General features: G+C 33.1%; 2 protein-coding genes across 2 annotated transcripts; both read right to left on the reverse strand.

Moving 5' to 3' along the window:
• Positions 1 to 56,590: 56,590 nt before the first annotated feature.
• Positions 56,591 to 58,449, reverse strand: LOC101894908 (integumentary mucin C.1). The gene has a single exon (XM_005179604.4). The coding sequence runs from the start codon at positions 58,447 to 58,449 to the stop codon at positions 57,472 to 57,474; it is 978 nt and encodes a 325-aa protein (XP_005179661.3). The 3' UTR covers positions 56,591 to 57,471.
• Positions 58,450 to 58,669: 220 nt separating this feature from the next.
• Positions 58,670 to 117,974, reverse strand: LOC101894421 (steroid receptor seven-up, isoforms B/C). Its single transcript, XM_005179601.4, has 5 exons — positions 116,212 to 117,974; positions 98,647 to 98,796; positions 88,200 to 88,751; positions 62,409 to 62,566; positions 58,670 to 58,809 (listed from the first exon to the last, which is right to left on the reverse strand). Exons 1-5 carry the CDS (start codon positions 116,969 to 116,971, stop codon positions 58,693 to 58,695), a joined length of 1,737 nt encoding a protein of 578 aa, XP_005179658.2. The 5' UTR covers positions 116,972 to 117,974; the 3' UTR covers positions 58,670 to 58,692.
• Between the last annotated feature and the right edge of the window lie 26,205 nt (positions 117,975 to 144,179).

Consider the following 144,179-nt stretch of genomic DNA (forward strand, 5'->3'; position numbering starts at 1 on the left):
CTTTGGTCCTTGAAAAAACATTCTTTAAAAAATCCACGTTTCTGTTGGTCCTTGAAAAAACATTCTTTAACAAATCCACGTTTCTGTTGGTCCTTGAAAAAATAATCTTTAAAAGATCCACGTTTCTGTTGGTCCTTGAAAAAATATTCTTTAAAAGATCCACGTTTCTGCTGGTCCTTGAAAAAATATTCTTTAAAAGATCCACGTTTCTGCTGGTCCTTGAAAAAATATTCTTTAAAAGATCCACGTTTCTGCTGGTCCTTGAAAAAATATTCTTTAAAAAATCCACGTTTAATGATGCTCTGGTCCTTGAAAAAATATTCTTTAAAAGATCCACGTTTCTGCTGGTCCTTGAAAAAATATTCTTTAAAAGATCCACGTTTCTGCTGGTCCTTGAAAAAATATTCTTTAAAAAATCCACGTTTAATGATGCTCTGGTCCTTGAAAAAATATTCTTTAAAAGATCCACGTTTCTGCTGGTCCTTGAAAAAATATTCTTTAAAAGATCCACGTTTCTGCTGGTCCTTGAAAAAATATTCTTTAAAAAATCCACGTTTAATGATGCTCTGGTCCTTGAAAAAATATTCTTTAAAAAATCCACGTTTAATGATGCTCTGGTCCTTGAAAAAATATTCTTTAAAAAATCCACGTTTAATGATGCTCTGGTCCTTGAAAAAATATTCTTTAAAAAATCCACGTTTAATAATACTTTGGTCCTTGAAAAATTATTCTTTAAAAAATCCACTTCTAATAATCCTTTGGTCCTTGAAAAAATATTCTTTAAAAAATCCACGTTTAATAATCCTTTGGCCCTTGAAAAAATATTCTTTAAAAAATCCACGTTTTATGATGCTCTGGTCCTTGAAAAAATATTCTTTAACAAATCCACGTTTAATGATGCTCTGGTCATTGAAAAAATATTCTTTAAAAAATCCGCGTTTGTAGATCCATTGGTCCTTGAAAGAGTATTGTTTAAAAAATCCAAGATTGATGACCTTTGGTCCTTGAAAAAACATTTTTTAAAAAATCCACGTTTATTTTAGTCCTTGAAAAAACATTTTTTAAAAATCCACATTTATTTTGGTCCTTGAAAAAACATTTTTTTAAAAATCCATGTCTATTTTGGTCCTTGAAAAAAATATTCTTTAAAAAATCCACATTTTAAGGTCCTTGAAAAAATATTCTTTAAAAAATCCACGTTTATTTTGGTCCTTGAAAAAATATTTTTTTAAAGAACCTTTATTTAGGTCCTTGAAAAAATATTCTTTAAAAATCCACGTTTATTTTACTTCTTTAATTTTTTTTCTATTTCTTATTTTTCACCGGTGCCTTTTTAAAAGCTCCGAGCAATGTTTAAACAATCGTCATCATCGTCACAACATTGTCATCACATCTTTCACATTATCCTTTGTATCTGGTCGTCTATCTTTCATTAACTTTTAACAATTAGGGTTAAATTTTTTAGCGTATCACAAAAAAAGCACACACACAGCAACAACAAAACGTGTAACCACCATTGCCAAATATGTCCACATGTACGAGAGGACGACTCATATTTTACATAACTAATTTACATATCTGCATGAATGGCATGGCACGGCAGAGCATGCGATGAGCTGCGATGGAATGGAATGGCCGGCCGGGAATGGGTATCATAATCACATCTACCGCAATCGCACAACACCAGATATTTATGCCCTCATACCGCGTTTTTGGGTTTTAGATACTGTCATCATCATCGCCGTCGTTCTCCTCAGTCAGTTAGATGAGCAGTAGCAGTGGTCTGGCTGGGCCGGGGATTCCACACTCGTTCATTAATTTATTAAATTTCATTTGACTGGCGCTTTGGTGTCCAATTTCATTAGGTCTTTGTTTCATTGCGTTTCGGTTTTTGTGTTTTTTTTTTCATTTATTCCAAATGTAAGGAGCACTTTTTTCCTATGGCCCAGGATGAACACATGTGTATGTAGTGGTTATCTCGGAGGTCTGTTCATGCAAAAATGGCCTTAGATCCAAAGATACAGGCCCCGTAAAGCAAACACATGTCCACCCGACAACAGTAGTAAAAGTTTTACTTTTGTTGTTGTTGTCGTCGTTGTGGTTGTTGTTGTTGTTCGTGTATAAATTTATGCATGTTTTGAAATGAGACTTCAACAAATCTGTCATTTAAATGTGATCGTTTGTCATACAAACGTTTTAACGTTTTCATCTGAGCGGCATTTATTTCTCTGTTTGTCTTTTTTTGAGAGGGGGTTTTGGGCTGGGTATACATTTATCTGGTTGTTTGTCGGTCGGTTTGTCTGTCCATTGGCTTATTTGCATGAACATGGTTGGGAAATTGCTGGGAAATTGGATACCTTTAAATGATTTTTGCTGTTTTACTTGTTTTGCCGACAATTCCGTCGGTAGATGTTGCCATTGTAATCTTGGCGGTAGTTGTTGTAACAACCACAACCGGTGTAGGGAAGTTTTGAGGCAGGTGTTGTCTGCATGTTTAGGAATTGAAAGTTTGATGGAAATACTTGAGCTATCATCGAACAAGGAACTGTAGCACTGGGCCGAACTTGTCTAAAGAAAAAAAATACAAAAAAAATTATCCGAATTTCCATGGAAGGTGAAATTTCCTTATCGGTCATCACCGATTTCTTATTTCTATACGGAATTCCTATATATACGGAATTGTGCATATATTGATCAAAAAATAGCAGTATCGAACTCACAACCCTGGGTTTTGTAGTTGGATGAGCAGACCCTGTGCCGACATTACTTATTACTTGGTAATGGATGAAACAGATTACATTAATTTTTCCATTTCCTCCATTATCGAGTAATGAATTATTTCGGCACTTGGTATGACCATCTGACTACAAATCCTAGGGTTTTTGGTTCATTTCACTTTGGGTAACTCTTGGCGCAAAGGGCTCAGATAAAACTGAGTTTTTGGAAACTCGTACTAGAATACTAAAAGTATTCAAAGGTACTAAATATGGTACCCTTTGTACGGGGTTGCCCATATTCGACGGACCTTTAGGCTTTTGGGCCCATTCCAATCGACGAGGCTTGTCCGCAGGCAATTAAGCGATGTGACGTCATTAAGCGATGTGACATCTCTGTCAAAAGTTATGGCGTTGCCAGATGGGTCCGTCGAATATGGACAACCCTGTATTTGAGGAAGCAGAACTCTTCAATTTGGAATGAGGCTCACTAACGAAGTATATGATGGATGTACCAAAGGGTTTATGGAAATTCGCACTATAAGTGTACGAAAAGTACTAAAATGTACTATATTTGGTACAATTTCGTATGATGTGAACGGTTATAGCTAAAAACTTGAAATTTGGAATGGAAGTCAGGGTTTATGAGTATAGTCGATGTAAGGAGGTAGTTTTTGAAGTGTGTACTCATGGGTATACAAAAAGGTACTAAACGGTACTAAATCCCGTACAATTTGAATTTGTAGGAACGGAGGGAGTTGGAATCCTGAAATTTGAAATTAACATTATTGGCGAAGTATAAGATTGGGATATGGAGGAAGTGTTCGAAATTTGTACCTATGTGCACAAAAAGTACTAAATGGTACTAAATTTGGTACAATTACGATTTGGGTGAACCGATAGCTTTGAAATCCTAAAATTTAGAAATAAGATGACTATTTCATTCTAGGACTGAGGAATGTAAGTAGCTTTGGAAAATCTCACTTGTGTGTACCAAATAGTACTAAAATTTGGTACAATTTATATTGTGGGTAAGCCGATAGCTTTGGAATCCTAAAATTTAGAAATAAGATTGCTATTGCTTTGTAGGACTGAGGAATGTAGGTTTTGGAAATTCATACTTATGCGTACTAAATGGTACTAAATTTGATAAATTTAAATTTTGGGAGAACCAATAGATTTGGGAGCCTAAAATTTACAAATAAGATTACGTGAACAAATATAGTTGGAATTCTGAAATTTGATATAAGATTACTATTGCATTATATGACTGAGGTATGTAGGTAGATTTGGAAATTTGTAATTATGTGTACTAAATTTTGTACTTAAATTTTTGATGAACCGGTAGCGTTGGAATTCTGAAATTTGAAATAAAGACTTCATTGGACTGTATAATTCAGATACTTATGAAATTTTCACTTAAGTGTACTTAATGGCACTAAGTTTGGTACAATTTGGATTTGAGTGAACCATTAGAGTCGGTATCTTGAAAATTAGAAAAAAATACTGTCGGAGAGTAGGGTTGGGAAATGTAGGAAGTTTTGGAAATTTGTACTTATATGTACAATAAATAAAGTACAGTTGGTATTTGGACGAGCCAGCAGGGGTGGAATCCTAAAAGTTGGAGTTAGATCACCGTGGGAGTGTAGGATTAGGAAATGTAGATAGTATTGGAAATTCGTACTTACATGTACTAAAATGTACTTAATAAAGTATAATTGGTATTTGGGAGAACCATCAAGGTTGGAATCATAAAATTTGGAATTCAGATCACAGTGGGAGTGTGGGATTGGGGTATATAGGAAACTTTGGAAATTCGTACTTATGTGTACTAAATTTGGTACAAATTGAAAATGTAATGAACCGATAAAGCTTGAATTCTGAAATTTGGAATAAGAGCCACTGATGGAGTGCAGGATAGATCTAACAAAGGACAATTGAAACTTTAAGGCTACGAAAATATACAAAATGGTACTAAACTTCTAAAATGGTACCATTTGGTACTGTGTGAACGGATAGAGTTAAAAACTTGAAATTTTGGTATAAGAATCCAGGGTGGAAAGTACGTATGATATCTGAAAGTGCGAACTGTACTAAATGGTACTAAATTTAGAACAGTTTGGTTTTGGATGGAGGTGGAATTTTAGAATTTTTTTTTGGAGTCCCTGTTGGTGGCAGGTTTGTGATAAAGAGCTGGTTTTGAAAATGTGTACTACAAGTGCACGGAAAAGTACTAAATAATACTATATATGTTGTAAAATTTGGTATTGGGTGAACACAAATCTAAACATGTTGGATGATTTCGGACTTTAATTTTAGGAAAATTCTGAATAGTACTTAATTTGGCATTGGGTGAAGGAATAGAGTGGAAATCCTGTAAAAGGTCAAAAATTTCCCTTTTTTCTTCCGAAAAAAGGAAAAACTTGAGTAAAGGCCTGAACATTTAGAACGATGTATTAAGTTTAAGTTTGAGTACTAAACAAGTAAAAAACACCTAGGTTCGTCCGGGCCAAACTTATAATACCATCCATCATTTGGAAGAAATTTTATAAAAAAAAACACGTCGAAAAATATTGTATGATTTTATATCCATTAAGATTTTCAACTACGAAATTTGAGATAATTCCGGTAAATAAAGTCGCTTAAATCATCAAAATACCGAATGTTAGGGCTATAGCAAAACGTGGACCTGCATAAGTAGTTTTTATACCATACACCACAAGGTGGTCAGGGTATTATGTCTTTGTGCATTTGTTTGTAACAGGCAAAAGGAAACGAGATAAACCCATAGTTCCTTTTGATGATCTGCATAGAATCACATTCTGAGTCGATTTATGCATGTCCGTCCGTCTGTCCATGTATTTTTGTAAACAAAGTACAGTTCGCATTTATTGCCCTATCCAGATGAAATTTGTATGGCCCAAGGACGAACCCTATTGAAATTGGAGATAATCGGTCAAAATTTAGATATAGCTCCCATATATATCTTCGTCCGATTTGCCTTTACTTGTGCACCAAACGTGTAATATCAGTCCGAATAGTATGGAATTTTGCACGTACAATCAGATTGGACCTGAAAATAAGTATACTAAAATTGATCGAAATCGGTTCAGATATAGCTATAGCTCCCATATATATTGTTCATCCGATTTGCTATTTTTGGTACTCCGCAGCTGTAATATGCACTCTGTAACAACAATATTTGGGGAAATATATCAAATACATCTCAGAAATACATTTGCTAAATTTTATCGAGATCGGTTCAGATTTGGATATAACTTCGTCCGATTTACCTTTTATTGTGCACCAAACTTCTAATATTTGCCCAAATTGGATGAGATATGGCACTTACGACTGAATTGAGTCTAGAAGTTAGTGTGCCAAATTTGGTGAAGATCGGTTCAGATATAGCTATAGCTCCCATATATATTGTTCATCCGATTTGTCATATTTGTTACCAACAGCCGTAATATGCACTCCGTAACAACGATACTCAGGGAAATATATCAAATACAGCTCAGAAATATCTTTGCAAAATTTTATCAAGATCGTTTCCGATTTGGATATAGCTCCCATATATATCTTTATCCGATTTTAAATTAATTGTGCACCAAATGGGTAATACAAGTCCGAATTTAAAAGATACAAATGCTTCGGCATATTTAGTCCTTTGAATTTTAAATTATAATTATAATCATAGCGTGTATGATTGAATTCTCCCATAAAAAATTTTAATTGTTATGCGCAGCTCAACTAAATTAGCAAAGTGGTGTAGGGTATCATAAAGTAGGCTCGACCGACTTTAGGACATTCTTTACTGGTTTGTTTTGCGAAATTTAAAACAATTCTATTCATCGGAATTGTTTTAAATAATGTCTCTAAAATAATAAAAATACAGAACATCAAGAGGTACCGTTATACTTAGATTTCCTACAGATTTATTGGCTTTGGTCCACCTTATAATCAGGGGAACATAACCATTTCTTGGAAATCAATGCTGTATTTATGAATTTGTTTATTCATATCTCTCAAATATTTCAAAAAGTTACTCCAAGATTCTCAAATCTTAGTTCCATTCAAATTATTTAAAATGTTAATATATTTCTCAATTTGCATGTGACTCATTTATAATATGAATGGACTTAGCTTGCAACTATTTAACATAAAATGTTAATCGCCATAAACTACCACACAGTTACCACCTTCAAAATACAGCATCGTACAACCATTTGATACAAACACACTCTGTAACATATCGTCCAACCATTCATTCAAACATGTATATAGACATTTATTTATACATCTTATTTATATAGTCACAAAAAGGCCATGCCAGCCACATATCATGCCACATCGTCGTCAGCGCAGTCACTCAGTCAGCATGACCAATATTTAACAATCTGAGACCGCAGACCAACAATTGGCATGAAGAAACGCCACCCCCTCTCCACACCTCTCTTCCATCATATGCCTGGTTAACTTGACTTAAAGACTACGTCCCGCACGGACGGAGTACCAAAGTCTTTCCATCCACCATGTCATGAAGTTTAATGTTTAATGTGGCAGTTGATGCTGATGTTGATGCAACATTTAAGTGGCCATTTTTGGGAGATTGGGTGGCACATGGCAGTTGTTTGAAAACTCAATTGACATAAAAATGCTATGCAAATGATTCTGTTTTTTTTTATTTGGTATTTTATTTAAATTCTGTATTATACCCCACATAAAACACCCAGTACATGGACGTAGTGGACAGTGACGTGGAAAGGAATGACTGGGAGCCGAAAGGTCATTAATCAAGTTTGAGAAAAAGAGGAGAAAAGGTGCCTTTAAATTTTTATTTTGGGGGAACAGATCATCTTGGAGAAATACCCTATTTAGCCCCCAATAACTTAATGCAAACTAGAACTCTGGATGCAGAATTTCGTCTACAGAAATGTTTTTTTTTCACCGACGTAATTAGAAAAGACTTTCGAAACCAATTCGGAAGGATTGCTCACCGATTTGTGGCCTCAGCCAATGTTCGATTATTTAAATATATTTTGACCTGTGTTATGATTATTCAAATTGTTGACCCTCTATAGAGCAGGTTCCGAAGGAATGGACCAGTATTATCCATTTTGTATCGGACCTAAATAAATATGATATAAATATTGACACGTACCAGGTTTCGGCTATATCGACTGCTTCCTTCACTTTATTTGAGGTATGTGCTAGTTTTTAGAAAATTTTTAAATGTGCGAGAGTTACAAGATATAGTCGACGGAAATGAACCCTATGTGGGGTATGTACCAGAATAAATGGTCCGATCTGTACCAACTTTACAACAGACCTTGTGTTGATGGAAATATTGACATATGTCAAGTCTGAATGGAATCGGATATTAATTTCGCGTTTATGAGCGCCATTGATATTCAAAATTTTGATCCTTTGTGTGGGAGGTACCACAAGGAATGTTCCGATCTCTACCATCTTCATAACAAATCCTGTGTTGATAGAAATATTAAGATGTGCCAAGTCCGAATGGTATCACCTAATATATAGTTATATGACTGAAGGTATAAAAATTCAAATTTGATACTCTATTGGTCCCTAAAAAATATTCTCTAAAATATCCCCCGGATGGGATCAAAACAGGCATGTATGCTGTAATGTCCATATTCTTCCAAAAACACTTGATTTTGGCTCTGATAATTTTTTTAATTGTACAATGATTTTCCCTGACGAATATGAGCTCTGTCAGTTGTTGACACACATTTTTCAAAAAATTCCTAATTATGGCTGAGGGGATCCCTGACAATTTGTCTCAAAAAAATCGAAGATTATGACTCTGACGATATTTTTCAAAATTTTCTTTTAAAATTCCACGATTATTACTCTGTCTATCCTTCTTAAACCTAAATATTTCCTACCTTTCTCCCTGGTAAACATTACCATCGTTCACCACTAATAAACAAATGTTGTTTTTATAAAAACAACAAAAATGGGATTAAGCATGATTAAGCAAGTTAAATGTTTTTTATCAGGCGGTTTTGTCGACAAATATATACCCTCAGCCAATGATAGTTAATATAAATAAAATCCATTTCGTATCTGAAATAAGTCGTGACAGATTTGGAATATATCGTTCTTATATCTTTCACTCAAAATAACCAGTCTTGGTGAACCAAGGTATTCTACTTCATCAAATACTGATAAAAATATTGGGATTTGCAAAATTTTAAGAAATTTATTTCTAATTTCATGTGAAGAAATGTTAATCAAAATTTTAACCTTTTGTTGGGAAGGTACAAGAAGTATAATTCCATATTCACATCAGATCTCTCGTTGAGAAAAATATTTGGATATACCAAATTTGAAAAGAATCGCTGATTAGTTCGCAAGTTATGAGAGATATAAGTATTGAAAATCTTAATCCTTTATGGGGGAGGTACCAGAAGAGGTGGACCCATCTTCACAGCATATCTTGTGATAGTAGAAAAATTGTATGTGTGAAATATGAAGATATTTGGAGGCTTTTTCGGATTTTATAAGAGTTTTGGTTATTCAAAATTTTGACCATTTGTGGGGGAGGTACCACAAGGAGTCGGCCAATATCTACCATCTCCACAACAGAAGTTTGAAAGGAATCGGATGCCCATTTCACATTTTATGGGCTCCACAGTTATTCAAAATGTTGACCCGTTATGGGGAGGTACAAGAAGAAGGAGACCGATATATACCATCTTCACATCAAATCATGTGCTAGTAAAAACATTGGAAAGTGTGAAATCTGAAGATAATCAAATGTATATTTTGCATTTTATGACAGATATAATTATTCAAAATTCTCCTTGTGGTGGGGAGATTCCAGAAGAAGTCGATATCTATCATCTTGACAACAGATATTGCGTTGATAAGAATATTGGTTTAAAGACAATCGGACTTCGATTTCACTTTTTTTAAGAGTTACAGTTATTGAAAATGTTGATCCTTTGTGGGGGAGGTGCATGATGAAGTGGGTCGATATTGTCCATTTTCACACCTGATATAGCACTGATACAAATATTGATACAAATATTGAAGATTTGAACCAAATTGGATAATCCGTTATTTTTGACCATGGAAAATTATTTCTTGTGAACACTCTGACCTTTTGTAGGGGAGGTACCGGAAGGAGTGACCTCCTCCGAAATCGATTTAAGTTTGACAATAATATTACGATATACAAAGTTTGAATCAAATCGGATGCTTCCTTCGAGAGTTATCGTGCACACCAGTCAGCCAGTCAGTCAGCCAGACAGATAGATAACTCCAGTTCTACTCCAAATGACCTGAAACGGATTCGGACCAAAGGGTCTAAAAACGCTAATTCTACCGTATTAAATGACACATACCCTCTGTAGTCATATGGCTAAGGGTATAAAATCCACGAATATGGCTGTGTTAGCCCTTGAAAACATAATTGTTAAAAATATCCACGATTATGGCACTGAATATCCTTGAGAGCATGTTCTTAAAAATTAAACACAAATGATTTTTTATTTCAAATTTTCATTCAAAAAATTCACAATTGTGGCTTTTATGTTTGATCTAAGTCCCTTTTGGCCGTTTTCGTTTTTGAAATAATGCAAAACAGCCCTGCAAAACTGTTACTGTCTTTGACTTGTGGCAGTTTCCCTATATTTACGCAAACAATATTCCAAACAATTAAATATTCCAAACAATTTGACACTAAAGTTGTGATTCATTTTATCCGCTAAATATTATCCGATGACCATCCAAAATGCTTGGCTTCTACTTCGTCCTAAACTGTAACTCCACGCATAATTCCGCGTCGATCTGTCTATAATTGTGGCTTGTAGCCTAATTGCGGAATCAGGATTTTATTTTATTTCCATATTAACTCCCTTAATATTTTGTGACCAAAAATAGTGCTATTCTCATTCCAAGCTTAACTTAAGGAAAAATTTCGTGATCCATAATGGCATAATTAAAATTTAAAATGGGCAGAAACACACCACAATTGGAGCCAATTGTAAACTTCTGTAAAGCAAGATGATCTGTGGACAAAATATTTGAGACAAGTAAAAAAGCAGTAAGTTGGGCAGGGCCGAACTTTGAATACTCTCCACAAATTTGAAAATTAAAAAAGTTCGGTTAAAAATTTCATTCATAGGCCATTAATATATACAAATACTAAAAAATTCCTGCGAATTATGTCGCAAAATTCGGAATATATGGAGGTACCGTTATATGGGGGCTTTACGAAGATCTGGTCCTGCATAGCCAATTTTCTGTCACAGTCTGTAGTGTCCATTGCGAACTTCAAATGCGAAATTTGAAACAATTCCGGTGAATAATGTCGCTATAATCATCAAAATACCGAATATCGGGAGGTATCGTTACCCCATTTTCAATACCAAAATTTCTGCAGACCCAACACACATTTGAGTAAAATTTTATCTACCTACTTCAATTCCTTGGGTAGTTTGAGGGATTTCCATAGGCGGGCAAACGGACAGTAAGACAGACGAATGGACATCGTTTAATCGACATAGGATTTTATGCGGATCAAGAATATATGTATACTTTGTTAACCAAAATATATGGACAGACGGACAAACGGATATGCATAAATCGACTCAGAATGTGATTCCATGCAGATCATCAAAAGGATTTATGGGTCTACCTTTCTTTCATCTCTATGTTACAAACAAATTGACAAAGACATAATACCCTGACAACTGTGTGGTGTAGGGCATAAATTAATGATTATGACTTTGGTACTTGCAATTTTTTCATAAAATCCATAAAATATGCACCAAATTTTGACGAATTTTCTCTAAAATCTACGATTATGGCACTTCTTAAAAATCCGCAATAATCTTTGAATATTTCTTACCTTAACAATCCACGATAACACCATAATCATTGATGAACCCTGCTCAAATTTATATAAAAATCCACGATTTTGATTATGTCGGACATTGAGAACTTGTCCTTAAAATCAACGACTGATCATCATAGGCTATTCATAATAACGGCTATGGTAATCCTTTACAATTTTTTATAAATCAAGGATAATGGCTCTTGTAATGCTGTATGAGTTCTTTCCAAATTTTCCTTACATATCTAGGATTGGAGTTCTGCTTCACGGATTCAGGATTCACGTTTTTGGTTCCGATAACCTTGAATTTTCTTTCTGAAAAACATTTCTTAAAAAAACACGATTATGGCTATGATTATCCTCGACATTTCTTTCTTTCTAAAAAAAATCGGCCATTATGGCTCTGAAAATCCTTAAGTCTTATTTTATAATTATCTTTTATGGGCCAAATAATCAGCGATCATTCTTCAACAATCGATTGTGACACTGATGAGCCTTAAAAACGTTGTCGTAAAAATCAATATATGGTTTAGAAGATCCTTGTTTTTTAAATTTCACAATTCTGACAATGACGATCCTCAAAAATTCAAGTTAATGGTCCATGAACTGTATTCTTAAAAAATTACGGTTATGGCTCAATTAGCCCTAGCCAAATTTTCGATTTCCTAAAAATTCACTATTACGCTCTGATAATATTTGTCAAAAACTCTTAGAAAATCCAAAATTATAGCTCTGAAGATTTTTTATAAAATTTTACCTCGCTGACCTTCCTATTTAATGAACAAGAAATTATTGATGATCTACCATAAATTAAAGCAAAAAACTCAATAATCTGCAACAAAATAATTGCATATAAATACGAAATAGTCATATTTTTCTATGTCACTACAAGTTCTCCATACATGTTTGAAATCAAACACACATGTGTGAGCGTATGTGTCTGTGCGGGTTCTTTAAATTAACAATTCTTCACACCACATGCCAAATTGTAGTTTATTCTGTGCGTAAGCAATTTTTCACAAAATAAAAATCAATTTTCGTATTCCAAAAGAGAAAAAAAAGCAAAAAAACATTTCCCCACCCATTTTCTTCAAATGGGTCTCAAAATGGAGAAATCCATAGCTTTTTGCCAGCAAATTCACTAATTTATAATCTGGAAATTTTTAATGTAAAAATTTCTTGGGTGTGTGTTGGTAGCTGGTTTTTAGCATGGAACACACTCACGCACACACACACAGATTGAGGACACAAAAGCTGGCTTCGTAACAAGTACAAATTGTCAAATTCATTTTGCCTATTCACACTTAGGTGGCGGGTTGGCTAGCTGGTCGGGCTTTTTGGGAGTTTTAGCTGGAAACTATGAAATGATGAGTTAGCTGGTCAACCGGCCATTCCACCAGCCAGGGTAGCCAGTAATGCCGTTCAAGTCTAGGAAAATTGCCCGAGACCACCCAGAGTGTGTGACACCTTAGGAAATAGTTAACACAACATGGACCACACCATAACACACCGCGACTCGCTCCATTGTAACAAGTTATGAATTTAAGTATGGCCGGGAATGAGCTTTCATTTAATGGTGCTGGTGGTGGTGGTGGTGGTGCGACCAGCCACCACCGGAGAGGTAATTTGGTATTGGGGAGTTAGATACAAGGGATTGGCATGTGTTAGAGATAGCCGGTCCGCTGTTTATAAGTTCCATAATTTTTCACCAAACAACACCTCAACGGTTGGTCTCACCGTTGGAACGGGGTACTTAGCCATAGTCCTCTTATATCATAAGCCTCTTATATCATAAGCAATAACAGCAACAATGGAGACAAAAAAACAAACACACACAGAAAAAACATTCAAGCTATTCCACCCGCTTTAGCTTTTGTGTATATCTTTTTGTTGTTGTTGTTAGCCAGTAAGAAATTCGAAAGATAAAAATGTTGCAATGATAGATATAAGGGTGGTCCGTAATGTTCATAAATATAATTTTATTGACTTTTATTTTTTAAAAAGTACGCGTTTATTTTCGTCCTTGAAAAAATATTTTTTTAAAAAATCCACGTTTATTTTGGTCTTTGAAAAAATATTCTTTAAAAAATCCACGTTTATTTTCGTTCTTGAAAAAATATTCTTTAAAAAATCCACGTTTATTTTCTTCTTGAAAAAATATTTTTCAAAAATTCCGCGTTTATTTTCGTCTTTGAAAAAATATTTTTTTAAAAAAATCCACGTTTATTTTCGTTCTTGAAAAAATATTTTTCAAAAATTCCGCGTTTATTTTCGTCCTTGAAAAAATATTTTTTTAAAAAATCCACGTTTATTTTGGTCTTTGAAAAAATATTCTTTAAAAAATCCACGTTTATTTTCGTTCTTGAAAAAATATTCTTTAAAAAATCCACGTTTATTTTCTTCTTGAAAAAATATTTTTCAAAAATTCCGCGTTTATTTTCGTCCTAAAAAAAATATTTTTCAAAAATTCCGCGTTTATTTTCGTCCTTGAAAAAATATTTTTTAAAAAATCCACGCTTATTTTGGTCCTTGAAAAAATATTCTTTAAAAAATCCACGTTTATTTTGGTCTTTAAAAAAATATTCTTTAAAAAATCCACGTTTATTTTGGTCTTTGAAAAAATATTCTTTAAAAAATCCACCTTTATTTTGGTCCTTGAAAAATATTATTGAAAAAAATCCAAGTTTGATGATTCTTTGGTCCTTGAAAAATATTATTGAAAAAAATCCACCTTTATTTTGGTCCGTGAAAAATATTATTGAAAAAAATCCAAGTTTGATGATTCTTTGGTCCTTGAAAAATATTATTGAAAAAAATCCAAGTTTGATGATTCTTTGGTCCTTGAAAAATATTCTTTAAAAAATCCAAGTTTGATGATTATTTGGTCCTTGAAAAATATTATTGAAAAAAATCCAAGTTTGATGATACTTTGGTCCTTGAAAAAATATTCTTTAAAAAATCCACGTTTGATGATACTTTGGTCCTTGAAAAAATATTCTTTAAAAAATCCACGTTTGATGATACTTTGGTCCTTGAAAAAATATTCTTTAAAAAATCCACGTTTGATGATACTTTGGTCCTTGAAAAAATATTCTTTAAAAAATCCACGTTTGATGATACTTTGGTCCTTGAAAAAATATTCTTTAAAAAATCCACGTTTGATGATCCTTTGGTCCTTGAAAAAATATTCTTTAAAAAATCCACGTTTGAAGATCCCTTGGTCCTTCAAAAAATATTCTTTAAAAAATCCACGTTTGATGATCCTTTGGTCCTTGAAAAAATATTCTTTAAAAAATCCACGTTTGAAGATCCTTTGGTCCTTGAAAAAATATTCTTTAAAAAATCCACGTTTGATGATCCTTTGGTCCTTGAAAAAATATTCTTTAAAAAATCCACGTTTGATGATCCTTTGGTCCTTGAAAAAATATTCTTTAAAAAATCCACGTCTGATGATCCTTTGGTCCTTGAAAACATATTCTTTAAAAAATCCACGTTTGATGATCCTTTGGTCCTTGAAAAAATATTCTTTAAAAAATCCACGTTTGATGATCCTTTGGTCCTTGAAAAAATATTCTTTAAAAAATCCACGTTTGATGATCCTTTGGTCCTTGAAAAAATATTCTTTAAAAAATCCACGTTTGACGATCCTTTGGTCCTTGAAAAAATATTCCTTAAAAAATCCACGTTTGATGATCCTTTGGTCCTTGAAAAAATATTCTTTAAAAAATCCACGTTTGATGATCCTTTGGTCCTTGAAAAAATATTCTTTAAAAAAACCACGTTTGATGATCCTTTGGTCCTTGAAAAAATATTCTTTAAAAAATCCACGTTTAATTTGGTCTTTAAAAAAATATTCTTTAAAAAATCCACATTTATTTTGGTTCTTGAAAAAATATTCTTTAAAAAATCCACGTTTATTTTGGTCTTTAAAAAAATGTTCTTTAAAAATCCACGTTTATTTTGGTCTTTGAAAAAATATTCTTTAAAAAATCCACGTTTATTTTGGTCTTTGAAAAAATATTCTTTAAAAAATCCACGTTTATTTTGGTCTTTGAAAAAATATTCTTTAAAAAATCCACTTTATTTTGGTCTTTCAAAAAAATATTCTTTAAAAAATCCACTTTTATTTTGGTCCTTGAAAAATTCTCTTTAAAAAATCCACATTTATTTTGGTCCTTGAAAAAATATTCTTTAAAAAATCCACGTTTAATTTGGTTCTTGAAAAAATATTCTTTAAAAAATCCACGTTTATTTTGGCCTTTGAAAAAATATTCGTTAAAAAATCCACGTTTATTTTGGTATTTGAAAAAATATTCTTTAAAAAATCCACTTTTATTTTGGTCCTTGAAAAAATCTTCTTTGAAAAATTTACGTTTCTGTTGGTCCTTGAAAAAATATCCTTTAAAAAATCCACGTTTGATGATCTTTGGTCCTTGAAAAAATATTCTTTAAAAAATCCAGGTTTGATGATACTTTGGTCCTTGAAAAAATATTCTTAAAATACTAAACGTTTATTTTGGTCCTTGAAAAAATATTCCTTAAAAATTCCACGTTTGATGATACTTTGGTCCTTGAACAAAATTCTCCTTTGGTCCTTGAATAGAATTTTTTAAAAAATCCAGGTTTGATGATACTTTGGTACTTAAGAAAATCCACGTTTCTGTTGGTCCTTGAATAAAATGTTCTTTAAAGAATCCCGGTTTCTGTTGGTCCTTGAAAAAATATTCTTTAAAAAATCCACGTTTCTGTTGGAAATATTCTTTACAATTTTTAAAAATAATTTTTGAGTAAAAATGTTTTCCAAAAAAAATCTGACCACCCTAATACACCCACAGTGTATTTTTTATTTCAGAGCCTCTTTAATAACGTCCAGTTGCTTGCCAGGGAATGGAAACCCAGCTTGGTCTGCCAGCACTGTTGTGCTATTTTGCATGTTGTTTCCATCGACGTCGTTGTGTCCACGTTGTTGTTGCTTTTGTCGTCGTATTAAAGTTAAAGCTAATAATTTTTGTTTCTTTGACATCATCAAAAGATTGAAAAATGTCCTTAAATTATTAAGTGTTTATATGCGATTTTCTTTATGTTGTTATGAACGGCAAACAAAACGCCAAACTTCTTGAAATCTTTAATGGTTATGGACGAAGCGAAACGTGACTCAAAACGTGAAAGCACTTGCCGGAGATTTGTAAGATTTTTTGTCGCTTTTTAAAATCTCTGTTGAGATATTAGATGTGATAAAAAATAGTGAATTTTATTGGGGTTTAGAAGTGAGGAAATTTATAATTTGTTATAAAAATATTTGAATTTTAAATAAAAGTAAATAAATTTGAATTTTTTTTAAATAATCAAATCAAAGACTGAACATTTTGTGATTAAAAATTCAATATTCTTGAAGACTTCTGATTTAAGACTAAAAAAGGATTCCCTCTTAAAACGATTTTGAGAAATTTTTTCTAAGATCAGATCTGCATTTGCATAAAAGGTCCTATAGATCTGCATATATTCAACAAAATTTGAATTTATTCAAGAAATCAAAAGAATATATTTTCCCATCCTCAAAGCAAACTGCCCTCAATCTCAGAAGTCATACGTACTCCAACCTTCCAAATCATTCTCGCTATCCCTTTGCCACGTACCATCACATGGCCAGCAAAAAACGAACCATAAAATGCCCTCACTGGCTTAAAGCGTTAATACGTAATTTATGTGTCACACAAAACGAAATTGAATGCCAAACGAAATTATGGATTATTTATCATTTCACACGAACTGCGCCAAAGCGAACGCGAAAAGTTCAGGCCAACAACAGCGACAAGCAGACAGACTGGCTGACTGACTATTTGCACTGGCAATTTACGAACAGCGGCATTTGTTCATTTCAAAAGCAACAACGACACCCTGCAGCGCATGTGCAACAATTTAACACATAAGTGGACAGACAATGAACAAAATATTGTCGCATCTATGTAAAGCTGTGAAGGTATTAAAATGATTTCAATCAGAATGGGGGCTGTGTTTTTTTTAAATATTTTTATAATATTTTCACGGAGGGCAATAATTGAAAATACTTAAATATGTTATTATACCTTGCAGTCTTTTGTCTGCAGGCAGGTCAAGTTAGAAGAAGGGATATATCGGCCCACGATATCGTGTAGCATCGATATACGGTATCCCCCTCCTTGAAAAATACTCTTTAAAAATACACGTCGTTGTGGACCTTGAAAAAACACCCTTTAAAAAATCCACGTTTAATGAACTGTTGGTCCTTGAAAAAATATTCTTTAAAAAACCCCCGCTTCTGTTAACCCTTGAAAAAATATTCTTTAAAAAACCCCCTCTTCTGTTAACCCTTGAAAAAATATTCTTTAAAAAACCCCCACTTCTGTTAACCCTTGAAAAAATATTCTTTAAAAAATACACGTTTCTGTTGGTCCTTGAAAAAATATTCTTTAAAAAATCCACGTTTCTGTTGGTCCTTGAAAAAATATTCTTTAAAAAATCTACGTTTCTGTTGGTCCTTGAAAAAATATTCTTTAAAAACTCTACGTTTCTGATGGTCCTTGAAAAAAATATTCTTTAAAAAATATACGTTTCTGTTGGTCCTTGAAAAAATATTCTTTAAAAACTCTACGTTTCTGTTGGTCCTTGAAAAAATATTCTTTAAAAACTCTACGTTTCTGTTGGTCCTTGAAAAAATATTCTTTAAAAAATCCACGTTTCTGTTGGTCCTTGAAAAAATATTCCTTAAAAAATCCACGTTTATTTTGGTCCTTGAAAAAATATTCCTTAAAAAACCACGTTTATTTTAGTCCTTGAAAAATTATTCTTTAAAAAATTCACGTTTGATGGTCGTTTGGTCCTTGAAAAATATTCTTTAAAAAAATCCACCTTTAATGATCCTCAGGTTCTTGAAAAAATATTTTTTATAAATCCATGTTTAATCATCCTTTGTTCCTTGAAAAAATATTCTTTAAAAAAATCCACCTTTAATGATCCTCAGGTTCCTGAAAAAATTTTTTTTATAAATCCACGTTTAATCATCCTTTGTTCCTTGAAAAAATATTCTTTAAAAAAATCCACCTTTAATCATCCTCAGGTTCTTGAAAAAATATTTTTTATAAATCCACGTTTATTCATCCTTTGTTCCTTGAAAAAATATTCTTTAAAAAAATCCACATTTAATGATCCTCAGGTTCTTGAAAAAATATTTTTTATAAATCCACGTTTGATGATCCTCTGTTTTTTTTAAATCCACGTTTGATGATCATCTGTTTTTTTTTTAAATCCACGTTTGATGATCATCTGTTTATTTTTTAAATCCACATTTATTTTGGTCCTTAAAAAAATATTCTTTAAAAAATCCACGTTTATTTTGGTCCTTGAAAAAATATTTTTTAAAAAATCCACGTTTATTTTGGTCCTTGAAAAAATATTCCTTAAAAAATCTACGTTTACTTTGGTCCTTGAAAAAATATTCCTTAAAAAATCTACGTTTATTTTGGTCCTTGAACAAATATTCCTTAAAAAATCCACGTTTATTTTTGTCCTTGAAAAAATATTCCTTAAAAAATCCACGTTTATTTTGGTCCTTGAAAAAATATTCCTTAAAAAATCCACGTTTATTTTGGTCCTTGAAAAAATATTCCTTAAAAAATCCACGTTTAGTTTGACCCTTGAAAAAATATTCCTTAAAAAATCCACGTTTATGTGGGTCCTTGATAAAATATTCCTTAAAAAATCCACGTTTATTTTGGTCCTTGAAAAATTATTCTTTAAAAAGACCATGTTTATTTTGGTCCTTGAAAAATTATTCTTTAAAAAGTCCATGTTTATTTTGGTCCTTTAAAAATTATTCTTTAAAAAATCCAGGTTTGATGATCCTCTGGTCATTGAAAAATATAATTTTTAAATCCACGTTTATTTTGGTTATTGAAAAAATATTTCTTTAAAAAATCCACGTTTGATGATCCTCTGGTCCTTGAAAAAATATTTTTTAAAAATCCACGTTTATGTTGATCCTTGAAAAAATATTTTTTTAAGATTTTACGTTTAAATTGGTCCTTGAAAAAATATCATTTAAATATCCACGTTTATGTTGGCCTTTGAAAAAATATTCTTTATAAAACCCGCGTTTATTTTGGTCTTTGAAAAAATATTCTTAAAAAAATCCATGTTCATTTTGGTCTTTGGCCCTTTTCTTTAAAAAAAGTAGCTGGTCTCCTTGTAGCCTGTATTTGCAATAAGGACAAGCTGTGACTTTTCAAAAAAATCCCCAAATATTTTACACTTTTCATTACGCTGTCATTTGTCTTAATTTACAATGTAATGTAATTAATAAGTATTAACATAATTTTTACTTTTCAACATACTATAAGGTCAGCCATTCACATGCAACAAACTCCGCCAAAAAAATCCTTACGTATCTCCCTTACTCTCAAAAAAAAGTATGATTGATAATGAAGCCATTACTCACCATTGTTGTGATCATCTTAAAATTCCAAATTATTAGCGGTAATTATTTATGTTACATTTTTGATGGTGTGTGTATGTGTGTGTGTGTGTTTGGTTACTTCACGGTGCCCTCTTTCGTGGCTTTCTCAAGTGCCTCTTTTTGGCTGTTTTGGCCATCTTTGGCATGATCATCCTGCCTTTTCCCTACCAAGTCAACATTATTCATTTAATTCTTTTTGGCTGACATAGTTTATGACCAATCAGGCAATAAATTGGCATTTAATTTAATACAAATTGAATTACGATTTACGAATTTTTGTGAAGAGAACCCCCACAGCGTAAATTTTCAATCAAAATCGTTGCGCATTCATATCCGCGAAATTGTTATGGATTTTTTGGTCATTTATTCAAAGCCAAGAAAAAATAAAAAAAAAGAAATTCTTAAATGAAACCAAGCCAACAAAAAATTATTACAAATAAATTTTGAAGACAAACAAAAAAGCAAAAAAAAAAAAAAAAACTCCAAATTTCATATTTGCCTTTGGCTTACTCTGCTTCTCTTGATTTTGGTTATAAACTCCGGAGGAGTGAAATAATGAACAAACCCCAAAACTTTCTTAGGCCATTCCGCGCTGTGTATATAGATTATCAAATTGATTCCAATTAACACTTGCCACCGCAGGAAACAAACCGAAAATGAGCGCTGGCATGCGAATCGAAGGAAAGAAAAAAAGAAGGAGAACAAATGAACAATCAGAGAAATGTTTATTGCCCAACAACAAAGGCTAAATAAACTTTAAGTTTATGGCCAATTCATTGACTAACACAAACAAGTTAGTTGACACATTAACCTCGGCTTGGAGTTGGATGAGAAGGAAGAATACAGCAAGAAATAGGGCAGGAAATTTGGAATTCATTTCATAAGGATTATTTATATAAAGTCAAAAGGTAATTTTTCGATATTTATACAAAATAGAGGTCAAGAATTCGATATTATTGTAATATAGAAAAAAGTCCTTTAACAAATCATCATTTATTTCCAAGGACCAACATAAACGAGAATTTTTAAAGAATATTTTTCAACGGACAAAAATAAACGTGGATTTTTTTAAAGAATATTTTTTCAAGGACCAAAATAAACGTGCATTTTTTAAATAATATTTTTTCAAGGAGCAAAATAAACGTGGATTTCTTAAAGAACATTTTTTCAAGGAGCAAAATAAAGGTGGATTTTTTAAAGATTATTTTTTCAAGGACCATCAGAAACGTTCATTTTTCGAAGAATATTTTTTCAAGAAGCAAAATAAACATGGTTTTATTAAAGAACATTTTTTTCAAGGACCCAAACAAACGTGGATTTTTTAAAGAGTATTTTTTTCAAGGACCCAAATAAACGTGGATTTTTTAAAAAATATTTTTTAAGGACCCAAATAAACGTGGATTTTTTTAAGAATATTTTTTTCAAGGACCAAAATAAACGTGGATTTTTTAAAGAATATTTTTTAGGGACCCAAATAAACGTGGATTTTTTTAAAGAATATTTTTTAAGGACCCAAATAAACGTGGATTTTTTAAAGAATACTTTTTCAAGGACCAACAGAAACGTGGATTTTTTAAAGAATATTTTTTAAGGACCCAAATAAACGTGGATTTTTAAAAGAATATTTCTTTCAAGGACCAAAGGATCTACAAACGTGGATTTTTTAAAGAATATTTTTTGAAGGACCAAAAGTTTATCAAACGTGGATTTTTTAAAGAATATTTCCTTCAAGGACCAAAAGTTTATCAAACGTGGATTTTTTAAAGAATATTTCCTTCAAGGACCAAAAGTTTATCAAACGTGGATTTTTTAAAGAATATTTCCTTCAAGGACCAAAAGTTTATCAAACGTGGATTTTTTAAAGAATATTTCCTTCAAGGACCAAAAGTTTATCAAACGTGGATTTTTTAAAGAATATTTCCTTCAAGGACCAAAAGTTTATCAAACGTGGATTTTTTAAAGAATATTTCCTTCAAGGACCAAAAGTTTATCAAACGTGGATTTTTTAAAGAATATTTCCTTCAAGGACCAAAAGTTTATCAAACGTGGATTTTTTAAAGAATATTTCCTTCAAGGACCAAAAGTTTATCAAACGTGGATTTTTTAAAGAATATTTCCTTCAAGGACCAAAAGTTTATCAAACGTGGATTTTTTAAAGAATATTTCCTTCAAGGACCAAAAGTTTATCAAACGTGGATTTTTTAAAGAATATTTCCTTCAAGGACCAAAAGTTTATCAAACGTGGATTTTTTAAAGAATATTTCCTTCAAGGACCAAAAGTTTATCAAACGTGGATTTTTTAAAGAATATTTCCTTCAAGGACCAAAAGTTTATCAAACGTGGATTTTTTAAAGAATATTTCCTTCAAGGACCAAAAGTTTATCAAACGTGGATTTTTTAAAGAATATTTCCTTCAAGGACCAAAAGTTTATCAAACGTGGATTTTTTAAAGAATATTTCCTTCAAGGACCAAAAGTTTATCAAACGTGGATTTTTTAAAGAATATTTCCTTCAAGGACCAAAAGTTTATCAAACGTGGATTTTTTAAAGAATATTTTTTTAGGACCAAAAGTTTATCAAACGTGGGTTTTTTAAAGATTTTTAAAGATTATTTCTTTCAAGGACCAAAGGATCTTCAAACGTGGATTTTTAAAGAATATTTTTTTAGGACCAAAAGTTTATCAAACGTGGATTTTTTAAAGATTTTTAAAGATTATTTCTTTCAAGGACCAAAGGATCTTCAAACGTGGATTTTTAAAGAATATTTTTTTAGGACCAAAAGTTTATCAAACGTGGATTTTTTAAAGATTATTTCTTTCAAGGACCAAAGGATCTTCAAACGTGGATTTTTAAAGAATATTTTTTTAGGACCAAAAGTTTATCAAACGTGGATTTTTTAAAGATTTTTAAAGATTATTTCTTTCAAGGACCAAAGGATCTTCAAACGTGGATTTTTAAAGAATATTTCTTTCAAGGATGAAAGGATCTTCAAACATGGATTTTTTAAAGAATATTTCTTTCAAGGACCAAACAATCTTCAAACGTAGATTTTTTAAAGAATATTTTTTCAAGAACCAACAGAAACGGGGATTTTTTAAAGAATATTTCTTTCAAGGTCCAAAGGATCTTCAAACGTAGATTTTTTAAAGAATATTTTTTTAGAACCAACAGAAACGTGGATTTACACCAATATATTTTTATATATATATTATTTCACATACTAAAAATATGCATAAATGTGCCATTTTTTGCCTCTGATTCCTCGAATACATCTGTGGTTTACCCATAGTCTAAGTCGTGCACAGTTGTCTGATATACACACACTTACGACATATGCAAATTAATTTATTGATTCATTTCAATATTGAGCCCTTTTTTTCAAGTCGTCGTTTTGCCTGCGCGAAGAAAAAAAACACAAAAGAAAATTGTTGTAAATTTGATAATTGAGCGATGAAAATATGCAATTTTTAGACAACGAATATGACTTGGGTTGTGAATAGACAAGGGATATTGGGGTGGAATGGAAAAAATATATATAAAAAATAAGATTTAAGAAATAGGGTTTTCAAAAATATTTTTTAGTTCATGTGATAGTAATTAAAACATTTTTGTTTAAGCCACCCAAAATTATTCATTTTTTATTCCAAATTAATTTTTTAAGAAATATGTAAGATTTCGAGTTCAAAATACTTGAGGTTTTCAGACTTCAAAATATAATTTTACTTGATATTTAATTTCGTCCTTAAATCTAGGAGATCCTAAAAATTTCAAGGCAAAAATTAGATAAAATTAGTTTTATCTATTTTTTACATATATTTTCCTTGAAATTTTTAGAATACACATCCCCAAGTCTATATTAAAAAAATTCAAAGAACTTATGAATCTTCTTCTGATTTGTAGATTCAAGTCAGAAATCTGAAAACCACAAGTATTTTGAAGTCGAAATCTGAAATATATATTTTTAAAATAGTTTGAAGTCTGAAAAATTCAAGTTTTTTGAACTCTAAATCTGATATAACTTTTTAAATATTTATTTTTGAAATAAAATCTTATTTTTTTATTCTCCTCCATCATCCCTATGTTTTATTCCACAAAATAATCTCATATTCAAAAAAAATCCCAATTTAAAATTTCCCACGTAATTTCACACCACACAATTGCAGCTATTTATGGTCGATAGTTGGAAACACTTAGTCTAGGCTAGGTGGCAGGAACACCACCAACAACGGTAACAGCAACAAAAACATCATCAACAACAACAACAACCAGAAAATCAATCATGATATGAAGGGTTCACAGCTATACCGAACTAAGTCATAAAAACATAATTCGAAGATATTTAGAGGTAAAGTAAATGCACTGTCATTAATTTCTAGAAGGAATATTTCAGTCTACTAAAAGAAAATGTAAAAGTCTATATTCAAAATTAACTAATGATATAAATTTAAAAACAAAAATATATAAATATATTACTTAAAAAATATTTAAAAACAAAAAAATCTACTTTGGTTCATTATTATTCTGAATAAAATTTGAATGTTTCATAGCTAAAGCGAACCAAGTCAACAAAATATAATAAAGTGTTCGCTATATGACTAAATATAGTTGATGTTCCGCTTGTAATAAGCAACTGATGTCGATAGCTTTGGAAAAGGCAATGCTTTTTTAAGGTCGAAAGTACAGATATAGTGTTCATCAGATGGTACTTCTGTATTCAGTGAGTCTCGAGCTAGCTGTGCTGCTTTTAAATGAAGTTCCTGTTGCCAAATTAAATTTGTAGTTTCTTCTCCATCGAATTTTATTCTTATGTCAAGTCCATCACAAATTCGACAGGTATCCTTATTCGGAGACTTAAAATGTAAATAGAATTTCGTGCTGAATACTTTATAATAAAAATACATTTTATTTTGCATAATCTGCAAGTTTCCAAAATGACTTCTCTGTCAGATTCATTCACCTGGCTGTTACATTTTATTTTGCATCCACAATCATAATTAGGTATAAACGTTTTTGCGGAAATCGTAAGACCCTTCTGATTTGTGTATGCTTTTCCACTGTTGCAGCGAAGCTTACGCACATTGTGCTTCCACTTTGCCGGGATTATTCATCTTTTCAAAACGATTATACTTTTAAAAATTATAAAAATAGCGAATATAGGGAGTTACCGTAATATGGGGTCTATACGAAAACGCACAGGCAAGTTTTGTCATAGTCCATTACAATATTTAAATGGGAAACTGGAAAACATCCGTTAAATAATATCGCAAAAACATCAAATTTCTGAATACGAAAGTCACCAAAATACCGATCATTTTCAATACCAAACGCCCTGTAGACCAAACACACATCTGAGTAAAATTTTATCAACCTACCTCAATTGGCTCGGAAGCTAGAGTGATTTCCACCGATTGATGGACATCGCAAAACCGACATTGAATTTTATGCTGATCAAGAATATATATACTTTGTAGAGTCTAAAATTTATATTTCGTGGTGTTACAAACGGAATGACAAACTCAATATGCCCTCCATACTATACCCTCCACGTACTATGGCTGAGGGTATACATACCTTTTAACTAGTTTTTATACCCTACACCACAAGGGTATTATGTCTTTGTGCATTTGTTTCTAACAGGTTAAAGGAAACGAAATAGACCCATAGTTCCTTTTGATGATCTGCATAGAATCACATTCTGAGTCGATTTATGCATGTGCGTCCGTCCGTCTGTCCATGTATTTTTGTAAACAAAGTACAGTTCGCATTTATTGCCCTATCCAGATGAAATTTTGCACAAATCATTTGTTTGGCCCAAGGACGAACCCTATTGAAATCGGTCAACATTTAGATATTGCTGCCATATATTTCTTCGTCCGATTTGCCTTTTATTGTGCACCAAACGTGTAATATCAGCCCGAATAGTATGGAATTTTGCACGTACGATTAGATTGGACCTGAAAATAAGTATGCCAAATTTGATCGAAATCGGTTCAGATATAGCTATAGCTCCCATATATATTGTTCATCCGATTTGTTATTTTTGTTCTCCGCAGACGTAATATGCACTCTGTAACAACAATGTTTGGGGAAATATATCAAATACAGCTCAGAAATACATTTGCTAAATTTTATCGACATCGGTTCAGATTTGGATATAGGTCCCATATATAACTTCGTCCGATTTATCTTTTATTTTGCACCAAACGTCAAATATTTCTCCAAATTGGATGAAATTTCGCACTTACGACCGAATTAAGTCTAAAAGCTGGTGTGTCAAATTTGGTGAAGATCGGTTAGATATTGCTGTAGCTCCCATATATATTTTTAATCCTGTTTGTTATTTTTGTCCTCCGCAGCCGTAATATGCACTCTGTAACAACAATATTTGGGGAAATATATCAAATACAGCTCAGAAATATATTATTATATATGGATATAGCTCCCATATATACTTTTATCCGATTTCAAATTAATTGTGCAAATGGGCAATACAAGTCCGAATTTAAAAGATGCAAATGCTTCGGAATATTTAGTCCTTTGAACCTTAAATTTTAATTATAATCATAGCGTGTATGATTGAATTCTCACATCAAAAATTTTAATTGTTATGCGCAGCTCTACTAAATTAGCAAAGTGGTGTAGGGTACTGGTTTTTTTAATATTGCTGAAAAATGAACGGCAATATGCACTTGCTCACTAATAGTACTGATTCAAAGTGAAACACATTGACTTGGTTCATTTTTGCTTTGAATAAAAACGAAAAGGACAGTCGTTGACTTAGGTTTTTTACCGTTATCTTTGGAACGAAGCACTTTTTGACATTGTGCTTTGCAGAGTAAATAGATTTGCCACATGCGGGGACATTGGCACTAGTTTCGGCATTTTTTATTTTTCATGACTTGGTTCGGTATAGCAGTGAGCCCTCCATATCTCAGTCGTGTATTACGAGCAACGTTAAAACCTGAGCTGCTGCTGCTGCCTCCGTTGCTGAAAGCTAAGTGCCAAAATCATATCTCATCTAAATGCGATAACAATATCGCCAACAAATCAGAGAGAATGACGACGAGGATGGCGACAGCACCAACAACAAGAATGCAAACAACAGAAACAAAACAAAACCAGCAACATTAACATGAAATTGTTTAGCAATTTTAACACCTTCATGCAGCGGTATGTTGCATTCTTGTTTTCGTTGTTGTTGTTCCTGTTGTTTTGGTGTTTGACGGTAGTGGCAATTTAGTTAATGTCATAATATGCCGGTTATGTGTTGTCATGACGTTTTTAGAAAATTTGCTGTTAACTTTCAAATAGAGATCGGTTTGGGTGATAGGGTAAATGGCACTGCAACAAAAACCCAATATGTGAGGAATTTTTAAGAAATGTTTTTTCAAGGACCTAATTAACCAACAAACGAGAATTTTTTAAAAAAGGGGTTTTTGTAAGGAATAATTTTTCAAGGACCGACTAATGTGGAGTTTTTAAGGAATATATTTTATGGGAGAACAAAGAGAATTTTAAAAACTTATTTTTCTAAAAGTTGTTTTTTAAAGGATATAGTCTCAGGGAAAGACAGACTATCTAAAGATTATTTAAAGGATTTTTAAAAAAATGTATATGAAAGTTAGATTAAAAAAAAAATCAAGGACCAACAAACAGTCTGATGGGCCAATAAATGTAGAGTTGATTTAAATATTTTAATAGAACAACAAACGTGATTTAAAAAAAAAAAAACGTTCAAGTATAAATAGACCTTTAAAACATATTTTATTTTATCAATTAGGCGCATTTCTTAAAAATATAATTTTATGACTATTAAATTAATTATACCCTACAACACTATGTGTTGGGGGTATTATAAGTTTGATTGGGCCAGAATTTATGTAACACCTCGAAATATTGGTTTCCCACATAGGAAAGTATATATGGATCTTCCTAGCTCGCCGAGCTGAGTCGATCTAGCTATGTATGTCCGTCCGTCCGTCTGTCCGTCTGTCCATGTTAATTTGTAATCACGCTACAGGTCGCAATTATGGCCCGATCCTAACGAAATATTGCACGAAGGTGGGGTTAGGATCAGAATAGAAGCCTATTTCTTTTGGAGATGATCGCCAAATGTTTAGGTGTTGAAATGGACCAAATACTGAAAAAATGTCGGATTTTGCAGTAGCTATACCTGTCGCAATTATAGACCAATCGACTTCGGAATTTCGCATGTAGCTAGAGTTTGGGCCAGGGAAGAAGCCTACCAATTTAGGTGGTCATCGGATAATATTTAGCGGGTAAAATAGACCATATATTTTTTGTTGAAAAAATTCCAAATTTTTCATTAAACCGCGAATATTTTAAATCCCGGCTAAATCACAAAGCCATGACAAGGTTACTTCTGATCTTTACATTGATGTTAACATCCAACAAATCGGGTATATATAGCAAAATATGTGCGATATGTATGTCTATCAAAGAACATATGTTTGAAAGATCTCATATATGTCGAGAACGGCTGAACTGATTTCGACAGTTCTCATTAATTCAGAATGGCCTCTTGATAGGAAAGAAAACACGTCTAAAAAATCGCATAAAAATATCTCTCTAAAGATGAAAATATTGATTTTGTAACATTTTACCATATTTTTTTCAATTTTGTCATATTTTTGGCATATTTTCATTTTGAATTAAACATTTGGTAATATTTCTACAGCTAACAAAACTAAGTAGTTAGGATATCAGGATATCATATACAGATCGCATTTATGGCCCGATCTTTACGAAATTTTGCATGGAGATAATATGAGGATCAGAATGGAAGCCTACTCTTTTTGGAGATGATCGCCATATATTTATGGCTTGAAATGGTCCAAAAAACTGCAAAATTGTCAGGAGGTCGTAATTATTGCCCGATCCTCACGAACATTTAAATGGGGGTTACCGGACATTGCAAAAGCCAAGCAATTTTGGATGGCCATCCAAAAATATTCAATGTGTGAAGGAGTTTGCCAACTTTTGTAGACAAAATACGAAAATGTCCATTCCAGTGACTTTTTGGAGAATTCACAAATACAGGAAAGACGCACTTCTGACTATTTCGTTAATTAAATTGGAAATATATATAAACTGTGTCGTTTATTATAGTGTTGTAGGGTATTCAACGGTCGGCCCCGCTCGACTGCAGCCTTTGCTTACTTGTTTTTTTAATACCTTTTTTAAGGAAAACAAAAAATTTTAAATTTTTTAAAAATATTTTTTTAACGAAAAATTTAGATTTTTTGAAACATTTTTCCAAGGATCAACAGACCATCAATCGTGGGGGTCTTAAGAATATTTTTTAAAATTTTAAAAATGTTAAAAAATCACAAAAACTTATTTTTATTAGAAATATTTCACGAACGAAATTATTCAAACCTCAATAGACCATCAAGCGTCAATTTTTGAAAAAATATTTTTCAATGATCAATAAAAGTACTTTCTAAAAATTATGTCTTCAAGAACCAAGAATTCTGGATTTTTATAGAATATGATACCCTACACCACTTTGCTAATTTAATAGAGCTCCGCATAAGAATTAAAAGCTATTATTGGAGAATTCAATCATACACGCTATGATCACAATTGTAATTAAAAGTTCAAAGGACTAAATATGCCGAAGTATTTGTATCTTTTAAATTCGGACTTGTATTGCCCATTTGGTGAACAATTAATTTGAAATCAGATAAAGATATATATGGGAGCTATATTCAAATCTGAAGCGATCTCGATAAAATTTGGCAAAGTTATTTCTGAGCTGTATTTGATATATTTCCCTGAATATCGTTGTTACGGAGAGCATATTACGGCTGTGGGTAACAAATACAACAAATCGGATGAACAATATATATGGGAGCTATAGCTAGCTATATCTGAACCGACCTTCACTAAATTTTACATACTAGCTTCGAGACTCAATTCGGTCGTAAGTGCCAAATTCCCATCCCATTTGGGCAAATATAAGACTTTTGGTGCACAATAAAAGGTAAATCGGAAGAAGTTATATATGGGTGATGTATCCAAATCCGAGCCGATCTTGATAAAATATTGCAAAGATATTTCTGAGCTGTATTTGATATATTTCCCCAAATATTGGTGTTACAGAGTGCATATTACGGCTGCCGAGGACTAAAATAACAAATCGGATGAACAACATATATATAGGCGCTATAGCTATATCTAAACCGAATTCGATCAAATTTGGCATACTTATTTTCAGGCCTAATTTGGTTGTATGTGCAAAATTCCATACTATTCGGGCTGATATTACACGTTTGGTGCACAATAAAATGCAAATCGGACGAAGATTTATATCCAATTTCAATAGGCTTCGTCCTTGGGCCAAACCTGACCACCTTGTGGTGTAGGGTATAAAAAAGGTTGGATTTAAAAAAAAAACATTAAAAGTGTCGGATTTTTATACACTACAACACTATGTGTTGGGGGTTTATAAGTTTGATTGGGCCAAAAATTATGTAACACCTCGAAATATTGGTTTCCCACCTAGGAAAGTATGTATGGATCTTCCTATCTCGCCGAGCTGAGTCGATCTAGCAGATCGACAGACGTTATCCGTCTGTCCATGTTAATTTGTAAACAAGCTACAGGTCGCAATTATGGCCCGATCCTCACGAAATTGAAAATGGAGGTGGGGTTATGGTCAGAATGGAACCCTATTGTTTTTGGAGATGAGTGCACAATATTTAGAGGTTGAAATGGACCAAAAACAGAAAAATTTCATGATTTTGCAGTTGCTCTATAAGCCACAATTATGAACCAATTGACGCGGAATATTTTCAACCCCAGCCAAATCACAAATACATTAAAAGATCACTTCTGACCATTACAGTGATGCTAATAGCCAAGAAATCGGATATATAGCAAAATAGCTACAATATATATGTAAAAGAATTGATCTTGTTTATTCTGCTTATAAATCAAGAACCGCTGGGCCGATTTTTACGATTCCCATCAATTCGGAATGGTCTCTTACCAGAAAATGATAAAATCTAAGAAAATCGCGGAAAAATATACCAATAAAGAAGTGAATATCTTTTGTCAAATCTCAATTTTTTTTTTTCAATTTTTATCATATTTTTTTATCGCATGAGATTTTTTCAATTTTCCTAACAATTTTGAGTTGTAAATTTTCTAAATTTTTACACACCCCAACACTACGTTTTGAGGGTAATATATGCATGTCGCAATTATCGTCCGATCCTCACGAAATGACATGGGGTAGCGTTAGGGTCAGCATTAAAGCCTATTGTTTTTAAGATGTATATTTAGAGGTTCAAATGAAGAAAATATATATTTTTTCTAATTTGTAGTCGCTTTATAGGCCACAATTGAAAATTAATCGACACGGAATTTCGCATCAGAAGAGAGTTAAGGACAGGGAAGAAGTCTAGTATTTTGGATGACTATTGGATTATATTTAACTATAAAACGGACCACAACTTTTGTGTGAAATTGTTTTGAATACAACACGACGGAGTACGTGAATATTGGCCAAATTCTCCGAGTTAAAAAACTAAGGGTAACATATGAGAAGGGTTTTTTGGCATTATTTCAAAAAACAAAACCTTCCAAAATGGATTTGGATATAAGGAGACTTCGAACAGATTGTAGTGTTGTAGGATATCACATGGTCGGCCCCGCACGACTATAGCCTTTGCTTACTTGTTTCAGAATACTTTTTGGAAAATTATGGATATTGGAGGGAGATTATTGAGGTACTAATCGACCTATAAATGTCGATTTATATTTTGTAAAATTATTGAAGAGTTTTCCATTTTTATACATGGATTTTTAAAGATTTTTTTAAAGATATTGGATTTTTTTTAATTAGATCTTCTGAAAAATTTAAGGATTTTTTTAAGATTTTTTTTTGTGAAAATTCATGGAATTTTTTAATTTTTTTTCTATTTTTTTTTTATTTTTTTTTTTTTTCTTTTTTTTTTTTTTTTTTTTTTTTTTTGAGGGAAGCACAAGATTTTTATTGGAGATGCTTGTAGAGCTTTCCAAAGTCTCATAGACCTCAAATTTATTTATTTCTTCATCGAACTATTCAATATGTTAAAATTATTCGCCCCAAAACACAGCATAGGTGTGAAAAAATCTATTCAACATTTAGAGTACAAATTTATATAAAAAAACGAGCAAAAAAACAATCCCCGAACATTACCCCAAGACATGACCCAGTGCAAAGCAACACCGAAAAAATATGTGATTACCACGAAGGCACCTACAATCACTCAGTGGCCATCATTAAAGTCAAATCATTTTTCACATGTTATTGAGGCTTTTGCATTGATGATGATGCTGACTCTGATGATGATGAGGGGGCATGGCAGGAGAAACCCACCAATAGCCCACCAACTACTGGCAGATGCAAAGCCCCTAGCTACAAAAATCTACTTAACAGCTAAATTTCGTACTCACACCAAGCCACGTACCCACTAATTCACACTAAAAATATTTTTACATTCAAGATTTGTCTAAAGTATCATCACGATTTTTATACCCTACACCACATAGTGGTAAGGGTATTATGTCTTTGTGCATTTGTTTGTAACATGGAGAAGGAGACGAGATAGACTCATAGTTACTTTTGAGAACCTTCATAGAATCACTTTCTGAGTCGATTTATGCATGTCCGTCCGTCTGTCCGTCCGTCCGTCCGTCCGTCCGTCTGTCCATGTATTCTTGTGAACAAAATGCAGGTCGTATTTATTATCCGATTGAGATGAAATTTTCCAAACAATATTTTTTTGGCCCAAGGACGAACCCTATTGAAATTGGTGAGAATCGGATCAAATTTAGACATAGCTCCCATATATATCTTCATCCGATTTCGGGTTAAATGAGCACCAAATGTCCACTATCAGTCCAAATTGCCTGAATTTTGGCACACCCAACCGAGTTCGGCCTAGAAGCAAGCATATCAAATTTGGAGAAAATCGATTCAGATATAGCTATAGCTCCCATATATATCTTTCATCCGATTTGATCTTTAAGTCCCTCACAGTCCTACTATGCTCTCCACAACCGTGATATTTGGTACCAGGTATTAGATGGAGCACAGAAATAGCTGTTTTAAATTTTATCGAAATCGGTTCAGATTTGGATATAGCTCCCATATATATCTTCATCCGATTTTGGGTTAATTGACCACCAAATGGCCAATATCAGCCCAAATGGCCCGAATTTTGGCACATGTGACCGAGATTAGCCTTAAAGCAAATACAACAAATTTGGAGAAAATCGGTTCAGAAACAGCTATAGCTCCCATATATATGTTTTATCCGATTTGGTGTTTAAGCCTCTCACATTCGTAATATGCACTCCACAAGAATGATATTTGGTACCTGATATAAGATACAACCCAGAAATAGCAAATGTAATTTTATCGAAATCGGTTCAGATTTGGATATAGCTCCCATATATATCTTCATCCGATTTCGGGTTAATTGTGCACCAAATGGCCGATATAAGTCCAAATGGACTGAATTTTAGTACATCGGACCAAATTCAGCCTAGAAGCAAGTATATCAATTTTAGTGAAAATCGGTTCAGATATAGATATAGCAACCATATATATGTTTCATCCGATTTAGTGTTTTAGTCCCATACATTCGTAATATTCACTCCACAACCGTGATATTTGGTACCAGGTATTAGATGGAGCACAGGAATAGCTGTTTTAAATTTTATCAAAATCGGTTCAGATTTGGATATAGCTCCCATATATATCTTCATCCGATTTAGGGTTAAATGTGCACTAAATGGTCAATGTCAGCCCAAATCACCTGAATTTTCGTACATAAGACCGAATTCAGTCTAGAAGCTAATACGTAAAATTTGGAGAAACCCGGCTCAGAGATAGCTATAGTTCGTAAAATGCACGATAGAATTAGATAGATTTTGATTTTGTACCAAATATCTCATAGAGCTCTGAAATGCCCTGTATAAACCTTTTTACGAGAGCTCTACTAAATATGCATAGTGGTGTAGGGTATCATATAGTCGGCCCCGCCCGACTTTTGAGCTTTCCTTACTGGTTTATTTTTATTCTCTCCAAATCAACTGGAGGAATAAAAGAACAAAAAAAAGCGAAACAAACACAACGAATAACGCTAAGGACGAACACCTAAACCGCCGAGTAGACAACAACATAAAATGCGCATTTTTGTAATCAAATCAACACCTTCACCCAAACTAAATGCCGTTGCAGATACCAAAACCACAAAACTGTATTTCATCGGTCGAAGAGATATTTCTTATATTCATCGTTGGATTATTTCTTTTTTTCAGATTTTTATTGTCGTTGAAATCCAATGAGGAAAACAAGAAGAAGAAGAATGAGAACAACAACAACAAAAACATGAAAACAATTTAAGTTTTATGAGGTAAACGACAATCAGGCAGCCAAAAGAATCCTCCGCATCATCATCATCGTCATCATCATGGCGATGATCGACAACAGAAAAATCTCATCAGACGTCATCATTTGGGGCTTTTTTTTTCAGTTATTTGCAGCAGCATTATTACCATCTCAACGGCAGCAACCATCAGCCTCATCCACGTTGAAATGTTCTCTTCCACACGGTGTTCGGTATGATGTATGGCGTTGTACTGCAACAAAAAACCGAAAACTATAAAAAAAGCCTTCTCGAAATAAATAAAAATCCAGCAAATTGTATTGCAGCGTGATCGATCAATAAACACTTGCTGCATGCAATAAAAATGTTACCATCATTTGTCTCCTTCGTAGTGGGTAGACAGTGAGGTGGAGTAAAGTATATTTGGAAGTTACGAAACTTAATTTTAAATGGATAATAAAAACAAACAGGTGTTACAAAAAATGCTGTATCCAAAAAGTGAATTTTTCAAATTAATTTTTCACGGGCAAAAAAAAAAACGATAGTCGGGAGTTTTAAGAACATTTTTGAAACCCTGGATTTTTTAAGGATTCTGAAAAGATTTTTTTACTAGGGATTCAGGGGCAGTATCCTGGATTTTAAAAATATTTTTTCAAGAATTTTTATAAATATCTACTCTAGTGAGTGACAGTGATTTTTTAAGAAAATTTTTGGGAGTATTGAAAATTGAAGGACAATAATTCAACAACCAATGGTGAAGAATTTTTCAAGAATTTTCACACCCTCATCCACATATCTAGAGTAGAAATTCATAACGCGCCTCATCGAAATAACAATTGTAGACCCTAGGTCTCTTTAGACCAAATTAGTTTCAGGACATTTGGAGTCGATTAAATGATGTCCGTCCATCCGTCGGCCTGTCTGCTGGCTGGTTCGCACGATAACTCCCGAAGGGAGTATCCGATTTGGCCCAAACTTGGTACAACGTAATATTATCATCAAACATAGATCGAGTTCGTTGCGAAAATGGACAATATCGGTCCACTTTATGCCTTCCCCACAAAGGGTCAAAAATTTTAATATTTATATCTCTTATAAAATGTGACATAAGAGTCCGATTGTCTTCAAATTATACACATCACAACATTTCTTTTAACCCAAGATCTGGTATGAAGATGTAATATATCGGTCCACCAGTACCAAATTTTGACCAAACGAAAATTTTGAATAACCATGAAGCTCATAAAACGTGAAATTAATATTCGATTCCATTCAAACTTTCCACATCTCAATATTTCTATCAACACAAGGTCTATTTTAAATGTGGTAGAGATCAGACCATTCCTTCTGGTACAGCCCCCACAAAGGGTCCAAATTTTGAATAACCAAAACTATCAGACAATCCGAAATAAGCATCAGGTTCTCTTCATATTCCACACATCCTATTATTTATACTAACAAAAGATCTGCAGTGAAGATGAGATATATCGGTGCACTCCCACACAAAGGATCAACATTTTGAAAATCCATGAAGTTCATAAAACGCGAAGTTAAAATCCGATTCCATTGAGACTTGGTAAATCTCAATATTTCCATCAACGCAAGATTTGTTTTAAAAATGGTAGAAATTGGATCACTTCTTCGAATACCTTCCCCACAAGGGGTCAAAGTTCAGAATAACGCTCAAAGAAAGCGAAATACGCATCCAACTCTCTTCAAATTTCACACGCACCAACATTTTTGCTAAAACAAGATCTGTTGTTAAGAAAGGATAATGATATGCAGGATGAGATAAAAAATTTTATTAAATGAAAGCCAAAAATGTCGGAAATAGCATAAAATTTTAAAATAAGTTCAGATTTGTTCGAATTGGTCACCTTTGGCACAAAGTATTACCTTCAAACGGGCAATGAAACCGTCACAACCTGCCCGAATTTTGCTCTGCGGTATTTTGGCCCCTTCCTGGCAAAGCGTTTGCTTGAGGTGATCGACAATTTGGCAAAATACAAAATACTCCAGACACTATAGTCCAACGGATCGGTATCCGGAGATACTGAGCGCTGGAAATGAAACGGGGAACCTCATTTTGTAACCATTCTTGGGTGGCACGTGCTGAGTGCGATGGTGCTGAGTCCTGTTGGAATGTCCAAGGTCTGAGGGTAAAATATTTGCTTGGCCAAGGCTTTAATACCCCCTCCAGAATATTATGGCGATAATATTCGGCATTTATTCTGATGCCACGGGCGATTAATACGAGCGGATAGCGATAATCGGCTGTTATGGCAGCCCACACCATCACCATGGCCGGCGCTTGAGTTCTGGTGGCCATCTCACCATGTAATGAGCTGTCACTGGAATAATTTTAACAGCTGTCGGGCGAGTGGCTTAGAAATGACAGCAATCTGAATTTGGTAGCAGTTTTTTCACCTCACCTTGTAAAGAGTTGTCACTGGAATAATTTTAACAGCTGTCGGATAAGTGGCTTAGAAATGACAGCAGTCTGAAGAAATGACAGCAGTCATCTCATCCTGTAGAGCGCCCAACAGGCCTATACTGGCTTAAGTTTATGTCCATCAGGGCATGCGGCGAATTGTTTCGCCCCTCTTTTTAACCTAACCTATGTGGTTTATGGTATAAACACCGATAATACGGATTTTTTAGAACTTTTTTGAAAACTTGGATTTTGGTAAGGATTCTGGAAAGATTTTTAGTAAAAGGGATTCAGAGGCAGTATTCTGGATTATTTTGGATTGCAACTCTAGGAGACTTTTGGAATATGTTTTCAAGGACTATAAGCCACGTGGCAATGATTTTTTAAGAATATTTTTGGGACTATTAAAAATATTGAAGGATAATAATTCAAGGACCAATGGTGATGTGGATTTTTATAGAAAAAAATTCAAGAGTTTTTCGTGGATTTTTATAAAATAATTTTCAAGGACTAATTATGAATTTGAACATAAACAGTTGTTTTAAATAGACATATCGGACAAAGACCCAAAAGCTATATCCGAATCTGAATGCCTTTGAAAAAATTAGACAAGGGAACTTCTTCCCCATAACTGATATCTGGCACTGAATGTCATTGGTATGGAGTTCATATAATAGCTTTGGGAAAGGTACTTTTTAATCAAATGAAGGGGATCTAAGGCTACATCTGATTTTTATCAAATATCGTAAAAGGGACGTTTCACGTTTTTATACCCTACACCACATAGTGTTAAGGGTATTATGTCTTTGTGCATTTGTTTGTAACATGGAGAAGAAAACGAGATAGACCCATAGTTCCTTTGGGCGATTAGCATAGAATCACATTTTGAGTCGATTTATGCATGTACGTCCGTCTGTCCATGTATTTTTTATAAACAAAATGCAGGTCGCATTTATTATTCGATTGCGATGAAATTTTGCAAAATTCATTTATTTGGCCTAAGGACGAACCCTATTGAAATTGGAGATAATCGGACAAAATTTAGATATAGCTCCCATATATATCTTCGTCAGATTTATCTTTTATTGTGCACCATACGTGTAATATCAGCCCGAATTGTATGGAATTTTGCATATACACCCAAATTAGGCCTGAAAATAAGTATCCCAAATTTGATCGAAATCGCTGCAGATATAGCTATAGCTTCCATATATACTGTTCATCCGATTTGTTATTTTTTCCCTCCGCAGCCGTAATATGCACTCTGTAACAACAATATTTGGGGAAATATATCAAAAACAGCTCAGAAATATTCTTTCCAAATTTTATAGAGATCGGTTCAGATTTGGATATAGCTCCCATATATAACTTCGTCCTATTTAACTTTGATTGTGCACCAAACGTCTAATATTTGTCCAAATGGGATGAAATTTGGCACTTACGACCGAATTGAGTCTAAAAGCTGGTATGCCAAATTTAGTGAAGATCGGTTCAGATATAGCTATAGCTCCCATACATACTGTTCATCCGATTTCAAATTAATTGTGCACCAAACGTCTAATATTTGCCCAAATGGGATGGAATTTGGCACATGCGATCGAATTGAGTCTAGAAGGTAGTATTTGGTGAAGATCGGTTCAGATATAGCTATAGGTACCATATATATTGTTCATCCGATTTGTTATATTTGTTACCCACAGCCGTAATATGCACTCCGTAACAACGATATTCAGGGAAATATATCAAATACAGCTTAGAAATATCTTTGCCAAATTTTATCGAGATCGATTCCGATTTGGATATAGCCGCAATATATATCATTATCCGATTTCAAGTTAATTGTGTATGTGTTAATTGTGGGCAATACAAGCCCCAATTTTGTTTGTTTTTTTTTTTTTTTTCAATTTTGTAAATTTTATATTTTTATCCTGAACCACTGTATTATCCCCATCTGCTCTATTAACATTTTGCATTGCAGCCAATACCGCCAAGAGCATGAATACCTAAAAATATATAACTCAACAATTTGGCAGACTAATTTGTCATTTTAAAATACAGATTTGCCACAAGTTGGAAAACTTAACTTAAATCTCCCTTGCCCATCTACCATCAAGCTTTACACCCTTCAACAAAGCAATTCTGCTTAAATATGGTAACACTTAAGTTCTCTTTTTGCATAAACGAACCGAACGATTCCAGTCAGCGACTGGAATAATTTTCTTGATTTTAGTTATGTCTTCTGGTCAAGGCAAACTGTCTTCATAATGTCTAAGGTAGTGTTGGCTCCATTTTTTGGAGAGCGAGAACGAGGATGAAGTCGAAGAGCCCATAAGCAAACTAGGGAATCCCTTGCCACTACAATTCCGAAATTCAACTACAAATCCAAAACGGAACGGAAGAAACGCCAACACCAAAGCACAACTAAATTATACCTTTATTGATGATATTACTCTCTGGCCGTCGTCGTCGTACGTACCGTTGCCTAGCCAGCCAGCTAGCAGCCTGCCGTTTGGACCATTTTGACCGGTCTTGTGGTGGAAACGTTCGTTCGTAGCTGTAGTAGTTATTTTTAATCTGTCGGTACTTCTTCTTTTGTTTATGTTGCTGTTGTTGTTGTTGCATTTAGTTTCATGCAATTCTGTTTTTTTTTTTTTGGTTCATGGCATTCATTGCCAGGCTGCCGTGGCCACTGCTGGCCCGTTGAAAGGCGTTTTTGCTTCTCCACTTACATTTGTCGACCAGAGGTATTGACCTGCAATTGATACCAATCTTCTGCAATCCATTATGTTTTGGGCCAAAACTTTAGCTTTCATGTCTCATTATTGGCAATTTTAGGAGTAAGTGCATCAATGCATCACCACCAGCACCACTAGCACCACCGCCACAAATATCAGCAGCAACAACAACAACACCAACCACAACAAATACTCCACTAGTACAATTGAGGTAATATCAAAAGTTTCTTCTAAAGTGTTCGCATGATATGTTGGAGGTTTTGTTATTGTTGTTATTGCTCTTTCATATTCCTCAGTTAGCTTTGGTTGCATCTTGCGGTTTTTCTCTTCCTACTTTGTATAGCTTAGCGAAGGTATTACATGTACTCGTATGTATGACTTGTTGTATGTTGTGCCTGCTGCATGTGAATTCTTGAGTGATCCTTATGACGGATTTTGGCACTGATGATAGAGCAATCTCCCGAATCATAGAACATGCATCTTCGTTTAGATTGGGAGTTTTTTTGTTGTTATTAGTGTAACATAAAAAACGAACGTTTGAAACGGTATCATTTTTTTGCAGGAGGAAATTTTCCCATAAGTTCAATTAGTCAAAATGGGAAGAGATCTTGAGATTGAAGATGGCTGTTTTACTGAGATTATACCCTTCAAAAGCTTAGGTTTTATATACTCAAATAGTCCATTAAAAGTTAATGTCAACAAACTACCTTCTGAATTTTGAGCAGGTTCAAAATAATTAGATATTCCTTAAACATTAATATATGAGAAGAATCTTAAAAAAGTTTCAACAATTGTGGTAAAGCTACGAGGCGTGGGCCGCTAAAACTCATATTCAATCAGATTTCTGGTTGAGAGAAACATTTAGATATTCCAAGTTTGAAAACAATCGACAATGGGATGCTTATTCCACTTTTATGAGCGTTTTGTTATTCAATATTTTAAACCCTTTGTGGGAGAGGTACCAGAAGGAGTGGGCCGACTTCTACCATATTTACAACGGATCTCTACCTGATAAAAATATCGGGATTTGTGAAATTTGAAGAGAATCGGGTACTTATTTTGTATTCCAGATGAGATTAAATTATTCAATTTTGTCCCATTGTGTGGGAGGTACCCGAAGGAGTGGTCCGGTATATCCCATCTTCACACTGTTTTTAAAAATATTGAGATATGTGAAATTTGAACACAATAGGACTCATATTTCACATTGTATAAAAGTTAAAATTATTCCAAACTTTTTGAACCTTTGTCGGAGATATACTTAATGGAGCAGGCAGAAAATGAACAAGTTTCACAATTGGGCTAGCATTGACAAAAATATTGGAGAAAATATTCGGATCGGTCCTCTTTTTAGTATAGTCCTCATATAAGGGTATTATGTATTATAATATTATGATATATCAAATTGGGATCAAATCAGGTACTTCCTTCGAGAGTTATCGTACGCTTGCTGCGTACGGCCGAACAACCCTAGATCGGCTCCAAATATCCTGAAACCGATTTGGTCCAAGGAGACACGTAATATGGGTTAGTCTGGTGATGTGAAAGTAGGTACGATTGCCAAACGTTGATTAGAACACCCTTTATTGGCTAATGGTTATTTCAATTTTTTCGAACTAAATTTTCAAAAAAAAAAAAAATTAAAAAAATTCGTATAATTTTCCCACGGAATCCTTTCAAATTCGGTATTTGAATTTTTTTGGGGATCTACCATTTTTAGCAGAATAAAAACTTGATATTTGGTCTATATTCTGTGGTAGAACTTTGCTCATCCTGTAGGGTATACTTAATTTTCTTTTTCCATTTGCAACACCTCGAAATATTCGGCGGAGAGAGGATGATTATAAAAAGTTGTGATTAAAATTTAATCGATTTAATGGTTCCGTCTTTCAAAAATCAACAGACAGTTCGATTTATTTCACATAAACCTATTGATTTTGGCACAATAGTTGGTTTTTTATCCAGAATGATTGGTATTGAAAATCGTCCCACGTCAAGGCATAGACCCCATGTAACGAGAACAACTTATATATTAAAAACTGATTGACTGATCGAGAATCAACACCCAGACGAAACGGCTGAAGCTAGAATCTTGAAATTTTGCACGAGAGTCAGTCTTGGTGCGTAGGTATGTGACAAGACTTCGTTTTTCGGAAATTAGTACTAAGTAAAGGTATTTAATACCTAAGTAAAAAGTGTAAAAAAATGTGCTTACAATTGAATACTTTGTATACGACAAACCGAATAAGTTATAATTTGGAGTAATTTAGAGAGAGAGAATCACTGATGTAGTAGTGCAGGATAGATTTAACAAGCGTTTTTGAAAATTCCAACTTTGAGCGTACGAAAAGTACTAAAATATACCAAAAAAATAAATTTTTTTACAAACGAAATTAGCTAAAATTCTTAAATTTGGAATTAGATTCACTGGAGTGAAGAATATATGTATCAAAGGTTTTTTGGCGGTGGATGTTTGAAAATGCCTCCTATATCTGTACAAAAAGTACTACATGTGTAATTAGGTGAAGAGATAGGGCTGGAATCTTCACATTTTATATTGAGGTCTCTGGTGGTATCTAGAATTGAGATATGGACGTGGTTTTGGAAATGCGTACTATAATTGTACAAGAAGTACTAAATAACACTAAATTTAGCATTCGGTGAAGGAATAGAGCTGAAATCCTTAAATTTGCTACGGATGTAACTTTTGTCTGCCTGTGGTTGAGATCTGGTGGAGGTTTTGCAAATGCGTACTATAATTGTTCGAAAAGTACTAAATTATACACAGCGAAATATTATTGTCAATATTAAATCGAATTCGGAGATGGGTAACATCGGTCTACACCTTCTGGTTCCTCCTCCGAAAATGTCAAAATGTTGAAAAGAAATTATTTACCTCATAGAAAGGAAAAGGATCATTCGAAACTTTGCAAATACCAATATCTCTTATCATTTCTAGATCATGTGCGTAAATGGACAATATCAGTCCCCTCCATCAAGTACCTCTGCCCCAAAGGGCCAACATTTTCAGAGAAAATGGTTTCGTTCATAGAAAGAGAAAAGACAATTCGATTTTGTGCAAACTTGGCAAATATTTTTGTCAGTGCTAGGTCAGGTGCGAAAATGGACAATATTGGTACACCCCATCCAGTACCTCTCCCACAAAGGTTCAAAACTTGGAATAATTATAACTCTTATAAAATATGAAATAACAGAGCGATTTCTTCGATTCGATTACACATCCCAACATTTCAACGAAGACAATGTTCGAAGATGAAATATATCGGTCCAATCCCTTTGGTACCTCCCCCACAACGGGTCAAAATTTTTGAATAACAGCGAAGTTCATAAAACGCGAAATACTTCTACTAACACAGGATCTGGTGAGAAGATGGAATATATCGGTTCACTCCTTCTGGTATATTCTACAAAACAGGGTCAAAATTTTACCTCCCCCAAACACCCCAAATAAATGGTAAACATTTTTAATAAATGAGTAAAAATATTGTTCACTATCAGATATAAGTTGTGGGTATACATCTGTCGGCAAAACACACTGATACATTTTAAATTGTTTAAATATTATTGGAGAATTTTGCTTGAAAATATAATGTTTCTCATAATGGATTTCAGGCTACGTCGATGGCTGAAGGTACATATATATTAGTCGAAGTACCGACTGAATCTTTTTAATATCGTTTCAAATTACGAAAATTAATTCAAAGTCCATATAATCTTTCTCCACACACACACACACTCCGTCCGGTGTCTCAGCGTGAACATAATCAACTATGATCGTTTTTCAATAACTAATTGAATTTGACATTTATACTCACCTTCCACTTGGTGTGCCCAGACAGATGTACAAAGTGATTGATTTCTCATTAAATATTTATTATTTAATTGTTTTAAATGTTTTTTTCTTAATGTTAATTTATTTCTTTTTTTTATACCCTACAACACTATGTGTTGGGGGTATTATAAGTTTGATTGGGCCAAAAATTATGTAACACCTCGAAATATTGGTTTCCCACATAGGAAAGTATATATGGATCTTCCTAGCTCGCCGAGCTGAGTCGATCTAGCTATGTATGTCCGTCCGTCCGTCTGTCCGTCTGTCCGTCTGTCCGTCTGTCCATGTTAATTTGTAATCACTCTACAGGTCGCAATTATGGCCCGATCTTCACGAAATTTAGAATGGAGGTGGGGCTAGGGTCAGAATAGAACCCTATTTCTTTTGGAGATGATCGCATAATATTTAGGAGTCGAAATGGACCAAAAACTGAAAAAAATTCGGATTTTGCAGTAGCTATACAGGTCGCAATTATAGACCAATCGACGCGGAACTTCGCTTGTAGCTAGAGTTTAGGGCGGGGAAGAAGCCTACCAATTTGGGTGGTCATCGGATAATATTTAGCGGGTAAAATAGACCATATCTTTTGTGTTGAAAAAATTCAAAATTTTTCATTAAACCGCGAATATTTTAAATCCCGGCTAAATCTCAAAGCCATGACAAGGTTACTCCTGATCTTAACATTGATGTTAACATCCAACAAAACGGATATATAGCAAAATATGTGCGATATTTATGTCTATCAAAGAAGATATGCTTGAAAGATCTCTTATATATCGAGAACGGCTGAACTGATTTCGACTGTTCTCATTAATTCAGAATGGCCTCTTGGCAGGAAAGAAAAAACGTCTAAAAAAATCGCATAAAATATCTCTCTTAAGATGAAAATATTGATTTTGTAAAATTTTCTCATATTTTTTCAATTTTGTCATATTTTTGGCATATTTTTATTTTGAATTAAACATTTGGTAATATTTCTACAGCTAACAAAACTAAGTAGTTAGGATATCAGGATATCATATACAGATCGCATTTATGGCCCGATCCTTACGAAATTTTGCATGGGGATAATATGAGGGTCAGAATAGATGCCTACTCTTTTTGGAGATGATCGCTTTATATTTAGTGGTTGAAATGGACCAAAAAACTGCAAAATTGTCAGCAGGTCGTAATTATCGCCCGATCCTCACGCACATTTGAATGGGGGTTACCGGACATTGCAAAAGCCAAGCAGTTTCGGATGGCCATCCAAAAATATTCAATGTGTGAAATAGTTTGCCAACATTTGTAGACTAAATACGAAAATGTCCATTCCAGTGACTTTTTGGAGAATTCACAAATACCGGAAAGACGCACTCGTTGAAGAATATAGTCAAATGGCTGTATCTCATATAGATGCGTTTCAGTCAAAAACCAATAATAAATGGTTATCTTTTGCCACTTCTGAGAGACTATGGGTCTTTGGGAAATATTGGTTCTAGATCTAGGAAGACCATTTACGTGCAACATCTACCAATAAATTGGAAATGAGCACATTAGTTTAAGTTGCTATTATTCGAAAATTAGAGAACGAAACCTGATGGCTTTCTTTTATTATTTGTCACAATATCTTGTGCAATTCTTTCGAGTATCTCGCCTATATGAACTGTATCATTTATTATAGTGTTGTAGGGTATTCAACGGTCGGCCCCGCTCGACTGTAGCCTTTGCTTACTTGTTTTTTTTTGTTTTTGTTTTTCTATTATAAACAAATATCACTTAACTGACACATTTCAAATAAGTTATCAAAATGAGACAACACCAATTACCCATACACTAAAAATTACATTTACACACACACACACACAATTGCACTTACATACAATTTAATTCATAATTCAATCGATTATACTTATATACATTTACCACTTTATGCGCATTTAACTTAATATATACAGGGTGGGATAAACAAAAACTACAACCAAGTCAAAAGCCATAATTTTTACTTTTTATACCCTACAACACTATGTGTTGGGGGTATTATAAGTTTGATTGGGCCAGAATTTATGTAACACCTCGAAATATTGGTTTCCCATATAGGAAAGTATATATGGATCTTCCTAGCTCGCCGAGCTGAGTCGATCTAGCTATGTATGTCCGTCCGTCCGTCTGTCCGTCTGTCCATGTTAATTTGTAATCACGCTACAGGTCGCAATTATGGCCCGATCTTCACGAAATTTAGAATGTAGGTGGGGTTAAGGTCAGAATAGAACCCTATTTCTTTGGGAGATGATCGCATAATATTTAGGGGTTGAAATGGACCAAAAACTGAAAAAATTCCTGATTTTGCAGTTGCTCTACAGGTCGCAATTATAGACCAATCGACGCGGAATTTCGTATGTAGCTAGAGTTTAGGGCGGGGAAGAAGCCTACCAATTTGGGTGGTCATCGGATAATATTTAGCGGGTAAAATAGACCATATCTTTTGTGTTGAAAAAAAATCAAAATTTTTCATTAAACCGCGAATATTTTAAATCCCGGCGAAATCAAAAGCCATGACAAGGTTACCTCTGATCTTTACATTGATGTTAACATCCAACAAATCGGATATATAGCAAAATATGTGCGATATATATGTCTATCAAAGAAGATATGCTTGAAAGATCTCTTATATGTCGAGAACGGCTGAACTGATTTCGACAGTTCTCATTAATTCAGAATGGCCTCTTCGCAGGAAAGAAAAAACGCCTAAAAAATCGCATAAAAATATCTCTCTAAAGATGAAAATATTGATTTTGTAATATTTTCTCATATTTTTTCAATTTTGTCATATTTTTGGCATATTTTCATTTTGAATTAAACATTTGGTAATATTTCTACAGCTAACAAAGCTAAGTAGTTAGGATATCAGGATATCATATACAGATCGCATTTATGGCCCGATCCTTATGAAATTTTGCATGGGGATAAGATGAGGGTCAGAATAGAAGCCTACTCTTTTTGGAGATAATCGCCATATATTTAGAGGTTGAAATGGACCAAAAACTGAAAAATTTTCGGCAAGTCGTAATTATCGCCCGATCCTCACGCACATTTGAATGGAGGTTACCGGACATTGCAAAAAGCCAAGCAGTTTTGGATGGCCATCCAAAAATATTCAATGTGTGAAATGGCTTGCCAACTTTTGTAGACAAAATACGAAAATGTCCATTCCAGCGATTTTTGGAGAATTCACAAATACAGGAAAGACACACTACTGACTATTTCATTAACGCTGATTTCGTTGAAGAATATAGTCAAATGTCTGTATCTCATATAGATGCGTTTCAGTCAAAAACCAATAATAAATGTTAATCTTTTGCCACTTCTGAGAGATTATAGGTCTTTGGGAAATATTGGGTCCAGATCTAGGAAGACCATTTACGTGCAACATCTGCCAATAAATTGGATATGAGCAAATTGGTTTAAGTTGCTATTATTCGAAAATTAGAGAACAAACCCGATGGTTTTCTTTTATTATTTGTCACAATATCTTGTGGAATTCTTTCGAGTATATGGCCTATATAAACTGTATCATTTATTATAGTGTTGTAGGGTATTCAACGGTCGGCCCCGCTCGACTGTAGCCCTTGCTTACTTGTTTTTAATTTTATTGAATGAAAGCAAACAAGTTAAAAACATTTAGTTAGCAAACAAGTTAAAAACATTTAGGCCGGGCCGAGCTTTTAATACCCTCCACCTAGGGAAACACTAGAACCAATTATGACCCACAAATACCAATTTTAAGACATATTCGTGGAAAAATATTGCAAAAATCTTTAAAATACCGAATATCGGGAGGTATATAAATTCAATATTTAGCCAACGGAACTAGAACCTATTATGACCAACAAATTCCAATTTTTAGACCAATCCGTGACAAATTAGACAAATGTGACAAAAACCATCAAAATACCGCATATAGGGAGATACAGTTATATGAAGGCTACACCAAAGCATGGACCTATACATACAATGTTTCGCCACACGAACTAGGACCAATTATGACCTACAAATACCCATTTTCAGACAAATCCGTGAAAAAATGTGACAAAAACCATCAAAATACCGAATATCGGGAGGTACCGTTATATGGGGGCTATACCAAAACGTGGACCTATGCTCGAACGTATTATGACCAACAAATACCAATTTTTAGACAAACCCATTCAAAAATGTGGCAAAAATCATCAAAATACCGAATTTCGGGAAGTACCGGTATATGTGGGCTATACCAAAGCGTGGACCTATACATACAATGTTTCGCCAATTTTCAGACAAATCCGTGAAAAGTGTGGTAAAAATCATCAAAATACCGAATATCGGGATGTAGTGTTATATGGGGACTATACCAAAACGTGGACCGATATTTTCAATATCAATCATCGTAAACACAATACAAATTATTCTGCTAAATTTTGACGCTCTACGTCAAATAATGTGGCCTGTATAGTGATTTCAACAGACGGACAGACAGACAGACGGACATCGTTAAATCGTCTTAGAATTTTATCCTGATTATGGGGTCTACGACGGATATTTAGGGATGTTACAAACGCAATGACAAAGTTAATATATCCTTCTTTCAATGGTGGAGGGTATAAAAATATCGGAAATAGCATTAAATTTTAGAATAAGTTTAGATTTGTTCGAATTGGTCACCTTTGGCACGAATTATGGCCTTCAAAAGGCCACACCGTCATACGCTACCCGAATGTTGCTCTGCGTTATTTTGGCCCATTCCCGGCGAAGCCCTTGCTTGAGGTGGTCGACACTTTAGAATTTTTTCGTGCCAACATTGCTTTCCAAAATACTTTAGACACAATAGTCCAACGGATTGGTATCCGATGATTTTGGTGGCCATTGTGCGCTGGAAATGAAGCGAGTAACCTCATTTTGTAACCATTCTTGGGTGGCGCGTGCTAAGTGCGATGGTGCAGAGTCCTGTTGGAATTTCCCAAGTCTGCGGTCAAAATGTTTGCATGCCCAAGGGTTTAATACAACCTCTAGAATAATTTCGCGATAATATTTGGTATTTATTCTGATGCCACGTTCGATTAATACGAGCGGAGAGCGACCATCGGCTGTTATGGCGGCCCTTATCATCACCATGGCCGGCGCTTGAGTTCTGAGTTTGAGTGGCCACCCGAAGGTGCACATTTTCAGCTGACCTCTTTGGCAAGCAGTCTGTTTACAAACTGCTGGACCACGAATGTTTTCTCATCAGAGAATCCCAACTTCGGCATTTCACCACTTTCGGCTAAGCGAAGCAACTCTATCGCTCTTTTGAGTCCATGTTCTTTCAGTTGCGGTGTAAGTTCTTGCACTTTTTGGAATTTCAATGGCTTTACCCCGAGCTCATTTTTCAATATTTGCCGAATGGAATATTGCGATATGTTCAGCTCACGAGTCATTTCGTCGGCCACTGCGACGTGGGATTCGATCAAGTCGCTTCTTTGCTATTCGAACCATTTCTGCTGATGTTGCTGTTTTCTTCCGTCCTTTTCCTTGATGTCGGGCTACCCTACCAGTATCACGGTAACGAGCAATGATACGAGACACAAAAGAGTTATTCACATTTAAATGTTGGAGGTCTCTAACGATAGTCACTTGTGGTTTTCCAGCCAAATATAAAGAAATCACCCTATCACGCTTGAATACCATCACGAAGAACTTTTTTTCGGGAAAATTCTCACCAAAATGCTTTTGTACGCTTGTAAACAATATAATAAGCTGTCACTGGAATAATTTTAACAGATGTCGGACGAGTGGCTTAGAAACGACAGCAGTCTGAAATTGGTTGCAGTTTTTCAGCTCACCCTGTACATTTACTACTTCATGCGCATTTTACTTAATATATAAACGTAATTAATAATCTACAGTTAATTAATAAATTTATTTACTTAAGACAGTTTAACATAATTAACTGGGTTGTTTTCGTTTCGTTTATTTTTTCTTTTGTGACTTGGCTTGGTTACATTACGTCACAACTACGTTTTAATATTTATACATAAATGTGTAATTTTACAAAGCAAATAAAAAGTGTAGTGTTTTTACAATAATTTCTTGCTAAATTTGTGCAATGTTTTATTTATTAGACTGGATTGAACTTTTTCACAGTTTTGTTTTAATTTTTATACCCTACACCACATAGTGGTAAGGGTATTATGTCTTTGTGCATTTGTTTGTAACATGGAGAAGGAGACGAGATAGACCCATAGTTACTTTTGAGAACCTTCATAGAATCACTTTCTGAGTCGATTTATGCATGTCCGTCCGTCTGTCCGTCCGTCCGTCCGTCCGTCCGTCCGTCCGTCTGTCCATGTATTCTTGTGAACAAAATGCAGGTCGCATTTATTATCCGATTGAGATGAAATTTTCCAAACAATATTTTTTTGGCCCAAGGACGAACCCTATTGAAATTGGTGAGAATCGGATCAAATTTAGATATAGCTCCCATATATATCTTCATCCGATTTCGGGTTAAATGAGCACCAAATGTCCACTATCAGTCCAAATTGACTGAATTTTGGCACACCCAACCGAGTTCGGCCTAGAAGCAAGTATATCAAATTTGGAGAAAATCGGTTCAGATATAGCTATAGCTCCCATATATATCTTTCATCCGATTTGATCTTTAAGTCCCTCACAGTCCTACTATGCTCTCCACAACCGTGATATTTGGTACCAGGTATTAGATGGAGCACAGAAATAGCTGTTTTAAATTTTATCGAAATCGGTTCAGATTTGGATATAGCTCCCATATATATCTTCATCCGATTTTGGGTTAATTGACCACCAAATGGCCAATATCAGCCCAAATGGCCCGAATTTTGGCACATGTGACCGAGATTAGCCTTAAAGCAAATACCACAAATTTGGAGAAAATCGGTTCAGAAACAGCTATAGCTCCCATATATATGTTTTATCCGATTTGGTGTTTAAGCCTCTCACATTCGTAATATGCACTCCACAAGAATGATATTTGGTACCTGATATAAGATACAACCCAGAAATAGCTGTTTGTAATTTTATCGAAATCGGTTCAGATTTGGATATAGCTCCCATATATATCTTCATCCGATTTCGGGTTAATTGTGCACCAAATGGCCGATATAAGTCCAAATGGACTGAATTTTAGTACATCGGACCAAATTCAGCCTAGAAGCAAGTATATCAATTTTAGTGAAAATCGGTTCAGATATAGATATAGCAACCATATATATGTTTCATCCGATTTAGTGTTTTAGTCCCATACATTCGTAATATTCACTCCACAACCGTGATATTTGGTACCAGGTATTAGATGGAGCACAGGAATAGCTGTTTTAAATTTTATCAAAATCGGTTCAGATTTGGATATAGCTCCCATATATATCTTCATCCGATTTAGGGTTAAATGTGCACTAAATGGTCAATATCAGCCCAAATCACCTGAATTTTCGTACATAAGACCGAATTCAGTCTAGAAGCTAATACGTAAAATTTGGAGAAACCCGGCTCAGAGATAGCTATAGTTCGTAAAATGCACGATAGAATTAGATAGATTTTGATTTTGTACCAAATATCTCATAGAGCTCTGAAATGCCCTGTATAAACCTTTTTACGAGAGCTCTACTAAATATGCATAGTGGTGTAGGGTATCATATAGTCGGCCCCGCCCGACTTTTGAGCTTTCCTTACTGGTTTATAATCTTGTTGTTTTTCGTTTTCTTGTTTCGATTTCGTTTGATTTTTTTTCGTATGAAAAAAACGGCGGGGCGTATTCATTCATTCAGGGGGGACGATGTGTTAAATTTAACAACAAATACCATTTATTTAATTGCATTTCTGTAGCTGTTGTTTACATTTCAAATTTACAAATAACATTTTATTTACACAAAATTAAATGTGAAATAAATAGTTTTCTCTACAATTGACAAATTGCTTAATACGATTTGAAGTGTACTTTTTTTTTGAAGAAATAAAGGTTAATCTTATAAATAATGATGAGATATTTGTGCTGGATCAAATTTGAAATTGATAGGCGGCAATTAAACAATGTGGCATGGCATAAGAAATACTGAATTCTATTTGTAATGGGTGCATTACTTTCAAAACAATATTGACTTCAAAGCAAAATAACTGCGAAAACCGATTGGAATAAAATTATAGGTAATGTTTCGAAAATTACCACCGGTAATTGTATTGGAAACGGGGGGATTCACCGAAACTGAAGTCGAATCGGTTGGAAAATGTGGCTGAAGGCCTAAAATGTTTCAAATCAGACAGCATGGTGATGGTCAGGATAAATGCCAAATATTATCGCAAAAATATTCTGAAGGGTGTATTAAAGCCTTAGGCACGCAAACATTTTGGCCGCAGATTTTGGACATTCCAACAGGACTCAACAATGGTACTAATTTCACAACTTTTAGTACACTTATAGTTCAAATTTTCAAAAAACCAACATAGAACAACATGCACAATTTCTAATTTTAGCTTCAGCTGTTTCGCCAGGACGTTGTTGAATAATAATATAGAATTTTTCCAAAATTGTAAGCGTTCCGAAAGGATATATATGTAGATATCTACAACTTAAAGGAAATCTAAGATTATTTTCGTCTTTTGATTATTAACAAGTGAAAAAGCAACAAGTTCCATTCACCATTTGGAAATAATTTGGAAATTAAAAAAAAAATAAATATAAATAAATTAAAATCTTAAAAATACTTTGTAAAATGAGTTACCGTTATTTTGGGCTCTGTACGAAGACGTGGACCTGCAATGTTTTGCCACAGGCTGTAGTACCCTTTACGAAGTGCAAATACGAAATGTTAACAATTCCGGTGAATAATGTAGCTAAAATTATCACAATACCGAATATAGGGTCGTACCGATATTTAGAGGCTATACGAAGACTTGCTTAGATAATTTTCTGTCACAGGCTGTAGTTCTCATTACGAACTTGAAATACGAAATTTGAAACAATTCCGGTGAATAATGTCGCTAAAATCATGAAAATGCCGCATACAGAGGATTTTCTATGAAACAATTCCGGTGAATAATTTCGCTGAAATCAGCAAAATACCGAATATAGGGAGGTACCCTTATATGGGAGCTATACGAAGACGTGGACCTGCCACAGCCAATTTTCTGTCACAGGCTGTAGTACCCATAACGAACTATTAAAGAATTTGAAATAATTCCGGTGAACAAACAAATTCCAAAATATCAAAATACCGAATATATACAAAAAGTCCTGCAGACCAAACACACAGTTGAGTAAAATGTTATCAACCTACTTCATTTCGTTCGGAAGCTAGAGTGATTTCCTCAGACGGACGATCAGGCAGACGGACGGTCATCGTTAAATCGACATGGAAATTTATGCTGATAAAGAATATACTTGGTGGGGTCTAAAATGTATGTTTCGGGGTGTTACAAACGGGATGACGAACTTAATATACCCTCTTCTTGTGTGGGGATAAGCTAGAAAAAGTTGGCAGATTTTTGTCGTTTTTACCCGTGACTTCAACCGACTTAAAATTTATTTTTTTTTTTTTTTTGTAATTTGACATTTTGATCGTAATCAATCGAACTAATTCTAAACATGATAAAAATATTACTATATGGTAAGTTGGAACCAACGCAAGCAAACATGTGGAACCCCGCACTTGGCACAACATTCGTAATTTTGTACCAATGAGATGTTAAATCAAATTCAGCCAAAGGTGCTGGATGACGAGGTTATGACCCTAACTCTTGATACCGATATAGGGGGCTTCTATTGAAATGTTGATCTCCTGTCAAACATGGTGAATCCATGAAATCTCTAACTGCCTAATTACTTACCATTGAAACCTTCTTGTTATGGTATGAAATGGGAGATGATACCATTTTGTGGTTCTATGTTGGAACTTTAGACTTTATGACCTCTGAGAACATGAACTATCATTTGGAAAAGAGGGCATATTAAATTTGTCATCCCGATTGTAACACCTCTAAATATTCGTCGTAGACCCCATAAAGTATATTTTCTCCTGATCGTCATAAAATTCTAAATCGATTTAAAGATGTCCGTCTCTCCGTCTGTCTGTTGAATTTACAATACAGTCCACATTTTTATACCCTACACCACAAGGTGGTCAGGGTATTATATCTTTGTAACGTGCAAAAGGCAGACGAGATAGACCCAGATTTCCTTTTGATGATCTGCATAGAATCACATTCTGAGTCGATTTATGTATGTCCGTCCGTCCGTCCGTCTGTCCATGTATTTTTGTAAACAAAGTACAGTTCGCATTTATTTCCCTATCCAGATGAAATTTTGCACAAATCATTTGTTTGGCCCGAGGACGAACCCTATTGAAATTGGAGATAATCGGTCAAAATTTAGATATAGCTCCCATATATATCTTCATCTGATTTGTCTCTTTTTGTGCAGCAAACGTGTAATATCAGCGCGAGTATTATGGAATTTTGCACATACAACCAAATTAGGCCTGAAAATAAGTACGCTAAATTTGATCGAAATCGGTTCAGATATATCTATAGTTCCCATATATATTGTTCCTCCGATTTGTTATATTTGTCCTTCGCAGCCGTAATATGCACTCTGTAACAACAATAATTGGGGAAATATATCGAATACAGCTCAGAAATACCTTTGCTAAATTTTATCTATATATAACCTCGTCCGATTTGGCTTTTATTGCGCATCAAACGTGTAATATTAGCCCAAATGGGATGGAATTTGGCACATACGACCTAGAAGCTAGTATGTTAAATTTGGTGAAAATTGGTTCAGATATAGCTATAGCTCTCATATATATTTTTAATCCAATTTGTTATTTTTGTCCTCCGCGGCCGTAATATGCACTCCGTAACAAATTTGATCGTAATCGGTTCAGATTTAGATATAGCTCCCATATATATCCTTATCCGATTTCAAGTTTATTGTGCACCAAATGGATAATACAAGCCCGTATAGAAAATATACAAATGCTTCGGCATATTTAGTCCTTTGAACTTTAAATTATAATTTTAATCATAGCGTGTATGATTTAATTCTCCCATAAAAACATTAAATTGTTATGTGAAGCTCTACTAAATATGCAAAGTGGTGTAGGGTATCATGAAGTCGGCGCCGACCGACTTTAAAACTTTCTTTACTGGTTGGGATTTACATAGAGCTTTGAAATTTGCTGCAACAGTTGTGTTGTGACTATTGAGAATGAGGTATATCGTTCCACGTTTTCGTTTTGCGCCCATAAAACGATACCTTCCAATATTCGGTATTTTGATAATTTTATGCAATTATTTTCATAATATTTGTTTGAATATGTCATTTGGAGTTTGTATTGGGTTTTATCAACTATGAGACAACATTTTTAATATAGATCCATGTCTTCCGATTGCCCAATAAAACCTCCATACATTCGGTATTTTTACGATTAAGGTTTTCGTTTTTATATTCCCCCATATATATTAGTTCCACCCTCTTTATGGAATTTTGAAAACTTTAATGTTTTTTTATCTAATGGTGGAGGGTATTGAAAGTTCGGTCTGGCTTTGCTTTTAATATTTTTCGACTCTTAGTGTCCAAATGGTAACTACTTATTTCAGGTGAGATGCTCTCGTAAGACTAATGGGAAAATAATTTGTTAGTAGTTGCAATTGCAAACATTTGGTTAGAAAACCCATTATTTCGTAATGAACGTGGTAAATACATGTATCAAATTTTCGCTGGGAAGTTTTGGTCAAAAAAGAACAACGCACAGAGTGTAAGCTACTCAGAATTCGATTTTCTCCAGCAAATGTCCCATGTGCCCCATTGATTTCCAGAATAAAGATGGGATTCAGTAGTAAATATATCGATACTGTGGAAGCGGCGTTTCCGACTACTTTGTAAAAACCCAATTCTTTTAAATTTCTGTTGGATGACTATTATTGATAGTTGTCTTTAAGAAAATATTAAATAACTACTGTACCGTTTACACGATATGAGCCGTTTTTCCTCCCTTAGGTATTATATTTTTTTTTCGAATTTTAGGGATAAAAAATAATTTTATTGTAATGGTTATAATTTTAGTTATTTTTTATATTAGCACCATTGTTGAAAGTATGACCTATAGCGATTCGTCTTTTTTTAGTTCCTATATACAATTATGGCCCAGAAAATATTAAATTTCACCCATTTTTCTAGCACAATTTAGGGACAGCTTACGCACTTACCTTTTGGAATTACTAGAACTTGACATTTTTTCACAAACCCAAGAAATAAAGTCCATTTAATTCAATCGCAAAAAATAAAACAAACTCAAAAATTTTCAATAAACAATTACAAATTACATTTTTTTTATTTCATAAAATATATATAAACTTTTTTTTCTTTTTTTCATATATAAAAAAAGAAAAGAGAAAATAACATAACTTAAATAGTTTGTGTTCAAAATTTTTAAATATAAGGTAAGGAGGCTTTTAAAAAATAAATGTTGTTGCACTGGTGTTGTTTTGATTGCAAGAGGGGGGTATTATTTATAAAAAATATGGACTAAAGTTACACCTAATTAAATAAATTTTAAAAATTTAATTTCCAGTTCATCTTTAAGATGAATAAAAGAGAAAAGAAGAAAAAAAGAAGACTTTTTGAAATAAATTGCCACAATTTTAAAAAGGATTTTGTTCTAAAAGCTAATAGCTAAAAGTATGTGTGTTTTTTGGTATAATTGTGCAAAGTAGAGTTATAAAAAATAATTAAAATAATAATATAAAAAATAAAAACAAACAAAAAATTAAAAATTATTTTTTTTAGCTAAGAAAAAACATTTGTAGAGTATTTATAAATTTTTTTACACACATTTATTTATAGCTATTTATGGATTTTTTTTTAAATTTATTTTTACATCTTAAGGAATATTTTTCTTTAAATACACAATTTTATTTAAGTTAAATTTATATATATTTTTTGTTTGTTTTTGTTTTCTTTTTATTATTTTTAATTTATTAATTTACAAATATTAAGTATAATTAAGTGCCTGGTCACTATTTAAATATATATAGAATTTTTTTATTTATATAATGCGCCTTCGGTTTGTTTGTTTTGAATATTTACTTATACTAAAATATTTATATATTTTTTCTTAATTTTTTTAATTTTTACAAATTATATATTTTATACAGTTTGGACATTTTGGTTTTTTTTATTTATTTATATCTACAAAACAAATGCAATACGTTACACGTATCTTTTTTTTTAACTGAGGGGACTTGCTTGTTGTTGTTGTTTTTTGTGTCTTTTTGTTTAGTAATTAAAACCAAGATATGTTTATTTTGAAGCCATGAAAAATACATTATTTTTTTAAATTTAAAAAAAAAAATTAATTAAAAAATTTAAAAAAATTAAATTTTAAAAATGAAAAATTTTGAAAAATATTTGAGCATTCAGAATTTGAGACTATGGGATTGTAAGTTGGGAGGAGTTACAATTTGGAAATGATCCAGGAACCTGCCACAATTGGAAATTTGAAATTTTTAAAGTTAAATTTTTTTAATTTCATATTCGAATTCTTTGGAGATCTACCCTCCCCCACTTCAAAATATCCCTGCATTTTTTTAATTGAGTCTTTTTTTGAGCTTTTTTGAAAAATGGGCTTTGAAACTTCATAAAAAAAAAAATATTTATAAAAAAATATTAAAACAATGACTTCCTTGAGATTCCTAAAAAATATTTTTTAAATATAAAAAATAAATTAAATTATTGAAAAATTATTTACAAAAGTTTTTTGGAGAAAATAAAAATTTCATCTATGCTTTTTACAATTTTTAGCTATTTTTTAAAAATTTTGAGATTTTTTTTAAGAATTTTTTTTTTGTATTTTTTTTTCAATTATTTTTTTTTTTTTAATTTCAATATTTTATTTTCACACCCTATATGGAAAAAAAATTAAGGAAAATTCAAAATTTTTTCGCTACTACTTGACATCCACAATAAGAGGAACTTCACTGATATCGATAAAATTTGGTGGCGTTTCAGAGCCAAGGGTTATGGAGGTGGTGCTGGTACTGCTGGTGGTAGTGTTGAGCAACTCTTCCTTGGCTTTAATACTTACAGCATGCACGGTTTTGCCAGGTGAGGGGGATTTTCTTGAAGTTTTTGTTGTTGTTGTTGTTGCTGTTGTAACTCCCGGTGACAAGGCCGCTGTTGTCGTTGTCGTTGTTGTTGTTATTTTCATTTCTCTATTCGTTGCAGTGACTGTGGAAAACAACGATGACGTTGAGGCCGAGGTATTGGAGGTACAGGACGATCCACCCGATGACAAGGCCGAGGCCACAACATCTTTGGCAAAACTTGTAAACTCATGCTCATCCATTGCACTCTGACAGTTGGCCATTAAGGCAATGCGCTGTTGTTGCTGTTGCAGACACTGATTGGCATTAACAGCTGCCGCGGCCATCATCATGGCAGCATCGCAATAATTTGTTAGCATGGCCGTACTGGAGGCAGCCGCCGCAGCGGCATATGTCGTCGAATTGGCCATTAAAGCGGATTGGGTTAATTGATGATGATAATCATTGCCAAAAAATGTTGGGCCATAATTAACGGCAACACCACTGCCGCCGCCACCACCACCAGACCCCACATTCTCAGGGGCCGCCGCAACAGATGTTGTTGGTGGGGGTGTTGTTGCAACTGTGGTTGTGACCCCACTGCTACTAACACTACTAACGCTGCTGTTGCTGCTACTACCACTACTGCCCACATTGCCCGCCCCACCACCTTCACCCTGGCCATTGGCCGAAGTTTCCAAACTTGTTTCCATCTCAGCAATACTCTGGTCGTTCATGGCACCACTCAGATTGCTGCTGCCAAAATCACTGGAGCTGCTTACATTCAAAGCTGCTGCCGCCGTTGCTGCTGCAAAACTGCTGTACACCCCAGCATGTTGCATCGGATGCTGATGCTGGTGGTGGTGATGATGATGATGAAGTGGATGATGGTTATGAGCATGATTATGCTGTTGCTGATGATGTCCATATTGTTGCTGATGCTGTTGTTGTTGCTGCTGATGATAATGCTGCTGCTGCTGATGATGATGATGTTGGTGTTGTTGTTGTGTAGTTGCAACTGCCGCTGCAACAGCCGCCGCCGCCGTGGATGATCATGTCGTTGTCAATTGTCTCCACATTGTGTGTCACATCGATGGTAAATAAGGCCAGGAGAAACTATTGCCGGACAACAGCATGTCGCGTATCAATGTCTCGATGGGTGTTTTACCGACTAGACGCACAAAAAATAATTGCTCGATGACCTGCAAGGGGAAATAGAGGGGAGAAAAGAAGAAGAGAAAAGAGAAATTAATGAAGGTTTTTATGGAAAGAGAATAAAAAAGTAAAATTTTTTCTGAAAGGACAAGCCGAGCAACAAACAAGGTCTTAACAAAAATTTCTCTGAGGACCAATGAAAACTCGGATTTTAAATTAAATTTTGAAATAGATAATTTAATTTTAAATAAATAACTTTTAAGGTCCAAAAAACGCAGATTTATATAAAAAGTCAAGAACAACCTGACATGGATTTGTAAATCAAAAAAAAAAAAAAAAACTGAGGACGAACCTATCAAATATGGCATATTTTATGAAGGACCCAAAGTCGTGTTTATTCGAAAAATATTTTTTTCAGAAATTTCCGTGAGTTTTTTTAAGAATAACTTCAAAGGACCCACAGACATGGAATTAAAAAAACGTGTCTTTAAGATTTCCTAAACCCCAACCTCGTGCGAAAGAGCGACTGCAAAATCAGGTCAATTTTTCAGATTTTGTCCATTTCAACCCATAAATATTTCGAGATCCTTAACCCCAAAAATAGGCTTCTCTTCTCTCCCTAACCCTAACTCCAAGCGAAATTTTATGGGAATTGATCTATAATTGCGACCATGTCTAGATCGACTGAGCTCGGCGAGATAGGAAGCCCCTTATATAAAATCATGGATCTAGGTCAAATATTTCAAGGTGTTACACATTTTTCGAACGTTTCAAATGTTTTTTTTTTTTTTTTAAAGCGAGCAAACGTAGACTTTTATACCGCACCACGCTAAGCCTTGTCGATCTGGTCATGTGTGTCGATCTGTCTATGTTAATTTGTAGTCACACTACAGGTCACAATTATAGTCCGATCCTCACGAAATTTTGAACGGATTTAAGGTTAGGAGATGCTCGCTAAATATTTGAAATGGACAAAAAACAGAAAAAAAATCCTGATTTTATTTGGTAACAATTATGGACAAATCGACACCAAATTTCGGATAAGGTTAAAGTTTCGGACAGTGCAAGAGCAAGAGCCTTTTGGATGTTCACCGGATTATACTTAGCGGGTAAAACGGACCACAACTTTTTTTGCGAAATTTCTATACCCTCAGCCATATTTGATACAGTAAAAATGTGACTCATCGAAATAACGATTTTAGACCCTAGGTCCCATTGGACCAAATCCGTTTTAGGAAATTTGGAGCCGATCTAGAGGTTTCCATAAGTCCCTCAGTCTGTCTACCCGGCTGGTGGGCACGAAAACTCTCGAAAGGAGTATCCGGTTTGATCCAAGCTTGGGGCATTGTAAATGTCAAAATTAGATTTAAAATTAGATCGAGTTCGGAAATGGGCACGATCGGTCTTCTCCTTATGATAACTCTCCCACATAAGGTTAAAATTGGCAAAGAAAATAATTTGGTGCATGGAACCAGAAAGAGTCGTCCAATTTGGTGCAAATCCCAATATTTATATAAATGCTATTTCAGGTGCGAAAATTGTCAATATCGACCTACTTTACTAAGTACCTCCCACACAAAGGATTAAGATTTTGAATAATCATGAAGCTCATAAAACGAAAAATGAGTATCCGATTTTTTTCAAACTCAGTACATCCCAATATTTCTATCAACACAAGATCTGGTGTGAAGATGGAATGTGTCAGAGTACCCCTTCTGGTATCTCCCTCACAACAGGCAAAAATTTTGAATAATTATATCTCACACAAAATGCAAAATAATCATTCGATTCTCTTTAAATTTTACACCTTCCATTATTTCTACTTGCACAAGATCCAGTGCGAATTATTGTAACTATCTATCTACTCCTTCTAGGTCCTCCCCCATAAATGGGACGAAATTTTGAATAATCTCGAAGCTCATGCTACGCGAAACGGTCATCCGATTATTTTCAAACTCGGCACACCCTAGTATTTTTATCAACACAACATCTGGTGTGAAGATGGAATTTTTTGGTCTTCTCTTCTGGCACCTCCAGCCACAACAGGTCAAAATTTTGAATATGCATGAAACTCATAAAACGCGAAATGAGCATCAGATTACTTTCAAACTTGGCACATCCCAATATTTCTGCCAATACAATACTTGGCGTGAATATGGAATATATAGGTTCACTTCTTCTGGCACCTCCCCCACAACGGGTTAAAATTTTGAATATGAATGAAGCTGATAAAATGCGAAATGAGCTTCCGATTACTTTCAAACTTGGCACATACCAATATTTCTGCTGGCACAAGACCTGGCGTGAAGATGGATTATATCGGTCCACCCTTTCTGGTACTTCCACCACAAGGGGTCAAATTTTTGAATACCCATGTAACTCATAAAATGAGAAATTAACATCCGATTCCACTCAGATTTGGCACATCTCAATATTTCTGCCAATACAATACTTGGCGTGAATATGGAATATATAGGTTCACTTCTTCTGGCACCTCCCCCACAACGGGTCAAAATTTTGAATATGAATGAAGCTGATAAAATGCGAAATGAGCTTCCGATTACTTTCAAACTTGGCACATACCAATATTACTGCTAGCACAAGACCCAGCGTGAAGCTGGGATATATTAGTCCTCTCCTTCTGGTACCTCCCCCACAAGGGGTCAAATTTTTGAATACCCATGTAACTCATAAAATGAGAAATTAACATCCGATTTCATTCAGATTTGGCACATCTGAAAATTTCCATCAACACAAGATCTGTTATAAATATGGTAGAGATCGGACTATTTCTTCTGGTACTTTTCCCCCATAGGTTTAAGATTTTGAAAAAAAAAAAAAAAAACAAAACGCTCAAAGAATACGAAATAAACATCCAACTCTCTTCAGATTCCACACAAACAAAAAATTTTGCTAACACAGGATCTGCTGTGACCCAAAGGGGGTCAACATATTCAATATCTTTCTCTGTCAAAACTTGCGAAACAAGTCAGCGATACAACTTTAGCTATATTTAAATATTTCTCCAAACCAGAAACCTGAGATGAATATGGAATTTATGATACCATACCAAAATTTTTATCTGTATTAGTTGAAGTACGAAAATGAAATACTTCTGTCGATTATTCCTGGTGCCTCAAGCACATTTTAACATTTTCTAAAAGCTATCACATACCGCATAAAAAGATAAGGAAGGAAGTAACCAATAAGGTCCAAACCTGGCACATCACAATATTTATATCATATTTATATATCATATAATGTTAGGTCCTTCAGATCGTGAATATTTGCTTTTAAATACATATTGGAGACAATTCAGATCGTGGATTTTTTTCTTGTTTTCTAAGAATATTTTGTTAAGCACTTCAATAAAAAATATTTTTCAAAGACTTTCAGATCGTATATATTTTCTTAGACTACTTTTCTAATTTTTTTTGGATGATGGATATTATTTTAAAAACCTTTTTAAAATGCCTTTTAGGTCGCCTAATATTTTTATTCTAATATTTTTGCAAGAACTTTTACATGATCATTTTTTTTTAGATATTTAAATTATTGAAGTTTTTATTAGAATATTTTTCCGAGCCCTATTAGATCCTTGAAATTTTCTTATTTAAATTTTTTCGAGAACAAACTCTGTACTTACTTGTGATGACACGGTTCTCAGCGATGGCAGCCTTAACAGTAATTTTCCAAAACGTGTTGGCTGATTTGGATATTGCGTTCGGCAATATTCCTCCAAAGCGCATTGTGACTTTTCTTGCAGGGATTCTATGTGGTTGACATCTGATAGACCGCAGGCATCTATAGGAGAGAAGAGAGGAAAAAACAACAAAGAGAGACAAATATTAGTTTAATTGGAACGCAAATAAAAGTATTAATTAATTAGTCTAAACGTGTGTATGAGAATATGTGCATATATATGAGTATTTTATTTATTTTACTTCATTCCTTTCATTTTCAAATTCTTTTCAAAACATTGTATTTATCAGTGTGTCTGACTGACAGACTGAATGTTCGTTCGTCCGTCTGTCAGTTGCCATCATCACGGTAATGGCACACAAGAACAATTATCGAGAGAGAAAAATAGTTTCATAGTCTCGAAGTGCTTTGTACTGGGCATTAATCGATTTTTGTTTTCTAATCGAACGCACAATGTATGTACAACGCATGGACGTACATACATACATCAGTGTGTATATATGTATATGTATTTATATGAAAGATAGACCAATGTATGTATTCATTTTGAATTAGAAAACAGTTCTATTTGTCATTGAAAAAATAATTCGAAGAATGTCTAAAGCTTTAATTACGCCTTATCAAAGCGAATAATTTTTAAAAGACACAATATTTATGAAGAGGGGGAAGATGGAGGGGCTTATGTTGGGGAGAATGAAAAAAGCATATAGCTAAATGGAACGTCAAGTATTTCTTAATGCAGGGTTGAGTAATAATATATTTTCAAATGTGGATATTTAAAGAATATTTTTTCAAGGACCTAAATGAACCTGGATTTTTAAAAACTAATTTTTCAAGGACCTAAATGAACGTGGATTTTTAAAAAATATTTTTTCAAGGACCAGTGGATTTTTTAAAGAATATTTTTTCAAGGACCAACATAAACGTGGATTTTTTAAAGAATATTTTTTCAAGGACCAACATAAACGTGGATTTTTAAAGAATATTTTTTCAAGGATCAAAGTAAACGTGGATTTTTTAAGGAATATTTTTTCAAGGACCAAAATTAACGTGGATTTTTCTAAAAATATGTTTTTAAGGACCAAAATAAACGTCGATTTTTTTTTTAATATTTTTTTAAATACCAAAATTAACATGGATTTTTCTAAAAATATGTTTTCAAGGACCAAAATAAACGTCGATTTTTTTTAAATATTTTTTCAAATACCAGAATTAACGTGGATTTTTCTAAAAATATGTTTTCAAGGACCAAAATAAATTTTTAAAAAATATTGTTTCAAGAAACTAAATAAACGTGGATTTTTTAAAGAATATTTTTTCAAGGACCAAAATAAACGTGGATTTTTAAAAAATATTTTTTCAAGGACCTAAATAAACGTGGATTTTTAAAAAATATTTTTTCGAGGACCTAAATAAACGTGGATTTTTTAAAAAATATTTTTTCAAGGACCTAAATAAACGTGGATTTTTAAAGAATATTTTTTCAAGGACCTAAATGAACGTGGATTTTTAAAAAAAATATTTTTTCAAGGACCTAAATAAACGTGGATTTTTAAAAAAATATTTTTTCAAGGACATAAATGAACGTGGATTTTTTAAAGAATATTTTTTCAAGCACCCAAATAAACGTGGATTTTTAAAGAATATTTTTCAAGGACCACAATAAACGTGGATTTTTTAAAAAATATTTTTCAAGGACCACAATAAACGTGGTTTTTTTTAAATATTTTTTCAAGGACCACAATAAACGAGGATTTTTTAAAAACTATTTTTTCAAGGACTACTATAAACGAGGATTTTTTAAAAACTATATTTTCAAGGACCACAATAAACGAGGATTTTTTAAAAAATATTTTTTCAAGAATTAAAGATTTTTTTAGTAACTCAATAATAAATATTTTATTTTCATAAAATTAATTGAATCGTAAAATTTATTTCATAATTCCAATCAAGTTTTTCACATTTTAAAAAATCGCAACTCCATAATGGCACCTTGATTACACCATGTCAAACCAAAAAAAATTGAACGTCCATAGCTGGCGCTCCACTTGTAATACAATTTTCCTATTACCGTTTTGTTTTTGCAATCATCAAGATTTATGATATATTTGCTTAAAATTAACAACACATTTTTTTTTTTGCAACGAAGCATAAAAATGGAAGCCAAGTAAAAAACATGGAATAGATTGTAGCCGACATGGTCGCGGGCAAAATTTTCACGCCTAAATACACGGCCAGCATTTGATTATTAATGTGGAATTTTTAGGCCGTAATATTAACCTGCTGAGATTTTCATATTACCTATTAGGTCTGCTTAATGGGAAACTGGTATTTTTTGTAATTTATTTAAAATAAAATTGAAAAAGTGCTTCATGATGTGGGCAAAGCGTGTGAAATATTCTTAATGGTGTATTGATATTTAAAAATAAGATTTAAAAATAAATTAAATGATAGAAAAAGGAAATTTTTTAAATAATATTTTTTAAGGACCACAATAACCGTGGATTTTTCAATAAATATTTTTTTAAGGACCAAAATAAAACTGGATTTTTCAAAAGAATATTTTTTCAAGGACCTTCAGGACGAGGATTCTTTAAAGAATACTTTTCCAAGGACCAAAATAAAGGTGGACTTTTTAAGGAATATTTTTTCATGGACCAAAATAATCGTGGATTTTTTAAGGAACATCTTTTCAAGGACCAAAATAAAGGTGGATTTTTGTAAAGAATATTTTTTCAGGGACCAACTGACCAAAAAACGTGGAATTTTTAAAAAAATATTTTTTCAAGGATTTTTTTTCAAGAATCTTCAAGGACCAAAATAAACGTGGATTTTTTAAAGAATATTTTTTCAAGGACCAAACTAGAAGTGGATTATTTAAGGAATATTTTTTCAAGAACCTTTGAATCTACAGACGTGCATTTTTAGGAATATTTTTTCAAGGACCTTCAAGTCTACAGACGTGCATTTTTAGGAATATTTTTTCAAGGAACTTCAAGTCTTCAGACGTGGATTTGATTTTAAAAGGAATGTTTTTTCAAGGACAAAAATAAACGTGGATTTTTTAAGGAATATTTTTTCAACGTGAACGTGGATTTTTTAAGGAATATTTTTTCAACGTGAACTTGGATTTTTGCTATAATCTTGACCCCTGACCTCTTGGTAAGAATGGGATTTTGAAAATTCGTACTAAAATAGTACGAAAAGCACTGAAATGTTCCAAAAATTTTATACTTTGTATTGGACAAACGGAATGAGCTAGAACCCGGAAATTTGGAATGCGAATCATTGATGGAGTATGCGAAACGTACTAAATGGTACTAAATTTGGAATAATATTGTTTAGAGCGAACGGATGAAGCTAGAATTTTGAAAATGTGTATTGAGGTCTCTGTATGGGGTAGATTTGTGTTTAAAGAGGTGGTTTAGGAAATTTGTACTACAAGTGTTATTATTATTATTATTATTATTATTATTATTATTATTATTATTATTATTATTATTATTATTATTATTATTATTATTATTATTATTATTATTATTATTATTATTATTATTATTATTATTATTATTATTATTATTATTATTATTATTATTATTATTATTATTATTATTATTATTATTATTATTATTATTATTATTATTATTATTATTATTATTATTATTATTATTATTATTATTATTATTATTATTATTATTATTATTATTATTATTATTATTATTATTATTATTATTATTATTATTATTATTATTATTATTATTATTATTGTTATTATTATTATTATTATTATTATTATTATTATTATTATTATTATTATTATTATTATTATTATTATTATTATTATTATTATTATTATTATTATTATTATTATTATTATTATTATTATTATTATTATTATTATTATTATTTTTATTATTATTATTATTATTATTATTATTATTATTATTATTATTATTATTATTATTATTATTATTATTATTATTATTATAATTTTTTTTTTTTTTTTTTTTTTTTTTTTTGAGAAGAGGTAATTAGAAGATTTGGCGGTGGTAATTCACATTTCGGTATTAGGGTCGTTGCTAATGTGTAGCCTGGAAATATGATGGTTGTCTCGGAAAACTGTACTACAATTGTAGGAAAAGTACTTTAAGGTCCTAAATTTGTTCTTTTTTTAATGGATAGAGATAAAATTCTGAATTTTGATATTTCGATTCCTGATGGTATCTGTGTTTCGGATTTGGCAGTGGTTTGAAAATCGGTCCTACATTTGTTCGAAAAGTACTAAAAGGTACTAAATTTAATATTAGGTGCAGGAATATGGTTGGAATTCTGAATTTTGATAAAGGTCTCGGTTGGTATCCGAATTTGATATATGGAGGTGATTTTGCTTATGTGTACTATTTTGTACGAAAAGTACTAAATGGTACTAAATATGGTATTGAGCGAATGTATAGAGCTGAAATCCTAAAATTTTATATTGAAGTCTATGCTGGTGTTTAGAATGGAGAGATGTAGATTATTTGGAATATGCATACTAAACGTTACTAAATATGGCATTGGGTGAACGGGATAGAGCTGAAATTCTGAATTTGGATATTGAGGTCAATGTTGGGGTCTAGGGTTTACGTGTGGATACCTTGAAATACTTTTTTTTTTTTTACTAATAATTGCAAAATAATAATAAATAATAAGCGAGTAAACAAAATAAAAATGTAAACAAAAACATAAAATAAATGTAAATTCATAAGTTATTAAAAAGATATTAAATTTAAAAATGTGAAGCCTGTAAGTAGCTCTAGAAATTTAGAAACATTTTTATTTTTAATGTAAAGCTTAGCTCTTATCTATGATTTTAAAACCCCCCCCCGAAAAACGTCAACAACATATTAAGAAAAAGCGTTAGTCTAACAGACATGTGCGACACGGGTTAGTTGGGCTGGCTAACCACAGCAGCAGGCGCCGTCGCAAGCAGCTCCATGTGTCCAATACTCGAGGTATTAGAAACTTTAATGAGTTTTTTATTTTTTTGTTTTTCATTTTGCCTCTATTAAATGCTATAAAACTATTGATTGTCGCTGTGGTCGTTGTTGCTGCCGTTGATGCTGTTGTTTATTTTGGTCAGTTGATAGTGGAATCAACTGGCGCAAAATAACAATATTAGCCACATATTTATGGTCAATTTAAATGGACATTAATTGATAGTTTCAAAGACACACACACACACATATGTAGATGTACTTATGTGTGAGTGTGTGTCTGTGTGGAGCGCCAGAGCTTGAGCGGATGGACAAAACAAAAAACCATGCCACAAGTAACAATTGCCATAGACTTACTTGACGCTGGCTGGAAAGGAAATTAAATACTTTAGCATGAATTTAAAACAACAACAACAACGGCTTGAAGAAATCGCAAACTTATGGGCGACACATAGATGCCATTGCACAAAAATTTAAACAAATGACACATAATTTTGGGTTTTAAGACCAATAGCGAGACAGAGACTAAGTTAAAATTGAAGCAAGTGCCTCATAAGAAAATATGTCATTTATATTAAATGGAAATCAAGTTGTTTTCCAGAGGCTTTGTAGGAAAAAAAAATAAATTTTATTATTATTTTTTTTATTTTTTATAAAAAAAAAAAACAAAAAATAATATATTGAAGTATGTTAATCCTATAAAATATTCCATGGACTTTTTTGTGGATTTCAACTTCATATGAATTGGAATAAAAACAATGTTGATATTTTGACATTTAGTTATGGAATACAAATTTTCATTAAAATCAAAAATTTTGATATTTTTTTACGGACCTTGAAAAATATTTTTGAAGCCTACATCAAATGTCCTGGAAAAATATTTCTTTTATAAAATCTACGTTTCTTATGTAAGAAGGCCCTTAAAAATGTTCTTCAAATATCCACATTTTAGGCCAGATTATCCTTGAAAGATCCTTGTTGGGGGTATTATACGCTTAATCCGGCAAAACCTAACACAGCGGAATATTGGTCCTGAACCGGTAATGTTATTTATGAATCTTCCTATATTGCCGGGCTCAGTTATGCGCGTTCGTCTATCCCTCTGTCCATATTAATTTGCAATCCTGCTACAGGTCGCAATTATGACCCGATCTTCACGAAATTTGGCATTGAATTTGAATGATTTGTCATAGAAACATATTGTTTTCGCAGAAGATCGAGAGATCGAGAGCAATTTACAAGGGCAACACAAAAAATAAAATCCCTGATGAAGTTTTTTTTTTATACCCTACACCACATAGTGGTAAGGGTATTATGTCTTTGTGCATTTGTTTGTAACATGGAGAAGGAAACGAGATAGACCCATAGTTACTTTTGAGAACCTTCATAGAATCACTTTCTGAGTCGATTTATGCATGTCAGTCCGTCTGTCCGTCCGTCCGTCCGTCCGTCCGTCTGTCCATGTATTCTTGTGAACAAAATGCAGGTCGCATTTATTATCCGATTGAGATGAAATTTTCCAAACAATATTTTTTTGGACCAAGGACGAACCCTATTGAAATTGGTGAGAATCGGATCAAATTTAGATATAGCTCCCATATATATCTTCATCCGATTTCGGGTTAAATGAGCACCAAATATCCACTATCAGTCCAAATTACCTGAATTTTGGCACACCCAACCGAGTTCGGCCTAGAAGCAAGTATATCAAATTTGGAGAAAATCGGTTCAGATATAGCTATAGCTCCCATATATATCTTTCATCCGATTTGATCTTTAAGTCCCTCACATTTCTACTATGCACTCCACAACCGTGATATTTGGTACCAGGTATTAGATGGAGCACAGAAATAGCTGTTTTAAATTTTATCGAAATCGGTTCAGATTTGGATATAGCTCCCATATATATCTTCATCCGATTTCGGGTTAAATGTGCACTAAATGGTCAATATCAGCCCAAATCACCAGTCTAGAAGCTAATACGTAAAATTTGGAGAAACCCGGTTCAGAGATAGCTATAGTTCGTAAAATGCACGATAGAATTAGATAGATTTTGATTTTGTACCAAATATCTCATAGAGCTCTGAAATGCCCTGTATAAACCTTTTTACGAGAGCTCTACTAAATATGCGTAGTGGTGTAGGGTATCATATAGTCGGCCCCGCCCGACTTTTGAGCTTTCCTTACTGTTTTTTTTTTTTTTTTGAAATCTGTGCATTATAGGTATTTAGTGTCTTCGGCAATATTGCATATGAAACTACAAGGAATATTTACTAGGAAATTTTAACCCTCAAGCAAGTGTTATTTTTGCCTTTTTTTAATATTCATAAATATTCGCTTAACACGGGATCGTAGCAAGTCAAAATATTCCACAAAATTGTTAAAAATCTACTATAGGACTTAGAAGATGTCAAAAGTCTGAAAGCTTACATTTTAAAGTAAGGAAAAAAAGGTCGGGTCGTTTTCCCCTCTCTTCCACACATTTGGAAGTTTTCGGATTTAGATTCCTTGGAATCCGTGCATTTTGGGTATTTGGGGTCTTCGGCAATGTTGTAGATAAAAACACGAGGAAAATTTAACCCTTAAGGGAGCCACTAAAGTGGTATTTTTGGTCCATTTTTTATATAGTGAAAAGCTCCTAAAAACGGGATCATATCAAGTCAAAATATTCCACAAAATTGATTGATGGACATAAAATTCTGGTATAGGTCTTAGAAGACGTCAAGAGTCTAAATCTTACATAAACGCCAAGAATACACATAAGATATTATAGGGTTAAAGCCCTTCGTTGTGTGAGTTTGTGTAAAAATCTCTAAAAAGGAATAATTTTAGAAGGATAGCGCTAAAGACAAAAATATTCCTCATCAAATTTCACTATAAGTTATGAAAGAAAAGAAATTTCTATTTCCACTGCATATCCAAAAAAAAAAAAAAATATTGCCAAAAAACGAAAAAATCCCCTTAATCAGTTTTTCTTGGACTTTTTGCGACTTGACACTACTTGAAAGTAACCTAAAATTTCACTTTAGGCGAAAGATATTAAAGAAAGGAATATTCGTCACAAAATTTCATTATAAGTCTCTAAAGAAAACAAATCTGTATTTCCACTGCAACTCAAAAAAATATTTGCATCAATGTTGCCAAAAAAAATTCCCTTCATTTTTTTTATCGGTTTTCCATGGACTTTTTTTGAATTCACACCTAAAGGTAAACTAAAATTTCGTTTTAGAAGGAAGATGTAAGAAGAAGAAGTATTCTACATAACATTTCACTATAAGTCTCTAAAGAAAATAAATCTTTATTTCTATTGCGTATCACGAAAATATTCGTATCAATTATACAAAAAACAAGATATTCACACTTTTATACCAATTTTTCTTTGGATGTTTTTCGAATTCATGCTTGAAAGTAATTTAAAATTTCGATTTAGCCGGAAGGTGTAAAAAGAAGAAATATTCTACACGAAATTTTACTAAAAGTCTCCAAAGAAAATAAATCTCTATTTTCTCTGCAAATCAAAAATTGCTTTCATCAAGATTTCCAAAAAACCGAAAATATTTCCTAAATTTTCGATTATTATTTCCTTGGACTTTTTTTCGAGTTGACGCCTGAAATAAACATAAAAGTTAATTTTAGACAGACGGTGTCAAAAAAAGAAATATTCTACACAAAATTTTACTATAAGTCTTCAATGAATGGAAATCTTTTTTTCCACTGTGTATCAAGAAAATTATTGTATCAATTTTCCCAAAAAAAATAAAGCAAATTTAATTATTTTTTGTTCGATTTTCTTTGAACTTTTTTCGAGTTGACACCTGGAAGTAACATAAAATTTCGTTGTAGACAAAAAATGTCAAAAGAAGAAATATTCTACAGAGAATGTTACATAAAACTTCCGAATAAACTATATACGTAGGTACAATATTTTTTATGAAAATTACATTCAAATTTTATGTAATTTATTTTCATCAAAAAATTAGGGAATATTTAGTTTTTTTTTTTTTTTTTTTTTTTTTTTGCAACATTGCTGCATATAATTATTTATTTACTATGAGAATAGATATTTCTTTTCTATGGTGACTTTTAGTGAAATTTACAGAAGAATATTTTTGTCTTTGACGTCCTGCTTCCAAAATGATGTATTCTTCGAAATTTTTGCACAAACTCACACACAGTACGTCTTTAACCCCAAAATGTCTGTTTCAGATTCCCGATGTCTTCTAGGACCTATGTTAGAATTTTATGACCAATAATTTTGTGGAATATTTTATCGTGCTAAGATCCCGTTTAAGGCTAGTTTTTACGCATATTTTGAAAAAAGGGACCAAAAATTCGCCCGAAATATTCCTCGTATTTTTCTCTTCAATTTTTCCAAATGCCTAAAATGTACTAATTCGAAATATTTTAAAAGTGTTAATGAGGGGGGAACTTACCCCCCTCTAGTTAGGTTACTTTGCGATGCAAACTTTCAAAACGCCGACATACGTGCCTTCTTTTTTCGCTCTATTTTCATAATCTGCTGGATTTTTTTCTGTAATTATTTTTTATGATGGCCCAAAAAAACTTTGTCGGAAGGGAAGTTGAGATTGGATCTCTGGAAAATAATGACAATAACAGTGCAATTATTACTATTATTTTCCAGGAATCCAATTTCAACTCGCTTTTCGTATTTTCCAGAAATCCAATCTCAACTCCCCTTTTTCGACAAAGTCTTTGGGTCATCATAAAAATTTATTCCCCACAATTTCTCTCTTTAGAAATGGGTAAACCATCTCCCAAAAAATCACCCTTCAATTCTCTCCAAATTCCAATGACCGTTATATATTTCCCAATTTTCCCCATCGGTACCATTTAAATTCCCATAAAATAATATTTATCAACTTCAAATATTAAAATACAGTCATTATGATTATTTTTCTTCAAAGGCATATTTCTCGAGAAAAAAGACTTGTGTATTTAACTTATTTTGCTTTGCAGATTAAAAAGCAATTGTTCATAAAATTCCAATGCACTATGACCTCAGACAAAGCAGAAAGCAACAATAAAGCTCCATCTTTGAGACAGCAGGTACTGCTTAGGCAAAAAAAAACGTCGAGACAAGACAAAGAACACCGAAAAACGTGTTGTAACCTCGAAACAATCAGACAAAGAGACTAAGGCCTCTATTTTGTTGTTGTTGCTGTTGTTATTGTTAATAATAAAGTTATAAACATTTAATAAAACCACATTTTTTCTCCGGCTCCATACAATATAAATATTCTACAAAAAATATTTGTATTTCAAAAGGAAAGGAAGTAGCGAGGGGGTGGAGAAACAAGGCAACAACAAATCAAAAAGCCATAAATAAACGAAACAACAACAACAAAAGTCCACAATTTATAAATACTCAAAAACGGTTTAACCTTTTCTACACCATCATATTTTTGTCAAGTAACACAATTTATGCGACCGACCGGCGAGAGTTGAGTTGAGTCAACGCCAGATTTTCCGATTTTTCTTTTTATTTTTTTTTTTTTTTGGCAAAGGCAACAAAGAGATGATTTAGATTCGAACATCTTTTCCTCACTCCCTTCCCGACATAGAGGCTGGTCTTTTTTTGTGGAACATCAATTTCCCTCTAAGAATAGTGATTTTTTCCTGTAACCGAGGTTTAGTTTCGATTTTTTGTTTGCCTCTCCAGTTATTTTTTTTTCTGATTTTTTTTTGGCTATGCCATCAAAACTTTAAAATGCATTTACGGTCATTATGCATTTAAGACATGCGGTCACGATCTTTGCGAAACAGTCAGCAACCATTGAGACAGACACACACACACACATCCCAGCCAACCTGAAGTTAGCTGGTAGTTAGGCCAGCTCTTGAACTCTTTTAACGGGCAAACGAAAACAACCAGGCAGCCAAGTTCAAGTATTCATGGCCAAGCCAAGATTTGGCCCAAAGAAGCTGCTGCATCATCATCGTCGGAGTCGTCGTCGTCGTCGTCAGACAAACAAACAACCAACAGCTGAAACAACTGTTGAGAAAGCTTTTCGTTTTGCCAAAACAAAAAAAAACAACACCGCACTTCATTTCTCCATTCTAACCATCATTACCTTCTATGCTGTCCAAATTTTCTCAGTCATAGATTCCCTTTTGCTCCTCTAACAAACAACAACAACAAGTAGAGTTTTCAGCTATACTTGTATCAGGTATTAGAAGAAGGTAAGTTTTTCACTTGGCAGATGTCTAGATGTTTGGTACAGTACAGTGGGGGACATGTTTCGTCCAAAAATGCGGATAAAATTTTTTATCCTGATTATAAGAATATAAATTTTATCCACGGATAAAAATGTATCCAAACACGTGGATAATATATTTATCCACAAATGGAAATCATATTTTTACCCAAGGTCTCCTATAGACCATCAGGTCATATACAGGCGACAGAAGGCCTTCAGATCATCTACAGGCAATAGAAGACCTTCAGGACATCTATAGTCAATACAAGACCTTAAGGTCATATATATCCAATAGAAGACCTTCAGGTCATCTATAGCCAAGAGAAGATCTTCAGGTCGTCTATAGCGAATAGAAGATCTTCATGTCATCAATGGACAATAAAAGACCTTAAAGTCATTTACAGGTCATCTATAGTCAATAGAAGACCGTTAAGTCTCCTATAACCAATAGAATAGCTTCCGGACGCCTATAGCCAATAGAGGACCTTCAGGTCTCCTATCGCCCATAGAGCACCTTCAGGTCTCCTATAGCCAATAGAAGACATTCAGAACGCCTATAGCCAATAGAAGACCTTCAGGACGCCTATAGCCAATAGAAGACATTCAGGACACCTACAGCCAATAGAAGACATTCAGGACGCCTATAGCCAATAGAAGACCATCAGGGCACCTACAGCCAATGGAAGACATTCAGGACACCTATAGCCAATAGAAGGCCTTCAGGACGCCTATAGACAATAAAAGACCAAGAGTTCTTCCACAGCACCTTCAGGTCTCCTATGCAAATTTGGATTAAAATTGAATCCACGCCTGTGGATAAAAAAATTATCCACGTTTGTGGATAAAAAAATTATCCACGTTTGTGGATAAAAAAATTATCCACGTTTGTGGATAAAAAAATTATCCACGTTTGTGAATAAAAGAATTATCCACGTTTGTGGATAAAAAAATTATCCATTAAATTATGTTTGTGGATAAAAAAATTATCCACGTTTGTGGATAAAAAAAATTATCCACGTTTGTGGATAAAAAAAAATTATCCACGTTTGTGGATAAAAAAAATTATCCACGTTTGTGGATTTAAAAATTATCCTCGTTTGTGGATTTAAAAATTATCCTCGTTTGTGGATTTAAAAATTATCCACGTTTGTGGATAAAAAAAATTATCCACGTTTGTGGATAAAAAAATTATCCACGTTTGTGGATAAATATATTATCCACGTTTGTGGATGAAATAATTATCCACTTTTGTTGATAAATATATTATCCACGTTTGTGGATAAATATATTTTATCCACGTTTGTGGATAAATATATTTTATCCACGTTTAGTAAATATATTTTATCCACGTTTGTTGATAAATATATTATCCACGTTTGTAGATAAATATTTTATTCCCGTTTGTGGATAAATATATTATCCACGTTTGTGGATAAAATGATTATCCTCGTTTGTGGATAAAATAATTATCCACGTCTGTGGATAAAATAATTATCCACGTTTGTAGATAAAATAATTATCCACGTTTGCGGATAAAAAATTATCCACGTTTGTGGATAAAAAAAATCATCCACGTTTGTGGATAAAAAAATTATCCACGTTTTTGGATAAAATAATTATCCTCGTTTGTGGATAAAATATTTATTCCCTTTTGAGGATAAAATAGTTATCCCCTTTTGAGGATAAAGTTTTTATCCACTTTAGGGATAAAATTATTTTCACCCCACTGTGCCCATTGATCTCAGCCATCTGTTCCCTTGAGCCAAATATGTCTAGTCACCGGTAAGTGAGGAAGAATTTCAGCTATCCTTCTCCTCTCTTGGCTCAAATGCTGGAAACGTGTGTTCCATTGTGGCTCTCATGAAATTTGATTTTATTTTGGATTCATCGGCATCGTTTTCCTACTCTACTCCAAAACTGGGACTAAGTCTAGAGAAAAAAGGGTTTGAAAATCAATTCAGGTTTCTTGCAAGTTCTTTGACCACTTGTGAGGATGGTGAGAGGTGGGGTATGGCCCTTTTCCGCCGCAAAATCATGAATTGAAACAATGGTCCACCTTCAACGAACCTTGCCTAATGCCATCCAATCAAATCAAATCAGTCAGTTATTGACTTAAAGGTTTACATTGTAAACATGCTGTTGCTGGCCAACATTTGTGTTGTTGTTGTTGTTTTTTTTTTTTTTTTTGTTGTTATTGTGTTGTTGTGCCCCCATTGATTTGATAGAAAGTCAATTGACAATTATTGCCGTTAAGCGTTGAGTGATTTTTCTTTGCTGCCTCGGCTGACACTGAGGGTGCTGCTTATCGTCATGCTGCTTGCTGGGCAGGACATGCTTGGTGTCCATCAGTCGTTGGCACCACACCAGTCGGGTGGGAGAGTGAGTGAGTGGTGGTGGCTGTATCTTGTTTGTGGCATCATGTCGTTGAAATAACGAAAGCTGCGGCACGTTTGTTTAAGAAGTTTTGTGGAGGAAAATCGTGTTTACTGCATTATTGATTGTTAATGGTTAAGAAGTTCGGGCCAGGCTGGGTAGGCATTCTATTTTTTTCAGCTATTTAATGATGGGAAATATTCTCCCAAAAAATGGAAGTAAATTAGTCTAACAACGGAACATGGGAGACAGATATGGAAAATTTGGTTTGGAACTGTTGTCAGTGAGGTTTGATAACCAACCTCGACCATTACTGGCCCTGACTTCTTTCTTTTTCCACGAAAACTCCCCAAAATGAGGTCACATTGCTGCCTCTCTGTCCAAAGGTGTCACATACAATGTAATGTCCATTTATTGACCAATATCATCGAATGGCCAATCCCCTCGATTCGAAGTCATGAAAGAGGCCACAACCATCAAACTTGTAATATCTCAGAATCCCTCTCCACCTACCTCAACCTCCAAAAAAATCTTCCAAACGCAAAAATCAAATGACAGACATGACAACAACAATATCTTCCTTGGACGACACCAAAAATGAACAACAACAACACCAACTACCACTCAACTTGGATGTTAAATCGTTTAGACAGACATTTAAACAGAGGTATGGAAACCTGGCGATTGGGACACTGCCACAATCGCCGCCACATATCATGGGGTACTATGAAGAAGTATATACCTTTTTTTAAACAACTGTTTAATGTAATAAAGGTTGTTGTTGCTGTTGTTGTTGTTGTTAGTCTTATTGTTGCCGCATGTTATGTTGTACGCTGTTAGCTGGTGTTGTTGTTGCTGTTGCTGTTGTCGTTTGCATTTTGTAAACTTTATATTTCTTCTTCGTCTTCTTCACTTTTTTTGTTTGAGATAGGACCAAGAAACGACAGCCTCGCTTTGGCACTGGGAGCATGTGAGCAGAGTTAAGCCACCATGTCTGTCGGTCACCAGCAAGTCTTGTTTGTATGTTAACTAATGCCACTGAGCGACAGCATACGAGAGTTCATAGCAAGCTGGAGATTTGGATTCTTTTGTTGTTTTTGGAGGACCGTAACAACGTATAGGTTATTTGTTGTCGATTTTTTCAAAAGGCAGAGGTGTGGGGTCGAGGAGAGGCAGAAAAACTAGCAGGGGTACCTCTTCAGGCCATGCCAAGGAGAAGTTCTTCAGTTTTCCTATGGCAAGTAATAGGCCTTTAGGTCTATTTTAGCCAAAAGAAGCTCTTTTGGACCTTCAGGTCTCCTATGATCAAAAGAAGCCTTCAGATCTCCTATGACCAAAAGAAGATATTCAGGTCTCCTATGACCAATAGAAAAAGTTAAGTGTTCTATGGCCGATAAAAGACCTTCAGGTCTCCTATAGCCCATAGAAGACCTCCAGGTTTCATGTAGCCAAAATAAGACTTCCCTGTCTGTTATATATAATAGATGGCCTTCAGGTCTCAACTAGCCAATAGAAGACCTTCAGGTCTCCTATAAACCATGGAAGACCTCCAGGCCACCTACAGCCAATAGAAGACCTTCATGTCTTCTATAACACATAGAAGACCCTCAGGTCTCCTATATAGAAGACCTTCACGTCTCCTTTAGCCAATAGAAGAACTTCCGGTCTCTTAAGGGGTATAGAAGAAATGCAGGTCTCCTATAGCGTATAGAAGCTTATAGAAAACCTTCTGGTCTCCTATAACATATAGAAGACATTCAGGGTCTTAGAGCGTATTGAAGACCTTAAGGTCACCTGTAGACCATAGAAGACCTTCAGGTCCTCTATGGACTAGAGAAGACCTTCAGATCATCTATGGACTATAGAAGATCTTCCGGTCATCTATATGCCATAGAAGATCTTCAGGTCTCCTATAGACTACAGAAGACCTTCAGGTCATCTATAGACTTTAAAAGACCTTCAGGTCATCTACGGACAATAGCAAATCTTCAAATCATATATAGACAGGTCATCTATAGACTATAGAAGACCTTCAGGTCATCTACGGACAATAGCAGATGTTCAAATCATATATAGACTGTAGAACACCTTCAGGTCATCTACGGGCTATAGAAGATCTTCAGATCATCTATATACCATAGAAGAACTTCAGGTCTGCTATAAGCTACAGAAGACCTTCAGATCATCTATAAAACATAGAAGATCTTCAGGAAGACCTTCAAGTCATCTATAGACTATAGAAGACCTTCAAGGTTGAAGACCTTCAAGACTAAAGAAAACCTTCAGGTCGACTATATACTCTGGAAAACTTTCAGGTCATCTATAGACTATAGAAGACCTTCAGGTCATCTATAGACTATAGAAAACCTTCAGATCATCTATAGACTATAGAAGACCTTCAGGTCATCTACGGACAATAGCAGATCTTCAAATCATATATAGACTGTAGAAGACCTTCAAGCCATCTATAGACAATAGAAAAAATTAGGTCATCTATAGATAATATAAGACCTTCAGGTCATCTATAGCCAATAAAAGACCTCAAGGTCTCCTATAATTAATACAAAACCTCCAGGTCACCTATAGCGTTTAGAAGACCTTAAGGTCTCCTACAGAGTATAGAAGACCTTCAGGTCTCCTATAGCGTATAAAAGACCTTCAGGTCTCCTGTAGCATATGGAAGACCTTCAGGTCTCCTGTAGCATATGGAAGACCTTCTGGTCTCCTATAACATATAGAAGACCTTCAGGTCTCCTATAGCGTATAGAAGACCTGCAGGTCATCTATAGACTATAGAAGACCTGCAGGTCATCTGTAGACAGTAGAAAACCTTCAGATCATCCATAGACTAAAGAAGACCTTCAGGACGTCTATAGACTAAAGAAGACCTTCAAATCTCCTAAAGCCAATAGAAGACCTTCAGGTCTCCTATAGCCAATAAAATACCTACAGGTATTTTCAGGTCTCCTATAGCGCATAGGAAACCTTAATATTTCCTATGGCCAATATAAGACCTTCAGGTCTTCTATAGTCAATATAAAACCTTAATGCCTTCTAAAGACAATATAAGATCTGTATACCTCATGTAGCCAATAAAAGACCTTTAGGTCTGCTATAGCTTAAGGTTCCCTATAACAGTTTCTCTAAAATTATATGTCTGTCCCCCTCCTCTCACCTTCGAAACAGTTCTTTAGGCCACCTCTGTCTCTAACAACCAAAACAGCTAGGCATCTAACTTAGCTAGTCAACCAGTCAGCCATTCCCCCAGCCAGCTAGTCATTCATTCAGCCAGCAAGCCAGCCTGCCATCCAGGCTGTAAAACAGTCAACGATTTTAGTTGTCCTTGCTAAAAAGCGACGACGTTTATTGACGTCAAGATTGCACATTATGAACATTAATACAACACTCGTTTATGTCGCTTATTTACAAGCGATCAGCGTCGTCTATGTCGTTGTTGTTATCGTCGTCATCGTCGTCTTCGTTGTCGTCATTGTCATCATTGTTCCCCCCCCCGCTCATCGTCTTCGTTGTCTTCTGCGCAACTTGACCAAATTTCGTGTTAGGTGAAACCTTAAGATAGGTTTCAATATTGTGGCCGTTTTGATCCTGGCTTTTTTATGTTTGTTTGTCTTTCTTCTTTCTCACTTAACCGTTTTGTCGATTGCTTAAAATAATGAAAATAATTTCACCAATTTTTTTCGATGGCTGGCTTTGGTATAGCTTTCCAAGTGTTTGTTGTTGTAGGAGAATCATAATCGAAAAAGTTACTTAGTTAAGAAATTTTTAGAAAATCAATGGCATAGTTTTTCTTCTCTATTTTTGTGGAGGGGAGGGAGGGGATCTCGAGAGAAATAAATAATGATGGTCTTGAGATGTAAATATTTGATGAAATATTATTTGACCAACAAAAAAATATTGAAAAAAATAGGAAAAAAATATAAATAAATATGAAAATGACAAAGGCAAATGGTCATAATAAATTGTGGAGAGAGGGGGCTCAGATAAACAGTTCTAAATGACAATGAAAGGAAATGGAAAAAAATGGAAAGGTCAGCAAGGAACTTGAAATGGCTATGACAATATTTTTTGTTACTACTTCAATTTTTTTAAAAATGCAATAAAAACCGTTCCATTGATTTGCAAAAATTGTTAGTTATAATATTTGATGACGGCATCAACATAGGTTGTTTGACCAACCACCCAGACATTTTTCTGATAATTATTCGAAGTCTTAGGTCATATTTTTTCCAAGGGCTCAGATTAAAGTTTTTTCTGAGATTTGTAATTATTTATTTTAGAAATTTGCCAATTTCTCTACATTTCTTCCAAAAATTGGACCGATTTCGAAAAACTTTCCGATTTGAGTGATAACGTCCACGTGATGAATCGGAAGGGAACCGAATTCGGAATAAAATGTTAGCTGAGATATTAAACAAGGTGTACCTAATTCCATACAATCCACCCTAAACTCCTGAAGACCAGAATAACTTTTTAACCCTTATTTTTAATATCTTCTCTATCCTTCGAAAATATATATCATAAGTTTAATTTAAATATAAAATAAATAAAATACGTATACGTTTTTTTTAATATTTTTTGTATAAATAAATACACATAACATTTTATTGTTTTTTTTTTTCACTTTTCATTTATATAAAAATATCTCTAGAAGGGATTAAATAATAATAACAAATAACCAACAATATTTACAAATAAAAAAAAATCATAACAAAAACAACAAACCATGATTTTTGTTAAATGAAAAAAATATACAACCAAAATTAATAAAAATAAAACTTCCACCATGGACTCCTTTTAAATGTCTTTCCTCCGATCCTTTATTCTTTTTTGGCTGGATTTTGTTGATGTTAGTTGACCAAAAACCATTGAAAAGTGCATTAATTTGTGTGGTTTGGATTTATGTAAGTATGAGTGTGTGTGCGTGTGTTAGGTGATGTTGATGCTGTAAGACTTTTTATTCCAAAATTTGATGCTTCAAAGGCGACCATCCTTGTTTTTTTGGTTTTTGAGCTAGTACATATGATGTTAGGCTGTTAGAAAAATCATATTTTGTGTGTATGTATGTGTGCATAAATGATGAATATGTGTGTGTGCGTAAAAAAAGATATAATAAAAAAAATATGTATGCTTGATAAAATTGGGATTTTAGTAGAAGCTTGGCGATATGGAAAAGAAGAAAAATTAATATATTAATAAATGATGAGGAAAAAGTGAATGAGAAAATAAAAATATAGAAAATATTAAATTTTTTTATTAATTAATTGAAAATTAAAAAATGTATTATTAAAAAAGAGGTTAAAAGTTGAGAATTTCTATTAAATAGTGGAAATTTTATAGATTTTAATTTAAAAAAGATTACTAAAAGAAAATAAATTATAAAAATAATGATTTATAAAATAGGGAATAATTGTTTGAAACCATAAGAATAAATTTTAAATTTTTTCAGAATTATAAATTTTTCATTATAAAAAATCCAAATATGAAAAAAATAAAAAACAAAGAAAAAAAGAAACATTTAAATTTCCATTAATTAATAAAATATGTTCATGAATTAAGAAAATGCAAAAGAGGTATTAGGTGTTGACAATTTTTATTAAAAAAATGGAAATTTTATAGATTAAAAATTAAAATAAAGATTACTAAATGTGATAGGAATAAATAATAAATCAATTTAATATACAAATTAATATATGACTGCAAAAAAATTAAATAAACAATAAAAAATTAAGAAAAAGAAAAAATAAAAAAATAAAGAAAAAATAAAAAATGAAGAAAAAATGTAAAATGCCCACTAATTAAAATAAATAATTTTGGGAATACAAAATATACTGATCGAAGCATTTTTTGTTAAGAAAATAAGTTTCTTCAAAATTAAAAAAATGTTCATGATGAAAATTGAAATTTCAAACTGATCATTTCTAAATAAGGGGCATACTGAAGGATAGAAATAAACTTCAAATATAAATTAATATGGGCATTAAGAAAGTTAAATAAAAATAAAAAATGTGTAAAATATCCATTAATTAAAATAAATAATATTGAAAGTACAACATATATTGATTTTAGTTCAAAAAAAATAATTTTCTTCAAAATTATAAAATGTTCATGATGGAAATTTTAAATTTCGAACAGGAATTACAAATGCAAAAGAAAAAAAAATATATAAAATTTCCATTATTTAATAAAAATAATTACGAAGCAGAAAATGCACTAATTTAAGTATTTTTGTTAACTGACTGAAAAGTATATATTTTTAACTAAAATAAAATATATTTTTAAAATTTAACCAAAAATAAATACTAAAGTATAAAAATAATGAAAAAAAATAAATTTTTAGAAATAGTAATTGAAAAAAAAATTGTTTAAAAAAACCTAATAGTTCAAAATTTTAAGAAATTTTAAGAAATAAAAAAGAATACATTTTCAAAAATAATCAAATCAGTGCATTTTCTTTGAAACATATATATAATAAAATTGCAAAAATAATATTAAAAAATTAGTAAAAAAAATCAAAACTAAAAGCCAAAATATATTATTTAAATTAATATTAGTAAGCAATTGAAAATCAAATGCTATAAGATATTAGTAAACTCGAAACTAAAAGCAAAAAAAAATATGTATATAATAAATATTTATAAGCAATTAAAAAGTCCATCCCTGATTATATGTCTTATATTCATTTCAACAACACTGAATTAATTTCATTATGTTTTTATATGTCACATGAAGTTGAGATTTTCATATCCAAAAGAAAATTTGAACTTTATGAAAATACTTCACTTGACATAGAAAAACATACATTTTTTAAATAATCTATGTATCAATCAAATTAATTGTTTCCTGGCTTTGGATCTAGAAAAAAGTTATGAGTCTTGTATCAGGGGTCAACTTTGCCAAAATATTGAAAAAAATATATATAAAAAATATAGATAAAGTTGGTTTAAAAATTGATAAAAAAGAGTATTATTTTTTAAGGCACAAATTCCTTGTTTAAAAAAACGTCAACAGAAAATAAAAAAATGAAAAATATTTTTTAACAGCTATGTCTCAGTAACATATTTAATTATTTACTTGGTCTTTGTCCTTTTTTTTTGGCAAATATGACCCAAAATCTAAGACTCCTAACTTTTTTCGAATGCCGGTGCTGATAGTTAGAATCATAAATTATAAGACATAAGTAGAACTGGAATTTTTTCAATAAAATTAAAATAAAACAAATTATAATACAAGCAAATAAATAAAATAAATCGTTAGTAACAAAAATAATAATAGGGTTACGATGTTTTAGTGCAATAAGTCAAAGACTTCTTTTGCGGTGTACTTTGGTATTTCGATTCAAAAATCAACTAACATACAAAATCCATACCCAACACATTTTTCAAATAGAGTCCTGTTTAATATGGTAACGTGGGATAACATTTGGTATAGGAAAACTTATTTGGAAAAATAAACTCAATATTGATTTTTGTTCAAAAAAAAATTGATTCAAATATTATAATATTAATATTTTTATACCCTACAACACTATGTATTGGGTGTATTATATTGTTGACTGGGCCAAGCTTGTAATAATTCGAAATATTGGTTCTAGACCCATGATGATATTTATGGATTTTCCTATCTCGCTAAGCTAACTCGAACTAGCATGTTTTGAAAAGTTACTTAAATAGAGGCGAATAAGTTCCCCCGCTTCAAAAATTTTGGAATTTTTCAGATTAATATTTTTCGGAATCCGTAGATTTTAGATGTATAGTGTCTTTAGCAATATTGCAGAGAAAAATATGAGCAATATTTTGATTGATTACTTGAACACTCAAACGGGTCAAGAATGGGGTATTTTTGATACTTTTTTGAAAATATGCTTAAAAACTTATTTTAAAAGGGATCGTAGCAAGTCAAAATATTCTTCATAAAATTTTACTATAGGTCCTATAAGGTGTCCAAAGTCTAAACATTAAAGTTAAAAAATTGTATATATATTAAAAACACGTTTTACAAGTAAAGCCATACTTTATGCAACAATCTCCATTAAACATCATTTTAAGAGAATGACGTCAAAGTCGAAAATATTCTTTATCGAATTTCACTATAAGTCACCAAAGAAATGAAATTCATATTTTTATTGTATATTTAGGAAAATATTTGTATCGTTGTTGCCAAAAAAAAAACCGAAAATATTCCCCAATTTTTTGATACATTTTTTCTCGGACTTTTTTCGAGTTGACGCATGAAAATAACATAAAATATCATTTTAGGGAGAAGTTGTTAAAAGAAGAAATGTTCCTTACAAAATTTCACTATAAATCTCAGAATAAAACATATATCTAGCTACAATAGTTTTTAGGAAAATTACATTCGAATTTTCTGTACTTAAAGTGAAAATTATGTGTTTTGGTTTTTAAGTGTTAATATAACACGTTTTCAATCCGAGTCAAAATCTCCCTTTATACATCATTTTCTGGGAAAGGTATCAAAGGAAGAATTATTCGAGATCAAATTTCATTGTGAGTCTCTTAACAAAAGAAATTCGTTTATGCAATATGTACCATAAAAATATAAGGTAAATTTTTGTTAATAAAAAGCCTTGTTTATTTCTGAAAATTTTAGCACATGAATTTTAGATTTTATAATTTGTTACTATAACCCTACTACTACTTTTTGGAGTATTTTATATGGTCCGCAATTATCGTCCGATTGGCACGGAATTTATTCATGGGGATTGGTTTAGGGTCAGAAAAGATCCTCTATTGTTTTTGAAGATTTCACAAAATATTTAGGAATTGATATGGATGGATTTCATTTTTCAGTCGCTCTACAGGCCACAATAAAAGGCCAATCGACATGAAATTTCGCCTGAGGTTAGAGTTCGAGACAGGGCAGGAGCCTACCAATTTGGATGGCCATTAAATAATATTTGGAGGTTAAGATGGACCGCAACTTCAAAATGTTTGCAATATTTTTCTGTTTCTTCAATCACTCTTCCGGAATTTTGCATGAAGTTGGAGTTTATGACAGGATCGAAGCTTAGCATTTAGACTAGTCATCGAATAATATTTATCGGTTAAAATGGACCAAAACTTTTGTGTGATTTTTTTTTTAAATTTTTACAGGATTGTATGGCATTTTTTCAAAAACGAAATCGCCCAAAATTTGTTTGGACCTAAGGGGGGCTTTCCAATATACTATAGTTCCAATATATTATAGTGGAGTATCACAAGGTAGGCCCCGCACGAACATTTGATTCCCTATACTTTTTTTTTTTTTTTTTGAAGGATGGGGATATTTTACGTTTTTGACGTGAATTTATACCGCATTTTTAAAGGACGAGAACTTTACACTAAGTTTTTAGGGAACTATTCAAAGAACTATTATTCAATTCAAAAATTGTTAAAGGATGGTGATGTCTTGCATTTTTTTAACGTGAATTTATTCCGCATTTTGAAGGACGAAAATTTTAGACTAGGATATCGGCCCCGCACTACTGCAGCCCTTGCATATTTCTTTAATAATATTTGTTCATAATTCAAAGAACTATTAATCTTTTTTATATTCAACCTTAAAGGCTCCATCATCATTAAATTCACGAAAAAAAAATTATTATTATTTTAATTCAATATTGACAAAATCCAATTTTTTTAAAGGTTTTAGAACATTTTTATAAAAATATTTTAGACTCGTTTTGATTTAACTGAAAATTTAAACTTGAAGCTGAAATGTTTCGAATGTTTCAATTTTAATAATAATTTTCCAATATTTCAACACTAAAAAAATTTTAATGATTTCCAGGATTTTTTTTTATATTCAACATTAAAGGCTTCATCAAGTGAATAAAAATATTAATTCAACATTGAAAAAATATTGACTAGAGTTTGAATAAAAATATTGGTTTTTAATTTCTTCAAATATTGAAATAATTATTCAATTAAAAAAAATCTAAGATTAAAATTTTCCATATTTTAATGAATTATTAATGAATATTGGATTTTCTATTTTAATATTTAACCCCAAGGGCTTCATCATCAATAATATTGAAATATTGAGTTTAGTTTGAACATTAAAAAAAATTTGTTTTAATTTCTTTAAATGTCAAAGAAAATATTTGATTTAATATTGCTCTTCTATGAAATTTTGCTATATTTCTTTTTTTATATTCATATGTAAAAATAAAATTTTTTAATAAAAAATATAACTTTTGTAATAAAAATTATATATTTTATAATAAAATATTATAATTTTTATAATAAAAAATATATTTTTTATAATGTTAATATAAACCAAGAACTATTTTTAAATTTTTTCAATGTTCAGTTAATATTTTCAATAATGTCAATTTTCCTATATTCTTTTTTTATGTAAAAATATAATTTTTATAATAAAAAAAATTATTTTTTTAAAAAAATATAATTTTTATAAAAACATATATAATTTTTATAATAAAAAAGATAATTTTTATAAGAAAAAATTATATTTTTTATAATAAAAAAGAATATTTTTTATAATAAAAAATATTTTTTTATAATATAATAAATAAATAAACCAAGAACTATTTTTAAATTTTTTCAATGTTCAGTTAATATTTTCAAGAATAACTTTCCCATATTCCAAATCTATTTCCCATATACCAAATATTTCCCATATTTTTAGGACTTTTTTTTGTATGTGTGTGTTTTTATGATAATTTTTCCCAAATCACCATTTAATTTTTTTGTTTTTTTTTTCAATTTTTATAAATAAAAAAATAAGAGAGAGATAACACCAATTATGTTTTTTTTCAAAATGTATGTGTACTATATTCTTTTTGATTTTTCTTTGTTTGTTTTTTGTTTTCCAATAAATAAATTAAACTTAGATTAAATTTTCGAAGAATAAATTAAATAAATAGGCACTAATTAGATTAATTAATTTAGAAATACGTTACTAAAAACTAAGGTCTTCCGCCGGGGGGTTTTGTTTGTTTGCTTGTCTTGACTTAAGAAGAAAATAAATTTCTAATTATTTCTAAATTAACTAGGATTTTGTTTTGTTTTTAACACTAAAAACTAAAAAGAAGAAGAAGAGTTAGAGGAGTTTGGAAAAATCTAAACTAAAATTTACAACTATCTACAGGTACTTAGCTAGCTAGAACTATGGCTAAACGGTACGTAAGTACATTAATTTACAACATGTTTGCTTTGGACATATTATTTGGACTTCAAACATTTGAGAACTTTGGTTTGATGAGATTTGGTTTTGAAACTAATTTAAGAGATTGGGAATTTTGCAACTAAATCTACAGCTGCCATCTACTGCCATAGCTATATGGCGAATATCTATAACTAGGACTACCAAAGGAGGCTCCCGTTGAGGAATGGGCCGCTGCGGCTGCCGCCGCTGCAGCATGTGAGGCCATGCCAAAGGGTGTGCTATGGTGGAACATATCAAAGGCCGAACCAAAGGTTGAGCGTGGCGGTGTTTGATAGAACATGGCGGCATTGGACATTAAGGGGTTCGATGAGCTTGCACTGCTGGTGGTGGTGGTGGAAACGGGGGCATTGGAGGAAGCAACAGCAACATTGCTACTCGAATGCCCTGGAGAGTGACTGAGATTTAGAGAATTACCCAAACCACTGCTGTTTTGGGTGTTGTTGTTATTGTTGTGATTTTGATTATTGGCCGAATTATAGAGAGCCGTGAGCAAATCATCTTCCTGGACTTTTGGAGCCATTTTCAAAGAGCCAGAAGATGTGGAGGGAGCACAGGTACTAAAAGCACTTGTGGCCGAGGGCACAATACTATTGGCCGTGGCCGTTGAGGTGGCGGCGGGGGTATACTTTTCATTCATATCCCCCGAATTGGGCACAACATTTTCCTTGGCTTGATTCAGGGAATATTGAGTCACCGCCTCAACACCGGCCACCGTTTTCATGAATGTGGCCAAATGCAAAGCAGCAGCAGCTTGATGCTGTTGCTCCGACTCCAAACGATTCAACTCATCCAAATGATCCTTCACCACCAACATGATTTCATCGGATAACTGTAAACTTTCGGTCGAACTATCAGAGGAATTGTGGCTGCCATTATTGCCCGCCGAACTATGTGAACACACTTTTTGTGAGACTTTTGTGAGCAGTGCTGGCACATCCTTGTACAGGATATCCAACAACTTACCGGTGGTAAACAGCACAATCGCCTTCAGACACGAGTACTCAGCCGAATCGACATGCAAAGCTTTCAGCTTCTCCACCTGTTCCTGGAAGATGCGTATGTGATCCATAAATGCAACAACACGATCCGCCGCCATCGGAGAGGCATGGAGACCAGCAGCCGCCAACAGCGGTGCCACATGCAGAGGCATTGAACACTGGCTGGCATTGAGGACGAAGAGTTCGGACCACACCAAACGCAGCAGAGCCACTTGATCGGTAACTTGTAGTTCGGGGAAGAAGGGTATGTTTTTGGCCCACTCAACGGCCGAGAAGAGCAGACGGGCAGCCAATTCACAGATATTATCGATGCCCATAATATTGTTCGGTTGCATACACTGGCCATAGCGGGAGGTGGGATAGGGTTCGGCACGCAGGAGTAATGAGATATAGGAACTAAGGTACGAATGGCCATTGAAGCCAGCAACACCCATGGGATCGCCATTGGCCAATTGATATTGGCCGTGCATGCCAGCCAGACCGGGCTGTGTAGGAGGGACGCGTCCACGTTGAACAGCTGAAATGAGAGAGAAGACAGAGAGAGAGGGGAGATTAGTTTAAATGTTGAGTTATAGGGTTTTTTATAATTCTAGAATAGGTCTTGTGGGGTTATTGGAAATTAAAGTCGAAATATATTTTTCCAAACTGAGAGAAAAGAGAGAGAGGAGAGAGAAATTTATTTAAATTTTGAGATGCAAGAGAGTTTTATAATTCTATTGAAGAGGAGAAAAATTATGGAGGGGTTTTAAAAAATATGAAAATTGCAAAGGCTAACAAAACAAGCGGACATTTTTTTATAAAAAATACAAAATTTTATAAAAAATTATTATTTTTTTTTTTTTTTTGAAAATGGAAATTTTGTTAAAATTGATTTTTTTTAATTGAATTTTTTACGCCTGTTTTTTGCGAAATTTTTAATTTCAATGGCAAACGTAATTTTTTGCAGCAAAATGACCAAAAATTGAAGAATTTTCAAATTTTGACTTCAAATAAAAAATTTTCCCTCGAAGGGACATTTTTTTTTTTTTACATATTTTGGAAGAATTCTTTTTGTTTTGGAAACTAGAAGAACAACTAAAACAATTACTGCCAAAAATTAAAAATTTCCCTCGGGGGAAATTTTTGGGAAATTTTCGTTATCAATGGCAAACGATATTTTTCTTATTAAAAGTTACAAAAATTCTTTTGGTTTTGGAAACTAGAGGGAAAGCCAAAGCATTTGATCTCAAAAAATAAAATTTCCCATGAGGGAAATTTTTGGGAAATTTTTAATTTCAAGGGAAATTTCAATTTTTTAAATCAAAAATTTTCTATAAAACATAATTTTTGGTTTTTGGAGCAAAAACAAATATTTTCCTAAAAGGGAAATTTTAATTTTCAAATAACTTTTGAAAATTTTCGGAACTTTTCAAAACTTTGCAATTTTTTTTTCTGACCTTGCCCAAAATAGCAATTATTTTGACCACTACATCACACTCGAAAACAATAGCTGGGCAGCCAAAACCGGTGACACAACTTTGTCATCCATCAAGCCCTAGATATCCTGTCACTTCCCGTTTTTTTTTTTTTTTTTTGTGATTTTGTGTGTGTGTACCTCCAACTTGCCAAATAATGCCACATATCATAATAAAAGTTGAAATTAAATCAGACAACCTCAATCTCTTCTTTGTTGTGATAAATTTCAAACAGAAAAAAAACTGTTTTGTTGTTGTTCTAAGCCAAATGATTGCAACCCCTTTTGAATGCCAAGTAAATTCTGGATTTCCTCCTGCCTTTACCGGAGAAAGAAGATACTTTGTGTGTCTTACGTTTACGACAAGAAAGCGACAGTATTTTTCCAAAGACGTCAGCACCAGACAAACAACCCTTTTGTGTTGCGATACGAGAAGTGGGGGAAAAAGTGTTTTCAAAATGTATGTAAATTTTTTTTCGGTTGATTCCATTGAATTGAAAATATTTTCAACACACTCAGTCATAGCTACAATGGATTTTTGCATTTCAACAATTTATATATATTTTTGTTTAATTTGAATTTGTTCGCTTAAGCGTGCATGCCTCATTGGCTAGCTGGCTGACTGGCTGGCTGGTTGCTTGTGTTTTTTTTATTATTTTTATTGTTGACGACACTTAAAATTTACTTTTAATTAAAAATTTACATTAAATCCGTAAACGCTAAAAACCACAAGGAAAACCAACCATGTTTACATTATCCCCCCGGCCAAGAGATGAAAATGTAAACAAAATAATTAAAAATTGCGGATTTTTTGGGCCCACAATCTCATGAAAATAAAAACAGAGAATTAAAATTTAAAACGTCATTTTTGTGGTAAAATTAAATGATTTTCATAAATTTCCAGCACAAAAAATGGGCAGAGAGCCAGAAAATTTTTAAAAAATATCTGGATATTCAAAAATAATTAAAATTGTATAAAAACCTAATAGCCTTTCAAGTGAATGAGAATTACAACGCCTAATAAACTAATAACCTGCATTGGATTCATAAACAACAAGCCAAAGCTTACCCACGCACACACACGCACACGCACTCTCTCTCTCTCTCTCTCATACGATCCCTAACAACAACAACCAAAAATGTAGAGCAAAGAGAAGAAAACAAAGAAATCATTTGTTTTTTTCGTAGGGAGAATGGAAGAGAACTATTGCTGAGAGTGGGAGAAATGTATTTATATTAAAGAGAGAGTGAGAGATTTGGGATGGAATAAAACCAGGAAATAAAACAGTTTTAAAGGAAATATCATCTTAAAATTAGTAAAATTTTTCAGACACTTCAAGCTGCCTTAAACACTTGGCTGGCATATATTGCTGCACGTGCTCAAGAGCTTTTAAGTTATGTCAAGTGATTGTTCATTTTTTGTTCTCTCTCTCCAGTATTTGAAATCAATTTCTTAACTCCAGCGTAACTGCTCAGAGAAACACGTGCTTAATGGCCTTATTTACTCAAGTGTTTGATGAGTTAGGGCCAGTGTTCGTAGGGGTTAAAGATTGACTAACCCCCAGACTCTCGTTTTTATCTCTTCCTCCTATCTTAGATGGGAATCTATGATTGTTTTCACACAAACACAAAACCACAATGCGTTAAAAATCAAAATATTACAAATATAACCACAAACATCTTGAAATCCAAAAAAAAAAAAAAAAAGACAGAAACAAATCTTGTCGAGCAGCATCACTCCATTCCAAGAGGGGATAAGCCGTGGAGGAAGCAGAAGAAAATTTGCTTAATAACCAAAAGATACAACACCTTTGGCAAACCATAAATCTGCTTTTCCCAGGACTTTTGGTCAGCATGGAACTGGTCAGTGATACAATAATCCCTGGAACCGGTTTGACAACAACCCTTAAAGAAGACACTGCTTGACCATTACAGGCAAGGGAGATCCACTTTAGTCAATATGTAAATAAAACTAGCTTTCAACCCCACAACAACACAAAAGGACATTTATTTTAATTGCTCCTAAATAATGAGGGTCAAACTTCTACCTTTGCTTTGCTTCTTCTCCGTTTTTTTTTTTCTTTCTTCTTTGAAAGATGACCAACTGACCATTAGGTACTTGATTTCCATATTTCACTTCTTGTGCTTGTCTGTCTGTCTGTCTGTCGCTATGCCTCATGTCTTATTGTTTAGACAATTCATAAATATTTTTTTCTTGTCTTGTCTTCTTTTGGAAAAAAGACGTTACAAAGGCACAGAGAGTGAGCAAAAAAAAAATCCAGGTGTGTTCCTCAAACGAGACACAATTCCTCTGGCCAGGCCTTACAATCATAACACTTCGCAAAATCTCAAGAAAAAAAAAAATAACAGACGGAGGAAAATAAAAATACATATTTTTATATGCAAACAATTGTTGAGAGAGGAAGAAGTGAGCAAAAAACCTTGCTTGGAATTGTTAAAACATTTATGAGTTTCAAGCCTAAAGGCACCAAAATCGTTTGCTCAAGGAAGATTTCCTAAACTGATAATGTTTAGTATGAATATATTTAAGACAGTTTGAAAAGAGAAACAACAAAAAATTGAAAAACTACAAAAATTGTAGGAGTGTTAAACAAGGAGTTGCAGGGAATTTGAATGGCAAAAAAACAAAAAAAATAACTCAGTGACAAGAAAAGTAACATTTTCCGTAATAAAAAGTTAAAAAAAATAAAGTCAGACAACACATGAAGCATTTTCAATAAGCCTTAATCTATATGTTCCAATATTTTGCAAAAATTCAAAGAGTTCCTGGATTTTAGGAACTTTGTTCCTAGAATTAAGGAATCTGAAGAGAGAAAGTTTTATTAAATCTACTCATGTAGATCTTTACAGAGTTAAAAAATAATTCAAAAGGGCAACTGAGCTCAGTTGTTTCTAATGTAATCTATTTTTTCTAAAATTTTAAGGAAATGCCAAAAAAGTTCCTAAAATTAATGAATATTTTCCTAGAATTTATGACCCCAGGGAGAGTTAATTCTAAAAGACAAAATAACTTGAAATTGTAAATATAAAAAACCTGGGACTGGGACTAGAGACGCAATCTAATAATGTTTTTTCGGCTTCCCAATAATTGATAAAAAAAGAAATTCATAAAATTAGGAAAAAAAAGTTCCTAGAATTTGGGAACTGGAAGACATGAGCTTCGAATAATGAAAAAACTCCAAGCATTGGAAGGAAAAGAGTAAATAAGGCAATTTATATTTACATTGTTCACATTTTTCCAATATTTGAAGAAGATACATAAACGTTCCTAAAAGTAATGAACCTTTTCCTAGAATTCATGAATCCAAAGAGAGAATCTTCTAAGAAACATTATAATATGCATTCCCAAAGACAAAATAATATGAATTTAGAAGGCAAAAGAAGCTATCGAGAAATCCCTGATTATTGTTGTTCAATATTTGCCAGATTGGAAAAATTGCGTAAATTTGAGAAAAATATTCCTAGAATTTAGGAATTTGAAGAGAGGAAAAATTTCCAACTCCCACTATGGACAATTGAAAAATCAAAGGAAAAACATATGAAATGAGAGAGCTACTTCAGGAATATTTGGCAAAAATACAGATAAGTTTTATAATTTAATAAAATGTTCCTAGAATTTAGGAACTCAAAGAGAGAAGCTTCTAATACAAATAAAAAATGTCAACTATTAAACCTCATAAGTACGAATTGCGTGGGCAATTGAAATAATTTACAATATCTGCTGTTCACATCTCTTAAAATCAGCAAAATTGCAAAAAAAATTCATAGAATTAAGAAAAATGTTCCTAGAATTTAGGAATTCAGAAAGAATAGCTTGTAATGAAGAAAAAAATCCGTAGAGGAAAATTGAAAAAACTATAAAATATTTGGGCAATTGAATGAGCGAGTCAACAGGATTTGCGGATTATTTTTTTTATAATATCGGAAAAATTCCAGAAAAGTTCCTAGAACTCAGGAAAATGTTCGTAGAATATAGGAACGCGAAGAGAGAGGGGTTTTTAACTAAAGGTGCAAATTTAAAATAGGCAAATTAAAATGATAAATTTCAAAAGCAAATAATATAAGCTTTATTCTCTAGACTCTTTTTTTCTTTTTATGCCCTTGAATGGCATTTTTAATGAACATGTTCCTAGGGTTTTCAAACTGTTCTTTAAATTTATGAAATCTATTCTTAGAATTTAGAACTTTTATTAAATGATGTGTATTTTTCGTTTGAGAATACTTCCCCTGATTCCAATTGGATTTCCGTTTTGTCGTTTGTTTTTGATTTTCTTTCAATTTTTATTTCCTCCATTTCCTTGATTTTCTTTCTACAAAATATTTGTTTTATTTTTGCCCGATTTTTTGGTGGGTTAAACTTTTTCCCTTAAAATTCCAAACAAGTTTGTCCAGTTTTTTTTATATCAAAAAAAAAGCAAAAATGTCATCAAAACTGTCTAATTGTAATGACCTTAAGGTGGTGGTGATCTTCTTCATGTGATCCAGAAAAGAAGGCAAGAAAACCCAAAGGCCGGACATGAAACTTGACCATTCATTTATTCATAGGCGAAACAAAAGAAATAAACCCAGTTTCAAATGAAATATTTTTTTCGAAGTTAAAATAAAAATTTTCTCACGATTTTTTCTGGGCCTTTTTCCATGAGGAAGGAACAAGATTTTTTTTTTTTTTTTTTTTTTTTTGAAATGTTAATTCTTATGTAGACATTAGAAACAAGTTCAAGTAAACTGGTCATCCATGCAAAAGGCAAATGGTAAAGGTGATGATCTCTGGGTTCGGTAATTAAAAGGGAGGGTTAAATTTTTCAAAACCAAAAGTGGAAGATTTTTTTGATGAAAATATTAAACAAGTGTTTCTTGGTATATTTGTCATTTGTTGTTAAACAATTACATTTTGTTGTTTCGAAAAAAAGAAATAAGAACCGGACCAAATAATTATTTATGATTTTTTTACTAAAGTCAGCAATGTGTGTTGTAAATAAATTCAAGAAAAAAATTGAAAACCTGTCAATTGTAGTGCAAATATGTAATGTAAGAAAAAAAATAACAACAACAAATTGCATTTTTGTTGTTGTTTTCTAATCAATTGCAACTGGTATTTGAATTAGCAAAAATTGACATTAATAGTTTGATGCTGATGAAGGCAGCACACAGGCATTGTCATGGTGGTGGTGCTGGTGGTGTCTCGCTCTCTCGATATCTTATCGGTGTGAGGAAATCTCGATGCAATCGTAAATTAAATGCTTTGTTAATTATTATAGCATTTTTTTCTTTTTGTTGCTCGCTCGAGTTGTTGTGTTGATAGCTTGGCGGCTGCTGGCTGTCAAAGTCAACAAGTTTACGTGTAATTGAATACCACCAAAAGTCAAAGACATTAGTAAGATTGTTGCGAAAATAATGGCAGCAATAGCAACAAAAACACACACACACTCGTATTTAATTATGGAGCTATTTCCAGTGTTTGTGGCTTGGAAAGAACTTGGCCATAATAATAATGTTTTTTGTATGAAGTGATAAAGAAGGGGCAAAAATATTCTTTGGGGCTAATACCAAAAGTATGGAAGGAAAAGAGGCCGGAAAAAATAAAATTTTGGGGTTCCAAATTGAAAATCAAATAATTTTGAATATAAAATTATTTCCAGGGACAGAAAAATTATAGAAAGAATACTCTCTTAAACAGTTTTCCATACAAAAAAAAAATTCTTTAAAAAAAAATATTTTTTAAGGATGGAAAGAAAAATATTTTAAATTTTTTATATTTTTTTTCAATTTTTTTTATTATTTTTTATATATTTTTATCTATTTTCGAAAATATTTTTTAAGGAAGGAAAGAAAAATATTTTCTTTTTTTTTAATTTTTTTTATATTTTTTTATATATTTTTATTTTTTTTCCAATTTTTTTTTATAAAAAAATATTTATTTCTTCCCCTCCTTCCTCCCCATTAATTTATAAAAAAAAATTCAAATAACACCAAATACGCCATATTCTGTTTCCTATTATTATTCCTCTTTTTCTTCACCACAAAAGCCTTCAATCAAGTGTTGAGTACTTAATTACCATATAATTCAATTGTTAATTAGTATTTGTGTGTAGTATGCGTGTGTGTGTCTAAGCTCTAGTCTTCTTTTTTTTCATGAGCCACAATATTTATTTATTTGCCATAGCTGTTTGAACAAAATCAACAACAGCAGCAGCAGCGGCGGCGGCAAGTTTGCTAATGTTTTGCATTTTAAGTTCTAGAGAGGTCATCAAAGGTGACGTTTTTTTTTTTCAAAACCAACACCATTTCATGTTTAATTGATGCCAGTTTTGTTTTTTTTTTTTTTTTTTGTTACTAGTGAGCTATACTATAATTTATGTATGTTGCGTATTAGAACGTGCGTTATTAATGACACATACATATATGCCAATAGTTTCGCTTTTTTAATAATACCCCAATGTGGAAATAACTTGGAATTGTTCAGCTGGAATTAATTGGAGAACAAGTATTGTGGAAAAAAACAAAAACAAATAAATTTCTTAGAGTATGCAACGATAAGGGAAATGATTTTTTTTTTTTTTTTTTTTTTTGAATTTTAAGAAATAAAAAACAGATTTCCTTTGTGAGACAAAAAAAAACAACCTAAAAGTATGCTATAAATTAGAAAAGGCAATGAGAGTATGTCAGAAAATTGTGATATAATTTCTAATGGGTTTGTAACTAATTCAAAGTAAAAAAATGGTGAAAATATTTAATTTTCTTCAACAAAAAAGTTTTTGAACTCCTAAAACTATGCAATTTTGCAAAGAGAATATTAGTATATTTTGCAAACAAAAATATTGGCTACATTTGATGTCTTCTGACAATTTTTCCCACTTTCCTTCATTATAAGGAATTAGGTGGACAAAGATTTCCTTTGAGATCCTAAAAGTATGCCATAAAAAAATTCCACAAAGCACCTGAAGGTATGCCACAAATATGAATTAGAAACTAATTAAATTTTTTGAACCTCAAATGACATTTAAAAGGCTAAAATCTTATAGATTTGTTAAAAATAATTTTGAACACTCCTAAAAGTATGCAACAAAAAACAGAAAATCTAGTTTTCTTTGAAATATTCACGAAATTTTTGCTAAAAAAAAATGCATACTTTTATTATTTAAGAGGGATAACAGATGTATTGCAAAATTCAAATCTTTTTCAGTAAAAAAACTCAAGCAAATCCCGTAAAAGTATGCTATGAAAAATTTCAAAATGTTGAAGCATACACAGCAAGTAATAATAACTTAAGTGAATTCTCCAGAAAAAAAATCCAACATTAAATGAAAGGCATTGAGTATAATTTTGAAGCTGTACCTTTCTATGTTGCAACTCCTAAAAGTATGCTATAAAATCGCAGAAAAGTATACTACAAATATCAAATAATGCAATTTGAAGTTGAATGGCAAAAGAATCAACTAAAAATGAAAATAGTCAAATGAAATTTTAAGGGTATAGCACTTTATTCCACAAAAAATTAATATTAAGCCCCTAAAAGTATACTTTGAATGCCAAAAAATCAGCAAATTACTATTGTTTTGACTAAATATGTAAATTTCACTACGATTTTCGATATTTCACATAGTTTTGAATGGGATCTTGCTTTCCAAGGTTTTAAAATTAAATGTCTTTAGAAATATGCCCCTAAAAGTAGACTTTGAATGCCAAATTTCCACAAATCTATTAAAATATAAACAATTTTTCCAAATTCCACGACGATTTCTGAACTGGCACTTGTTACTGAATGAGATTTGGCTTTTTGAAGTTTAAAAATTAAAATACATAAGCTGTATGTTCCTAAAAGTATGCTTTGAATTCATAAAATCTGCTGTTGAACCTGAAGCATTGACCATTTTTCTAAATTCCAGGTCAACTTTTGAATTTTCACATTCTTCCGAATGAGATCCTAATTTCCAAGCTTTAAAACTAAAAAGCTGTAGGAAGTAAGCTCCTAAAAGTAGGCTTTAAATTTTTATGAATTTCTGATTGACTTAAATATGGGCGATTTTTTTCAGGATTTCAGGACGATGTTTGAAACTCCCCATGATACTGAATGATATCTCGTTTTACGAGCTTTAAAAATATGCATGAGAAGTTTGCCCCTAAAAGTATGCTTCAATTTTACATTATCAGCTGATTGTCATTATTATTGAGTTTTGTTTTTTTTTTTTTTTTTTTTTTTTTTTTTAATTTTCCTATTCTCCTGAATGAGCTCTCACTTTGAAACTTGGCAACCTAGCCAACATGTGATCGCAACTTAGAACTTCAACCCCCTTTGCCCAATGTTGCAAAATACACCTTTTTTCTGTTTGGCATGTTTAGCTAAATACTTATTTAACATAATCCGCTTACCGAGAAGACAAGAAACATGTAAAGTAGTAGCCGACGAAGAAGAAAAGAAAAAAAGCAGGAGAAGACACAAAATTAGCAAAGCGAATTTCGCTTTCATTTTGTTCAAAAAATAGAGGAATAAATCATACACACACACATACATCGACAGAAACTTGTCACAAAGTACAAAGTAATTTGCAAATTAAATAAAATTGCAAAAAAAAAAACAAACGTCTCTCAAATATATGCCAATTATGTGACATTTTGGCTAGCAAACTCGTGCTACTTCCGTTTTATTTTTAAAAAGTAAACAACGTCAGGCATGAGAGCAAAATAGACAGCAACAACAAAAAAAAAACGAACAAAACAAAACAATGTGATCAGATCATCAGCAGAGTGACAAAAAATAGCCACTCGGAGCTGTGGGCCATTTTCAATTTAGAAAACGACAAATGGTCAGTCAGCCTTTACAATTTGACTTTTAATTGACCCCATACAACAAAAACGGCATACTATCAATGAAAGGGACAGACAGCCAGAGAGAGAGGGAGAGAGAAAAATGTAAATAAACCCAGAAAAAAAAACTTACCTTCACGTCTCATTCCCATTTTGAGGCACTTTCTGAGGCGGCAATATTGGCATTGATTCCGATGATGCTGATCGATGGGACAATTTCTGCTCCCCCGACAGGAGTAGGTTAGATTGCGACGCACCGAACGTTTGAAGAATGATTTGCAACCTGAAATGGGAAAAACAGAGAAAAATAAAACATTAAAATATGAATTTAAAATAACATGTCATTCCTGGGCCTGGAGTGCTATTTTAACAAGATTTCCAACAAATTCCAGGCGCTGTTAGCAAGCTTGTTGGCAGTTTTAAAACATGAGCCCCCCCAAAAAAAACCTCCAACTCGTAGTACATCTTTTACATGGATTTTGACCCGTATTTTTGTGGAAAAACGTGTGTATAAATCTCTAGGCTGCCGTTTTCTTTGGCTAATCTCTACTTATATTTAATGCCGACCATGTGAACCCTTTTAGCCGCCAAGGAAAGGAAAACGTTGAAAGCCTGAGCCTTTGCGACACTGGCTTGTCTCAGAGTTTGAGTGTTTAGCTGGCAATATCTTGGCTGCTGTCGTTTCCACCAAAATAGCCCAAGTCTAGTCTTCCTGGTTATTTTTTTTTTTTTTGCCTAGCCTTAAACCAGAGCATTCATCTACCATGTCTTCTTCATGTCTCTCACAAGTTTCTTGTTGTTGTTCGTTTTTTTCGGCTATTCTGGCCATCATCATGTCAATGGCCATGTTACACGTTTCATGGCTTAACGCCTCCCATAAAATTACCTTTAATGGCTTTCAATTAATGTACCCAGAGATTTTGTTGCCGAAGAAAACTAGGCGCTTAATACGGTTAAACGAAACCAAAGCTAAAAGGGCTCTCAAATGTAAACAATCCATTGATCGCTGGGAAAGAGTGGTGAAGGGTGGGTGGGGTGGAGAGTAGCATTTTTCGTAAGACACGAATTTTGCCAATGCCTAAACATGCAGCCTTTCGATTTTTTCGCTTGTCGCTTTTTTGGGTAGCTCAAATGTGAGCTGAAACCTCTTGCGAGGCAAAAGAAAAATGTTTAAGTGTGTTTAATTTTATGTCGCCACGTATCTAAACATGTGTATCATGAAACTTCAATGTTTTGCTCGAGATGATGGCTCATCAAGAGAGGGGTCGGGGAATGGTAAAAGAAATAGACAAAAACAACAAAAACTACATGCAACTTTTTTCAGAAGGGAAGCTTGAGAAAAACTTATTTTAAATAAGAAACCCCAAAAAATCACAAAGAAAATGAAAGAATCTCTAAAAACCATTGCCTGCTTTTAGGTTCGGATTTAGTTTGAAGAGAAAATATAATGAGATATGAAATGCATTTGCCTATAAGTAACACAATTTACGAAATTTGTAGTATAAATCTCCATTATGGCTTCAAAAAAACCAAACAATCAAATTCAAGTGCCTACCTTTAGGCTTCATTTTTTTGAGAAAATTCTCAAAATTTGACTTTTTTAAAACAAATATGAAAAAAATCTGTTACATTATTGTCATTTAGAAAAAAATACTTCAAAACTTTTAAAAATGGGTCTAAGACGGCCTATTAAGCAATCTTTTGGTGCATACTTTTAGGCTATACAGTCTAATTTCTTTGTCACTTTTTACATTAAGAAGAAAACAGTGCATACTTTTAGGCTTTGTGGGTAAAATACTTTTGATTTTTAATTAAAAAATCTTTAAATCGTCTAAAATTGGTGAAAATTATTCCAAGAAGTATTACAAATTTAAAAACTCCCATAAATATTAAAATTTATTAATTTTTGGTGCCTACTTTTAGGATCAAAATATAAAAGAAGCTTAAAACATCAATAATTTTTCATTAAATTTAAGAATGAACTCATTTAGTTAAAACTAAATCCAGCAACTTCAAAAAAGGTACTATTCACAAATTGTGGTGTCTATTTTTAGGCAAAAAAAAATTAAAATTAAAGAATTTGATACAAAACATTGTGAACATATTCTCAAATATGAATATTGTTCACTCCTGACCGATAAAAATTATTAAAGTTCAAAATTTTTTGAATTTTGATGCCTACTTTTGGGCTCAAGATCCCGAAAATGTGCAAAATTACCATAAATATGAAGACAAATTGGTTAATAATAATTGATAAAATGATAATAATTGATAAAATAAAAATAATTGAAAAAAATTAGACATTTCAGAAATATGGTGCCTACTTTTAGGCTGAAAATCAAGAAAATTCTTGAAATACCAACAAATTACATCCAAAAAAGTATGATTATTAACTAGTAAAGGATATGTTTCGTACTCGGTCAGTAAAAAATTATAACTGGAACAAATTTGTAAATTCTTGTGCCTACTTTTGGGCTCATAAATTGGAAAATGTCCAAAAATCCCATAAATAAAGAGACAAAGTGGATAATAATTGCTCTTAAACGTATAAAGACCGATTGTTTGCATAAAATACAAAATATCCAAATATCCCAAATATAATGCCTACTTTTGGGCTGAAAATCAAGAAAATACTTTCGGGCTCAAGATTTCGAAAATGACCCAAATTTTCATAAATAAAGAGACAAAGTGGATAATAATTGCTCTTAAACGTATATAGACAAATTGCCTGCATAAAATCAAGATATATGCAAAATATGATGCCTACTTTTAGGCTGAAAATCAAGAAAATACTTGAAATTCTAATATATTACTATAAAACCGTTCTGATTTTTTATAATTTTCAAAATCTCAATTTTTTCAATAAAATTTACTTTTTTTGTACTAAATTTTCCCACCAAATTTTGCCTTAGGTTTGGAGTTAAAAATGTTTTGCTTAGACAACAGCCAATGACTCAGCAATACGATCCGCATTGTAACCAGTTTTCAGTTTGACCAAATGTATCGATTTTTTATTTCTTTGCTTTTCGCTGGCATATTCCAATCTCATTGTCTTGTATTATTGCAAATGATTTTCCGCACACACAAAAAAAAATCGAAAAGGCTTTAAAAGTTTCAACAATGAAATTCATATAAAAATATATAAAACAACAATTGTTAAACAATAACGTTAAACTAAATTTTTTGGTTTTTTGCCGGCCTGTCTAAGGTATTGGTTGGCATGGTGATGGCCAATGTGTAATACAAGACAATGGTTGTGCTTTTTTTCCGTCTGTCTGTCTGTCCCCTGCAAGCATCCTTACCGTACCACAAAAGAAAAAAAATACACACGTCTGGCATGCCAACATGGAGAGATTTTGTGCCTGGCTATGGCATTTTGCTCTGAGTGCGGGTGTTATGGCCCAAAACAGTATTGAGATGGCATACATAGTTGTAAATTATTGGCAGCAAGAGGAGAAAAAAAATATATCAGCCAAGAAACTGGATTTCGAAAAATAAACGTGCCACAATCATGGCTTCGGAATATGAGGATTTTCCTTTTCGTCTTAAGCATGAAGATGGTTGTGGGTTTTCTTTTTTTTGCGTTGTTGATATAAAAAGGGAGTATATAAAACATTTTTATTTGTTGAGATCCACCCTTTTTCAGTTATTGATATAACACGATATCTTTGAGATACAATAACACAACAACAAAAACAATAATCCACTTAATGATCATTAAATAAAATTGGAAATCAAAAACAAAAAAAAGCAAAAAAATCTCAAAATTTCTTCTAAGATTAACAGATGCTGATTGCTGGCTGGATTTCTACCCTTTTCTTATCCACTACTAGCCCGGCATTCATTGTCCACCACAATCTTCCTGAACTAAGCTTACCTAGCCATAACCCAAAAAAAAAAAACAAAAAAACTTTAAGCTTAAATGTTAAGAACCTCTTCGGAGATTATCTATCAGCATTGCAGCATGATGGCAGCATATGGTGTGCTGGTATGCCATGGTATTTTCGTCGTTTTTGGCCAATTTTTAACATGTGTTTGTTGTAGTTTTTATTCATGCTTGGCATACTGTTTACAAAACAGCTATAAAACTACAACTAGGAAGAAATTTTCTGAGGTTCTTCTTCTCAATCTTAGGAAGACTAGAACCAAAATAAAATAGCAGAACAAACAACAACAAGAAAATGACAGACATCCAAAATCATTGTAAACCAGAAATCGTGACTATGTAGTATAACGTGGTATTCCTTCGTCTTCTTCTGAGGATGATGATGACTGGCCAGCTAGCCAGCTAGTCGAAATGATCGTCATATAATGTGTGTTATATGGCCAAAGCGTATGTTTCGCAAAAGACTTTTTCGTACGCCCTTCTCCTCCTCCTCCTCCCAAAATGATCATTTGTAAGTTGCTTTCCCGCCTTTATTATCGTATGCAGAATTTTTTAGATCATGCTGCCGATGTTGTTGATTTTTTCCTATAAAATCATATCTAAAACTATGCGATTTACCAAGCATGCTGGGCATGCTGCTGCATGATGATAAAAGGCATAAAGGTAAAATGTGTTTTTTTTTTCTATCTTTTCTCCGCTGCTCCTGACAGAAATCAAGTCAATCGTTATTTGATAGCAGTTTTATGATCGAATTTTTTTAGGGAATCAATAAAGGCATGGGAAAATACTGGGGGGAGAGGAGGGGGAGTTGAGACAACTATTTTGAGGGATTTTATTTCGGCAAAGAAAAAAATAGCCTTAAAGTAGGCAATATTTTGTTTCGAAGGGAGTAGGAGTTGAAAGTACTATTAATTTGTTCCCCATTTTCGCAAAAGAGCCTTAAAGTAGGCAATATTTTATTAAGGAAATATGGTGTAGAAATAAACTTTATTTGAAATTTATTTAAAGACTCAATAAAGTATAACTTAACTTAACTTGAAATTTATTTTGGCAAAACAAATTGCCTTGAAGTAGGCACCACTTTCCAAATAATAGATGTTTTTGTGCTAGTGTTAATGGTGAAAGGCTTCTAGGGCGGACTTTTTCGTTAATTTGTTTTTAAAATTTCATCAATCACCAAGAGACATACTTTTAGGATTAACATATTTCAAAGATATTTTTAGAGCATACTTTTAGGAAGCATACTTTATAGAAATGGGACAAAAACGAATATTATATCTGAGTAAAAAAATAGTTTCAGGTGCTGCCTATTTTCCTCAAAAAAATTATATATTTTTTGGTGCATACTTTTAGGTTAAGAAAAAATTATTTAAATACTGTTAAGAAAAAACGGACAAATTTTCAAATTAAAGCAAAACTTGGATTAAAATACATAAAAAAAATTAAAAAATATTTTTAAAGCCTACTTCTAGGCATCAAGAAAATTTATATATTTTTCTAGAGCATACTTTTAGGCCAAAATCATTACTTCACTTGAAATTTGGATATCCAAGCACAATTATGTATAAAAATAGTCATAATATTAAATGGAATATTTTTTCAACGCCTAATTGTATGCTTCAAATATCTGAAAATTTTTCTAAAATATATAAATGGGCCCAAAATTAATATTATTAAATTGTTTTCCAAATTCCGTAAAAATATCAGAAAAAATTTACGAGATTGGCAGTCATTTTTTCAGATATCCGAAAATAGCGGTCATTTCTGAAGATTTTTTTATATTTTTCTAAAGCATACTTTTAGGCCAAAATCATTATTTCAACTGATATTTGGAAATTGAAGCACAATTATGATTAAAAATCATCAAAATATTTTCGAAGCCTAATTGTATGCTTCAAAAATTTTATATATTCTTCTAAAAATTTTATTTAGGCCAAAGTTCGTATTACTAAATTGTTTCTAAATTCAATAAAAATTTTAGAGTAATTTTACAAAATTGGCAGGTATTTTTCCAGACATTTTATAAATTATAACAAATTTTTGGAGCCTACTTTTAGGCAAAAAATATTTTTCTCTTTATTTAATTATTCTTGTGTTCCCCTTGAGCTCTCTCTCTCTCTCTTTCTCTCTCTCTCTGGCCCATTTCTCCACGAAAGCATGGCCTTTAATTTGAAAATAGAATTAAATCGCGTGATTTCTTGCACTTCCACCAGCAACAAAAAACAATATATTTCAATATATCTTGCAGCTGTTGTTTGTGTTTTTACAGTTAACCAACAAACTTATGAACAATTAGCCTCAAACAGACAAAACTGACAGACCATAATAGTTAGACCTTAACGCCACCAACAAAACCGCTGGGCTATGCCGACGCCGCCAGTCAGTGAGCCAGCTAGCTCGCCAGCCAGCCAGCTAGCTAGAGCAAGTAAGACGTCTATTAAGTTAACTGAACATTAACAGCAATTAATTGAACTTCCTTAAAATGTAAACGGTATGTGAAGTCAGAGTCTAGATATACAACAAATAGTTGTTGTTTTTGTTGCATTTATTAGAAAACAAAAAAACAACAACAACAACAGAAATAGCACAACTGCAACAAAAATACAACTAGAAGTGCTATTAAATAAAGTGCAACCAAACATGAACTTGCTCTCCCTGGGCCCCCTAGAAGCCAAATGGAGAAATTGCTAATAAAAGAAAAAAAACCCGAGACATTAAATGAAGAAAAGAATATGGCAAAGAAACACACGTTTTGCGCACGCGCAACACTTGTTGCGCATCGGCAAGCAATTAAAAGCGTGAAATTACTTTAGACACACCAAAAATGCCAGCCAGAGAAGCTAGCATTTGCAGTCGAATAAAATCGTATACTTTGATCACAGTTTTGTTTGCTTTGGAAAATTTTCAAAAAAAAGCAATTAAAACCCCACAACAACAATTAAACATTGATTATTGCAAAAAAAAACAAAACTCAAATGGAAGAGAGAAATTTAACCCAGTTTTTTTTTTTTTTTTTTTTTTTTTTTTTTTTTTTAAACAATGACAAAAATCTTTGTAGAGCCCCACAACAGAAGCTCTGAGAAGAATTTAACTATGAAAAGCAAGACATTAACCTGATGATGATAATGGTGGCTTTCCCCTCCCTCTCTCTCTCTCTCTCTCTCTCTCTTCTTCTGTCTTTAATTAAGGCTAATTCAGTTTAAAGCCAAGTTATGAATTTGATATTTTTTGCCAGTTTACTGGCATGCCGGCGCTGTCTTCGTCTTAGATTTATGGTTGGAATTCTGCTGCAGTTCCAAAGTTGAATGAACATGCAGTTCTGTTGGCTGAGCGCTGTATTTTAAGGAAATTGTGCCATAAAAATATGTATAAAATGTCTTTAACTTTACATAGACAAATGATGTTCTGGCCGTGGCCGTGATAAGTTGGTAGGTTTTCTTTCTTTTTATTTTGACAGTTTGAGCAGGGAGTTGAGGTAGCATAGAGGGGGGATGGGAGAGAGTGGAAGCAGAACAAATATTCTATATGACTACATGTGACAGTTGCATGCAATCTACTGATTATTATTTTTTTGCGGTTGGGCTTCAGTGAAATTAAAAGGGTAACATCTTTGAATGGCTAGGGTGGGCTTGAGCTTGGTTTCGGGGGAATTTGGAGGAAGGGCAATGGAATAGGAGCAGGGAAGAAAAGCATTAAAAGAAATGGGTTAGAAGGGAAAATATGTTGCGATGAAATGTATTTAGTTTCTAAAATAATGTAAATGATCGCAGGAAACTTCAAGTTGTAGTGCCTACTTTTAGGTGTGTATTTAGAAAAAAAATTATTGATTGGTTTTTTTATTAGAAAACCACAACCATTAATACTTCAAAGGAATTTAAATGTTTTGCCAATTCCAAAGCATGTTTTGAAATTTTAGCTCTAAAAAACTTTTCTTTTAAAAAATATTGCCTACTTTTAGGTATATAAAATTATATATTCGAAATTTTTCCAAACAAAGAAAAGAACATTGAATTGTTTTCATTTTTAGGGTTTTAAGAAACCAAAACCGCTATGAATTCGAAGAAACTTCAATTTATGTTGCCTACTTTTAGGCGTTTTTTTTTTAATTTTTTCTCATATCTCATATCATATTGTAGAAACACTCAAATGAGGAAAACATTCCAAATGATTAAAATGAGACAAATTGGAAATTAATAATTAATTTGGAAAAATATATTGCCTACTTTTGGGGAGCAAAATTTTATTTTCTAAGGTTTTAAAAGAGTTTCAGATAATTCGCTCCATACACCATATTGTTTTTCTAGAAATTTTCCGAATATTTACCTTTTATATTAAATTCATTGCCTACTCTAAGGGGCTCACTAATTTATTCAGTTTATATTGCCTACTTTTGGGCAAAAAATATTGAAATTAATTATTTGGGGCCCGTTTTTAGTTCAATACCTTTAAGTTTGAAAAATATATTGCCTACTTTAGGGGAGCAACATTTTATTTTCTTACGTTTTAAAACATTTTTAGATAATTCACACCACTCATTATGTTGTTTTTCCAGAACATTTTCGGAATATATAATTTTTCTATTTGAGTCATTGCCTACTCTAAGGGGTTCACTGATTTATTCACTTTATATTGCCTACTTTTGGGCAAAAAATGTTGAAATTAATTATTTGGGGCCCGTTTTTAGTTCAATACCTTTAATTTCATAGTTCCTGATTAAAAATTAAAAAAATTAGCAGAAATATTTTCTAATTTTAGGCTAGTCTTTATTACCTACTTTGCCTAGTTTTAGGCGCTTGAAATATTATAGTTCGGTATAATATATAATATAATTTTCGGAGTCTAATTTTTATATTTTGATTTTTCCTAAAAAATTCGCATCATGTTAACAATTTGCCATAGAATTTTTGTGATTTTTTTTAGAAATATTCAATTTTTATTAAATTATTTTTGGAAAATCTTGTCTACTTTTAGGAGTAAAATTGTTGTATTTTTTAATTCTCTTAAAATTTTCTTAAAAAAAAATATAAAATTTTTTATTTTTTCCTTAAATTCACATAATTTGTTCATGGAATTTTCATAGCTATAACAGTTTTTGATTATTTTGAAAAATATTGCCTACATTTAGGAGTAGCATTTTTGTATTTTTAAATTTTCTTAAAAATTTGCATCATTTCCACCATATACTAAAGAATATTTAAAAATGGCATATCCTTTTGTTATTATTTTATTAATATTGCCTACTTTTAGGCAAAATCCTTTAAAATTGCAAATTAACTCTATTGTTTCCTTTTGAAATCTCTAGACTATTTCTAGGCTGTTACTGAATAATTTTATTATTATTGCCTACTTTTGGGCAAATTTCATTAAAATTTGCTAATTAACTCTAATGTTTCATGGCAATTTCTTGCCTTTTTCCATTGTCTTTAAGAAGCCAACAATTGCAAACGCTAATTAATTAAACCGTTAACTAGTTCCACAACCAGCTACCTTCAATCCAAACCCTATATTTGTTGGCTAATAATGTTTTCCCTTTTTGTTGGTCTCTCTACTCCAAAAAACTCAAGCAAACACTAATCAGTTTTTTTTTCTTTTTTGGTTGGGGACTTTATTTGTCTCAAGCTATGATCACGATCATGTTTTTAAGTTGTTTGAGTTTTTTTTTTTTGTTTTCTTGGCAAACTTTCCAAGGGGAAAAAAATTTCGTGCTGTCTCGTAGTGATATTTTGTTGTTGTTTTTTGTTAGCAAATCTTCTTGTTTTTTTTGTGATTTTCTATTGGAAACCTAAAATCAATTTGTGCTAAGGGTTTTCATTTTAACAATGATTTGTCGTAGTTATGTTCAAGGAGTTTGCAAAAAAAAGAAGCAAAAAACCCTACTTGCAGCTAATACCATGATTTGTTTAACAAGCCTTTGTTTTTCTGATTTTTCTTTTGTCAAACGAATAAAATAATTAAAAATATATTTTTCTTCTTCTCCTCCTCCTGTTAAAAATTCATTAGTCATTTTTAATTATATATATATATTTTTTTAATAATATTATCTCTTTGATTTATTAGTTTCAAACAATTTACATGACACTCATTAGCAACTAAACTTGAGCATATGTTGGCAGTGTCATATATATATATAAAAAATGAAAAAGAAGAAGAAGAAAAAATAAATTAAAAATTTTAATTTCAACAAGATTTGCCCAACAAGTGCTTTAGGCTTTTGTCACAAAGAGAAAGAAACCAAGCCAAGTCAAGAAAGACACAATGCGAAAAAAAATGATACCAAGAAAAATTGTCATGGCTCTTTTCACGCCGCGCCGTGTTGTGTGTGTGACACAAATGTAGGGACAAGTTACCGGAAACTAGGTACTCTCTCACACACATGTATGAGAGCAAACATAAATTTGTCTTTTAATAAAAATTATGCAGTAAAACATATAAAAAAATTAAATATAACCACTTTAAAGTAATATACATTTTAATGAATTGCCAAGGAACTCTTGTTAGTTGTTGTTGTTGCTGTTTCGGTTTGAGGAAAGCTCCATATGAAGCGGACTTGCTGAACACTACATACTCAAACCCCAAAATGCGAAGAAACCCAGCAAATATTCCCACGTTTAATAATTAAGTCTTCTTGTTAAAAAAGATCAGTCTGTCCTATGTCATAGCTGGGTTTTTGTTGTTGCTATTGTTGTCATTCACATGTTTGCTCATTCATACATAAGTTTACAAATTAAGCAAAAAACAACAACATCAAAATATTTTTTTTTTTTTTTTTTTTAATTTAATCATTAAGAAGTTGGTCAGAATGAAAATAAAGAGCAACTGTAACCCAAAACAAATTCTCAAGGAACGCTGGGAGAGGGGGGAGGGGAAGGGGTTTTGGATAACGTTTAATTAGTTAAATGATAGGAAACTAAATATTTGTTGATGATGATGATGGGTGGCCAAAGAAACCGAATTTTTTTAATTGAAAAAAATTTTATTCATTTGAAGAAAGTTGAAAAAGAAATTCAGAATTTGGATACAATGGATAGTTGGTTCACTTTTTCAATGAGAAGAAGGAAGGGAAGAAGGATTTTTGTTATTTAAAGAATGTGGATATATTTTTGGATAATGTGGATAAACGTATTGAGTTGTGAAAATACTTGCTGACAAAAATTTTGGAAAAAGTGGATAAAGGTTTGGAGCGTTAAAATCATAGATGAGTCGCTAAAATACCGTGGAAAAATTTTCTACCAGATTTGGATAAATGTTTCAGAAGGTTAAACTGCCTGGGATAAATATTTTGATAATGCAAATAAACGTTTTGAGATCTTCGAGCGACGCGGATAGATTTTTACCGAATTTGGATAATGTGGATAAAAGCAATAATATATTTCACGGTCTAAGCAACACGGATAAGTATTTTACACTACTTTCATCCAACATCAATTTTTTTAAATTATTTTTGGAAAACGTTGCCTACCTTCAGGGGCAAAATTGTTGTATTTTTTGGTTTTCTTAAAAAATATAAATATTTTGAATTTGGATAATGTGGATAAATGCCTTGAGTCGCGGATAAACATTTTTCAAGGTTTAAGTAGCATGGATTAATATTTTTATTATTATTAAAATACATTTTTGTATTTTTGGATAACGTGGATAAATGTTAGCTTGATGCATGCGGTAAGTACTTTTCGGATAAAGCGGATAACTATTGTATGCTCAAAAAATAACATGGATAAATATTTTATGTTACTCAAGGATTTTTATAAAGATTTCGCACAATTTGGATAACGTGGATAAAGATTTTTTTGACATCTGGATAAAACGGATAATGATTTTATACCCAACGGATAAGTTGTATAATGATTTTATGGTATTCTGCCATGATTTTATAGTATTTGGATAACCGGATAACAATTTGAAGACCTGCGGATAAAGTGGATAAACAGCTAAGACTTCCTGGATAAAATTTTTAACAATTGTATGAAGCTCGGATAACATGGATAACGATTTATGCTACTCGTGTGATTATTTTAAACTCGTCATACAACGCGGATAATGAATTTTGGTTCGCGGATAACACGAATAAATTGTTTTATGCAATTTAAATAATGCGGATAAGATTTTATGCACTTCGTATAACGTGGATAACGATTTGCGGCCAATCAAATAAATTGGATAACAAGTTTTAGCTGCTCGGATAACACGGATAACGATTATATGCTGTTTGGATAATGTGGATAACGATTTAAAGCTTCGCGGATAAGGTAAATAAATATTTCACTTCCATCGAACAATGATTTCAGGCTTTTTGGCTAACACGGTTAAGATTTTATGTATCGCGGATAACATGGATAACGATTTTATGCTAATTGGATAAAGTGGATAACGATTTGATGCCTCCCGGATAAGATGTATAAACATTTTACCTCAATCGGATCATGATTTCACCTCTTCGGCTAACACAGATGAGATTTTATACAACTCGGATAACACGGATAACGATTTTACTTTGTTTGGATAGAGTGGATAAGGATTTAAGGCTTCTCGGATAACGTGGATAAACATTTTATATCAATTGAACTATGATTTAAAGTTTTTCGGATAACACGGATAACAATTTTTTTAGTTTGGATAATGTGGATAATGTTTTACAGCTTCTCGGATAACGCGGATAATATTTTATGCAACTCGGATAACGATTTTATGTTGTTTGGATAGCTCGGATAATAATTTCGGAGCTGTATGGATAAAGTGGATAAACATTTCACGGAATTATTCAATGATTTGAAGCTTCTCGGATAATGCGGATAATATTTAATATAAATCGGATAAAACGGATAACGTTTTTTGGTGTTTGGATAATGATTTTGAAGCCTTTCGGATAACGTGGATATAAATTTTATGTAATTAAACAATGATTTCAAGCTTCTTGGATAAAACGGATAATATTTTTATAACACGGATAACGTTTTTTGATGTTTGGATAATGATCTTAGAGCTTTACGGATAACGTGAATAAACATTTTACCTAATTAAATATTGGTTTAAAGCTTCTTGGATAAAAGCGGATAATATTTTGTATAACGTGGATAAAACGGATAACGTTTTTTTGATGTTTAGATCATGATTTTGGAACTTTTAGAATGGGGTGTGGATAAATATTTTAAGCACTTAAAGTGGTTTGAAAAGCAGATAATTATTTTTTAATTAATATTCGGATATCAAACAAATTTTGGAATGCCATTTGGATATTTTGGATAAAAAAATCCTAATTAACTTCAATTTGTTTCATCATCATCCTCATCACCGCCGAACGGGAAAAAAACGTTCCCAGGCTTTGTGAAATTTGTCCACTTTCTTGTAAAACTTCCAAATCTAAGCATGGAACCTCACCCACATCTCGCCTAGCTACATGGGACAACAAGGAACAACAACAACAATGTTTCTGGGGGAGATTAAACGTTATAACATTAAGGCCCATGGAATGGCATGATGCATCATGCATGTTAGCTTGCTGCATGTGGTAAGCTAGGTATTTGAGGTATGTTGCTGCCACTGCTGCGGCATCAATGTTTCCAGTCGTCTCAGAGCTGGTGTTTTTCTTGCTGTTGTTGTTGTTATTTTTATGCTTGCTTGCTTGTTGCTGTTGATGAGGAAAACACGATAGCAATCAATTTTAAACGAAGATGAAGCAACCCAAACCAAAAACAAAAAAAGAAACTAAAAATCATGGCTCCCTCCTACTCCTCCTCCAAGGTGGTGGAGGTGGTGGCGGTGACGGTGTTGGTGGAGAATGTCAAGACCAGGCCATGTGTAGATGGTGTTGTTCCAGGCTTATGCTGATGACGATGATGATGACCATTATCATCTTGGTGGAAAATGATGACCAACTGTAAGATAAGAATTGTGGCCAACAACAACCACAATCTTTTAAGAATGCATAAAGTTTTCTCCCCGAAAAAAATCGCAAAAATTCTAACGCATTCATAACACCAAGCTGAGCTGGGCCTAAATGCATTGCTTTTCATTTGCGTTTTGTTTGATTCACGTGCGATTCTCTTGGCACGGAAAAAAAGCCCAACAAAGCGGCCGGCTTGAAGTTTATGCCTCCTGATCAACATTACGTTTTTCTTTCAGAGAGCCTGGTCTAGCTGTGTGTGGTGTAATCTCAATGTCTAACTAACTGTCTGGGATCTTGGGAATGAATTTGGTTTGTGTGTGTGAGTTTTTTTGTTTGTCCAGCCAGCCAAACATCCCTTACTGCCTGCCTCCTGATGCCTTGCTTCCTCTCAACTTTTTTGTTGTGTATGACTATTTGTCTGGATTTTTCTTTCCAGTGTTTGTTTGTTTGCTTGCTTGCTTCTTCTGATAGAACCTTTAAGATGTTGTTTTCATAGAGATAATGTCCGTCCGTCTGGGCTTTGTAACAACGGATATAGGGATACCTTGGCGCGTTGGGCCATTTAGCTGTACGTGTTCACTTTACGGCCTTTGACGTAATAAAATAGTAGAGAGATTCGACAAAAAAAAACCAACGGCAGACGAATTATAATCTCTATTTATATTTGATGTGTGCCAACAGCGGGCAGAGAAGGCAGAACTAAACTACAATGTCCAGCGTTATATGGGAATTTATGATGAAGTTGCCATTCATGCATGGATGATGGATTGTTGGGAAAATCAAGGCAAAAAAGCAAAACTAATAGAAAATTGTTCAAAATTTAATTAAAAATAATTTAAATTATTTTCCACGCCAAAAATTTACCCCAAAATCCAAAATTTCCCTCGAAAAGAACAAATTTCCCAAAAAGGGAAATTTTTATTTTTAGCAATTTCCAAGAAATTCTTTTTGTTTTAGCTTTCTGAGGAGAAGATATACGATTTTTATGCAAAATCTGAAAATTTCCCTTTTGGGAAATTTTTAGGGAAATTTTTGTTTGTCACGGAAAATTGTATTTTTTTAAGATATTTAAAAATTTGCGGAAAAAATTTCATTTGAGGCAAAAATAAAAATTTCCCTTGAAGGGGAATTTTTGTCTGTTGGAATTTTTACAAAAATTCTTGCATTTCTGGATTCTACACAAAAAATTAATGGAAAATAAGTTAAACTTTGAAAATTTCCCTTTTGGGAAATTTTTGGGGAAATTTCGATTTTGGGAAATTTTCAGGGAAATTTTTATTTTTCAATGTAAAATGAAATCTTATTACAAGAAAATTGAAAATATGAAAGAAAATTGCGATCTTGTTCAAAACTATAAATTTCCCTCGAAGGGAAATTTTTATTTTAGGGGGAATTTTTCAAAATTTTAAGCAGTTCCAGATTGTAAATTAAATTATTAATAAAAAATTACACACAATACCAAAATTTACCCCTTAGGAAAATTCTATTTCTGGGAGCATTCTATATATATTCTTCTAATTTTAAAAAATTATTAAAAAATGTCCCTTTTCGAAAAATTCCCTAATTTTTCCCATTTAAAATAATTTCCAATAGTTTTTTTTTTTAATTTCTCTTAAATATTTTGTATTCCTTTCCAAAAAATTTTGCCAAACATAATGTCTTCCCAAAAAAAAAAACCTTGTACGTGTGTCTAGTCTACTGCCCTGCAAGGGGCCTACGACACAATGCCTAGTCATCATCCAACTCCGAAAAAATAAAAAATCATTTTCAAATAGCAAAACACGATGTTAGGTTTCTTTTTCTGTTAAATACAGATAATATTGAAATTGTCTAGATGGTGTTGTGATATTTAACTCCAATAGCCTTCATGCCACCATGTCTCTCTGACAGCCTACAATAACTGATGAAGATAGGGAATTTCTTTTAGGTGTGGAACGCATGAAACTACAACGATGATGATGATGATGATGACCATACAAAATTAAGTGATGGCATACCACAAGACAAAATAAAAATTCAAAAACGTTTAAACAGCAAAAAAGCGTGCCATACCAAGAGGGTGGAAGAGGGAGTGAGGGTGAGATGCTATCAAAATCCCATCAAAACGCAAGATGAATACAAAAATCTACGATTTTTATTGGTAACAAAATTACCAGGATTAGTTTCTAAGTAGTTATAAGGCAAATGGCCGGCAACAAATTAATGATATGGGTTTTTAAGCGGCCATTAAAAAATTGGAAAACAAAGTAGCAGAAATTCTAAAAACCAGTTGGGGAGATGACCGAGAAATCAAAAAATTTTGGCGCCTTTTTATGGGAATTTTTTTTCAAAGCTTGTTTTCTTTTCTTGCTTTTTGAAGAAATATAAATCATTTGTTTTCAAAGCTTCTCTCCATGTCTTTCACATGTGTGCGGAGATACATTTCTTCAATGCAAAGCCAAAAAAACCGCCTCCAATTTGGATAGCAGGCGCTTGCATTCCTTCTTAAAGGATTTATGGATTTTATTGTGCCACAAAAACAAACATTTGTTGCATTTACTCCCTCTTTTTTTCTGGGCTTTGCTCTGGAGAGAAGTTATTGACCCTCTTTTGAGAGTGGCGCAATTAGGAACAAAAATCTTGTTATGAAATAAAAGAGGGCATGAAATCAAAGACATTTATGGAGAGGGAAATGTTGAAGCACATATCTCCTAAACTAATAGAGATATTTTCATTATCTGTAGCTTTTTTGAAAGCGGTTTTCGTTGTTATTTCATGAAAGAAAATAAATAAAATCTTAAAAATTTAATTTGAATATTTTGAAATTAATTTTCTAAAACTCAGTATATCAATAAAAACATAATATTTTTTTTCTTCTCGATTTTCTTGCCCATACTCTTAAACTACTTGAGATATATCCAAAAGTGGAAGCTTTTTTGAAAGCACGAATTGTCACTATTTTTTAGGAAAAACATAAATATTGAAAAAAAAAATTAACTATTTTTTATGATTTTTTTATTTTTTTATTGAAAATCGGACAATTTTTAAATTTCTGAAGATTTTTGCTCATATCTCATAAACTAATGAAGATATATTCATTCGTAGTAGCTTTTTGGAAAGCTACCTTTGTTGTGAATTTAAAATAAGAGATTATTGAAATCTTAAAAATTGGATTTGAATATTTTTTAAATATTTTCTATTAAATAAATTTAAATATTTTCTAATAAAAAATTCAACTCCATTTTTTTCCAAACTTTTTGCCCATAACTTCTAAACCGTTTATGATATATCCACAACTTGAAGCTTTTTGGAAAGCTAATTTTGTTGTAATATTGGGAGAGGAAATAAATAAAATCTTAAAAATAGTATTTGAATATTTTTAACTAATTTTCTAAAAATCAATGAATTAATAAAAAATATATTTCTTTTTTCCATTCCAAATATCTTGTCAATAACTTCTAAACTACTTGAGATATATACACAAATGGAAGCTTTTTGAAAAACACTAATTGTTATTATTTTTTAGAAAAATAAAGAATGTGAAAAATATGTTTTGAATATTGTTTTAAGATTTATCCACATGAAGTACATTTCCAAACTACGAGAGGTATATTCATATGGACTAGCTCATTTTAAAGCTGAAGAAATTGTTAAACCGTAGAAAACATAAAAATAGTCAAATATTCACGGAAACTATTTTTTACGAATTTTTTACATAAATTTGACGAAAAATTGCTTGGAGAAATTTCATTTATTTGAATAATATCTCCATGACCCCTGTAATCATTTTCAAACTCTAAAGCTCATTTTGAAAAAAATTTTATACCTAAACAATTTTAAAATCCAGAAAACAGCAGCCTTTGATGGTGGACACAAAATCCAATTGGAATTCTTTCGCCCAAAATTTCTAATCAAAAAAATTAATTTCAATAAATTTTTCCTCAACTTACCTTCACATGTGAATTGGCCATAGTGTTTACCCGAACTCTTATCACCGCACACGACACACTCAATATTCTGTTTGGGATCGATTTGGGAACCGCTATTACTGCTTTGCGAATGTGAACTATTGGCCTGTGAACTGGGTGTTGTACTACCCCCGTTGCCGGCCTGATTTTGACCCCCATGACCACCACCACCACTGCTACCGCCAACCAGGCACTGTGATTGTGACGATTTCATCAGCGAACTCATATCATGACTGCCGGTGTGTTGATTTGCCGACGCTGATGAGGCATGATGACCTCCAACGCTATTGCTGACCGTGTTCATGGCGGACAGATCTTCTTTGATTGTATGGTGGGTGGCTGCAGCAGCGGCGGCGGCGGAGGAGTTTTGTTGATGTTGATTCGATTGCTGGTTTGAGGAATTCGTAAGGGCGGATAGATCTTGTTTGATGCCCACCGATTGGTGGCTGGCCACACTGGAGGGTGTTGTACCGCCGCCGGTGCCCACGGAACCGGCCTGATTTGTCTGGGCACTGGCCAATGAACCGGGACCGGCGGAGGCATGCAAATGGCCACCCAAATTGGGATCATGCCAGGCTGTGGGTGGTGGTACGCCCAGGGCCATGGAACGTGGTAGGCCCAGTTCAAAGGCGGATAGCTCGGCGCCCGATTGCGGTCTGTGATTGAAGAAACCGGGTGCGGTGGAGGGGGAGGCACACATAACGCCGCCACCATAGACACTCAAGGAGTTGTGTGTAATCATTTTGGCGGATGTGGGCGTACAGGTGTTGGCGTTGATGTTGTTGTTGTTGTACGAAGAATGCACTTTTGATTGTTAATTGGCAAAGCCGTGACCACCAAAGAGTGGAGGACAACGGTCTTTTGTTAAGTTTGTGGTAATGGTAATTTCCAAAAAAAAGCGTTGATACGAAAATCCAATTTTCCTCGATTTGCACAAAACAATTGCCTTGAGATTTTCACAAAATTTTCATATTTTTCACAAATTTGGCTTATTTTTTTCCATTTACATTGCTCTGGGCCAAAATATTTTATTTGGAAAACTTCAAAATCGGCAACACTTTTCTTTAAAATTTTCTTTTGTGATTTTTTTTCTTTGCACTTGGAAAAATATTTTTTTTCTCTCTTTAAATAATTTTTTTTATTTGCTTTGCTTTTCAATTTTTTCTTTAGATTTTTTTTCAAAACTTTAAATTTTTCTTAAATTTCTTTTTTGGTTTGAAAAATTTCTAAGTTTGTTTTATTCTTTCTTTGCTTTTTTTTTGCTCTTTGTAAATTTCGTTTGTCAGAAAATGCGCGTCATGCGAGCAGCGAAAATCTCAGCTGTTTTCGTAAGGCCTCTTAGAGCCTGACTGACAAAACATTCGTGGCAAAAGGTACACGACCCGACCCGACTCGACCATTTCGACCTAACGACACATCACACAAATCTCTCTCATTCCACCACTCAAATCCCATAGCGCTTTGCCTGCATATGGGCCAGCCAGAGCAGACACATACATTGCTTGCCTGACTTGCTGCTGGTTGCTTGGCGGCTCGCTCTGCATCCATTCAGTCGATGTGTTGTAAAACCACCCCAAAAACTCGGTTATGCTATTCTCTCCCCCTATCGTGCTGTCTCTGTTGCACCCAGGTCCACCATTATCGTTTCCAACTACTACTCATTGGCCTCGGTTGGTTGTGTGTGTTCATGGATGAGGCGATTAGATATTGTTGTTGTTGCTGGTAGTGATTGTGTGTGTGTTTGGTTGGTTGGCTGGCTTGAATGAGTAGTGGCGGCGGGGCAAGACCTTAAAATGTGTTTTGTTTGCACTTTTGAGTCGAAACTCTGGATGAAAAAACAAACTAAGGCATTTAACCAACAGATCTATCCATCTCCTCGCAGTGTAAGTTTGTATGTAATCTCTCCGTCCAAAGAGCCACACAGTGTGTGAGAGAGAGGGTATCTCTTACGGAGAGGAAGTGAGTGTAACTCAGAGTGTGTGTGTTTGTTTTGTTTTTCTTATGGCTCTTTGCTCCGTTATGCAGTTGTCTGGTGGGTTACTCAACCTGAACCAAGATACTTTGCTCTTTTCGGTGCTCTTTTGCTCGCTCCCTTAACATTGATGTATTGCTTGCTCGTTGTTGTTTTTTCTTTTATTTCACATATTTAACGAAAGAAATCATCTCGTAAAAATACTCATTTATTTCATCAGTAGCAGCAGCAGTAGAGGCACTTTTGGGCCAACCAAGACTTTCTTATTAGTTCCTCTTCACATTGCCGAGTTGGATGGCCGTTGTTCGTTGTTGTTCTGCCACTGTTGTTGATTAAGTCTAACTGCCAGTTAACTCAGCTATCTTTAAGTTTTTTAGTCGATTTTCATTTGTTTTTTTTTTCTTATGGGAATTTTTTGTTGTTGTTTAACATTTTTTGTTTTGTTTAGTTAGCCATGATCGGGTTTCTGTTTTTTTTTATCAAACTGTTATCTTTTTGCTGTTTGGTTGGTTGAATGGGATTTTGGTGCGTTGCTTTTTTTTTTGCTTTCCAATTTAAATCCCACCCAAAATTGTGTCTATCTCTCATACGATTTTTTTGCTATTAACTGCAGTTAACCGTTTTTGCTGCTGCAATTTAATCCAGAGAAAAGAGCACGAAAAAATTTAAGTACTTGTCGCCATTGTGTGGTTGGCTAATTAAAATGCGTGTTTTAATTCGCTAGGGGAAAACATTTTCTAGCAACCTACCCATAGAGAAATATTTAATTGATAAAGCTTTAAATGTGTAGGTACCTATCTGGTGATTTTTATTAAATTTTGAAATAACCAACCACACAGGTAGAAGTGATAATCGAAAGTCTAAGAATCATATCCCAAGAACCAAAGGTCCTTCGATAAGTATTTTAAAATTTCCTAAAACCAGACATAAAGCACTTTAATAATTCCTTTAAAGATTCCAATAGGAATATGTATGTTTTTAAATTGTCCATAACAGTTGATGTTGATTGAAGCAGAAACAAAAACCAGGACAGAAAAATTTATCCAGTTTAAGGTTATGGAAGGTATGGAAGTATATATGAGCAAACTTTTTTTTTTTAATTTTAAGACAAAATATAAAAATTTAATTTTAAACAACCAATTGCGATTTTTAATGGTCTCAACTAAATGCTGCAAATGTTTTTCTGGTACTCCTTAGAAAATAATAAATAATTGTCCTATACAATGCAAGATTAACAAAAAGTTAATCCTTTTAAAAATTATTCTTGTAAAATCAACGATTATAGTCCCGTAGGTCTTTTAAGAAATTATTCTGAGAGTCGTTGAAATAATAGTTTTAAAATAAACTCTTGACGATGGCGCTCATCTTTTTCATTATTGTTATCTTAAAAAATGATTTTGCCAAAAATAGCGATTATGAATCTGTTATTCGAAGATTTACTCCCTAAAATTGTTTTTTTAATAATTTAGAAATTTTAGGCCAGTTGAAAAAAAAACGTTTTTTTTTGAAATTCTCGATTTTGAAAAAATCTCCGATTATACAACTCTTCGTGTATATAAAACTATAAAATTCATAAAAATATTTTTAAAACAAGTAAATAAAGGCCATGACTGTGCGGGGCCGACCATGTGATACTCTACAACACCACAATATATTCGAAGTCCCCTTATGTCCAAATCCATTTTGTAAAAATTCGTTTTTGAAATAATCTCAGATTTATGCACTCCGTCGTGTTTTTAGGTATTCAAAACAATTGCACCCGAAAGTTGTGGTCCATTTTACAGCTAAATATAATCCAATGGTCATCCAAAATGCTAGACTTCTTCGCTGTCCTTAACTCTCTTCTGATACGAAATTCAGTGACGATTGGTTTTCAATTGTGGCCTATAGAGCGACTACAAAATTGAAAAAAAAAATAAATTTTTTAGACCATTTGAACCCCTAAATGTACATCTTAAGAACAATAGGCTTTAATTCTGACCCTACCCCTGTGCAAAATTTCTTGAGGATCGGACCTCAAAACTTGGTGTTGCGGGGTATAAAAATTTAGAAAATTGTAAGTTGTAAAAAAATTATAAGTGAAATTGACAAAATCGCATGCGATAGAAAATATGAAAAAATGGAACAAAAGAAATTCAATTTTTAATGGTTCAATTGATGGGAATTATGGAAATTGGCTTATTGGCGTATGTTTTTGGTTAATTTCAATTCCTAAATATTTTGCAATCATCTCCCAAAACTCATTATCTCCAAAACTTCAATTTCGTGAGGATCAGGCCATAATTGCGACCTGTGGCTTGATTACAAATTAACATGCACAGACGGACATACATAGCTAGATCGACTCAGCTCGGTTAGATAGAAAGATCCATGTATAGGTTCCTATGTGGGAGACGATTTTTGGCTCAATCAAACTTATAACACCTCCAATACATAGTGTTGAAGGGTATAATGTTTTTCAAAAAATCTCGATTATGAACCTGCTGGCCGAAAAATATTCTCTGAAATTGTTTTCTTAAAAATGCTGAGATTTTAGGCCAGTTGAAAAAAAACCTTTTTTTGTGAAAAATTCTCGATCTTGAAACAGATCTCAAATATATATAAAAAAATTTCCGATTATTAATTCACAAATAATATTGGTAAAAAAAATCATAGTCCTTGCATCAATATTCTCCATGGCACAAAAATTTACAAGGTAGGCCTTAGAAATCGCCTGAATAGGGTATGTGTTCCAGTAGTTGGCACTTTAAGGTTTTGCTCGTCTTCCCAAATGCCATTTTTTTAAATTCATTCAAATTATTGACCCTCTATGGACCAATATTGTCCATTTCGTATCGGACCTAAATAAATATGATATAAAAATTGCGCAGTGCCTGGTTTGGACTATATTGCTTACTTCCTTCACTTTCAGAAGAAGTGGACCGATATATTCCATTTTCACAGTAGATTTTGTGATAGTTCAAACGATGAGATGTGTAAAATATAAAGAGAATCGGATGCTAATTTCGGATTTGATGAGTGTTTTGGTTATTCAAAACATTGACCCTTTGTGGGGGAGGTACTAAATGGAATGGTCCGATTACTACCACATTTATAATAGATCTTGTGTTGCTAAAAATATTAAGATGTTCCGAGTTTGAAAGGAATCAAATGCTCATTTGGCGTTTTAAGAGATTCATGACTATACCAAATTTTGACCACTTGTGGGGGAGGTACCAGAAGGATTGGCACAATATATCCCATCTTCTTACCAAATCTTTTGATAATAAAAATATTGGGACGTGTGAAATTTAAAGACAATCGGACTCTTACATCTCATTGCATAAGAGATATAATTACTGCACAATTGTGACCCTTTGTGGGGGAGGCATTTCATGGAGTGGACCGATATTGTCTATTTTCGCACCGGACCTAGCACTGATGCAAACATTAGGAATAGCAAATTTGGAGTAAAATCGAATTATTCTTTCTCTTTCTGTGCAGTAAGTTATTTTCTTTGAAAATGTTGAAGGGAGCCCATCTCCGAACTCAATCTAAGTTTGACAATAATATTACGATGTACTAAGTTTGGATCGGATCGGATATTACCTTCCTGAGTTGTCGTGCGCACCAGCCAGACAGACGGACGGACGGACATCGCTAATCCTGAAATGGTTTTCGTCCAAAAAGACCTAGGGTCTAAAACCGTTATTTCGATGAAGCACATTTTGACCGTATCAAATTATATATACCTCTCGTCTCTATCCCCTTATTGTCAACCATATGGCTAGATATGATACAGCCAAAACGTGCCTCATCGAAACAACAATTTTGGACTCTAGGTCTCTTTGGTCTAAATCCGTTTCAGGACATTTGGATATGGGATATCCATAAGTCTGCCTGGTTTGTGCGCCCGATAACTCTCGAAGAGAGTATCCAATTTGGTTTAAACTTGGTACATCGTAATATATTTATCAAACTTAAACCGAGATGGACAAAATCGGTGGTCTCCTTCAACACAAGATCAGTTATAAGTATGGTAAAGATCGAACCATTTCTTCTGGTACCGCCCCCACAAGGGGCTGAGGGTACACATCTATCGGCAAAACCGACTGATAATTTTTTACTTGTTTTCTGCAAATTTAACTTGGAAAAGTAAATTTTTTCTTGTCGCTCCCCAAAATAATTTTGAAATCTATTTCTGCCAACATCCCAACTGGAGACGGGGATTTTGTAAGAAATAATAATGGAAATTAAATACGCCGGAAAATGATGTATTTCGGATATTCATCTGCAAAGTATAAAATTTCTCTTATATGTGTTTCGATTTTTTTCCTATTACAGAAAACTTGAAATTATTTCAAAATAAAATCTTTAGTAATATGCTCAAATTAGTCTAGTGAATTTTCTCTCAGTGTACAGAGTCTATACAAATATGTATGTGTGTTTTATGCGTTAGACTCATTTTATGAAAGGTTTTCTTTGTTTAACTGCATTCTTGCTTGTGTCTGGCCTTTTTCTTTATACCATACACCTGTCGCTGCATGCATATATAATTATTTTGTTTTTCTATAAATATTTAAAAAATATATATAATAAATATTTATCATTTAATCTTCGTTTGCTTAATTAATAAAACAAAAAAATAAATAAATACATTTTTCATGTACAGATGACTAAATATTTTTTTCTATTCCTGAATGTTGATAATAATTTTTTTGTTTTATTTTTATGCCCACCTGTAATTAAATTATATACCTTGGGGTCATGTGTTATTTTAAAACGCAATTTAATTACGTATGTTTTTATCATATATTTTATATGAAAAGTCACTGCATAATAATATCATAAAATTTAAATTAAATATTAAAAAAATATGTATGAAAATAAATAAATTCCAATGAAATCGTAAAGATGTTTATAAAATTCATATTTTTATTGGCCAAGAATTTTAACATATTTGTTTACATAATTCATTTGCAAAAAACACTTCCCTCTCTTCCCCTTTGAGATCGCCAATATAAAAAAAATAAGTCATTAAGTCTAGATTGTTTTTTTTTTTCGTTTTGTTTAATTACACATTTCTTGAGCATTAGAGAAATCAAAGCTGGCTTTTGTTTATTACAAAAATTCACCTTTGACCCCCTTGACTTACGCAATTATTGTTAATGAAAATTAGCGCCAACGGGCAACGGGCAGCGCAGTTCGAACTTATTTGCAATTAAAAAGTCGTTTAAATCACTGAACATATTTGTTAACATTATGGCACTAAAACTCAATATCGGATATTGATCGAATCGAATCAAAGATGCAGATTTAGAGATATCATTTGTAAACAAATTGAATGGTAGCAATAATTGTTATGATTTTAGTATATTAATTACGTCTTATTAATCTGGAATTCCATTACGTCTAGACTGGTGACGTTAAATGTTGTAGAAAAGGCGGCGAAAAGTTCGATAATGTCGAACTTTTTATGCATTTTGCCATGAGAAAAATATAAATAATGGCTAAATTATATGTCCTTAAAATCTCCTAATTTTGGAAAAAAATGCTGAATATTTTTGCTAGATTGCATTACAGGGATACGAACCCAAAATACAAAATTGTAGCCCATTTATTTAAAAAATGGGACTAGGACTTAAAAAAATCCAATAATTGAGAGAGTACCAAATGGGGAGATACCAAATAATGGGACTACTCAGAACACACAAAGCTTAATCTTGGTTAAAAACATTTGCAATGATTTAAATTCGAAACTACCCCATTATATGGGGCCTATATCCAATAGGGTGACAGAAAAAATCTCTTCATTTTAGGCACCCTAAATGTCGGAACATTCGACAGGAAATTATGGCTGAATTTTCAAAAATATTGAAAATCAATCAATCAATGGCAATGTTTAAACATGGGATGATATAGACCATTTGCAATACCTAACATCCTTGAAATAATACAAACAGGACCCCAATCAAATATTATTTTTTCGGATATACAGGACTTTAACTTTTTTCTATGCAACAGTCAAGAAAAAAACGAATAGTAGAATTTTTTAAAAACTATTTTTTAAGGACCAGCTTAGCAATAATTTGTAGAATAATTCTTACCTTGCAGCAGAGATATAATTGTGATTTTTTTAAGAACATATTTTCAAGAGCCAACACATCTTTAATCGTGGATTTTTTAAATAATTTTTCAAGGACCAATCGTGGGATTATAAAAAAATACCAAGGACCAATTTTGGAACTATATAAAAAAATTTCAAGGATCAATTGTGGAATTATATAAAAAAAAATTCAAGGATCACTTATGGATTTTTTTCACAATAGTTTTTCAGGGGCCAACTGGATTAGTGGATTTTTTTTATAAATATTTTTGTGTTATTTTTTAAAATATTCATTTTTTTAAAAATCCATAGCTGATTTTTTACTATATTTCTGTTTCAAAGTGGGTATTTTGTAATAATTTTTTAAGGAAAAACGAGGCTTATTTTTAAATCATTTTTCAAGAATCAATATTGATTTGCTTTTGTTTTCTTATATTATCATTTTTCTTTGATTTTTGAAAATAATTTTTCAAGAAAAAGGATTTTTTTTCATAATTTGTGGATTTTTTTTTTAATATTTCTGCGTTATTTATGTCGAGGACCAGCGGAGTTTTTATCTTGGAATTTTTTTGAAATATTCTTTTTTAAAAATCCATACTTTATTTTTTAATATTTTTTTATTCAAAGGATTTTTTTTGTAATAATTTTTTAATAAAGAACAAGGCTTATTTTTTTGAAGAATCAATTTTAATGTTAGTTAGCTTTAATATAATTTTTTTTAATATTTAAATATTTTTTGGCAAGGAAAAAGAGATCTGTATTTTTTTTAATTTTTGATGTTATTTTTTAATTAAAAAATAATTTTTCCTGGACCAACAGGGCTGGAATGGTGCATTTTTTAATGGAGCTTATATCTTGGATTTTTTTTAACTAAACAAGGACTTCATGAATTTTTTAATTTATTTTTTATTTTTAAATCATTTTTCAAAAATCAATAGTTAATGTTGATTTGCTTTAAATTTTTTAAATAAATTTTATGGTTTTCACTTTCTTTTAAAAAATTGCTTTTCATGGAAAACGAGATCTGGAATCGAGTTTTTTTCAATTTTTTATCTTTTTTGTATAAAAAAATAATTTTTCTAAGACCAAAAGGAAGCGCTGTAATGGTAGATTTTTAAGGATCATTTTTTGGAGAAATTGGATGTATAGTTTTAAATCTTTTTTTAATTTTTCACGATGTCTTGAATTTTGTAAAAATAATCAAGGATCAATAGTGGATTTTTTAATAAACGAGGCTTATTTTTAAATAATTTTTCAACGATCAATTGTAAATTTTAATTTGCCTTGAATTTTCTTACATTATAATTTTTTTTTTTATTATAAAAATTTCGAGGTAAAAGAGATCTGTAATCATTATACCCTACAACACTATGTGTTGGGGGTATTATAAGTTTGATTGGGCCAGAATTTATGTAACACCACGAAATATTGATTTCCCACATAGGAAAGTATATATGGATCTTCCTAGCTCGCCGAGCTGAGTCGATCTAGCTATGTATGTCCGTCCGTCCGTCTGTCCGTCTGTCCATGTTAATTTGTAATCACTCTACAGGTCGCAAATATGGTCCGATCTTCACGAAATTTAAAATGGAGGTGGGGCTAGGGTCAGAATAGAACCCTATTTCTTTTGGTGATGATCGCATAATATTTAGGGGTTGAAATGGACCAAAAACTGGAAAAATTCCTGATTTTGCACTTGCTCTACAGGTCGCAATTACAGACCAATCGACGCCTTTCCATTTGGGTGGTCATAAATAGATAGACCATATCTTTTTTGTTGAAAAAATTCAAAATTTTTCATTAAACCGCGAATATTTTAGATCCCGGTGAAATCACAAAGCCATGACAAGGTTACTTCTGATCTTTACATTGATGTTAACATCCAACAAAATGGATATATAGCAAAATATGTGCGATATATAAGTTTATCAAAGAAGATATGCTTCAAAAATCTCTTATATGTCGAGAACGGCTGAACTGATTTCGACAGTTCTCATTAATTCAGAATGTCCTCTTGACAGGAAAGAAAAAACGTCTAAAAAAATCTCATAAAAATATCTCTCTAACGATGAAAATATTGATTTTGTAAAATTTTCTCATATTTTTTTCAATTTTGTCATATTTTTGGCATATTTTCATTTTGAATTAAACATTTGGTAATATTTCTACAGCTAACAAAACTAAGTAGTTAGGATATCAGGATATCATATACAGATCGCATTTATGGCCCGATCCTTACGAAATTTTGCATGGAGATAAGATGAGGGTCAGAATAAAAGCCTATTCTTTTTGGAGATGATCGCCATATATTTAGGGGTTGAAATGGACCAAAAAACTGCAAAATTGTCAGCAGGTCGTAATTATGGGGGTTACCGGACATTGCAAAAGCCAAGCAGTTTTGGATGGCCATCCAAAAATATTCAATGTGTGAAGGAGTTTTCCAACTTTTATAGACAAAATTCGAAAATGTCCATTCCAGTGACTTTTTGGAGAATTCACAAATACAGGAAAGACGCACTTCTGACTATTTCGTTAACGCTGATTTCGCTGAAAAATATAGTCAAATGTCTGTATCTCATATGAATGCGTTTCAGTCAAAAACCAATAATAAATGTTAATCTTTTGCCACTTCTGAGAGATTATAGGTCTTTGGGAAATATTGGTTCCAGATCTAGGAAGACCATTTAAGTGCAACATCTACCAATAAATTGGAAATGAGCAAATTATTTGAGTTGCTATTATTCGAAAAGTAGATAACGAAACCTGATGGTTTTCTTTTATTATTTGTCACAATATCTTGTGGAATTCTTTCGAGTATCTCGCCTATATAAACTGTATCGTTTATTATAGTGTTGTAGGGTATTCAACGGTCGGCTCTGCTCGACTGTAGCCTTTGCTTACTTGTTTTTTAATTGTTGATGCTATTTTTTAGTTAAAAAATAATTTTTCCTAGACCAGCAGGGCTGTGAGACCAATTAAGAAAATTTTTTAATGCATTGGATATTCTTTTTTAATATTTTTTTTCACGAATTTCGTGGGTTTTTAATTACTGTTTTTAACAGCCAGACCATTTACCTAGAATTTTTTTTAAACAAATTAAATATCAATAATTTATTCGATTCTTAAAAGAAATGCCTCATCGAAATAACGGTTTTAGAAACTAGATCCCTTTGGATCAAATCCGTTTCAGGAAATTTGGAGTCGATCTAGGAGTGTCCGTTCGTCTGGCAGGTCCGAACTTGGTACATCGTAATATTATTCTCAAACTTAGATCGGATTCGAAAATGGACAATATCTGCTCATTCCTTTTGGTACCTTCCCCACAAAATTTTCACAGAAAATAATTAATTTATAGAATAAGAGATTACCATAAAATTTTGTGCAACCTTTGCTAATTCTAATATTTTTATCAGTGCTAGGTCAGGTTGGACAATGGACAATATTGGCAACACACCAACACAAAATCTGCTATAAAGAACGGATAAAATGAACTACTCCCTCAGGTACTTACCCCACAACGAGTCAAAATTTTGAACAACCATAACGCTCATAAAAATGTTAAATGAGCATCTGATTTATTTTAAACTTGGCAAATCCCAATATTTTCTCAAACAAAAAATTTGGTGTGAAGAAGGTATATATAGGCACACCCCTCTAGTACTTCCCCCAACAAGGGGTCAAAAGTATTAATACCTATATCTCTCACAACTTGTGAAACAAACTCGCGATCCTATTCAAATTTGGTATGTATAAATATTTCTCTGAACCAGAGATATGATGTGGTTCGAATTAAATTTTTATGAATCCCAAAAGTGTATCTTCCGCTGATTTTTATAAAGCCCCAAATTCTTGAATCGTATAGGATATTCGATGATTTGCGGCATTAATCGTGTTTTGTTAGCAATAATTTTACAAGGACCATCTCGTAAAAAAAATATGAATAAAAGTGAAGAATAGATTTTCAAAAGACCAACATTTCTTAACACCTGTTTTTAAGTAATGTTTTTCAGGAACCAATTTTTCTAAAATCTTTAGATTTTGAGAAAAAAAGTCCAAAGGTTTTAAAATCCTGAAATATTTAATAATATTTTTAAAGAACCGCTGAGCTATCGTCTGGATTTATTTTACGAATATTTTTCTATATAAGTATTATTTATTTTATATTTTTCTATATAATATTTTAAGAATTATTTTTTGGAGGACAAGAATATACTGCAAAAGAATCATTCTTAATCTTTTTTCTATTTTTTTTATTTTTTTAAGAGGACCTATGTGACTCCAATTGCGCATTTTATAAGAATAATTTTTAAAAGATCAGGATTTAATATTTTAAAGGACTTCCTGAACAATATCTATTTTTAATGGGAAACATTTGCAACATTAATTGACACACATTTCATTAAACTTGACAACTTTTTTTGGCAATCGCCTGTTAACGATTTGTATGACCAATAATATTTAAATTATTAAAAATTTATTATTTATTTAAATTTATTTTAACTTAAAATTGAACAAAACTTTTGCCATAACAACATTAAACTTCCATATAAAAATGTGTGTCCATACCATCGACGATTACGGCCTTAAACTGAATGAATACATTTTTCTGTCCTGGTTTCTGTTGCCTCAGCCAACCAACATCATCGGTCTGTTATAGTCAATTTAAAAATATATCTACAAAATATGTATATATTCTGGATATGCAGACTACATTTTTTAATAACCCAACACAACTGCCATAAAATATGATCGGTCGTGTGACCGGTCTCTTTGGTCAGCCATAGTCTAATACATGTCGTTGTACTCTGGCATCATTGTCATCATCATAGCCATGGCTTGTATGTGTGTGTGTGTGTTTATATGGATGATGACTTGGGCAATGGCAAAAGTCCTGTTTGGTTAATATCCAGCCAAAGGACCTGTAAATGAGGGGACAATGAATGTCAGTTCAACTTATGCTGTGTTGGGCTGAGAGGGGCTGGAGGAGGAGGAGGATGCATATACAGCCGAACTGCCAAGCATATAGACGACGAACCCGAACGACCATAACGAACAAAGTGTAAGAGAGTGCCAGTATATAAGGCCAAATAGTGCCATGGTACTTTGCACTACATTGTTGTACAACAACTACAGCAAACACATTTGTGCACAGCTAGGATATGGACCAAAAGCAAAAAAAGGTCCTTTCCATTTGTGGCTGTTGTTGTGTGACTGGCATAAATTTAAGCTCAATTTTTTAACAGGGGGAGGTGTTCAAGTTGGAGGGACCAAAGTCTTTTTTTTTCAGCTTCTTCTTCTTACGATGGTTTTGTTGGAGTTGTTGTTGTTTTACCAGAGATTATATTGCCACCATTATAAGTACTTCTACAACTACTGCTGCTGCTTCTGTTGGTGTTGTTGTTGTTGGCCGTTTGTCTTCGTCGTCATCGTTTTCGTTTTCGTCGTTTGCTATTTGAGGCGCCCTTTTATAAGACAAAGTTTACGCCATTTGGAGCAAACGTACAATTGGATGATGAACGAGTGAGAGTTCGCCTAAGATACATTGGGGTTGGCCTAATGTATTTTATTAAATTTTTTTTTTTTGTTTTCTTTTTGCCATCCAACCAACAATACCTACCTATCTTTGCTGCCTCTGCTTGGGTGATAAGAGGAGGCTGTGTTCGTATTTTTTTTTTGGTTTTCCGAACAGAGCAGCAGACAGAGCCACAGAGAGAACTATACCACCTCTAAATGGCTTTAACACATTTACCGAGACGCCCCCTTTGACTTTTGTCTGATGGTTGTTTTTGTTGTACCGTTGCTCTTTTGCAGCATTTAAGGAAGCCAACATCGAGTCACTCAACATTTTTCTGAGCTCAGGTTATTAGGGGTGACATGTGGCCTTCTGCACCCCCACCAACCACCGCCCCATGACCCATAACATTAAGTTAAGGACTTTCAAAAGAAAAGAGAGAAAAAAACCCAGCAACAGGATTCTGCTCTGTTACTCTGTTCTCTACATTTGACTTATTGGATGAGCCAGCCAGCCATACCACTAAGCAATGAGACAACAAAATCCCACCAACAAAATACCCACTCAAATGCCCAAGGCAACACCATCAATGAGTTTCGTTAAGTTTATCTCTCACAGCCACTCGTGAAACACAACCCCCTGCTTACTCATTGACAAAGAGCTCTACTCATTCCCATGTGTGACTCTCTCTCACTCACTCACTCATGCTCTCAACCCCCATTTCTACATGATAACAAACTCCTCCCCTTTTGAATGAGATAACTCAAATCCACAATATGTGTGAAATATGATTTCTCTTCGCTCTCTCTCTCCGATGTAGTATTTGTATAACGGTTGTTGTTGTTGCTGCCGCTGTTTGCTCTGGTAAAATGCCTTTTCTAACCTCTTCTATATTAGATGCACATATGCTTATCATTAACTGTATCGGAATTCAAGTCAAACACATGCAAATCACATACAACATCCCAACACACATCTCTATATCTTTATGTGGGTATATTTGTCTGTGGTGCGATACATATGAGCATTTAGCGCCGCTAGATGTCTCGTTTTGTCTTGCAACACAGATATGACACAGCAGCCAGCCACCCATTTGAAAATGAGAACAAAGTGCGGGATATTAGTGTTGTTGGTAGGTAGATGGGTGGGTGGGTGTTTGAATGCGAGGCAGGCAAGCTAACTGGCGGGTTGTGTACTGTTTTAAAGGAAGAAAATAGGTTTACTACAGTAGTCAAAGTAATAATAGGTTCAAATAATTTATTTTGGAAAGTAAAAGGGTAAAATGAGTATTAAATTATAAATACAAGATTTTAAATATTGAAATTAGAAGATGAAGATTAAGGCCTTTTAAATTATTGGTAGATTGTTATGAAAATGTCGAGATATGAACAGAACACATGCAAATTACATCTAATTTACTTTTGAGAGACCACGGATTTAACAAAAAAATGTTTCATTAAGAATAGGGCAAAAGGACCTTAGTTAAGCACGATAGTAGTCGACATTTCTTTTATTAAAACTCAAATTTTTTTGACAAAAATATAAAAATAAAAGCTTAAAAATAATGCCTCGAATAGGATAAGTGCGCCTAAGTTCAGCATGTTCCAGTAGTCGGAATTTTTATACCCTCCATCTTGAAAAGTTTATATACCCTAACTTTGTCCCTAAATATTCGTCGTATATCCCATAAAGTATATATATTCATGATCAGCACAAAATTCTAAGTCGATGTCTGTCTATCTGGCCATCCCTCTGTCTGTCTATCTGTCCGCCTGTCTTTTTGAAATCACAATACAGCCCACATTATTTGACGTAGGGCTTCAAAATTTGGCACAACAATTTGTATCGGGTCTAGGATGGTTGGTATTGAAAATATGTCGGTCCACGTTTTGGTATAGCTGTCACTGGAATAATTTTAGCAGCTGTCGGACGAGTGACTTGTAAATGACAGCAGTCTGAAGTTGGTTGCAGGATTTTCATCTCCCCTTGTATATATCGAACTATTCCCATTGGGTCCCTTACCGCAATTGCTAAATATATATATAGGTACACTTAAGTGCCCTCCAGTACATAGTGGAGGTAAAAACAAATTATCTTCAGAGCTGTTTAAATAATTTAAAACAAGTAAAAAATTTTATTATCATCATGAATACGCAACACCATTTAGAACGGATTTGAAAATTTTCGAAAAGATAACATTCGCCAAAAATTCATTTTAAAAACAGCGAATATAGCCGTCATATTAGGGCCTGTACGACATGCACCTACATAGGCATTGTTTGTCAGAAGCCATTACCATATTCAAATTCGAAACTTGAAATAAACGGTGAATAATGTAGCCAAAATCATCAAAATACCGTACGTAGAGAGGTGCCGTTATATAGGAGCTATACGAAGACCTGGACCTGTATAGAAAATTTTCTGTACAGGCTGTAGCTTCCATTACGAACTTCAAATACGACATCTCAAACAATTTCGGTGAGTATTGTACCTAAAATCGTCAAAATACCGAATATAAGGAGGTACTGATATATAGGGCCTATACGAAGTCCTTGCACAGACAATTTTCTGTCTCAGGCTGTAGTATCCATTTCGAACTTCAAATGCTAAATATGAAACAATTCCGGTGAATAATGTTGCTAAAATCATCAAAATACCGAATATCGGAAGGTACCCTTATATGGGGGCTATACGAAGACGTGGACCTGTATAGACAATTTTCTGCCTTAGGCTGTAGTATCTAATTGGAACTGCAAGCACCAAATTTGAAACAATTCCGAGGAATAATGCCGCTAAAATCATTAAAATATCGAATATAGGGAGGTACCGTTATATGGGGGCTATACGAAGACGTGGACTTGCACAGACAATTTTCTGCCTTAGGCTGTAGTATCCATTTCGAACTTCAAACACCAAATTTGAAACATTTCCGAGGAATAATGTCGCTAAAATCATCAAAATACCGAATATCGGAAGGTACCCTTATATGGGGGCTATACGAAGGCGTGGACTTGCACAGACAATTTTCTGGCACAGACTGTAGTATCCATTACGAACTTCAAATGCCAAATTTGAAACAATTTCGGTGAATAATGTCGCTAAAATCATAAAAATACCGAATATCGGAAGGTACCGTTATATGGGGGCTATACGAAGACGTGGACCTGCACAGACAATTTTCTGTCATAGGCTGTAGTATCCATTACGAATCTCAAATACCAAATTTGAAACAATTCCGGTGAATAATGTCGATAAAATCATCAAAATACCGAATATCGGGTGGTATCGTTATATGGGGGCCACATGAAAACGTGGACCTACATGGCCCATTTACGAACTTAACCTGCAAAATATACATGTGTGCAAAATTTTAGCCGTCTATCTCAATTTGTTCGAAAGATAGCGTGATTACAACAGACAGACAGACGGACATGGCTAAATCGTCTTAGAATTTCACGCTGATCAAGAATATATATACTTTGTTGGGGCTGACTTGAGTATTTCGAGGAGCTACAAACGGAATGACAAAATTAATATACCCATAGTATGGTGGAGGGTATAATAATTTTAACAGCTGTCGGACGAGTGGCTTAGAAATGACAACAGTCTGAAATTGGTTGCAGTTTTTTCACCTCAACCTTTATTTTTTTCTGAGGGAGACATTTTTAGTTTTTCTGTTGATTAAAGACCATTTGTAGGTCTTCTGCAGATCGATCTATTCCCATTGGGTCCCTTATCGCAATTACTGGATATATATTGGTCCACTTAAGTGCCCTTCAGTGCGTAATGGAGGTAATAACAAATTATCTTCAGAGCTATTTAAATAATTAAAAAAATATATGCAATGATATATACCTACCGATTTTTTCAAAATCATCCTTCGGAATATATCAATTTTCTCTCCCTTTTTGTGGTCATATTCAAATTCTCCCTACTGTCATTTCCATTAGTAGGGGGTGTTGCTCTAATTCTCTCTTTTTGCAATGAGCTTTAATTTTTAATATGTACTGTACGATAGGTTTTTGTTGTTGCTGTTCTAATGCGTCGTTGTTGTTGCTGTTACATTTGAACCTAAATTCATGTAGGTTCTCGTTACCTCTTTCGTTGTTGGTCATGTGTTCCTTTTTGGCCCCCATCATATTTTTACACTTTGTGCAGCAACTGATGTTGCGGCTGCTGCTCCTACCGTTGATGATTTTGTTGCTGTTGCTTTGGCTCTCTGCTTTTTAGTGGCTAAATGTATGTATGCCTGCAACAGTGTCAACGTCAACGTCGTTGGCAGCGGCAGTCGTTTGTCTCTCTGCCAACATAGTTGGCTTTGGCTCTTTCTAACTCGATTCATTGGAAGTTCGCGCATCCGTGCAGCACCTACACCCTTTTGGGTTAAATACTGACAACCCCATGTTAGTGAACCTCGTTTGCTATGTACATACACTTTGCACACTATTTCTTCTATTTATTTTTGGTTTTTTTTTTTAACATCTGAGAGTGTGTGTGTGTCAGTCTACATGACCAAACGACAGTTGAAACGACCATTCTTTGCCACGCTTTGACTTTTCTCTTCTCCACTTACCACATTCTCACATTAGCTTTGCCCGGTTCGGAGGGAATGTTTAGGAACAAGAGGTGTCCTTTTTTTCCTTCGGATTTTTCCTCTTTTTGCTTGTGTTCGTTTTGTTTTTCTCCTCATTATATAGTGCAACACTAAGTGGGTGCTGGGTTGGCTTTGTTGTCCTGCAAGTGTGTGTGTGAGCTTTATAAGTTGCTTGAAGTATATAATGAATTTTTTGTCGTGTCCTCGTTATAGTTCTTTCGTTGTATCTGTATGTGTGTGCATGCATGGGGTGGGGTTGTATTCCTTTGTGGAATCCATGGAGGAGCTATTTGACATTGGGTATGAGTTAAGACTTTAAAGAACATTTACTAATGTGCTAAATGGACAGTGTGCCATTTAGATAGACGAACAAGTGCCATGGCTTGGTTTTCATAAGGTGTTAACTGTTGCGAGGACTTTCGGATGAAGGACTTTTTGAAAATCTAAGAAAAAAATAAAGAAAAACAGTAAAAGCTGTAAGTTCGGCCGGGCCGACCTTGAATACCCTCCACCATTTGGTAAAAATTTGGCAAAATACCGAATATAGGAAGGTTTCAGGGGTTATACTAAAACGTGGACCTGCATAGACAATTTTCTGGCATAGGCTGTAGTATCCATTACGAACTTCAAATGCGAAATTTGAAACAATTCCGGTAAATAATGTCTCTAAAATCATCAAAATACCGAATATCGGGGGTACCGTTTTATGGGGGCTATACGAAGACATGGACCTGCACAGAAAATTTTCTGTCTTATTGGCATTTGTAGAACTTCATAGTAAAAGGTACTGAAACGTATTAGCAACTTAATTTGTGACATATTAATTGTGTCCTGTTAGATCTAGAATCGTCTGAAGGTACTAAATAGTACTAAGAACCTAATTCGAGGAGTAAAAATTCAGAATTGTTATATCAAAAACCTAGGGTACCTGCATGTAAATCACCATAGCTGCAGCATAAATTGCCAATTATAGGAAACTGTACTAAAACGTACTAAAAAGTACTAACAACTTTATTTGTGGAGTAAAAATTCTTTACTGCTAGAATTAGAGTCTTGGATATCAGCATGTAAATGAGAGTTGGTCCAACATATATTGAAATTTTTAGGAAACCGTACTAAGAGGTACTATGAAGAACTAAATGCGTTACTCATGAAATCAAAATGCTGCACTTTTTAATTTGAATACTTTAGGAAATCGTACAAAAAGGTACAAAAATGTGCTTGGAGCAAGAATTTTGTATATCTGCCTGTTAGTCTTTATTGGTGGCATTTTTAGGGTATGGGAAAGGAGTTCAAGTGGAATCTGCAACGAAAGGTCAAGGCCTCTAGACCTAAAAAAGTTTATGTTCTGAATTCATATGAAGTATAGATCATACTAACTTTGAACCTTATTTTGATGCATATCTAGGCTTCAGAGTAGTCACAATTTGGGAAATATATCCAACTCTAAATCGATTTAATGGAGTCCATATGAGGGATTTTAATACCAAATCGAATGAAATATATACATGGAAGCAATAGTTAAATCTGAAACAATTTTCACCAAAATTTGATGTACATGCTTCTGGGTTGAATTTAGTCGGAATTGCAAAAATTCAGTCCATTTGGACTGATATTAGCCACTTGGTGCACAATGAACCTCAAATCGGTTGAATATATATATATAGGAGCTATATTCAAATCTGAAGTGGTGGAATTCAAGCGTGATAGTGTGATTTCTTTATATTTGGCTGGAAAACCACAAGTGGGTAGCGTTAGAGCACTCCAGCATTTAAATGTGAATAAATCTTTTGTGCCTCTTACCATCGCTCGTTACCGTGATACTGGCAGCTAAGCCCGACGTCAAGGAAGTGGACGGAAGAAAACAGCAACGTCAGCAAAAATGTTTCGAAAAGTAAAGTAGGGACTTTATCGAAACCCGCTTCGCAGTGGCCGAAAAATGGCTCCTAAGCTGCAATATTCCATTCGGCAAATATTGAGAAAATGAGCTCGGGCTAAAGCCATTGAAATTCCAAATTATGCAAGAACTTACACCGCAACAGAAAGAAAATAGACTCAAAAGAGCTAAAGAGTTGCTTCGCTTGGCCGAAAGTGGTGAACTGCCGAATTTGGTTTTCTCCGATGAGAAAACATTCGTTGTCCAGCAGTTTGTAAACAAACAAAATGATAGTGTTTATTTGCCAAAGATGTCAGCAGAAAATGTGCACCTTCGGTGGGCCACCAGAACTCAAGCGCCGGCCATGGTGATGGTGTGGGCCGCCATAACAGCCGATGCTCGCTTTCCGCTCGTATTAATTGACCGTGGCTTCAGCACAAATGCCGAATATTGTCGCGAAATATTCTGGAGGATGTATTAAAGCCTTAGGCACGCAAAAATTTTGGCCGCAGACCTTGGACATTCCAACAGGAATTAGCACCATCGTACTCAGCACGCGCCATCCAAGAATGGCTACAAAATGAGGTTCCTCGATTCATTTCCAGCGCACAATGGCCATCAAAATCTCCGGATACCAATCCGTTTGACTATTGTGTCTGGAGTATTTTGGAAAGCAAGATTGGCACTAAAAAATACCAAAGTGTCGATCCTCTCAAGCACGCGCTTCGCCGGAAACGGGCTAAAATACTGCAGAGCAACATTCGTGCAGCTTGTGACGGTTTCATTGGCCGTTTGAAGGTCATAATTCATGCCAAAGGTGACCAATTCGAACAAATCTAAACCATTTCCGACATTTTTCGCTTTCATTTAATAAAATTCAAAAAAAAAAAAAAAAAAAAATGTAAAAATTATGGCGTTTGACTTAGTTGCACCCTGTATTAGTAACCCTCCATCATACTATGGAGGGTAACTTAAATTTGTCATTCTGCTTGTAACTCCTCGAAATACTTATGTCAGACCCAACAAAGTATATATATTCTTGATCAATCACGCTATCTTCGATCGAATAGAGATAGTAGGCGGGTTAAGTTTGTAAATGGATTACATCGGCTCACGTTTTCGTATATCCACCATATAACGGTACCTCCCGATATTCGGTATTTTGATGTTATTAGCGAAATTTTTTAACGAAATTGTTTCAAATTTCGTATTTTCAGTTCGGAATCGGTACTACAGACTATGACAAAAAATTGCATATGCAGGCCAACGTCTTCGTCTAGCCCACATATAGCGGTACCTCCCGATATTTGGTATTTTGATGATCATATCGAATTTTATTACCGAAATTGTTTCAAATTTCGTATTTAAAGTTGGCAATGGGTACTATGGCCTATAACAAAGAATTCCGTATGCAGGTCTGCGTCTTCGTATAGCCCCCATATGACAATACCTTCCGATATTCGGTATTTTGATGATTGTATCTACATTTTTTAACGGAATTATAAACAATTTTATATTTGAAGAGCTACAATCTAGAGATCTACAAGATCCACGTCTTCGTATAGTCCCCATATACCGAAACCTGCATTTATTCGGAATTTTGATGATTGTAGCGTCATTAATTGCTGGAATTTTTTAAAATTTCGTTTTTGAAGTTCATAATGGATACCGCAATTTATGACAGAAAAGTGTTTATGCAGATCCACGACTTCGTATAGCCCCCACCTAAGGGTTCCTCCGAATATTCGTTATTTTGATAATTTTAGCGACGTTATTTACCGGAATTGTTTCAAATTTCGTATTTGTAATTCGTGATGGTTAATACTGCCTATGACAAAAAATTACTTATTCTGGCCAACGACTTCGTATAGCCCCTATATAACCGTACCTCCTAATATTATGTATTTTGATGATTTTAGCGACATTATCTACAGAAATTGCTTCAAATTTCGTTTTTGGAGTTCGCAATGGATACTACAATCTAAGACAAAAAAAATCATATTTAGGTCCACGTCTCCGTATAGTCCCCATATCCCGAAACCTGGCTTTATTTGCGGTATTTGATGATTTTAGCGACAATATTCACCGGAATTGTTTCAAATTTCCTATTTAAAGTTCGAAATTGGGTCCATGTGTCCATATAGCTCACATGTAACGTTTTTAATTTAACCTGTATTTTTTGAAGGATTTTTTTTTAATTTTCAGGTTCCTTCCAAAAGGTGGAGGGCATTAAAAGCTCTGCCCGGCCTAATTTACTAGCTTTATTAGTTTTTGGTTCTGTTTTTTTCTCCGATTTGTCCCACTGTTCTCACCCACATTGTCGAAATGAATGATTGTATGTTAATTTAAAGTCACCAACTCGTTCTCACACTACGGCCACTGGTGGGCGATAACTTAACAAAGCGAACGAGTAACTCCTATTAGCATAGTTTTTGTAAGTTAATACAAAAAACAACAAAAAAGTGAATTGTCAAAGTCCAGCCAATCGGTAAATCCTTAGATGGAGGAGATATGGTTACCACCTTCCAACTTGTCTAGCAGTTAAAGGGTTTCGCAGGAGGCTTAAAGTAAAAGTGATATTTTGTAGGGCCATTGGAGAATGCTTGCCCGTTTCAAGGGTACATTTGTCAAGCAGAAACGATTGGGGAAAATCAATACAGGAAAATGAAATGAATAAAAATATGGGCAATTTTTGGGGGAATTTAATGAATTTTTTTGTCTCAAAATAAAATTTAGCTTTTGTAACAAATATGTTTTTATACCCTCCACCATACTATGGAGGGTATATTGACTTTGTCATTCCGTTTGTAACTCCTCGAAATACACATTTTAGACCCCACAAAGTATATACATAAAATTCGATGTCGATTTAGCGATGTCCGTCCGCCTGTGGAAATCACTATAGCTTCCGAATGAAATGAAGTAGGTTAATCAAATTTTATTCAGATGTATATAAGGTCTGCTGGACTTTTGGTACTGAAAACGAGCCATGTAGGTCCACGTTTTGGTATATCCTACATATAATTATACCTCCTATTTTCGGTATTTTGGTGATTCAAGCCAGAATTGTTTCAAATTTTGGTAGTTGAAGTTAGTAATAATATATTATAGCCTATGGCAGAAAATTGTCAGTGCAGGTCCATGTCTTTGTATAGCCCCCATGGTATAATGGTACATCCCTATTTTCGGCATTTTCATGATTTTAGTGACATCATTCAACGATTTTTTTTCAAGTTTGGCATTTGAAGTTCGTAATGGATACTCCAGCCTATGATAGAAAATTGTCTGTGCAGGTCCACGTCTGCATATGACCACAGTGTAACGGTACCTCCCTATATTCGGTATTTTGATGATTTTAGCGACATTATTCACCGGAAATGTTTCAAATTTGGTATTTAAAGTTCGTAGTGGATACTACAACCTATGACAGAAAATTGTCAGTGCAGGCCCACGACTTGGTATAGCCCCCATATAACGGTACCTCCCGATATACGGTATTTTGATGATTCTAGCGACGTTATTCACCGGAATTGTTTCGAATTTGGTATTTGAAGTTCGGATTGGATACTACAGCCTATGACAAAAAATTGTCTGTGAAGGTCCACGTCTCCGTATAGCCCACCCTATAACCGTACCTCCCAATATTCGGTATTTTGATGATTTTAACGACATTATTCACCGGAGTTGTTTCAAATTACGTATTTAGAGTTCGTAATGGGAACTACAGTCTGTGACAGAAAATTGTTTATGCAGGTCCAGGTCTTCGTATAGCTCTGATATCACCGTACCTGCCTATATACGGTATTTTGATGATTTTAGCGAAATTACTGACCGGAATTGTTTCGAATTTGGTATTTGAAGTTCGAAATGGATACTACAGCCAGAGACAGAAAATTGTCTGTGCAGGTCAACGTGTTCGTATAGCCCCCTCTACAACGGTACCTCCCGATATACGGTATTTTGATTATTTTAGCGACATTATTCACAGGAATTGTTTCGAATTTTGTATTTGAAGTTCGAAATGGATACTACAGCTAGAGACAGAAAATTATCTTTGAACGTCTTCGTGTAGCCCCCATATACCGTACCCCCCGATATTCGGTATTTTGATTATTTTAGCGACATTATTCACCGAAATTATTTCAAATTTGGTATTTGAAGTTCGTAATGGAAGCTACAGCATGTGACAGAAAATTGTCTGTGCCGGTCCACGTCTTCATATGGCCCCTATATAACGGTACCTCCCGATATTCGGTATTTTGATGATTTTAGCGACATTATTCACCGGAAATGTTTCAAATTTGGTATTTGAAGTTCGAAATGGATACTACAGCCAGAGACAGAAAATTGTCTGTGCAGGTCCACGTCTTCATATAGCCCCCATATAATGGTACCTCCCTATATTCGGTATTTCGATGATTTTATCAACATTATTCACCGGAATTGTTTCGAATTTTGTACTTGAAGTTCGAAATGGATACTACAGCCAGAGACAGAAAATTATCTTTGAAGGTCTACGTCTTCGTATAGCCCCATATAACGGTACCTCCCGATATTCGGTATTTTGATGATTTTAGCAACATTATTCACCGAAACTGTTTCAAATTTAGTATTTGAAGTTCGAAATGGATACTACAGCCTATGACAGAAAATTGTCTGTGCAGGTCCACGTCTTTATACGGCCACAATATAACGGTACCTCCCGATATTCGGTATTTTGATGATTTTAGCGACATTATTCACCGGAAATGTTTCAAATTTGGTATTTGAAGTTCGGATTGGATACTACAGCCTATGACAAAAAATTGTCTGTGAAGGTCCACGTCTCCGTATAGCCCACCCTATAACCGTACCTCCCAATATTCGGTATTTTGATGATTTTAACGACATTATTCACCGGAGTTGTTTCAAATTACGTATTTAGAGTTCGTACTACAGCCTATGACAGAAAATTGTCCATGCAGGTCCAGGTCTTCGTATAGGCCCTATATATCAGTACCCCCCTATATTCTGTATTTTGACGATTTTAGGAACAATACTCACCGAAATTGTTTTAGATGTTGTATTTGAAGTTCGTAATGGAAGCTACAGCCTGTGACAGAAAATTGTCTATGCAGGTCCAGGTCTTCGTATAGCCGTACCTGCCTATATATTCGGTATTTTGATGATCTGAGCTACATTAATCACGGTTAACGGCTATTTTCGGTATTTTTACGATTTTAATAGGATTTTTAAGGGATTTTATTATTTTTTTTTTTTTTGAAAATGTCCAGATTAATTCAAGATGGTGGAGGGTATTCAAAAAAAAAAAAAAGCTTTTTAACTTCTTATAATTTCCGTCTTCTTTTCCTGCCAATAATGTCTCAAATCATTTTTGTTTTTCATGTAAACCCCGAATTTTTCCGCAACCTCCTTGTTAAATAGACCGCAGCAACAATCACAGAACTCCAAAAGAGTAACAACAACATCAAGTGTTAATGGACATGACATGCAAAGTACTTGTAAAAGAATTACGTTTACATTTTATGTCTTTCAGTTGCTGTTGCACGTAATGAAATGGAGGAAAATTGCTATTGCTGCTGCTATTTTTATACCCTACACCACAAGGTGGTCAGGGTATTATGTCTTTGTGCATTTGTTTGTAACAGGCAAAAGGAAACGAGACAGACCCATGGTTCCTTTGGATGATCTGCATAGAATCACATTCTGAGTCGATTTATGCATGTCCGTCCGTCCGTATGTCTGTCCGTCTGTTCATGGATTTTTGTAAACAAAGTACAGTTCGCATTTATCCAGATGAAATTTTGCACAAATCATTTGTTTGGCCCAAGGACGAACCCTATTGAAATTGGAGATAATCGGTCAAAAATTAGATATAGCTTCCATATATATCTTCGTCCGACTTGCTTTTTATTGTGCACCAAACGTGTAATATCAGCCGTAATAGTATGGAATTTTGCACGTACGATCAGATTGGACCTGAAAATAAGTATGCCAAATTTTATCGAAATCGGTTCAGATATCGCTATAGCTCCCACATATATATTGTTCACCCGATTTGTTATTTTTGTACTCCGCAGCCGTAATATGCACTACGTAACAACAATATTTGGGGAAATATATCAAATACAGCTCAGAAATACCTTTGCTAAATTTTATCGAGATCGGTTCAGATTTGGATATAGCTCCCATATATAACTTCGTCCGATTTGCCTTTTATTGTGCACCAAATGTCTAATATTTGCCCAAATGGGATGGAATTTGGCACTTACGACCGAATTGAGTCTAGAAGCTAGTATGTCAAATTTGGTGAAGATCGGTTCAGATATAGCTATAGCTTCCATATATATTGTTCATCCGATTTGTTGTATTTGTTACCCACAGCCGTAATATGCACTCCGTAACAACGATATTCAGGGAAATATATCAAATACAGCTCAGAAATATCTTTGGCAAATTTTATCGAGATCGGTTCAGATTTGGATATAGCTCCCATATATAACTTCGTCCGATTTGCCATTTATTGTGCACCAAATGTCTAATATTTGCCCAAATGGGATGGAATTTGGCACATACGATCGAAATGAAGGTAGTATGCCAAATTTGGTGAAGATCGGTTCGGATATAGCTATAGCTCTCATATATATTGTTCATCCGATTTGTTATATTTGTTACCCACAGCCGTAATATGCACTCCGTCACAACGATATTCAGGGAAATATATGAAATACAGCTCAGAAATATCTTTGCCAAATTTTATCGAGATCGGTTCAGATTTGGATATAGCTCCCATATATATTTTTATCTGATTTCAAATTAATTTTGCACCAAATGAGCAATACAAGTCCGAATTTAAAAAATACAAATGCTTCGGCACATTTATTCCTTTGAACATTAAATTATAATTATAATCATAGGGTGTATGATTGAATTCTCCCATAAAAACTTTTAATTGTTATGTGGAGCTCAACTAAATTAGCAAAGTGGTGTAGGGTGTCATAAAGTCGGCCCCGTCCGACTTTAAGATTTTCTTTACTGGTTTTCTGTTTTCATTTTGATTCCCAATGAGTTTACAAATAAAGTTAATTAGAAAGACAAGTGGTCGAATTAGGTTTTTCTTTAATGGTGGGAAAGCGCAACAGAATGGCAAATAGAATACTAACTAGGCAAATACAAGTTTGAGAATAACACTTCCAAGAGGGAAGGGGGGAGGGAGAGAGAGTAAATGAGGCAGAATTTTTCCTAACAAGATTTAAAATTTACACTTACGCATTTTTATTTAATTAAATTTATTTATTTTTGTTTTTTTTTTTATTTTATTTTTTCTATAACAACATTTAAATGAACATGCATATTCATGTTGTCTCTATTGAACACATCCATACTACCTTCATACATATCTCTCATTGGAATTATGGAAATAAACAGAATTTTTTTTGGTGTGCGTTTGTGTGTTTTGTTTTGAGTAAGCGCATGTCAATAGGTCAGACAAGCTTAAAAATAAATAAATATATATTTACATGGATGTACATACATATGTCTTAAAACACCAAGACATATCCACATACATAAATCGCATTCGACAACAAAATGTATAACAAAGTGAACGAAAAAAAAACCGACTCCCCTTTTTATCTTTCATGGCAGTTTCTTACGTTATTGAAACACTGAGAGCCAAGTCAAGCCATACGAATGGGAAGTTGGAGGTGTGGATTACAGGAAACAATATGGCGTCATTTACAAAAGTAAGGAGGAATTTTGGAATTTCTATTTTTTAGGGGGGAGAAAAAAAAACAAATTTTAAGAACTTTTAAAAAAAAACTCAAGGAAAGATGGAAATACCATATCAAAAAAAAAAAAAAAAAAAAAAAAAAAAGAATCCGCAAGAAATCATTGAAAACGTAGATTCTT

Source organism: Musca domestica, unplaced genomic scaffold, assembly GCF_030504385.1.
Source record: "Musca domestica strain aabys unplaced genomic scaffold, Musca_domestica.polishedcontigs.V.1.1 59, whole genome shotgun sequence".
NCBI classification, from domain to species: domain Eukaryota; kingdom Metazoa; phylum Arthropoda; class Insecta; order Diptera; family Muscidae; genus Musca; species Musca domestica.

Bases quoted from the DNA above. Each gene is read 5' to 3' on its own strand.
- LOC101894421 (XM_005179601.4), bottom strand. From the start codon at position 116,971: ATGATTACACACAACTCCTTGAGTGTCTATGGTGGCGGCGTTATGTGT. The intron at 98,797-116,211 runs GTAAGTTGAGGA...TTCCCATTTCAG, and splicing joins TGGCCAATTCACATGTGAAG to GTTGCAAATCATTCTTCAAA. The intron at 58,810-62,408 runs GTAAGTACAGAG...TTCCCCTTGCAG, and splicing joins TGAGAACCGTGTCATCACAA to GTCATCGAGCAATTATTTTT.
- LOC101894908 (XM_005179604.4), bottom strand. From the start codon at position 58,449: ATGCAACATGCTGGGGTGTACAGCAGTTTTGCAGCAGCAACGGCGGCA.